This window comes from Falco cherrug, chromosome 3, assembly GCF_023634085.1.
Source record: "Falco cherrug isolate bFalChe1 chromosome 3, bFalChe1.pri, whole genome shotgun sequence".
In the NCBI taxonomy this organism is placed as follows: Eukaryota; Metazoa; Chordata; class Aves; order Falconiformes; family Falconidae; genus Falco; species Falco cherrug.
The window spans coordinates 110,371,079-110,492,492 of NC_073699.1; the positions used below are offsets into that span (position 1 = coordinate 110,371,079).

The window sequence follows — 121,414 nt, forward strand, 5'->3', positions numbered from 1 at the left end:
CCATAGATCCTCCTAAGCCTCACAGATCCCCATATGTACCATAGATCCCCATAAGTCCCCCAGGTCCCATAGATTCCCCTTAAGTCTCACAGGTCCCCACAGGTCCCATAGATCCCCGTAAGTCCCACAGGTCCTATAGATCCCCATAAGTTTCACAGGTCCCCATAGGTCCCACAGATCCCCATAAGTCTCACAGGTCCCCATAGATCCCCATAAGTCTCACAGGTCCCCATAGGTCCCATAGATCCCCATAGATCTCCACAGATCTCCACAGGTCCCCATAGGTCCCACAGGTCCCACCGTGGCCAAGCATCACGGTGAACGGGAAGGACAGCCAGACCAGTCACCCAAAACTTTCAACGTGATTTTTGGCCAGATTCGTAAAATTTGGGGAAAACTTGTGTTTTCTCAGCAGTACCTGTGGCAGTGTCACCTGTGGTGTCCCCTGTCCCCACAGCCCCCCCCCACTGCTCTGCCGGGGAGTGGTATGGGGGCATACAGAGGGATGGGACAGTGGGGAAGGTGGTTGCGGGCAGGGCTGGGGCCCGCGGCGGAGCTCCGGGGGCCGCCCCGGCGCCGCGGCCCCTTTAAGCGCCGCCCCCCTCCCCCCGCGCAAAAGGCCGCCGCGGCCCCTTTAAGCGCCCCCCCCGCGGGCGGGCGGTGGTGCGCGCCGGTGGGTCGCGCCGCGCGGGGGACAATGGGGCGGGGGCGGCACCACGGTGGCTGGCGGGGGCGGGGCGGGCTGGGCAGGAAGTGCCGCGCGGCCCCGCCCCCTCCTCCTCGCCCACCCCCCGCCCGTCGCGGCGGGGCGCGCTGTGAGGCGGCGGCGGGATCGCTCCCCCCGGGCACCGGCAAAGGCCCCGCCTGCGGCTGGGTGAGGGCGGCGAGCAGCGGCGGCTGCGGGAGGCGGGGGGCGGCCTCTCTCCGGGGCTTGGCGGGGGCCGGGCTCGAACCCGGTCCCTTTGCAGGGCGCGGAGCGGGGGGCGGGCTCGAACCTGGGCTCCCCGGTTGCAGCCGGCCGGCAGCCTCAGCTCCGGCCCCCCCGATCCAGCCTCACCCCCTGCCCCTGAAATCCAGCCTCGCCCCTGGGCCTCTGTAGTCCGGCCTCGCCCCCGGCCCCCCACATCCAGCCTCACCCCGGCCCCCCACTGCAGCCTCACCCCCGGGCTCCCCCATATATATCATCTTCACCCGCAGTTACTCCCCCATTACAACCCCATTGTACCCCCCAGGCTCCTCCGTATCACCTTCACCCCCAATTCTTCCCCATTACATCCTGATCCTGCACTGCAAGCCCCCCAGCACCCCATTGCAGCCTGACCCCTCAATTCCCCCCAATTCCCCAGCCCCCTCCCCAGCAGCCTCACATCCAGACCCCCACGTTTTCCCCCTCCCAATCTCGCATCTGCCCCCAGGACCCCCCTTTACCGTCTGGCCCCCCTCCCCAGCCTCTCCCCCAGCCCTGAGCCATGGCTTGCAGCCTGAAGGACGAGCTGCTCTGCTCCATCTGCCTGAGCATCTACCAGGACCCGGTGAGCTTTGGCTGCGAGCACTACTTCTGCCGCCGGTGCATCACCGAGCACTGGGTGCGCCAGGAACCCCAGGGCACCCGCGACTGCCCCGAGTGCCGCCGAACCTTTGCTGAACCCACCCTGGCCCCCAGCCTCAAGCTGGCCAACATTGTGGAGCGTTACAGCGCTTTCCCCTTGGATGCCATCCTGGGTGCCCAGCGCAGCCCCTTCCCCTGCAAGGACCATGAGAAGGTCAAGCTCTTCTGCCTCACTGACCGCGCTGTTGTCTGCTTCTTCTGCGACGAGCCCGCCGTGCACGAGCAGCACCAGGTCACCAACGTGGATGATGCTTTTGAGGAGCTGCAGGTGGGTCCATCCCTCCCTGGCCACGGAGCACCATCCCTCCAGGATCCCCTGCCCTGAGCTGCTCCTCTGAGCTCCTTTGTCTGTCTGTCCCCTCTTGCCTTGGTGTTGGCTCCCATCCATCTGTACCTGCACCCCTTTTGTCCCCATTGGGATCAGCCCTGTCCGTCTGTCCATCCATCAATCCACATGCACTTCTGCAGCTGCCTCCATGGGGTGCCCCCTTTTCCATCAACACTGGAGGTCCTTGGGGCTCCCCAAACCAGCCAGCCATGCACCCCCATGGATCTGCTGGGCTGTGCCTCAAGTAAGACCCCTCCGAGCCATTACCTATCCCCCAGCTGTGCCCTGGACAGAACCCTCTGTGCCGCAGGGACCAAGGGTGCCCCTGCCGCCCTCTGCACCCCCCTTTCACACAACCCCTGTAACCCCACAAGCCAGGTTTTGGCTGGAAAGCTGGCTGCTGGGATCCGTTTTTTTCCCCCAAATCCCTCATTTTATGGGTTTTTTTCCTCCCCATCTTGCAGCGGGAGCTGAAGGAGCAGCTCCAGGGGCTGCAGGAGAGCGAGCGTGGCCACACTGAAGCCCTGCACCTGCTTAAACGGCAGCTGGCTGAGACCAAGGTACGAGCGGGGACGTGGCTGTGACCCCCAGGTAGCTGGAACCCGGACCTCCTCACTTCCCCCCAGCCCTTCCCTGTGCACCCTTTGGCAGGTGGGTGCAGGAGTGCAGCCGGGATTGGGTCAACCCCATCCCTCCTCCGACAGCACCCCAACCCCAAGCCTGGCCAACCTGATTTTTGGGTCCTCCAAAGACTCCAGACCCCACAGTTTCATGGATCTGCCCCATGTTTTCCTTCTGCAGTACCAAGAAACCCGCCAGCAGGTTGACAAAGCCACCCATCAGGCTGCTCATCCCTCTTTTTATTTCCTGCAGGGCTGCTTTTCTTTATCCTTTTAATTAATTCATGTTTTGTATTTATCTCCTCCTCCTTGCCCAGGGGTTCAGCTTCCAGCAAAGTTCAATTTTATCTTCATCCCTGCCAGTGATGGGTTTTATTTTTTTTTTTTAGGTTTGCTATAGGGATGCGGGGTCACATTTCCATCCTTGGATGCTTGGAGCATCCCACATTGTTCGAGTTAATGGGGCTGTAGGGGTTTGTTTTGGGGAATTATGGATTCATGAAGGGGTCAGGGTAGGTTTGGGGAGTCCTGACACCCACCTGCACCCCAAGTCCTCAGCCAAGAGCCTGCGGGTGACTATCGGGGAGGCTTTCGAGCGGCTGCACCGGCTGCTGCGGGAGCGGCAGAAGGCGATGCTGGAGGAGCTGGAGGCGGACACGGCGCGGACGCTGACCGACATCGAGCAGAAGATCCAGCGCTACAGCCAGCAGCTGCGCAAGGTGCAGGAGGGCAGCCAGATCCTCCAGGAGCGCTTGGCCGAAGCCGACAAACACGTCTTTTTAGCTGGCGTCGCATCCCTTTCTGAGAGGTGGGTGACACCAGGGTGACACTGGGGTCCCCAGCGTCATCCCGCCCTCTTCTCCATCATCTCTCCTTCGCAGGCTGAAGGGGAAGATCCATGAGACCAACCTGACCTACGAGGACTTTCCCACCTCCAAATACATGGGGCCGCTGCAGTACACCATCTGGAAATCCCTCTTCCAGGATATCCATCCTGGTGAGGGGCATGGGGATGGGCTGGCTGCGGGGGCGGGGGGTTCCTGGTGAGGGGCAGGTATGGGGACACACCGGTGAGGGATGGGGACACACCACTGACCTCACCATGGTGGTTTGCAGAACGGTGAGACAAAGCCACCTGTGCTGGGTCTGGGGGCTGCGTTGACGCTTCTCCCCGTGTTGTGTGTCCCCACCCAGTGCCAGCAGCCCTGACGCTGGACCCGGGCACAGCTCACCACCGCCTGATCCTCTCCGATGACTGCACCATTGTGGCGTACGGCAACCTGCACCCCCAACCGCTGCAGGACTCCCCCAAACGCTTTGATGTGGAGGTCTCAGTCTTGGGTTCGGAGGCCTTCGGTGGCGGGGTCCACTACTGGGAGGTGGTGGTCTCTGAGAAGACCCAGTGGATGATTGGTTTGGCACACGAAGCCGTCACCCGCAAGGGCAGCATCCAAATTCAACCCAGCCGAGGTTTTTATTGCATTGTCATGCACGACGGTAACCAGTACAGCGCCTGCACCGAGCCCTGGACCCGGCTCAATGTCAAGAGCAAGTTGGAGAAGGTGGGGGTCTTCCTGGACTATGACAAGGGGCTTCTCATCTTCTACAATGCCGACGACATGTCCTGGCTCTACACCTTCCGGGAGAGGTTTCCCGGCAAGCTCTGCTCTTATTTCAGCCCCGGGCAGAGTCACGCCAACGGGAAGAACGTCCAGCCCCTCCGGATCAACACCGTTCGCATCTAACGGGGTGGATTTGGCCCCTGGGGTTTGGTGTGGATCCCCCCACCAGGTGTTTTCCCACTGTTTGGTGGAGCTGGGCTGATCCTGCCCCAGGAGCTGCCCCCGTACTGGGCAGGATCCGGCCTTTTCACCCCCCTCTGTCCTGCGCTTCCAGGAGGGTCCTGGCGCAGGGGGGCCGGGCAGTGGCAATAAAAGGATTTGGAGAGATGGGGCCGGGTGGTGGAGAACCCCTGGGCAGGGGTTGCGCCGGATGGGATGGTGACGCCAGGATGTGCCACGGTGCACCGTGGTGTGCCACTGTGCCATAGCGCACCATGCCATGCCATATGGCACCATGCTGTGGTGCACCACGCGGTGCCGTACGTCTGGCACTGTGCCATGGTGTGCTGTGCCATATGGCACCATGCTGCGGTGAGCCACGTGGTGCCATACGTATGGCACGGTGCCATGGTGTGCTGTGCCATATGGCACCATGCTGCAGTGTGCCACACGGTGCTATATGTACAGCACTGTGCCATGGTGTGCCGTGCCATATGGCACCGTGCTGTCTATATGGCGCTGTGCCACAGTGAGCTGTGCCATGCCATACAGCACCATGCCGTGGTGCACCACGCTGTGCTGTACGTATAGTGCTGTGCCATGGTGCACCGTGACATGCCAAATGGCACCATGCCGTGGTGCGCTATGCTGTGCTGTACATACAGCATGGTGTGCTGTGCCATGCCGTACAGCACTGTGCCATGGTGAACCACACCATATAGTGGTGTGCCATGCCACACTGCACATACGGTGCACCGTGCCATGCCATACATCCAGCACTGTGCCAGAGTGTGCCATGCCATGCCATACAGCACTGTGCCGTGCTGCGCCACACTGTGCTGTACACATGGCACCATGTCACGGTGTGCTATGCCGTGCCATACATACTGTGCTGTGCATGATGTACCATGCCGTGCTGTCGTGGCCCTGGGGATGCTGGGGAAGCGGGAGGGCTCTGTATAGGGGATGGTGCCTATGTGTGGGGGCAGTTCCTCTATAGGGGATGGCGCCTGTGGGGCTGGGCTGGGGAAAGTATATGTATATAGGGGGGGCACAGCGTGGAGAGTGGGGCTGCGCTGCAGGGTGTTGCGTGTGTATTGGGCTGTATACGGGTGGGCTATAGAGGGGCTGTGATGCATGGAGGGGGTTTGTATAGAGGCTGGGCTGTATAGGAGTAGGGCTATACAATACATGGAGAGGGGCTGTGTAGGGGCTGGGCTATATAGGGGTAGGGCTATACAGAGGGTGTAATACGTGGAGGGGGCTGTATAGGGGTGGGCTATACAGGGGTGTGATATATAGGGTTGGGCTGTGCAGAGGGTGTGATGCGCAGAGGAGGCTGTGTAGGAGCTGGGCTATGCAGAGGTAGGGCTATATAGGGGGTGTGATGTGTAGAGGGCGGGCTGTATGGGGGCAGTGGGGAGGCTGGGGGAAGCCGGGGACACTGGGATGGTACTGGGGGGACGGGGACACCGCTTTCAACCCACCGTTCCCCGCCCGCCCGCCCGCCCTCCAGGCGGCGCTGCTGCCCCTCCCCGCGCTCGGGCTGGCGCCGCTTGGGCAGGGGCGGGGCTGCCTGCGCGTGCGCGCGGGGCGGGGCTCTGCGCAGGCGGCGCGGCGCGGGTAGCCGAGGGGCGGGGCTCCGCCGCCATCTTGCCCCGGGCACGGGCCCGCTGGTACCGGGCACTGGGGGACTGGGGGGTGGGGATTGGGGGGGCCATGGGGAGGCTGCGGTTTATGTGGGGCTGAGGGGGGGCTGAGGGGGGGCCTGTGGGGCTGAGGGGGGACCGTGGGGGGCCGTGGGGCTGAGGGGAGGCTGCGGTTTATGTGGGGCTGAGGGGGACTGTGGGACATGGGGGGTAGGGGATGGAGAGATGCATGTGGGGCACGGGGGCTGTGGGGCTGGGAAGACTATGGGATCTATAAGGGGTTGTGGGGCTGGGGGGTGGAGTGTGGGGAGAGGGAGCAGCCGAGGGATGTGGGGGGTGTTACAGTGAGGAGCCTGTGGGGCTCAGGGTGTGGGTCGGGGGCCCCTACGTTGCCTGGGGGGGTGTTATGGGATGCGGGGGGCAGGGGTGGAGCTGCAGGCCCAGTGGGGCTGTGGACGTGGAGGGGGGGGCTGTCAGTGGGGCTGGGGCCGGTGGGGTTGGCAGAAGGAGGAGTGGGGGGCCTGGGGTGACCCTCCCCTCGCCCCAGCCATGGAGCCGAGTGGGGGGGGGCGGAAGGAGCGGCCAAAGCCCCGGGAGCCGGCGGCTCGCCTGGAGAAGGCCAAGCAGAAATCGGCCCAGCAGGAGCTGAAGCAGAGGCAGAGGGCTGAGGTGAGTGACCCCGGGGGACACACACACAATGGCAACACTGGGGCTGACCCCCCCATCACCTCTTTGTCCCCCCTCCCGCAGATCTACGCCCTCAACCGAGTGATGACAGAGCTGGAGCAGCAGCAGTTTGACTCCTTCTGCAAGCAGATGCAGGCCTCCGGCGAGTGAGGCGCCATGTGCAGCCCCCCACCAACCCCCCACCCCCCTGCAGCTGCCGCTCGTCCCCTTTTCTAACCCCTTTGTTATTTATTATCAAATAACTGTTTGGTTTTTTTTTAAATAAAATTTGTGGTGGTTCCACGTTTCTCTGGCTCCTGGTCCCTCAGCGGCACCGGTGGCTCCAGCCCGGCCCAGTGCCGGGTGGGAATGGCGTGGGGGAGGCCAGATCGTGGCTGGGCGCCAGAGCAGCTGTGGCCACCAGCCGCCAGCTCCAGCCCCCCTCACACCGAGCGAGACCTTGGTCCGCCGGTTCCCTGCCAAGGGGAAGGGTCCTGCCCTCCCGGTGCCTGGATTCGGCTGCTCCCCAGGGCCACTGGAGGGGTTCTGGTGGGGGCTACGTCCAGTTCTCGCAGCTGCTTGTGCCGCAAGAGCTTCCCCAGGGACCCTGAATGTTTCTCTCTGCCGCTCCGTGCAAGGTTTGACCTTCGCTTCCTTCCTCCACCCACACGCCCTCCGCTTTCCAGCCGCCGCCGTCCGGCATCCTCTGGCTTTCCAGAGAGTTTGGATTGCCGCCTTCAAATCCCACTTTCCCCTTCCACCTCCCTCCCGCACCCCAGCGAGCGCACACCAAGGGCGGGGAGGGGGGGGGGCCGCGAATAAAACACATCTGAGAGATCAGTTCCCTACAGCGATGGGTAAAATAATAAATACCAAAACTCTGCCGGTGAATCAGGTCTCAAAAAACCCTCTGCAGATTTGATTGGTGGCTTCCTCCCCCCAGGGAGGGGGCCTTCCTCCTTTTTCGGGGTGTAAACCTCCCCCTGGTAATAAATTAACAACGTACAGTGGGAGCAATCCCTAAGTTTCATGTTCTGCGCTGGGAAGGGTTTGGGGGTCTCTGGAGCGGGGCTATTGTAGTGGGGAATGGGGGTTCACTCATGCCCCGACAAGGGATGGGGTGCAGGGAGGGTATTTTGGGGTTCCCCCAAAGCAGAGCCTTTCCTACCCCTTCAAATTTTTCCCTTTTATAAACAGGCCCCTGTCGCGGTTTGGATTCGGTGAGGAGAGCGAAGGGAGATCCCAGTGGAGGAGGAGGCACCCAGGAGTGAGGAGGAGGAGAAAGAAGGCGGCTTTACTAGGCGTTAGGCGAAGGCAGAGCTGACGCTTTGCAGCTCCAGATGGCAAAGGGGAAGATGATGTAGGACGTCGACCAGGCGAGGCAATAGATGGAAGCCACCGCCACCGGTGAGAAGAGGACAGCCGCCACCCCTGCAGATTGGGGAAAGCCTTTGGGATCTGCTCCTTCCTCCTGTGCCGCCACCTTGGTTTTGATTTTGTCCCCATCCTTACCTCCAGCGTAAACCAATTTCTTCCAGAGCTGGGACTCCAGGACCTTGTCGTGGGGGTAGAAGCCCCGATCGACCATGAAGAGGATCATGACGATGGCGGTGACACGCAGCAGGGTGATGTTACCCCCCGTCAGCAGGAAGGTGCCCGCCAGCAGCGAGGAGGCGTAGGGACAGGGCAGCCCCCGGTAGGTGAAGGGGATCCCTGCTGGGTACCAGATGTTCATCTGAGGGGGGGAAATCACTCCCCAAACCCCCAGAACTCCCCAAAATCCTTGGCTTACCACTGGAGAAGAAGCACAGGCGAGCAAATACAGCCAGCACGTAGGCGATGGCCAGCAGCCCGTCCAGGACACCCTGAGGCTGCAGCAGCAGAGCTGTGGCCAGCCCGAAGGTGGTGAAGTCGGCAAAATCATCCAGTTTGGCACCTGCGGGCAGCGAACGGGCAGCTGCCAGATGGGTGGGGAGGGAGGGAGAACCCGGTGGGGGGGCTCCTGGGGTGGTGGGGCAGACTCACCCAGCGCCGAGCAGGCATCGAGCTGTCGGGCAACGGCTCCGTCAGCCAGGTCCAGCAGAAACCCCACCAGCAGCAGCCAGCAGGAGTGGTGGTATTGCCTGGGGAGGATGGAGAGGGCAAAACCGGGGTGACCCCCCCGCCCTTGACGGCTTTACTCTGTTCCCCTCCTTTCCCCTTTTTCCCCACCTATTGAGGCTGCAGAGGACAGAGGAGAGCCCCGCCACCAGATTGGCCACGGAGAGCCCGTTAGCGGCGTTTTTCCGGATGAACTCCAGCGTCTGACCCCAGCCCGCTCGCTCGCTCAGGAACAGCTTCTTGGTGGACTGCAAAATACCTGCAACCCGCCGGGGGGGCCGGTGAAGGGCGGAACCCACGGCCGCTTTCCAGCCGGGAAACTTCAACCCCACCCCAGGTAGCAGGTCGGTGCTGGGGAGGGGGGAGCAAAGCCCCGCAGCCCCCCCCTCCAGCACTGGGAAGGAGCTGGAGGAGGTTTTGGGAGTTGCTGCCGACGATGGGAGCGTTGCTGGCTGTTCCCCTCCTCAAACCGAAGCCCCCAGAAGCCTTTTAGCAAGCAGCAGGATGTTTTTTGAATATTTTTTTTTTTTGCAAGCCCTGCCTCTTAACTACCCGCCGGAGGTGAAAGTAAAACCAGATAAACCACTCAAAGAACCACAAAAAGAAAAGAAAACAAACAAAAAAAATAATAATCCACACCCCATCTCAGACTAAAAGCCAACCCCGCTTTTAAGCTCTATTGATCTTATATACCTATAGGGCTAAGCTTTAGAGAAAGAGTTTAAGGGTCATGTCCTACTAGTGGGCTTTGCACCCTGCCTTTGCCGTGGTCCCAAAGCCAGGCAAGCTGGTGAGATCCTTCATCTGAAAGAAAACAGCACGTCAGAGCAAAACAAAAGCCACCCCTTCCCCTCGCCATCCCACCCTGAACCCGCTCCGGGCTAGGCCCAGGCCAATTCACCATCCCAGCACTGAGACGGTGCCAAAAATGGGCTGCCAAGGTGTTTCAAAAAAAAAAAAAAAAAAAAAAAAAAAAAAAAAAAAAAGAAAGGCAACAAAACCCCCTCGGTTGCAAAGAATTCAAATATATTCCTGGTTTTGGGAATCCCGTTGGGGTCGGTGGTTCCGTGTGCCGGCAGCTGGACGGATGTGGTTGCTGCTGGTGACCTTTGGACACCGCACCCGGCTCGGGGCGGCTGGGGATGGAAAAATCCCCTCCGATCCGCTGGGACAGTGGCTCCGCCGCCTCGGATTTTACCAGATCTAGTGGGTTTTGGGGGTCCGAGCGCACACCTGGTGCCGTTCCCCCCTTTTTCCCCCTTGGTTGGGGCTGATCTGGTGGGTTTTGGGGTCTCCAAAGGCAAAAAGGGGCAAAACCTGGTGATTCTGGGGCTTGCTGTCACCACACCTACCCTCCCCAGTGCCAGGCAGGATCAGGCTCCCAGGGAGAGTTACTGGTGCTGTCACTGCACTGGAACTGGGTGCCAGCAAGCATCACAATACCCAGGCATTGCCACGGCAGCCAAATGTGCCCATTCTTTGTATTCCTAGCCCCAAAAGCAAAGGGCTGGGGCGGGAGGGACTTCCTCAGCCCTGTGTCATTGCCGGTGCTTTTTATTATTTCTTGGGGGGAAAAAAAGATGGTTTTGGCTTTTCCCAGATGACCCCGTGTGCATTACAGGGGGCTTGTGCCCCCCAGAAGGGTCTCCCCGCCCCAGGGCCAAGGGGAAAAGGGGGTTCAGCTGGAGGAGGTGCAAAATTAACCTATTTTTTTGCAGCTGCTTTATAGTTTCTATGCTTTTCTGCCCCAATTCACAGGGCCGAGTGAGTGGCGCTTGGCCAATGACCCTTATTTTCTCCCTAAATCCCCCCAAACGGCGATTTTTTGGGGAGGGGAGGGGGAGACGCCTTGTGAAGGGGCCGAGCAGCATCAGGGCGTCAAACTGGCACTTACCGACCGGCGGTGACACCATCCACATGGCGGCGGCGGTGGCGGCCCCCTGGGAAGGGGAAACTGAGGCAGGGGCGGTTCAGCGGGCGCTCGCCCGGCGCGGCGGCAACGCCGCGTTATATAAGGAAAGGCTTCGCCGGCTGAGTCACCCCGCTGGGGGTGGGTCCGGCCAGAGGACACGGGGGTTTTCGGAGGCGGCTGGCACCACCGGCGAGGGAGGAGCTGTCCTGGGGGGGGCAGGGGGCCATGCCAGGCTCGCAGCACCCATGCCAGCCTCCAAGGCCCTGCGCCAGGCTCGCAGCGCCCGTGCCAGGCTCGCAGCGCCCGTGCCAGGCTCGCAGTGCCCGTGCCAGGCTTGCACCACCCGTTCCAGGTGTGGACCACCCGTGCCACCCTCACAGCACCTCTGCCAGCCCTGTGACACCCTTCACAGGTTTGCGCTGCCCGCGCCAGGCTTGTGGCGCCCGTGCCAAGATTCCACCACCCATGCCAGGCTTGCAGCAACCATGCCAGGCTTCTAGCACCCACGCCAGGTTTTGCAGCACCCACGCCAGGCTTGCAGCACCCACGCCAGGCTTGCAGCACCCATGCCAGGCTTGCAGCACCCACACCAGGTTTTGCAGCACCCACGCCAGGCTCGCAGCACCCACACCAGGCTCGCAGCACCCACACCAGGCTCACAGCACCCACGCCAGGCTTGCAGCACCCACGCCAGGCTTGTAGCACCCACGCCAGGCTCGCAGTACCCACACCAGGCTCGCAGCACCCACACCAGGTTTTGCAGCACCCGTGCCAGCCCCCTGACACCGCCGCACTCTGGCCCCGTGCCCGCACTGCCACCGCAGGGCATTTGTGCCTGTTGGGCAGCACGACCCCGCGCCACTTCACTGCCGGTTCGGTTCGTGCCACCGGTGGGGGCCGTGGCCGGTGCCCCCCGCCATCCCCTGGCAGTAAGAAACCACCGGCTCAGCCAGGTGCCGCCAAGCGAGGTCACCCCTGTCCCCGCCAGGGCCTTCAGCGGGCGGCACCCACTTGTGCAAGGGTGTCACGAGTTGGGGTGGCCTCAGCCCCCTCCTCGAGCAAAGGGCCCGCGATAGCAGCGGGGCCACAGGGTGCCGGGGCAGCGCTGGTGGACAAGCGCGGCGATGCCGGGGCACGCGGGGAGAGCAAAGGTCCCCTGGGACACGGTGACAAGGGGCCAATAAAACTTATACAGCCCCGGCGTCCCGCCGCAGGAATTTTCCACCCGGATCCCTGGGAGAATTGCGGGGTGCTCGCAGCACCCATCCCTGCAGAGTGCCTCGGTGCGCTTGGGGCAGCTGGGGTGCCCTGCTTGGGGGTCCCAGGGGTGCTGGCCGCGGCGGGGTCACTGGTGAAAGGGCTCTTTGTTGGCTGGTCACGCGCCGGTGGCAGCGGTTGCGAAGCGACGGCGGGTCTGGGAGGGCAGGAGGGACAGAGCCACAGCCACAGCCATCCCACCCTGGGGCGCCTGGAGGGGGCCAGCCCCGGGCCTCGGGGCACCCAAGGGGGCTCGTCCCCGTGGTCACAGCGTGGCACCGGCTGCCCAGCACCGTGGCATCAGGGCACAGGGCTGAGGCCGTCCCTGTGTCCTCAGGGCACCTCCGGGCTCACCCCCAGGGCATCCAGGCTGCTGGTGGCGCCTGTCCCCTTTGGCACCACGGTGCCGCACAGTGCCCAGCCATGTGGCTTCAGGGCACCTTGGGGTGCCTGTCCCTGTGGCACCTGTGTGTCTTTGGGTGCCCATCCCCGTGGTCTCTGGGCACATCTTTGGGTGCCCGTCCCTTGTGGCAGCTGGGTGTCTTTGGGTGCCCATCCCCGTGGTATCTGGGCACCTTTGGGTGCCCATCCCCGTGGTGTCTGGGCACATCTCTGGGTGCCCCATCCCTGTGGTACTTGGGCACCTCTGGGTGCTCCCTCTGCCTGCTCTACCAGTTCCATCTTCTAGCCCCCCGCCGCCCCTGCCTGCTGGCCCCCCCGCGTGCCCACGCCCCGCACAGGCACACGCGTGGTGTTTCAGCTGTGGGTTTATTTGCCCGGTGCCGTGCCAGGAGGTCGTCACCGCTGCACTCAGTTCTGGCTCATGGTCTGGAAAGGAGAAGTTGCTCAGGGGGGAGCGTGGCACCCTGGCACCCCAGCACCCTGGCACTCTGGCACTCCGGCACTCCGACACCCTGGCTCCCCAGCACCCTGGCACTCCAGCACCCCGGCGCTCTGGCACCCCAGCAGCCTGGCACCCCCGGCACCCTGGCACACCGGCACTCCAGCACTTTGGCAGTCTGGCACCCCAGCACCCTGGCGCTCTGGCACCCTGGCATTCCAGCACCCTGGCACTCTGGCACCCCAGAGCTCTGGCACCCCAAAGTCCTGGTACTCTGGCACCATGGCACCCTGGCACCCCATCACCATGGCACCCTGGTACCCTACTGCCACAGCACTCCAGCACCCAGCACCCTGATACACTGGCACCCAAGCACCCCAGCACCCTGGCACCCTGGCACCCAGCACCCCGTCCCCACCTCGGTGATCCAGTCCTCGAAGGCAGAGACGCGGGTGAAGACCGTCGGCTTCTTGGGCACGTTGCAGCCCAACCCTGAGACAAAGCTGGCGATGCCGTGCACCTCCCAGGTCCCGTCAGCCGCCCGGCAGTTCAGGGGACCCCCTGAGTCACCCTGGGGTACAGGAGGGGGGAGGTCAGCACCAGGGGTGGGGGGCTCAGAGCGTCTCCCCCTGCCCCGGTCTGGTGCAACACTCACGTTGCAGCCGGCCTTCTCGGCGCCGCCGGCGCAGATCATGGTGCGGCGGATGGCGAGGGTGCCCCACCAGTCGGGCTGGGTGCAGCGGTCAAAGGCCACCACGGGCATCAGCGCCTGCTGCAGCTGCTCTGGCAGCGGCCCCCCCCGCTGCCAACCGGGCGGCAGGAGGTTGGGGGGTGCCGCTCAGTGTCTGGCCTGCTGGCCCTGAGCACCCAGCCCACCCAGCCATCCTTCCCTCCATCCCTTCACCCCTGCATCCTTCCAGCCTTTCCCTCCATCTGCCCACCCAGCCCTCCATCCTTCCCTCCATCCATTCATGCGTCCATCCTTCCCTCCATCCCTTCTCCATCCCTCCATCCCCGATCTAGGTCTCCATCCCTCCAACTATCTCCCCATCCCTCCCTCCATCCCTCCCTCCACCCCTCTTCCATCCCTCCAACCATCTCCCCATCCATCCCACCATCCCTCCCCCTCTCCAACCATCTCCCCATCCACCCCTCCATCCCTCCAAACATCCCTCCAACTATCTCCCCATCCCTCCCTCCCTCCCTCCCTCCTCCAACTCTCCCCATCCCTCCCTCCCTCCAACCACCTCCCCATCCCTCCCCCCATCCCTCCATCCCCCCACCATGCCCTGGCCCCACCCGCCGCATGCCCCGGACGCACTGGACAGACGCCCCCAGCCGCTCAGGTAGCAGGGGTACCCGTCGGGCAGGATGGTGCCCGCGGGCGGCAGCTGCCCTGTCTGCACCTGGGTGTTGAGCACCGCTGGGTGCTGCAGCTTCAGCAAGGCGATGTCATTGCTGCCAGGCAGGGACACGTGTCACCGGGGGCCTGCTGGGGACCGTGTCCCCAACCCCCCCACCCCCCCAGCACCCTGCTCACCCGCAGGCCACGCAGGAGCTTCGCCATTTGGGGTGGACAAAGATGTTGGCGCGGGCCACGGGGATGCGCTGCTCGGGGCCCTCGTTGACACCCATGTCGTACTCGCCCAGCACCACTTGGTAGGTGAGCGAGGAGCTGCCCGGGGACAGGGACATCAGGGGCTGCTGCAGCCCTCCTGCACCCCTCCCTGCACCCAGCACCCCCATGCACCCTCCATGCACCCAGCACCCTTCCGTGCATCCTGCACCACCCATGCACCCACCTTGCACCCGGCACACCATGCATCCTGCATCCCTCCACGCACCCATCTCGCACCCCTCCGTGCACCCATCTCACACTCAGCACTCCCTTCCTGCACCCTGCGCCCCCTCCTGCACCCATCCTGCACAGGGTATCACCCCTGTGCCCATCCCTGCACCCAACACAACCTCCAAGTACCCTGCACCCCTCTACACCCCTATTCTGCACTCTGCACCCCCCTGCACCCATCCCTGTACCCCCCTGCACCCATCCCTGCACCCTGCACCCCCCTGCACCCCTCCTGCACCCATCCCTGCACCCCCTGCACCCATCTCTGCACCCCCTGTACCTCCCCTGCACCTCTCCTGCACCCCCCTGCACCCCTCCTGCACCCTGAACCACCCTGCATCTCCCTGCATCTCCCTGCACCCCTCCAGCACCCATCCTTGCACCTTGCATCCCCCTGCACCCCTCCTGCACCTCTCCCTGCACCCCCTGCATCTCCCCTGCACCCCTCCTGCACCTTGCAGCACCCTGCCCCCCCTCCTGCCCCCCTCCCTGCCCCCCCAGCACCCGCCGCGGCTCTCGGGGGTCCCTCACGAGATGCAGTGCGCGGCCGTCATCACCCAGTTGGGCGCGATGAGGGTGCCCCCGCAGGTGTGGCGGAAGGTGCCGTCCCGCTCGTACTGCAGCGAGATCTGCAGGGACACCGGTGGGTGCCACAGCACCCATGGGTGCCACCCCCCACCCTATCCCCCCGCCCGCTCACCTGCCAGGGCCAGCCGTAGGGCACGGCATTCTCCCCGTTCACCACCCGTGAGTCCGGCAGCACGGCGGCGTGGCTGCCTGCGGGACAGGGCGCCTGTCACTGACCGGGCACCCACCACCCCACCCAGGCTTGGGGACACGGGTGGGGGCCGTGGGGACACAGGTGGGGGCTCGGGGGCACCTTACCGCCAGCCACCAGCAGCAGGAGGAGGCTCAGCATTGTGGTCACAGCTCGGTCAGGGCATGCGGGGCCGGCCGCGGGCCTTAAATCCCCCCGTTATCGGGGGCACCCAAGGGCGCCCCTGGGAACGGGCACCTGGCGCCCACCTGGGGGCTGGGGGTGCACCGGGGGGGTGCGGCGGTGTTAACCATTAACCTTGGCCTTGGGGGCATGTGGCACCTGGCACCAGCCGGGTGCACCCGGTGCAGACCCTATAGACCCCATAGCTCCCTCCTGTCCCTGGGGACCCCCACAGCCTTGAGAGCCCCCCCGTGTTGCCCATACTGCCCCATGCCCCTCCTGTCCCCATATGGCCCCTATAGCCCCCATGGGCTCAGTGCCCCATAAATCCCCTCTCCTGGACTCCATAGCCCCTGTGCCCCCCTCCAGCCCCTATGACCGCTCCTGTGCCCTCCACAGCCCCTATAGCCACCCCCGTGCCCCCCATAACCCCTATAGCCACCCCTGTGGCCCCCCAGCCCCTATAGCCACCCCTGTGCCCCCCATAACCCCTATAGCTACCCCCGTGGCCCCCAGCCCCTATAGCCACCCCTGTGCCCCCCATAACCCCTATAGCCACCCCTGTGCCCCCCCAGCCCCTATAGCCACCCCCATGCCCCCCTCAGCCCCTATAGCCACCCCCGTGGCCCCCCAGCCCCTATAGCCACCCCTGTGCCCCCCATAACCCCTATAGCCACCCCTGTGCCCCCCCCAGCCCCTATAGCCACCCCTGTGCCCCCCATAACCCCTATAGCCCCTATAGCCACCCCCATGCCCCCTCAGCCCCTATAGCCACCCCCGTGGCCCCCCAGCCCCTATAGCCACCCCTGTGCCCCCCATAACCCCTATAGCCACCCCCGTGCCCCCCCACCCCCTATACTGCCCATGCCCCTGGTGACCCCCCCGGCCCCCACATACACCCCCCTCCTGGACCCCATAGTCCCTGTGCTTGTCCCCGTGGAAATCTACAGGTGTCCCCAGGGTGTCCCCATGTCCCCCGTGTCCCTGTGGACACTCACAGAGGTGCCCCCCAGGTAACCCCCGTGCCCCCCCCCCCCATCCCCTCGTGTCCCATGGAAGTTCTGTCCCCCTCCCCCCGTGTCCCCATAAAAGTTCCCAGGGTGTCCTACGGTGTCCCCATGCCCCCCCCCTCTCCCCCCATCCCTATAAAAGTTCCCAGGGGTGTCCCCATGCTCCCACACCTCCCCCCTAAATTTCACAGGGTGTCCCATGGTGTCCCCAAGACCCCCGTGTCCCCATAGAAGTTCCCAGGGGTGTCCCCAAGCCCCCTGTGTCCCCATAAAAGTTCACAGGGTGTCCCACGGTCTCCCCACGCCCACTTGTGTCCCTGTAAAAGTTCGCAGAGTGTTCCACGGTGGCCCCAAGCCCCCTGTGTCCCCATAAAAGTTCACAGGGGTGTCTCCAAACCCCCTATGTCCCCATAAAAGTTCCCAGGGTGTCTCACGGTGTCCTCAAGCCCCCTGTGTCCCCTTAAAAGTTCCCAGGGGAGTCCCATGGTGTCCCCAAGCCCCCCTTATCCCCATAGGAGTTCACAGGGGTGTCCCCAGTCCCCCCCGTGTCTCCATAACAGTTCCCAGGGGTGCCCCATGGTGTCCCCAAGCCCCCCCCGTGTCCCCCTAAAAGTTCACAGGAGTATCCCCATGCCCCCCGTGTCCCCATAAAAGTTTCCAGGGGTGTCCCACAGTGTCCTCAAGCCCCCCGTGTCCCCATAAAAGTTCCCAGGGGTGTCCCTAAGCCCCCCCTTGTCCCCATAAAAGTTCCCAGGGGTGTCCCATGGTGTCCCCAAACCCCCCTTGTCCCCATAAAAGTTCACAGGGGTGTCCCATGGTGTCCTCAAGCCCCCCTTGTCCCCATAGAAGTTCACAGGGGTGTCCCCAGTCCCCCCATGTCCCCACAAAAGTTCCCAGGGGTGTCCCATGCTGTCCCCAAGGCCCCCCGTGTCCCCCTAAAAGTTCAAAGGAGCATCCCCATGCCCCCGTGTCCCCATAAAAGTTTCCAGGGGTGTCCCACGGTGTCCCCAAGCCCCCCGTGTCCCCCTAAAAGTTCCCAGGGGTGTCCCATGGTGTCCCCAAGCCCCCCTTGTCCCCATAGAAGTTCACAGGGGCGTCCCCAGTCCCCCCCGTGTCCCCCTAAAAGTTCCCAGGGGTGTCCCATGGTGTCCCCAAGCCCCCCTTGTCCCCATAGAAGTTCACAGGGATGTCCCCAGTCCCCCCCGTGTCCCCATAAAAGTTCCCAGGGGTGTCCCCAGTCCCCCCATGTCCCCATAAATGTTCTCAGGGGTGTCCCATAGCCCCCCCCGTGTCCCCCTAAAAGTTCACAGGAGCATCCCCATGCCCCCCGTGTCCCCATAAAAGTTTCCAGGGGTGTCCCACGGTGTCCCCAAGCCCCCCTTGTCCCCATAGAAGTTCACAGGGATGTCCCCAGTCCCCCCCGTGTCCCCGTAAAAGTTCCCAAGGGTGCCCCCGCGCCCCCCCGCACGCTCCCCCCGTGCCCCCCCGTGCCCCCCCGCGGGCGCGCTCCCGGCCCCGCCCCGCGGTGTGGGGGGTGGGGGTGGGGCGGGGCTCCGGGGCCGGGAGCGGCGGCGCGGGGCGGAGCGGCGGGGCCGGAGCGGAGCCGGGAGCGGCGGGACCGGAGCCGGGAGCGGAGCGGGCGATGGGGCGGCGGGGCCCGGCGGCGCTGGGCGCCCTCCTGCTGCTGGCGGCCCTCCTCGGGGTGAGTGTTCCCCGCCAGCCGGGACCCCCGTGGGGCGGGCGGGGGCCAAAGGAGTCGGGGGCCCCGAGTGGGTTGGGGTGCCTTGGGGGGGTCTCCCCGAGCTGGGGTCTCCCCCGGAGCTGGGGTCTCCCGGGGAGTTAGGGTTCGCTGGGGGAGATGGGACCTCCCGGAGTTAGGGTCCCCTGGGAGAGTTGGGGTCCCATGTAGGAATTGGCACCCCTCCCCCGGAGTGGGGTCCCCTGGAGGAGTTAGGGTCCGCTGGGGGAGGTGGGGTCCTTTGTAGGAGTTGGGACCCCCCTGCGGAGTTGGGGTCCGCTGGAGGAGTTCGGGCCCCCCCGGCGTTGGGGTCCCCTGGAGGAGTTGGGACCCGCTAAGAGTTGGGGTCCTCTGCGGGACGGGGCGTCCTTTGTAGGAATTGGGACACCCCCCCCCGGCGGAGTTGGGGTGTGCTGGAGGAGTTGGGACCCCCCCAGAGTTGGGGTCCCCTGGGGGATATGGGTCCCCTGGGGGAGTGGGGGTCCCTTGTAGGAATTGGGACCCCCCGACGGAGGTGGGGTGCGCAGGGGGAGTTGGGACCCCCTGGAGGTGGGGTCCCCTGGGGTCCCCTTGGTGGGCTTTGGGTTCCCCTGGGGGAGTTGGGACCCCCCCGGAATTAGGGTCCCCTGGGGGAGTTGGGGACCCCCCTGCGGAGCTGGGGGACTTGTGCTGTGTTGGAAGGGAATTGGGGGTGTCCCCGTCCGTCCCCCCCTCCCCCCCCGCTGCCGTAGACTGCGGGGTCGCCCGCATCGTGCCCAGGTCGCTGAGGGAATTGGGGTACCCCCCGGCGGGGGTGTCGGGACCCCCCGATCCTGCCCCATCCCACCAGGGAGCAAGGCCCCCCCGGCGCCAGGGGCAGGTGGGGTTCCCGTCCCATCTGGGACTCGGCCGCCCCCCCGGATCCGGCGTCCCCTCCCCAGGCTTCCTCCCCGGGGGTCCGAGCTGGGGACCCCCAGGCTGGGGGGGGTCCTGTCTCCTGCCCCATCCCCCCAGGGACTTGGGATCCCCCAGGCCGGGCTGGGGGTGTCCCGTCCACCCCCCCCAAAGCCACCCATGGGTGCGTGCCCAGCTTTTGGGGTGCTGCCCCCCCCGCTCCACCCCCCACCCCGGCTAAATTTAAAGGGTGACGGGTGGCGCCGGCCACCCTAAAAATAACTCTCCCAAAATACCCCCCCCTGGGGGGGTCACACCCAGCTGGGGTGCGGGGGGTGGGGGGTGGGGTGTGCATAACATCCCCCCCCGGGTGCCCCGCAGTGGGTGCAGGGTGGGTTTGCGCCGTGGGGCTGGGCACTCCTTATCTGAGGGGGGGTCCCCAGGCTGGGGGTGGGGTGGGGGTGGCACTCTGGGGGCGGGGGGGTGGTTTGGGGCTGGGACGGTGCCCGGGGCTGAGAACAGAGGGGGCCTTGTTGCTCGGGGCCATGCTGGCAGGGCTGCCCCCCCCCCGCCCCCCCCCCCCCGTGGGGCTCCCACCCACGTGCGGGAGGGGGGGGGGGCGGAGGGGGGAGTGTCCCCACTTTGCACCCCCCCCTCCAGCCCCATTCCGCCCTGGGATGAGGGAATCTGGGGACACCGCAATAGGATGACACCCCAATACCCGCCCCCCCGCCTCGTCCCGCCGGGATGCTGAGGAATGCGCCCCCCCCCGCCCCCCCCCCCAAAAAAAAAAAAAAAATCACGCGGGGGGGGGTGTCAGCCCACTCCGCGGTGGGGGTGATGGGGTGCTCCCCCCCCCCGCCCCCCGGGCTGCGAAGGGTTAATGGGGGGGGTTGAGGGCGCAGCAGGAATGTGCGATAAGATCGCCCCGCCTGGGGGGAAGGGGGGGTCCACGCACGCGCGTGTGCACGCGCAGGCACCCCCCCACCCCCCCACCCCGGGGCACGCTCGTGGTGGGTGCTTGTGCACGCTTGGCTTGGCTCCCACGGCCCGGGGGGGGTGTGGGGGGGTCGTGTCCCCCATGGGAGGTACTGGGGACACTTGGGGGAGGGGGGTGTCCCCGCTCCCACCCCGGGACACCCCCACCCAGGCACCCCCGGGCCTCAGCGCACGTGGCTCTGCTCCCGGTTTCATTCCCATGGCCAAAGATGGGCTGGCTGGGGGGGGGGGAGGAGGGGGCAGCCCGGGCACCCGGCCCCCCCCGGCCCCCCCCAGCCTGGCTCTTTTGGGATAAATTAGGCAATGCCAGCGGGGAGGAATGCAGCGCGGGGGGGACACACACATATTTTGGGGCCCCCCCCCTCCCGGCGGTGACTTTGACCCCGCAGCTGTTTTGACCCCCAAATCGCTGGGGGCGGGCGGCAGCTGCCTGTGCCCCCCCTCGGGACCAGCATCCCACCAGCTGTGCTGGCAACTTCCCCCCCCCCCCCCCCAAAACCCAGGAGGTTCTGCCCCCCCCCCCCAAACCCAGGAGGTCCTGGCCCCCCACCATGGGGGTGGCTTAGCACCGCAGCAGGGTCCCCTCGGTCCCAGGGGACCCCCGGTGGGGAAGGAATGGGGGGGGTGTGTGTGTGACACCATTTAGCCACGACCTTGGGGGAACAATAAGACTGGGGGGGGGCTGCTATTAATAACCCCCTCCCGGTTATTATTCCTGCTATGCGTCACCTCCTCTTCCTCGGCCGGATGAAGTAAGGGGGGGGCACATCCAGATTTGGGGGTATATCCAGGTTGGGGGCCACATCCAGATGTGGGGCAGGGGTGTACATTGAAATTTTAACGAGGTGGCACATCCAAATTGGGGGGGGGGGGGTTGGCGTCCCCCCCCACCAGAGTGGGGCACAAGGTTTTTCGAGCGAAGTGGCACATGGGACAGGGTGGTGCTTCCTCACCCTCCTCTTCCTCATGTCCCGTCCCATCCCCCCCCCCCCATTTTCCCCAGGGTGTGGGGCAGGATTTGGGCCGGCAAGTGGAAAATGTGAGCATCGTCGTCCGGCCGGGCGCGGTGCCCCGGCGGTGGGGGGAGCCCAGCGTCCGGCGGGGCTGTGGTGCAGGAACCTTCCGGAAACTGGAGAGGGGCGATTGTCCCCTGCCCGGTCACCGGCTGCAGGGACAGCAGCTGCCCTTCCGCCAGCCCAAGATGGGGCCCGCTGCATGCTGGGGCTGAGCACCCGCCCGCTGAGCACCCACGCACTCAGTGCATGTGTGGGGAGCAGCGCTGAGCACCCACATGCTTGGTGCACACGTGGGCTCCTCCGTGCCTCAGTTTCCCCCTCTGGCCACCTCCCCGTTGCCCCCCTCCCCAGCAGCTGGGGCTGGGCTGGCACCCATGGGTGCCCCCCCTCTGGAGCCAGACTCCCTTGGGTCACTGGGTCCCCCCTGTTTGTGTGGGCAAGTGGCCATGTCCCCCCCTTGTCCCCCCCGCCCCCCCCCTCTGCGCCCGCTTAATCCCCTGGCGCTTGTTTGCACAGCAAAGTGCTGCCCCGACGGATTCCTCACCGCGGCGGGCGCCGGGGGGGGGGGCGGGGGGCACCCGCCGCTGGCACTGTGATGGGTGCGGGGGGCACCCGCCGGGGTGGTGCACACGCGTGTGCGCAGCTGTGGGGGTGCAATCACAGCCGTGCGTGAGCCGTGTGGGTGCCGAGGTGTGCATGCTTGTCAGTGCACACGCGTGCCGGTGCGTGCAGGTGTGCACGTGCTGTGGTGCAAACATGTGTGTGCAGCCAGGTGTTGGCATGCACAGGGATCCCTGTGTTGGTGCATGTGTGTAGTGGTGCAAACACATGTGCACAGCCCCACGCCACTGTGCACATGTGTCCCTGTGTAGGTGCATGTGTGTAGCAGTGCAAATGGGTGTGCACAAGCACCCCAGTGTGCACGCGTGCTCCTGTGGTGGTGCAAATGTGTGTGTGCAGCCGCGTGTTGGCGTGCACAGGGATCCCTGTGTTGGTACATGCATGTAATGGTGCAAACACATGTGCACAACCCCATGTATCCCCGTGTTGGTGCATGCGTGTAGCAGTGCAAACAGGTGTGCACAAGCATGCCAGTGTGCGCTTGTGTTCCTGTGGTGGTGCATATGTCTGTGCACTGTCACATGCTGCTGTGCACATGCATCCCTGTGTCAGTGCACACATGTAATGGTGCAAACACATGTGCACAACCCCATGTATCCCCGTGTTGGTGCATGCGTGTAGCAGTGCAAACGGGTGTGCACAAGCATGCCAGTGTGCATTTGTGTTCCTGTGGTGGTGCAAATGTCTGTGCACTGTCACATGCTGGTATGCACATGCATCCCTGTGTCAGTGCACACATGTAATGGTGCAAACACACGTGCACAGCCCCACACACTGCGCACACGTGTCCCCATGGTGATGCATGCATGTAGTTGTGCAAATACATGTGCAGAGCCCCACGCCACTCCACGCAACGCATCGTCGTGTCAGTGCACACGTGTCATGGTGCAAACAGGCATGCACAGCCCCATGCCACCATGCACACGCATCCCTGTGTGGGTGCATGCACGGAGCAGTGCAAACGCGCGTGCACAGCCACGTGTCAGTGTGCACACGTGTCAGTGCCTGCATGTAGTGGTGCAAATGCGTGTGCACAGCCCACACTCCCCTTGCACACGCACCCCCACGTGCCTGCACACGCGTGTGCCCTCTGCCGTGGCACGGTGGGGCCCTGACGGCGCAGGAATGCGGTGGGTGGGCGATGAGCTCATTCCCCCCCCCCCCCCCGCGCCGTGACTCCACCGCACAGCTATGCACCCCGGCCCTGCCAGCACCCACCCGCGTGGCCATCGGTGTCCCCCCTTCCCCCCTCCCCCGTGCTGGTGACGTGGCCTGGCACCCAGCGGGGGGGGGATGGGTGTCCCCCAGGTCACCCGGGGTTTGGCCGAGACCTCCTTCCCCGAGGACACGGTGGCTGACCACATCGGGGGGACACGGGGACGCCGGTACTACGCACAGCTCTCCGATGATGAGGACCTGGTGGCATCTGGCGGTAAGGTGGCACTGGGTGAGGGGGGTGGCACTGTGGGTGGGTGTCACCCTGGGTGCCCCCTATGCTGTCCCCATTGCAGATGGCAGTGGGACCTGGTGGCACCCGGCAGTAAGGTGACACTGGGTGGGTGGGTGGCACTGTGGGTGGGTGCCACCTTGGGTGCCACCCATGCTGTCTCTGTCGCAGATGGTAGCGGGGAGGACGGCAGCGGTGTCACCTGGCCACCAGTGAGTGCTACCCATGAACCCGGCGCTGGGCTGGCACCCACTGGTAAGGGGCTGCTGTGGGGTGGCACCTGTCCCCTGGGTGTCACCTGTGTGTCACCGCTCTCAAGCTCTGTCTCCTCTCCATCCTTCTTTTATTCCTCCTCTTCCTCCTCCTCCTTCTCCTCGGTGGGCAGCGCCCGGGCCCCCCCCCCGCACCGGCGGGTATGGTGGTGGCCGAGCCCGAGGACGACCCCCCACTGAGTAAGTGACACATTTCGGGGGACGCCCCCCCACCTTGCTGCACCCCCACTTTTTTCTCCCAGTGCTGTATATTGGAGGGGGGCACCCCAAATATTGGTGGGGGCGGTCACAGCTGGATGGGGGGGTCACAGCTGGATAGGGGGTCATAGGGGGGGATCTTTGGGGGTGCAGGTGCCACGCCCCCCATTTTTGACACCCCCTACCCCCCCCTTTTCTGACCCTTCCCAGTTTATTTTCGGGCACTGGTGAACTTCACCCGCAGCATCGACTACAGCCGGCAGCTGGAGGACCCTGAATCCGAGGAATTCCGGGAGATTTCCGAGGCCGTGGTGGATGCGGTGAGTGGGGGGAGCACGGGGGGTGCTGGGGGTGTGGGGCACCCCAGGAAGGGCACCCTGACCCCCCCCCCATTTTCTCCCTTCCCCCCATCAGCTGGAGTCGGAGTATTATAAGGTGCCTGGGGAGCAGGTGGTCAGCGTGGTCTTCATCAAGTGAGCTGGGGGGGCTGGGGAGGGTTGAAGGGCTGGGGGGGGTTGGGTTGGTGGGGAGGTTTTGGGGGTGTGTGGGGGTTGTGGGGATGGGGAGGTTTGGGGGGGGAATTGGGGGGTTTGGGGGTGCGGGGGGTGTCGGGGTGCAGGGAGGACCCTGATTTGGGGGTGCAGGGGAAGCTTGGGGGTGATGGAGAAGTTTGGGTGGCTGTGGGGGGGTTGGAGTGATGGCGGGTTTGAGGGTGCAGGGGGGGTCAGGGGGCAGGGAGGGCCTTGATTTGGGGGTGCAGGGGAAGCTTAGGGGTGATGGAGAGGTTTGGGGGTGCAGAGGGATCGGGGATGACCCTGATTTGGGGGTGCAGGGGAAGGTTGGGGGTGATGGAGAGGTTTGGGGGGGCAGTGGGGGTTTGGGGGTGCAGAGGGGTCGGGGATGACCCTGATTTGGGGGTGCAGGGGAAGGCTGGGGGTGATGGAGAGGTTTGGGAGTCTGGGAGGGGTTTAGGGGTGCAGGGGGAGGTTTGGGGGTGTAGGGGCTATTTGGAGGGGTGTGGCAGGGAGACTTTGGGGTGCTGACCCCTCCCCCCTCCCTCCCCCCCAGAGAGCTGGAAGGCGACGTCTTCGTGGAGCTGGACGTGGGCTCGGAGGGGAACGGGGACGAGGAACAGCTGCGGGGGGTCTTGCGGGACCTGGTGGCTGCCGGCTCCATCGCCTCCTACCTCACCTCCCCCCACGGCTTCCAGTTCCGCCGCCTGGGGGCTGGTGAGCTGGGGGGGGGGCTTTGGGGGGGCTCCGGGCTGGGGGTGCTCCGACCACCCCCTGTTAATCCATATCACATCCCCTGCTCGCCTGAAATGGCGTGTCTCATCTCCCCCCCCCCCCCCCCCCCTTATTTCTGGTGGGTGGATATTGTGGGGGGGTGTCAGCCTGACTGTGCCCCCCCCCCAGTGACCCCCCACCCACGTGCTTGCACCCCCTTGGAGTTCACCTGCGGCAGCGGTGAATGCGTCGCCGCTGAATACCGCTGCGACCGCCGGCCCGATTGTCGCGACGCCTCCGACGAGGATGGCTGTGGTGAGCCCCTCCCCCCATAACCCCCCCTATAACCCCCCCCCTCGCTACCCCATTTCCCTCTATAACCCCCCCATCCCCACAGAGCCCTTGACACGGATGCCCCCCACCACCGCCCGCCCCGCCACCACCCGCCCGGTGAGCACCGTCATTGTCGCTGCCACCGCCCCCCCACGCCGCCCGCTCACCCCGCGCCCCCCCAAGCCCCCAGCCGGGGGGTGCCGAGTGGGCGAAGCCCCCTGCGCCGACGGGCGCTGTGTCCCCCGCGATTACCTCTGCGACGGCGAGCCCGACTGCGCCGACGGCAGCGACGAGGAGGCTTGCGGTGAGTTTGCGGTGCCGCGGTGAGGGTGGCACTGGGGGCACCCTATGGGTGCTGACCCCCCCACCCCATCGCCCAGGCACCCCCTCGCCCTGCGAACCCAACGAATTCAAGTGCCGCAACGGGCACTGCGCCCTGAAGCTTTGGCGCTGCGACGGCGAGAACGACTGCGGCGATGGCAGCGATGAGACTGATTGCCGTGAGTGTGGCTGGGCTGGGGACACGCGTGGTGACAAGACCCCGCTTGACGTATGTCACCGTCACCGCTGCAGCCACCAAGGCACCCGGTGCGGCGTGCGGGCCGGCGGAGTTTCGATGCGTGGCGAGCGGCACCTGCATCCGTGCCAGCTACCAGTGCGACCGGGAACCCGACTGTCCCGACCGCTCCGATGAGGTCGGCTGCGGTGAGTGGCATCCGCAGGGGACGTGGTGGCCAGGGAAGGGGACACCTCTGCTGGGGGGTGTGCCCAGCGCTGGGTTGGGGACCTTGTGTTGTGGCTGCTTGCGGGGGGTGCTGTGCCAGAGCTGTGCTGGGGGTGCGGTGCTGTGGCACCAGGCAGGGGATGCTGTGCCGTGGCACGGTGCTGGGTGCCGCACTGGGGACCCTGTGCCATGGAATAGTGTCAGGTACCATGCAGGAACCCCATGCCACACAGAGGACCCTGTGCCGTGGCACAATGCCAGGTGCCACACTGGGGACCCTGTGCCACACTGGGGATGCTGTGCTGTGGCACGGTGCCAGGTGCCACACTGGGGATGCTGTGCCATGGCACGGTGCTGGGTGCCACAGTGGAGACCCTGTGCCACACTGGGGATGCTGTGCCATGGCACAGTGCCGGATGCCATGCTGGGGACCCTGTGCCACACTGGGGATGCTGTGCCATGGCACGGTGCCGGATGCCATGCTGGGGACCCTGTGCCACACTGGGGATGCTGTGCCATGGCACGGTGCCGGATGCCATGCTGGGGACCCTGTGCCACACTGGGGATGCTGTGCCATGGCACGGTGCCGGATGCCATGCTGGGGACCCTGTGCCACACTGGGGATGCTGTGCCATGGCACGGTGCCGGATGCCATGCTGGGGACCCTGTGCCACACTGGGGATGCTGTGCCATGGCACGGTGCCGGATGCCATGCTGGGGACCCTGTGCCACACTGGGGATGCTGTGCCATGGCACGGTGCCGGATGCCATGCTGGGGACCCTGTGCCACACTGGGGATGCTGTGCCATGGCACGGTGCCGGATGCCATGCTGGGGACCCTGTGCCACACTGGGGATGCTGTGCCATGGCACGGTGCCGGATGCCATGCTGGGGACCCTGTGCCACACTGGGGATGCTGTGCCATGGCACGGTGCCGGATGCCATGCTGGGGACCCTGTGCCACACTGGGGATGCTGTGCCATGGCACGGTGCCGGATGCCATGCTGGGGACCCTGTGCCACACTGGGGATGCTGTGCCATGGCACGGTGCCGGATGCCATGCTGGGGACCCTGTGCCACACTGGGGATGCTGTGCCATGGCACGGTGCCGGATGCCATGCTGGGGACCCCGTGCCATGTGATGGCACAGTGCTGGGTGCCATGCTGGGGACCCCGTGCCATGGCACAGTGCCAGGCGCCATGCTGGGGACACTGGCGTAGTGCCATGCTGCTGCCCCATTGCCAGGCTGGGCTGTGTGGGGTGCTGGGGGGCTGCGGGTGGTGACGGGGGGCTGTGGGCAGTGCCCCCGCAGGTGGTGTCGCTGCCACAGGAGGCGGTGCGGGCCGTGCCAGGCCAGACCGTGACCTTCACCTGCGCTGCCACCGGCGTCCCCACCCCCATTGTCACCTGGCGCCTCAACTGGGGCCACACGCCCAGCAGCCACAGGTAAGGGGGGGGGGGAAGGGGGTGTGGCCATGGGGGTCTGGGGGAGGGGCTTGTGCTTGGGTGTGACCTGGGGGTGGGGTTGTGTGTGCTGGTGGGAGGGGCTTGTGCTGGGGGAGAGGGTTGCACTTTGGGAGGGGGCTTTGGTGGGAGGGGCTTGCACTGGAGGGCATGTGGTGGGCGGGGCTTGCACTAGTGGGCAGGGCGTGCAATGAGGGGTGGGGCCTGGGCATTAGGGCATGAGTGGGCCACCCGTGCCACTTGCTGGGTACCGCGTGGGCTGGGCACTGAGGATGCCGGGTGTGCTGGGCACCGTGTGGCTGGGTGTACAGTGTGTGCCGGGCACCGTGTGTGCCATGTGTGCCAGGCACCGAGTGTGCTGCGTGTGCCGTGTGTGCTGGGCGCCGTGTGTGCCACCTGTGCCAGGTGTGCCGCGTGTGCTGGGCACTGAGCATGCCGTGTGTGCTGGGTGTGCCGGGCACCGTGTGTGCTGGGTGCCAGGTGCCAAGTGTGCCGCGTAGGGTGTCGATCGTGAGCGAGGCCGGGCAGGGCACACTGACCATCCGGGATGTGAAAGAGGCCGACCAAGGTGCCTACACCTGCGAGGCCATCAACACCCTCGGCATGGTCTTCGGCATCCCCGACAGCATCCTCACCGTCACCCGCCCCGGTGAGCATCCCCTGCCCTCCCCTCCCCATCCTACAGTGCGCCCCATGGCACTGTCACCATCACCCACCCTCTCTGGCAGGGCCGTGCCCTGAAGGCCACTTCCAGGTGACGGGGACATCCCGCTGCCTGCCTTGCTTCTGCTTTGGTGTCACCACCGCCTGCCGTGCGACCGCCCGGCACCGCCATCGCCTCCACCTTCGCTTTGACCGCCCCGACAACTTCAAGGGTGAGTTATGGGGACGAGGGATGGAGGACAAGGGACACCCCAGGGGCTGAGCATCTCTCCTTGTAGGTGTCAACGTGACAGTGCCGACAGTGCCATCTCCACCAGTGCTCTCGGCCACCCAGCTCCACGTGGACGTGAGCACTGAGGAATTCCAGCTCCTGGATCTGTCCCGCCGCTTCCTGGCCCTTGACGCCTTCTGGGCGCTGCCGGACACCTTCCTTGGGGACAAGGTGACACCAGGGTGGGGACAGGGCTGGGGATGCCGGCAGCACAGCTGCTGACAGCCCGTTGATGCTGCCAGGTGGATGCCTACGGGGGAGCACTGAGCTACGGGGTGCGGTACCGGCTGGGGCGGGGGCCCCCAGAGCCCACCGCCCATCCTGACGTGGTGCTGCGGGGCCACGGGCGGCAGCTGCGGGCGCGCGCTGGGGCCACCCAGCCCGATGTCCTCAACCGGCGGCATGTGCCCTTCACCGAGGTGTGTGGTAGTTGGGCAGGGGTGGGGGTGGTGGGTGGGTGGTGCTGGTGATGATGGGTGTGGGTGATGTTAGTGGTGGCGGGTGATGCCGGTGGTGGGCAAGTGATGCCAGTCTTGGTGGGTGGGTGATGCAGGTGATGCTGGTGGTGGTGGGCAGGTGGGTGATGGTAGATGGGTGATAGTGGAGTGGTGCCGGTGGTGGCGGGTGGATGTTGCTGGTGATGGATGAGTGATGCCAGTGGTGGTGGGCTGATGATGCGGTGATGGGTGGGTGATGCCAGTGGTGGCAGGTGATGCCGGTGGTGGGCAAGTGATGCCAGTGGTGGTGGGTGGGTGATTCAGATGATGCCAGTGATGGGTGGGTGATGTTGGTGGTGGCGGGTGGGTGATGCAGGTGATGATGGTGGTGGTGGTGGGTGGGTGATACTGGTGGTGGGTGGGTGATGGTGGTGGTGGCAGGTGGGTGGGTGATGGTGGTGGTGGCAGGTGGGTGATGCAGGTGATGGGTGGGTGATGCTGTTGGTGGCGGGTTAGTGATGCTGGTGTTGGCATCACCCTGGGGTGACACTGGTATCACCATCCTGGCAGGACCACTGGGAGGATGAGGAGGGTGCCCCAGTCAGCCGGGAGCTGCTGCTGCTGGTGCTGCAGGAACTGGAGGGCATCTTCATCCGGGCGGTCTACGATGGGCGCATGGCCAGCGTGGGGCTCAGTGACGTGGCCATGGATGTCACCAGTGCTGGTGACACCGGCCTGGGGCCAGCCGGCGACGTTGAGGAGTGCAGGTGACTACCAGCAGCAAGATCACAGGCCCGGTGCCACCACTGCCACGATGCCACTGTCATACTGCTGTGTCCCTAGGTGCCCCGTGGGCTACACCGGGCTGTCATGCCAGCGCTGTGCCACACGCTTCGAGCGGGTGACGAGGGGACCTTACCTGGGGACCTGCTCTGGTTGTGGCTGCCACGGCCACTCCAGCACCTGTGACCCCGTTTTTGGGCACTGCCTGGTAAGGGCAGGGGGTTGACAAGGGGATGGGGACATGGTGCAGTGCCACCTCCCTCCATGCCACATGTGTCTGTTTCCCCCAGAACTGCCAGCACAACACGGAGGGTCCCCAGTGCGAGAAGTGCAAACCTGGCTTCTTTGGCGATGCCACCAAGGGCACGGCCACTGCCTGTCACCCCTGTCCCTGTCCCTACACTGAGCCGTCTCGCAGGTGGGTGCCCACCACAGTGACCTACCCCTCAAATGTCACTGCCCTGGTGTGTCACCATCATTGTCACCCGCAGGTTTTCGGAGTCGTGCTTTTTGGACACGGATGGCCAAGCCACCTGTGACGCCTGCGCGCCTGGTTACGCTGGCCGCCGCTGTGAGAGGTGGGTGAGGGGTGTCCCTATAACCCTCCCCCCAACCTGAGACCCCCAACCCATCACCCATCCATCCCCGTAGGTGCGCCCCAGGCTATGAGGGAGACCCCATCCAGCCGGGTGGCAAGTGCACCCCGATTGGTGAGTGGTGGGAGCTGGTTGTGGGGTGCCCCCTCCCCCATCCAAGGGTGCCCCCCCACCCATGGGTGCCCCCACCCTCACCCTCACTGCCTGCAGGCCAGGAGCTCGTCAAGTGTGACACCCGCGGGGGCAAGGACGATGCCGGTGGCAAGTGCCGCTGCAAGGTGCGGGCAGGGCATGGCGGGGGGGCTGGGTGTTCCCATCCCCCGTGGCACCCAGTCCGGTCTCTGAGGCACCCAGTGTGCCCCCCGCATGAGACCCAGTCTGATCCCTGGGGCACCTATCCCATATGGGGATCCCACCCCCATAGCCCCTATTCTCAGCGCCCCCCCTGAGGTATCCAGTCCAATCCCAGCAGCACCCCATCTTATCCCACACAGCACCCAGTCTGCTCCCTGGGGCACCCAGTCCGATCCCCCATGGCACCTATCCCGACCCCCCAATGGCACTGAGTCCATGGTACCCAGCCTGATCCCCCCAGCACCCATGCCGCCCCTTCCCAAAGCACCCGGTCCGATCCCTGGGGTACCCAGTCCCACCCCTCCCACAGCACCCCTTCCCACACCCCCAGCACCGAACCTGACACCCCCCCCCCGCCCCAACACCCAGTCTCATCCCTGGGGCACCCAGTACTCATCCCCACCAGCACCCATTCCCATCCCCCGTGGCACCCACCTCCCCACCCTGCTGTACCATGTCCCGGTCCCCCAGCGGGTCCCACCCTCCCCGGTACCCTGGCACCCCCACCCACGGCGCCCACCCCCTGCAGCCCAACGTGCGGGGCCGGCTGTGTGACGCCTGCGCCGCCGGCACCTTCCACCTGAGCGCGGCCAACCCCGACGGCTGCCTGCAGTGCTTCTGCATGGGCGTCTCGCGGCACTGCGCCAGCTCCGCCTGGCACCGCCACCAGGTACCGCGTGGGTGCAGCCGGGCTGTGCCGGGCCACCCTGCGTCATCTCGTGCCGCATCTTGCCGTGTTGTGTCATGATATGGTGTTATATGCCATGCTCTGCCGTGCCGTGTTGTGTTACGGTGTGCTGTGCCGTGCCATGTTGTGCTGTGCCATGTTGTGCCATGCCACGTCATCCTATGTCATGCCATGCCATGCTGTGCCATATAGTGCCTTGCCATGCCATGCTGTGCCATATAGTGCCTTGCCATGCCATGCTGTGCCATGCCACGTCATCCCATGTTATGCCATGTTGTGTCATGTTGTGCTGTGCAATGCCATGTTGTGCCATGCTGCGCCTTATAGTGCCTTTGTCATGCCATGCCACGTCATGCCATGTCATGCCATTGCATGTTGTGTCACGTCGTGCCGTGCAATGCCACGGTGTGCCACGTCATGCCATGTCGTGCCATGGCATGGTGTGTCACGTCGTGCCGTGCAATGCCACGGTGTGCCACGTCATGCCATGTCGTGCCATGGCATGGTGTGTCACGTCGTGCCGTGCAATGCCACGGTGTGCCACGTCATGCCATGTCGTGCCATGGCATGGTGTGTCACGTCGTGCCGTGCAATGCCACGGTGTGCCACGTCATGCCATGTCGTGCCATGGCATGGTGTGTCACGTCGTGCCGTGCAATGCCACGGTGTGCCACGTCATGCCATGTCGTGCCATGGCATGGTGTGTCACGTCGTGCCGTGCAATGCCACGGTGTGCCACGTCATGCCATGTCGTGCCATGGCATGGTGTGTCACGTCGTGCCGTGCAATGCCACGGTGTGCCACGTCATGCCATGTCGTGCCATGGCATGGTGTGTCACGTCGTGCCGTGCAATGCCACGGTGTGCCACGTCATGCCATGTCGTGCCATGGCATGGTGTGTCACGTCGTGCCGTGCAATGCCACGGTGTGCCACGTCATGCCATGTCGTGCCATGGCATGGTGTGTCACGTTGTGCCGTGCAATGCCACGGTGTGCCACGTCATGCCATGTCGTGCTGTGCCATATGGTGCCATGCTGTGCCGTACTTTGCTGTGCAACATTGTGTTATGCTACATAGTGCCATGTCGTGCCGTGTTGTACTGTGCCATGCCATGGAGTGCCATGCCATGCCTCGCTGTGCCATGCCGTGCCATGCCATGTTACACTGTGCCATCTCATGCATTGCTATGCCGTGCCATATAGTGTTGTGCCGTGCCTTGCTGTGCCATACTGTACCGTGCCGTACTGTGCCGTGCCGTGTCCACCGCCAAGCCCCTTCTCGCTCTCCTTGCAGGTCCTTCTCACGGCTGAGGAGACGCCGGCGCTGAGCCTGGCCAACCCGGCTGGCACGCAGACGGTGGGCGATGGCATCCGCTTCTCCTCCCCGCGGGAGCTGCTCTTCGCCGCCTTCCCCACGCTGCCCCGTGACGTCTACTACTGGGTGCTGCCCGCGCCCTTCACCGGTGACAAGGTGCCAGCACCAGGGCCGGCTGGGGGACAAGCTGGGTGTCCCCAAGCCCAGCTGAGCCTCACTGCATCCCGCCCCGCAGGTGACATCATACGGTGGTGAGCTGCGGTACGTGGTGACGCATCGGGCACTGGTGGGTGCCCAACCTTTGCTGCACCAGCCGGATGTCCTGCTGCAGGGCAATGGCATCCTCCTGAAGCACTTCTCTGATGCCACCCCCCCCCTCCGGCGTCCCCACCGCTGTCACCGTGCCCTTCCGTGAGGTGAGGACCGGTGGGTGTCCCTCTCCTTCCCTGGGATGGGGTTGGGGATATGGTGGTCACTGCCTGGTTGTGCCCGTAGCATGCCTGGCGACGGACGGACGGGCGCGATGCCACCCGGGAGCATCTCCTGATGGCTTTGGCTGACGTTGACCTCTTCATGATCCGGGCGTCCTACTCGGATCAACCGGAGGAGAGCAGGTACCAGGGACAGGGCAGGGGACGCTGGGGACATGGGGGCAAGGGCAGGCAGGGCAGTGGGGACCTCCTGTCTCGCCCCACAGACTGGCCGATGTCAGCCTGGATGTGGCAGTGCCACATGCCACCGGCCGCCCGCCCGCGCTGGAGGTGGAGGATTGCGCCTGCCCAGATGGTTACCGCGGTGCCTCCTGCCAGGTGAGACCCTCAGTGTCCCCTCACCTCAGCGTTGGCAACACTGAACAGTGGCCCACCCCCTTGTCCCCGCGTCCCCTCCATAGGACTGTGACACCGGCTACACCCGCAGCACTGCAGGGCTCTACCTGGGCACGTGTGAGCCGTGCCAGTGCCACGGCCACGCTGCCGAGTGCCACCCTGAGACTGGCGTCTGCCAGGTGAGCTGGGGACAGTGGGAGGACACCCCGGGGACCCCGTGGCAGTGCCACCGATGCCATCGCCCCACTCCTTTGCAGGGCTGCCGGGATCACACGGAGGGCGCCCAATGTGACAAGTGCCAACCCGGCTACTACGGTGATGCCACCCGGGGTACCCCGGGTGACTGCCAGCCCTGTCCTTGCCATGGACCCCACGGTGACACCCAGTAGGTGCCACCCCCTGGTCCCCTACATCCTTGGGGACACCTGGCAGGGTCTCAGCCACCCCGTGTCCCCTCCGCAGGGTGACAAAGAGCTGCTTCGAGGACACAGATGGGCAGCCCACCTGCAGCGCCTGTGCCCCAGGACACAGCGGGCGCCTCTGCGAGAGGTGCCAAGGGAACCCGGGCTGGGGGCTGGGGGTGGGTTTTGGGGTGCAACCCCCCCCCATTGGCTTTTTTTGTCCCCCCACCCCGTAGGTGCTTGCCTGGGTATGTGGGGGACCCGCTGAGGGGAGAGCTGTGCCGAGGTGAGTGGCATGCTGAGGGGACAAGGTGGTATCCCCTGTGGTGGCACTGAGGGGGGGTTACGCCTAACCTGCTGTGCGTCCCTCCGCCCAGAGCCGGGTGTCCCCAGCGGGCAGTGCCAGTGTGACCCACGCGGCAGCACCGGCGAGGGCTGTGACGCTGACGGGCAGTGCCGCTGCAAGGCGAGTCCTGAGTCGTCCCCCCAGCGTGTCCCCAAGCCCTGGGAGAGGGTGACAGGGCCATGTCACCCCCGCCCCGTGTCCCCCCCCAGGCCAATGTGGAGGGTCCCCGCTGTGCCACCTGCCGTCCCCACCATTTCCACCTGAGCGCTGGCGAGCCGGCTGGCTGCCTGCCCTGCTTCTGCATGGGCATCATCCAGCACTGCGCCAGCACCGCCTATGCCCGCGGCACCGTGAGTGACCCCTGCCACGTCCCCAGGGTGTCCCCACATGTCCCCAGCCCCGCTCACCGGTATCCCCATCCCACAGGTCCGGACGCCCTTCGCTGCCGGTGATCCCCAGGGATTCGCCTTGGTGAACCGGCAGCGCAGCACCCGGGTGGGCACCGGCTTCAGGGTGGAGCCGGGCACCCCCCAGCCCCGCTTGACCTACGACCGTTTTGGGGAGCTGCCCCCCGACTCCTACTACTGGCAGCTGCCGCACCCCTACCAGGGGGACAAGGTAAGGGGGGCGTCACCCGGGGACAGGGACAGCCGGCTGGCTGGAGCAGCTGCCCCACGGGCAGCCCGGGAGGGGGAGGTGGGCTCAGCCTGCCGTCGCCTGCCTTTCCTTTTTTCCCTTTTTCTCCCTTGTCTTTTTTTCCTGCCTTTTCCTTTTTGCCCCTCTTCCCCCGCGCTTCTTGCCTCTTTCCCCCGCGCTTCTTGCCTCTTTCCCCCGCGCTTCTTGCCTCTTTCCCCCGCGCTTCTTGCCTCTTTGCCCCCGCGCTTCTTGCCTCTTTGCCCCCGCGCTTCTTGCCTCTTTGCCCCCGCGCTTCTTGCCTCTTTGCCCCCGCGCTTCTTGCCTCTTTGCCCCCGCGCTTCTTGCCTCTTTGCCCCCGCGCTTCTTGCCTCTTTGCCCCCGCGCTTCTTGCCTCTTTGCCCCCCCTTTCCTCTCCATGCTTCCCCCCCCTCCCTTTCCTCTACTCCCTTCTTTTTTCCCTTTCCTCATCCCTGCCATGTCCCACCACCTTCCCCGCCTCTCCCCACACAGGTGGGCTCCTACGGCGGGCGCCTCCGCTACACCCTGACCTACACCCCGGGGGGGCAGGGAGCCCCCCTGCCCGATGCTGACATCCAGATCACGGTATGGGGGTGCCTGGAGCCGGGGGGGACACACACAGGGTGCCACCAGGACCCCCACTGACCCCTTATATCCACAGGGCAACGACATCACGCTGGTGGCGTACCATCCCGACCTGCTGCTACGGGCACCCCAGACCTTCGAGATTGTTTTTCGGGAGGTAGGGGAGGGGCAGGTGGCTTTTGTCCCTGATGTCCCCCATCCCCACGGCGTGGTGACCCCCCCTTCTGCCCGCAGCAATACTGGCAGCGGCCGGATGGGCAACCAGCGACGCGGGAGCATCTCCTGATGGCTTTGGCAGACCTGGATGAGATCCTCATCCGAGCCACCTACTCCACCAGCACCGCCGCATCCAGCATTGCCGACATCGCCATGGATGTGGCCGTGCCCCCCCAGCCCGGCCTCCCCCCAGCCCCCGAGGTGGAGGAATGCCGCTGTCCCCCTGGGTACCACGGGCTGTCCTGCCAGGTGAGCCCCCAGCATCCTCCCCCAGCATCCTCCCCCCTTCACAGTGATATCTGGGGGGGGTCACAACACTGAACCCCCCCCCCCCCCCGCCCCGGCAGGATTGTGCCCCCGGGTACACCCGCACCGGGGGGGGGCTGTACCTTGGGCACTGCGAGCTCTGCGAGTGCAACGGCCATTCAGAGAGCTGCCACCCCGAGAGCGGCGTCTGCTCCGTAAGCTTCTGTATTACACAGGATTTTGGGGGGCTGGGGTCTCATCCCAGCCTAGACCCCTCCAATTTGTGTGTCCCCCCCCAGGGATGCTTGCACAACACAGCAGGGGACTTCTGTGACCAGTGTGCCCCTGGTTTCTACGGGGATGCCACCGCCGGTACCCCTGAGGACTGCCAGCCCTGCGCCTGTCCCCTCCCGTACCCCGAAAACCAGTGAGTGCTGGCGCCAGGGCTGGGGGGGCCAGGAAGGGGACGCCCCCCCACCTCACCCTGTTCCCACAGGTTCTCCAGGACCTGTGAGAGCCTGGGGGGCGGCGGGTACCGCTGCACCGCCTGCGAGCCAGGCTACACCGGGCAGTACTGCGAGCGGTGAGGGCTGCGGCCAGCACCCCCAAATCCCCCCCCACCATGGGCTCACCCCCATATACCGACCCCGATGGGCTCACCCCTGTAAGATCCACCCCGATGGGCTCACCCCTGTAAGATCCACCCCGATGGGCTCACCCCTGTAAGATCCACCCCGATGGGCTCACCCCTGTAAGATTCCACCCCACTATACCTGCCCTGAAGTGCTCACCCCGATGTGCTCACCCGCATACACTCACCCCCATAGACCTGCCCCAATACCCACCCTGATGGGCTCACCCCAATATACCAAGCCCCGTATACCCACCCTGATGGGCTCCCCCCGATAGACCCATCCCAAAGTGCTCACCCCAATATACCAAGCCCCGTATACCCACCCTGATGGGCTTAACCACATGCTCACCCCAATGTACGCACCCCAATAGACTCACCCTGATATGCTCACGCTGATATACCCACCCCTACGAGCTCACCCGGATATACCCACCCCGATATACCCACCCCGATGTGCTCACCCCGATATATGCACCCCTACGAACTCACCCCGATATACCCACCCCGATATACCCACCCCGATGTGCTCACCCCGATATATGCACCCCTACGAGCTCACCTGGATATACCCACCCCGATGTGCTCACCCCATACCCACCCCTACGAGCTCACCCTGATGTGCTCACCCTGATGTGCTCACCCTGATGTGCTCACCCCGATATATGCACCCCTACGAGCTCACCCGGATATACCCACCCCGATATACCCACCCCGATGTGGTCACCCTGATGTGCTCACCCCAATATATGCACCCCTACGAGCTCACTCCGATATACCCACCCTGATGTGTTCACCCCGATATATGCACCCCTACGAGCTCACCCCGATATACCCACCCTGATGTGTTCACCCCGATATATGCACCCCTACGAGCTCACCTGGATATACCCACCCCGATATACCCACCCCGATGTGCTCACCCCGATATATGCACCCCTACGAACTCACCCGGATATACCCACCCCGATATACCCACCCCGATGTGCTCACCCCGATATATGCACCCCTACGAGCTCACCTGGATATACCCACCCCGATATACCCACCCCGATGTGCTCACCCCGATATATGCACCCCTACGAACTCACCCCGATATACCCACCCCGATGTGCTCACCCCGATATATGCACCCCTACGAGCTCACCTGGATATACCCACCCCGATGTGCTCACCCCATACCCACCCCTACGAGCCCACCCCTACGAGCCCACCCCTACGAGCCCACCCCGATGTGCTCACCCCGATGTGCTCACCCCGATGTGCTCACCCCGATGTGCTCACCCCGATATATGCACCCCTACGAGCTCACCCGGATATACCCACCCTGATATACCCACCCCGATGTGGTCACCCTGATGTGCTCACCCCAATATATGCACCCCTACGAGCTCACTCCGATATACCCACCCTGATGTGTTCACCCCGATATATGCACCCCTACGAGCTCACCCCGATATACCCACCCTGATGTGTTCACCCCGATATATGCACCCCTACGAGCTCACCTGGATATACCCACCCCGATATACCCACCCCGATGTGCTCACCCCGATATATGCACCCCTACGAGCTCACCTGGATATACCCACCCTGATGTACCCTACCAACCCTTATAAGCTCATCCCAATACACTGACCCCAATATACCACCCCAGTGCACCCACCCTGATGGGCTCACCCCTAAATATGCACCCCCAGATGCTCCCGCTGCTCCCCCCTCCCCTGCGCACCCCAATACCCACTCACCCCCTTTTCCCTGGCAGCTGCGCGCCCGGCTACATGGGTGACCCCACGGTGCGCGGGCAGGCGTGCATCCCGGTGGGCTCCCCACTGCCACTGGTGGTCCGCATCCACCCGCCGCGCACCACGGTGGCCCAGGGCAGTGCCGTCACCCTGCGGTGCCAGGCCAGCGGCGAGCCCCCCTTCTATTACCACTGGACGCGAGAAGATGGGCGACCCCTCCCCAAGGGCGCCCAGAGTCGGCGACAAGGTATTGAGTGGCTTTGCAGGGGTGGACTGAGGTGTCCCCAAGGGGGGGACACATGGGGTGTCACCCACGTGTGTGTCCCCCCCTAGATGAGGAGCTGCACTTTGCCAGCATCCAGCCCTCTGATGCCGGTGTCTACGTCTGCTCCTGCCGCAACCTACGGCACAGCAACGCCAGCCGCGCCGAGGTCATTGTCACCGGTAGGTCCTTGTCACCGAGGCAGGGGTGCACACGGACGGAGGGGAGGAGTGGGGCTCAGCTCTCCCATCCCCACAGAGACCCCTAGCAAACCCATCACTGTCACTGTGGAGGAGAAGCGAGTGCAGCGGGTGAAGCCCGGGGCTGATGTCACCTTTGTCTGCACTGCCAAGAGCAAGGTGAGCCAAGGGGACACCCTTGGGAGCCTGTGGGGACATGCAGGGTGCACAGGGACACCCCTGGGTGCTCCCTGGGCCATGCAGAGCATGGGGACACCCCTGCATGCTCATCTACTCACTCGGGGCGTGTGAGCACCCTTGGGTGCCCATGGGGATGTGCGGGACACAGGTGTGCCCTTGGATGCCCACCTGGCTGTGCAGGACATGCAAGCACCCCTGGGTGCCCCCAAGGCCCTGTAAGGCATGTGGACACCCTTGGGTGCCCACCTGATCCCACAGAGCAGAGGGACACTCCTGGGTACCCCAGGGGTCACGCAAGGCACAGGGACACCCCTGGGTGCCCATCCAGCCATATGGACCCCCCCAGCACCCTCAGGTGCCCATGTGCCCCTATGGGGCACCCCAACGCCCCTGGGTGCCCACCTCTCCTCCGTGGGTTGCCTAGGCAGGCTTGCAGCCCCCCCATCCCCAGCAGACAGCCCCCCTGTGTGCCCATCCCCGTGGCCTCAGGCCTCTCTCTCCCCGCCAGTCGCCCGCCTACACCCTGGTGTGGACGCGGCAGAACCACGGGACGCTGCCGGCGGGCGCTGTGGACTTCAACGGCATCCTCACGCTGCGCAACGTGCGGCCCGAGGACGCTGGCGTCTACATCTGCACCGGCTCCAACATGCTGGACATGGACGAGGGCACCGCCACGCTCTATGTCCAGGGTGAGCCCGTGGGGCGCCCGGGCACCAGGGGGATGGGCATGTTCAGTGCCCGGGCACTGGGGTTGTGGGTGCACTCAGTGCTCAGGTGCCGGGGTGATGGGCGTGCTTGGTGCCCAGACGCTGGGGTGATGGGCACACTCAATGCCCAGGCGCTGGGTTGATGGGCACACTCAGTGCCCAGGCGCTGGGGTGATGGGCACACTCAGTGCCCAGGCGCTGGGGGGTGGTGGACACATTCAGTGCCCAGATGCTGGGGTGATGGGTGCACGCAATGCCCAGATGCTGGGGTGACGGGCAGGCTCACCGCCCAGATGTTGGGGCAGCAGGCATGCTCACTGCCTAGATACTGGTGTGATGGGCATGCTTGGCCCCCACCCACTGGGGCGATGGGATTGCTTGGTGCCGAGATGCCGCGGTGATGGGCACGCTCCCCTGAGACCCTCACCCTTTTGCAGCCCCTTCAAAGACCCAGATGTTTTATGGACCTGTTGAGTTTATGGAGGGGCACAGACCAGGTAAGTCACCGCTGGGGGGGTCCGGGGGAATCCACGTGCTCCCCTCGCCCACTGCATGCTGGGGTTCCACTGTGCACCCCACTACCAGCCGTGCCACGCTGCCCCCCTGCTTCCCACTGCCTGGGGCCAGCATTTGGAGGGGGGGGCCCTGGCGAGCCCTGAGCCCCACTCCTGGCTCTCGCCACAGCCGGCACCGCCGCTGCCCCCACCGCTGCCGTGGAGCCGGCACAGCTGAGTGTGGCACCGGGGCAACCGGCAGAGTTTCGCTGTGTGGTCACCGGCAACCCCCTGCCCACCCTCGAGTGGCTCGGTAGGTGCCCACAGGGGCTGGTGGGGACACACACCAGCACTTGGCTTGGGGACATGGCAACCAGGCGTGACGCTGGGCTGTGTCCCCCAGGCACGCTGCCGCCACGGGCGGTGGTTCAGGGTGGGACGCTGCGTTTCGGTGCTGTGGAGCCCGCCGACGAGGGGTACTACGCGTGTCGGGCACGCAGCAGCGCCGGGCAGCACACGGCGCGTGCCTTCCTCCACGTGCAAGGTGAGCATCGTCTCCATCATCCCTGTTGTCCCCATTGTCCAACCCCATCATTCCATTGCCCCCGTCGTTATCATCTACATCATCCCTGTCACCACCATCATCCCTATCCTTGCTATCATCTATGATCACCCCCACTGCCTTCATCATCCCTGTCACCTCTGTTGTCCTCATCATCCCTGTCAATCACCCACCATCGTCCCCATCGTCTGCATCATCCTTGTTACTCCCACTGTCCCAATCACCATCATCATCCCCGTCATCATCATCCCTGCCATCTCCCATTGTCCATCCCTCCCATCACTCCCACTGTCCCCATCACCCTCACTGTCCCTATCATCCCTGTCATCATCATCCCTGCCATCTCCCGTCGTCCATCCCCCCATCACTCCCATTGTCCCCATCACCCCCATTATCCTCATCATCATCATCCCTGCCATCTCCCGTCATCCATCACCCCATCATCCCTGTCAGCCCCATCACCCCCACTGTCCCCATTGTCTCCATCATCCCCATCACTGCCACTATCCTGATTGTCCCCATCATCCCTGTCATCACTATTGTCTCTGCCTGTCACCCACCATTGTCCCTGTCGTCCCCATCTTCCTCATCATCTGCATCACTCGTGTCACTCCCGTTGTCCCCATGGCACCCCACCCCCCGGTGCTGCGCTGACCCCCCCGCTTCCCTCAGCTGCCAGTGCACCCCAGGTGCAGGTGAGCCCGGAGCGGACAGAGGTGCAGGAGGGCTCCACGGTGCGGCTCTACTGCCGGGTCTCGGGGTCACCCACTGCCACCATCACCTGGGAGAAGCAAGGGGGGACTCTTCCACCACAGGTGAGCCAGGTGCTGGCACCCTTGGGTGCTTGCAGGGGGGTGTGGGTGCACCGTGGGTGCCACTCACACCCACCCTCGTGCCACAGTCCCACGCCGAGCATGCCGACATCGCCACGCTGGTCATCCCTGCTGTGACAGCAGCTGACGGTGGCATCTACCTCTGCGTGGGCACCAGCACCGCTGGCACAGCCCGCGCTGCCATCGAGGTGGCAGTGGTGCCAGGTGAGGGACACTGGTGGTGGTTGGGGATGGTTTGGGGGGGCCACAACCCACCCGTGTCCCCCCTTTTCCTCCCTGCAGCGTTGGCGCCGCCTGTCCGCATCGAATCCTCGTCCCCATCTGTTACCGAGGGACAGACCCTGGACCTCGACTGCCTGGTGGCAGGATCTGGCCCTGCCACCGTGATGTGGTACAAGCGCGGTGGCTCCCTGCCTGCCGGCCACCAGGTAAGACACGGGCAGCATGGGCAGCACTCCAAATCCTGCCCTGTCCCCCCTCTACATGACACCGATGGATGTCCCCAACCCCAGGTTTCAGGATCCCGGCTTCGTGTCCCCCACGTCACGGCAGCTGATTCAGGGGAGTACGTGTGCCGGGCGAGCTTGGGGACCACCGTCCGGGAGGCATCTGCCATTGTCACTGTTGTAGCTGGAGCTGGCTCATCCTATGGTGAGACTGGGCTCGGTGGCACCGGGGGATTCTGGCAGGTCCCGGACAGGCTGGTTATGGCTCTGTCCTCCCCACCAGGGCCACCAGCTTCAGGTGTCCCCGTCCGGATCGAGGCATCCTCATCCACCGTGGCCGAGGGACAGAGCCTGGACCTCAACTGCATGGTGGCTGGGCAGGGACAGGCCACCATCACCTGGTACAAGCGCGGGGGGGCCCTCCCAGCCAAGCACCAGGTAGGGGACCCTGGAGGGGAATGTCACCGACAGGGGTGGTTGGGGTGGCTGCATGGCCCCATGCAAGCCCAGCTGGCACTTGGGCACTTGGCCAAGCTTGAGCAGTCCCATGCAAGCCCCAGCAGCCCCGTGGAAGCCCACGTGGCCCTGGTGACCCCCGTGTCCCCTCCCCACAGGTGTCTGGCTCCCGGCTGCGGCTGCTGCAGGTGACAGCGGCTGACTCGGGCGAGTACGTGTGCCGGGTGACCAGCGGGGCCACCACCAAGGAAACTGCTGTCATGGTGACAATCCAGCCCAGCGGTGCCGGCGCCTACTGTGAGTGGGGACAGGGGGTGACAGTGCCAGCTGCGGATGTCCCCACATGCTGTGGCACTGAGTCATGTCTCACATGCTTATGCCGGTGGGGCTCTGCCATGGTCACCAGTGTCACCCTCTCGTCTCGGTCCCCAGCTCCGGGCAGCACGCCCCCCCTGCGCATCGAGTCACCGTCCTCTGCCGTGGCCGAGGGACAGACCCTGGACCTCAACTGCGTCATCGCCAGCCCCGCACAGGCCACCGTCACCTGGTACAAGCGCGGGGGGTCCCTCCCGGCCAAGCACCAGGTAGGGGAGGTGGAGGGACATGTCCCCAGGGGGTGGTTGGGATCAACCCATGGCCCTGTGCAAGCCCCAATGGACCCGTGCAAGCCCCATGGAAGCCCACGTGGCCCTGGTGACCCGTGTGTCCCCTCCCTGCAGGTGTCCGGCTCCCGGCTGCGGCTGCTGCAGGTGACAGCGGCTGACTCGGGCGAGTATGTGTGCCGGGTGACCAGTGGGGCCACCACCAAGGAGACCTCCATCATGGTGACGATCCAGCCCAGTAGTGCCGGTGCCTACTGTGAGTGGGGACAGGGGACGTTACCCATGAGGGGTGACACTGTCCTGCTGTGTCCCCAGATCTGGGACAAATCGCTCCTTGGGGAAGCCACCCATGTGTGCGCCCATCCCAGCTTCCTGGGCTCTTGGTGTCCCTTGGAGGGTCACACATGGTGGTGACCACTGTCCCTAACCTGTCTTGGTCCCCAGCCCCGGGCAGCACTACGCCCCTGCACATCGAGTCCTCATCCTTGTCATCCCCTGTGGCCGAGGGACAGACCTTGGACCTCAACTGTGTCATCGCCAGCCCCGCACAGGCCACCGTCACCTGGTACAAGCGCGGGGGGTCCCTCCCGGCCAAGCACCAGGTAGGGGATGTGGAGGGTCATGTCTCCAGGGGGGTGGTTGGGATCGACCCACAGCCCTGTGGAAGCCCAAGTGACCCCATGGAAGCCCATGTGGCCCTATGCAAACCCAAGTGACCCTATGGAAGGCCATGTCGCTTGTGCAAGCCCAGGTGGCCCCATGCAAGCTCATGTGGCCTCATGCAATCCCAGATGGCCCCGTGCAAGTGCTGATGGCCCTGTGCAAGCTCTTGTGGCCCTGGTGACCCATGTGTCCCCTCCCCGCAGGTGTCCGGCTCCCGGCTGCGGCTGCTGCAGGTGACAGCGGCTGACTCGGGCGAGTACGTGTGCCGGGTGACCAGTGGGGCCACAACCAAGGAGACCTCCATCATGGTGACGATCCAGCCCAGCGGTGCCAATGCCTACCGTGAGTGGGGACAGGAGGGGACAGGGGACCAAGGGACTGTTCCATAGTCCTTAGAGTGACCCTTCCATCTCTGTCCCCAGCCGCTGGTGTCACCCCACCTGTGCGCATCGAGTCCTCGTCCTCCTCCATGGCTGAGGGACAGACCCTGGATCTCAACTGCATTGTGGCCGGGCAGGGACAGGCCACCATCACCTGGTACAAGCGTGGTGGGTCCCTCCCAGCCAAGCACCAGGTAGGGGACCCCAGAGGAGCATTTTGGGGTGGAACAGGGATTTTTTGGGGTGTTGAGGGGTTTGTGTCCCCCTTTTCACATCTGTCACCCCCGCAGGTGTCGGGCACCCACCTGCGCATCCCCCAGGTGACAGCGGCTGATTCAGGAGAGTACGTGTGCCGCGTGACATCAGGCGGCGTCACGCACGAGACGTCCCTCATTGTCACCATCCAGACTGGTGCTGGCTCCTCTTACGGTACTGGGAACGGGTGGGAGGTGACACGTGGACACCATGGAGACACGGTGGCTGCCCCCGCTGACCCCACTGCCATCCCCAGCTGTCGGGGTCACACCGCCGGTGAGGATCGAGACCTCCTCTGCCTCCGTCACCGAGGGACAGACCCTGGACCTCAACTGCATGGTGGCAGGACAGGGCCACCCTCATGTCACCTGGTACCGGCGCGGGGGAGCTCTGCCCCCCAACAGCCAGGTGGGACGCTGGGGAGATGGCATCACCCTGCAGGGCACAGCCCCGTATCAGGCACTGATGTGTCCCCAACTTGTTACCTCTCCTAGGTGTCAGGGACCCGCCTGCGCCTTGTCCAGGTGGCGGTGGCCGATTCAGGGGAGTATGTGTGCCGGGTGACCCTGGGGACCGTCACACAGGAGGCATCTGTCATTGTCACTGTGCCCGGCGGTGCTGGCACCTATTACTGTGAGTGCAAGAGGGCAGTGCTTGGGGACAGAAAGGTGCCACCTCAGTGACAAACGTCCCCTTTCTCTGTCCCCTCCCCAGCCTCCGGTGTCTCCCAGCCCCTCCGCATCGAGTCCTCATCCTCAGCCATCGCTGAGGGACAGACCCTGGACCTCAACTGTGTGGTGGCAGGATCCAGCCCTGCCACAGTGACATGGTACAAGCGCGGTGGCTCCCTGCCCGCTGGCCACCAGGTAGGGCACAGGGGGGGCTCACCCCGAATTTGTCCCATCCTCTGCTCTTTGGTGCTGACTTGTCCCCAAATTGTCCCCTCCGAGGTGTCGGGCACCCGCCTGCGCATCCCCCAGGTGACAGCGGCTGATTCGGGGGAGTACGTGTGCCGGGTGACGTCAGGCGGTGTCACGCACGAGACGTCCCTCATCGTCACCATTGATGACGGAGCCAGCCCATCCCACCGTGAGTGCCACCCTTTGGGGGGACGGGTCCCCACCAGTGCCCAGGACCAGTGGGGACATTTGCCCTTAACTCTGCCCGTACAGCCACCGGTGTCACGCCGCCCATCCGCATCGAGTCCTCGGCATCCTCTGTCACCGAGGGACAGACCCTGGACCTGGACTGTGTGGTGGCCGGGCAGGGACAGGCCACCATCACCTGGTACAAGCGTGGGGGTCCCCTCCCAGCCAAGCACCAGGTAGGTGGGGACACTGGTGCAGTGGCAGACAGTGGCCATGCGTGGCTGGTTGATGCCATCACCTCCTGCCATCATGTCCCCAGGTTTCGGGGTCCCGCTTGCGGCTGTCCCAGCTCTCAGTGGCTGATTCGGGGGAGTACGTGTGTCGGGCGGACACGGGCAGCTTCTCCCGTGAGGCCACTGTCACTGTCACCGTCACCTCCCGGGACAGCTCCAGTTACCGTGAGTGAGGCCATGGGGGCGAGGGAGGATGCCGAGGGGAGATGGGGGACATGGATGACCTCGTGGCTTCCCTGTCCCTTTGTCCCTACAGGTCTGCAGAGCCCCATCATCTCCATTGACCCACACAGCATGGCGGTGGCACCAGGCGAGGATGCCACCTTCAAGTGCCGTGTCCACGACGGCGCCCGGCCCGTCAACGTCACTTGGCGGATGGGACCTGGCCAACATCTCCAAGGTATGGTGGTCCCCAGGGTGGCCCTGGCATGGTCTCCAGGATGGCCTTGGTGCTGATGGCCCCTCCTTGCCCAGACAATGTGAAGATCAGCCCCAATGGCTCCGTCATCTCCATCACCGGCGCCCATGTGGGCAACCAGGGTGCATACCACTGTGTGGCCTCCAACCGCTTCGGCGTCGCCAGCAGCGTCGTCAACCTCCTGGTGCAAGGTGCGAGGTGGCCAGGGTGGCCCTGTCCCTGTTCCCATGTGCTCCAGATGTCCCTGGTATGGTGGTGTCCCCATCCCCATGTCCTCCATGTGCTCCAGATACCCCTGGGGTGATGGTGTCCCCATACCCATGTCCTCTCCACGCTTCAGGTGCTCCTGGAGTGGTGATGTCCATGTCACCATGCTGATGTCCTCCAGGTGCCCCTGGGATGATGGTATCCCCATGCCCATGCTGACATCCTCCCCATGCTCCGCATGCCCTCAGGGTGGTGGTGTCCTCATGGCCATGTCAACATCCTTACTTGGCCCCATGCTGATGTTCTCCTCTTTCTCCAGGTGCCCCCACGGTGTCAGTGATGCCACCAGGCCCTGTGACAGTGAAGGAGGGCAAATCCCTCAGCCTGGAGTGCCTTGGCCGGGGCGAACCCCGGCCGCTGGTGCGCTGGAGCCGGCTGGGCTCCCGGCAGAAGGTGGAGCACCAAACGCTGCTGCACATGGACAGCCAGGCCATCCTGCAGGTGAGCAGGGCACCCTGGGGTGCCAGGGGGTGCCTGGTACTCGCTAACCCACCCTGTCCCCCCCCTCCCCAGCTTTCACCAGCCAAGCTGGAGCATGCCGGGACCTACGTCTGCACGGCACACAGCGCCCTGGGTTCGGCACAAGCCCGGGTGGATGTCCACGTGGTGACGGCGCAGTCGCACCCCGGGGCCCCTGAGGTCACCGCGCCATCCACTGTCACTGTGGTGGCTGGGGACACCGCAACGCTGCACTGCACAGCCAGAGGTACAGGGAGGCTGGAGGCTGGTGGCAGAGGAGGGGTGTCGTGCCGCGGTACCCTGACACCACGGTGACGGGCACCGGCGTTGCCTGTAGGTGAGCCAGCACCGCGGATCGAGTGGTCAAAGCTGCGGGCACCCCTGCCCTGGCAGCACCGGGTGGTGAACGGCAGCCTGGTCATCCCCCGCGCCGCGCAGCAGGACTCGGGCCAGTACATCTGCAACGCCAGCAGCCCCGCTGGCTTTGCCGAGGTCTTCGTCACCCTCGACGTGGAGAGTAAGGGCGGGGTGGGGGGTGTCAGGGTGCCCCTGGGCCCCTCCTGCCATCTGCACTGTTCCCTTCACCCCCGATGTTGCCATCACCCATCCTTGGCTCCTCTCTGTCCTTCCTCCGCACGCGGCTATCTCCATCACTGCTCCCACCCATCGAGCCCTGCCTCGTGGATCCATCCTCACTCCATCCCGACACTTCCTGCTCTCCATCTCTCAAGCTCCGGCATCCAGCCCTTCCCATGGATGTGTCTGTCTGCTTGTCCCGTCCCAGTGCACACCTGTCTCTCTCCTCCATCCATCCCCTATTCACGGATCTGTCCATCACTCATCCATTCCAGCTCACACCCATCTCTCCATCTCCTTTCACACACCTCCGTCCATCTCTTCCTCATGGATCCATCTGTTTCTCCTTCATCCTGGCACATGCCCATCTCTCCTCTAAAACTCCTCCATCCACCCCTGCCTGGTGGCTTCATCCATCACTCAGCCCTCCCAGCTCACACCCATCTCTCCACCTCCTCTCACACCCCTCCATCCATCCATCCATCCCATCCCATCCTTTGTGGATCTGTCTCTGGTCCAGCCCAGCCCATGCCCACCTCCATCCCCACCCACACCTTCCTATCGCTGCCCTCCTTGCCCTGCTGACCCGTTCATTGCCCCATCCTGGCTGTGGCTGGGCACTGACGGTACCGGCCGTCCCCGCAGCACCACCGTACGCCACCAGCCTGCCGGAGGAGACCGCGGTGCGTGCCGGTGATGCGCTGCAGGTGCAATGCCTGGCCCATGGCACCCCACCGCTGCTCTATGCTTGGGACAAGGTCAATGGCAGCCTCTCGGCCCGCGCCATCCACCGTGCCGGCCTCCTCCGCATCAGCCCGGTGTTGCCCGCCGATGCTGGCACCTACCGTTGCCTCGTCACCAACCGCGTTGGCACTGCTGAGAGCTTCGCCCACGTGGCCGTTCACGGTGAGCCCCCGCCGCAACGGGGACGGTGCGCGCTGGGGAGGCCGGGTACCATCAGGGCTTTGTGTCTTGCCCAGGGGATGCTGGTGATGGTGGTGATGCCGGCGGCGGTCCCTTGACGGTACGGATAACGCCGGGGAGCCTCGTCAAGGGGGTGGGCAGCACCGCCGAATTTGCCTGCACCGTCTCGGGGGACCCCCGGGCACGTCTGGAGTGGCTGAAGGATGGCGGGGAGCTGCCCTCCAGCCACAGCGTGCGGGATGGGGTGCTGCGGTAAGGAGTGGGGGGCAGGGCAGTGGGATCCCCCCTGGGGTCCTACAGCCCGGTTGTGTCCCCACACCCCGGCTGTGTCCCCCCAGGATGCCGGAGCTGGCGTGGGGGGCGCAGGGGGTGTACGTGTGCCGGGCCAGCGCCCCGGGCAGGCAGGTGGAGGACAGGGCCACCCTCACCGTCCAGGGTAGGAATGCACCCGTGTGCCGGGAAATGCCGGCACCTCCCAACCTGTCCCCCACCAACACTGGCACCCCGGTACCCCCATCTCCCCCATGCCCTTGGGCACCCTGGTACCCCACATTTCCCTACACCCATGGGCATCCTGGCACCCGACATCCACCCACGTACCCCCTATTTCTTCTCACATTGATGGGCACCCTATTACCCCCCATCTCTCCCAGTGCCCATGGGCACCCTGGTACCCCTCATTTCCCTACACCCATGGGCACCCGGGCACCCCCCATCACTCACTGCACCCCCCATACACTCCCATGCCCCCTATTTCTTCTCACATTGATGGGCACCCTAGTACCTCCCATCTCTCCCAGTGCCCATCCAAATCTCTCTCCATGCCCACAGGCACCCCAATACCCCCCACCTCTCCTCAGGTTTGTGGGCACCCTGACACCTCCAATCTCTCCTCACACCCACAGGCACCTCGGTATCCCCCATCTCTCCCCAAACCTTAGAGCACCCTGGTACCCCGCCATCTCTCCCCATGCCCATGAGCACCCCGATACCCCCAGTCTCTCCCTGCACCCATGGCCGCCCCAATGGTCTCCCCATGCCCTCGAGCACCCTGTTTCTCCCCATCTCTCACTCCTCTGGTTGGCACCCCCGACCACAATGCCTCCTTGTGCCAGGGGGGGCCCCCAAAACCCCACTGTCCCCCCCAAGCTCTCCCCAGGGCCCTGATCAACATTCGGACGGCGGTGCAGACGGTGCTGGCGGGGATGGCGGTGGAGCTGGAGTGCCTGGGCTTGGGTGAACCCCGTCCCCACGTCACCTGGAGCAAAGTGGGGGGCCATATCCGACCCGGGGTGCTGGTCCGCGCCGGCACCCTCACCATCGAGCGGGTAGAACGGGCAGATGCTGGGCAGTACCGTTGCACCGCCACCAATGCTGTGGGCACCGTGCAGTCCCACGTCATCCTCCATGTTCAGGGTGAGGATTGGCACACGGAGCTGGGGACGCACATGGTGTCACCGCGGGGTGGTGATACCTCCGTGTGTCCCCAGCTGCCCCCCAAATCGCCGGGCAGCCGGAGGTGAAGGAGGTCTCAGTGGGTTCAGCGGCTGTTTTGCCCTGCTTGGCATCTGGCTTCCCAGTGCCGGAGATCACCTGGAGCAAGGTGAGGTGGAGGGATGCAGGGATGGGGATGCAGGGTCGGGGGGGCACCCCATGGGTACTGACCCCCAACCTGCTCTGCCGCAGCTGGAGGGGGAGCTGCCGGCAGGTGCCAGGGTGGAGGGGAATGTTTTGACGCTGCCGGCCGTGCACCATGAGGATGCTGGCGTCTACGCCTGTGCTGCCACCAACCACCGCGGCCAGGAGACTGCTTACTATGTCCTCAAGGTCCGAGGTGAGGATGGATGGACAGATGGATGGACGGAGCGTGGGGGGGAACGTACTCCCACCCCTCCTGACTCTGCCATCCCTGCAGAGCGCCTGGTCCCCTATTTCGGGCAGACGCCCCGCTCCTTCCTCCCCCTGCCCACCATCAAGGATGCCTACAAGAGGTTCGAGATTGTCATCACCTTCCGACCTGATGCTGCTGATGGTGAGCACTGACGGGAGCCCCATGTCCCCTCCGTGTCCCCTCCATGTCCCTTCCACATCCCCTCCATCGTTTTCTCCTCCCTTCCCTCTCCATTCCTCCATCCTTCCATCCCTCCATCCGTCCTCCCTTCTCCATCCTTTGGCTCCCATTCTCTATTCATCTGAACCCACATACACCTTATGGGGGGTTTCTCCTCCATCCTGGGGGTATTTTGGGGACTCCCAGTATGTGACCCCCTCCCCAAGGTGGGGACCACCCTGCCTGACCCACTGCCACCCCACAGGGCTTCTCCTCTATAACGGGCAGCGGAAAACCAGCGGCGCCGACTTCATCTCCTTTGGTTTGGTGGGCGGCCGCCCTGAATTTAGGTGAGACCCATCAGTGGGTGCTATGGGGAGGGGGGGAGAAATGGGTGCCAGCACCCACCCACACCCCTTGTACCCCCCAAAAATAAGGTTTGACGCCGGTTCGGGCATGGCCACCATCCGGCATCCAACGCCGCTGCGGTTGGGCGAGTACCACACCGTCCGTCTGCTCCGCAACCTCACCAGGGGTTCGCTGGCACTGGATGGGCACCCCCCCATTAATGGGACTTCCCAGGTATTTTTTTTGGGGGGGGTGTGTTGATGTGTATTGGGTGGGGGTCAGGGTGCTGGAGGTGGTGCCCACCTGCCTGTGCCTGCAGGGGAAGTTCCAAGGGCTGGATCTGAACGAGGAGCTGTACCTGGGGGGGTACCCCGATTTTGGTGCCGTGGCTAAGACAGGGCTCAGCCGTGGATTTATGGGTGAGTGGCGGGTTTTTGGAGGGCGCCGGGTGGAGGGGCTGAGCCATCCTGTCACTCCCTCCACCCCATCACCATCCCTCCATAGGATGCGTTCGCCAGCTCCGCATCCAAGGGGAGGAGGTGGCTTTTGGGAACATGGACCTGCAAGCACACGGTGTCACCAGTTGTCCCACCTGCCAGGACCAGCCGTGCCAGGTGAGGATGGGGGCTGATGCCCACCCATCGCCACACATCCCCACCTATCGCTGACACCCATGTCACCTCCTCTAGAATGGCGGCGTGTGCCAGGATGCCGAGAGTGGCACCTACATCTGCCGCTGTCCCCCTGGCTTCACCGGCAGCAACTGCGAGTACTCGCGGGCTTTGCATTGTCACCCAGGTAGGTGCCTGTACCCTGGGGATGTCACCCCAATGTCCCTCCCTGGATGGGTTCTCATGACTTGTCGCCCTACAGAGGCATGTGGGGCTGATGCCACCTGCGTCAACCGGCCGGACGGGCAGGGCTATACCTGCCGCTGCCACCTGGGCAAGGCTGGGGAGAGGTGCACCGAGGGTGAGCATGGCTGGAGACACAGTGACAGGGCTGGCACTACCTTGGGGACATGGGCGTGGGATGGGCAGCACCCCAGGGGGATGGACATCGGGCTGGCACCACCTTGGGGACATGGGCATGGGATGGGGACTGCTGTGGGGAGGTGAGCACAGGGCTGGGTCTGCCCTGGGGACATGGGTGCAGGATGGGGAGCACCCCAGGGACATGGGCATGGGGCTGGGACGGCCCTGGGGACATGGGCGTGATGGGGACAGGAGATTAGGTGCCATCTGGGGAGATGGTCATTGGGGAGATGGGCGTCATGGACATGGTGGAGATGGGCCATTGGGTGTCACCCCAGGGAGATTGGCACGATGGGGATGGGTCATTGGGGACCACCCTGGGGACACAGGCTGAGGACCACAGTGGGGAGATGGGCACAGGCCTGGGGACCATGCTGGCGACAGGGCTGGGGAGCACCCTGGGAAGATGTTCACAGTGGGGCTGGAGGCTGGGGTCCTACGGCTGGGCGCTGATGTGAGGGTGCTGCAGGCGAGGCGGTGAGCGTGCCATCCTTCGGTGAGGCGGGCGCCTTCGTCTCCTACCCACCCCTCACCAACGTCCACCACGAGCTGCGGGTGGAAGCCGAGTTCCTGCCGCTGGCACCTGACGGGCTCCTGCTCTTCAGCGCCGGCAAAGCCGCCCCCGTTGAGGACTTTGTCGCCTTGACCATGGCTGGTGGCCACCTCGAGTTCCGCTATGAACTGGGCTCAGGTGGGCTGGCGTGGTGACAGGGTCCTGGTGGCACTGAGGGGGGGGAGGGGGGCTGGTGGCACCGAGGACCCTGGGTATAGGTGGGGTGACCTGGTATTCCCAGCATCTACTGGCATCATTGGGGTCCCCTGGCACCACTGGGGCCCCCAAGTGTCACCAAGAATCCCTGGCATCACTGTGGTCCCTTGGCATCACTAGGGTCCCCAAGTGTCACTGGCATCCCTTGGCATTGTTGGGGTCCCCAAGCATCACCAGGATCCTCTGGCACCACTGGGGTCCCCAAGTGTCACCAGGGCCCCTTGGCCTCCTTGGGCTCCTCAGGTGCTGCTGTGTCCCCAGACACCACTGGGGTCCCTCTGGTGTCACTTGGGTCCCCTGGCATCATGGCACTGGGGTCCCTGCCCTGGCACCAGCCGGGTCCCCAGATGTCACCAGGGTGCTCGGACATCAGTGGGGAGTCCCTTGGTGTCACTGTGGTCCCCTGGCATCACCCATGTTCCCAGGCACTGCCAGTATCCCCAAGCATCGCTGTCACACCACCAGGGTCTCCTGGCATCCCTTTGGTCCCAGATGCTGCCAGTGTCCCCAGGCATCAGTGGGGTCCCCCAGCATCACCCAGGGCACCTCTCTGCTCCCCAAGCATCCCTGGTGTCCCCCATCCCCTTGTGATGCCACCATCCTGTCCCCCCAGGCCCAGCAGTGCTCCGGAGCACTGAGCCGGTGACACTTGGCCACTGGCACCGGGTGACAGCCGAGCGGGTGCACAAGGATGGGACGCTGGTGGTGGATGACGCTGCCCCGGTGAAACGCTCCTCGCCCGGCAAGAGCCAAGGTCTCAACCTCCGCACCCCCCTTTACCTGGGGGGCACCGAGCCCCCCCTGCGCCCCCCAACCAACACCTCCTTCCGGGGCTGCATTGGAGAGGTGAGACCCCCTGAATCCAACCTGAGTGCCCAGGTCCCCTCGCTGGGGGAGGGAGGCTGGGGGCTGATCCCCCCCTCCCCGGTGTCCCCCCAGGTCTCCATCAATGGGAAGAAGGTGGATTTGTCATACAGCTTCCTACGGAGCCGTGGCGTGGGGCAGTGTGGGCAGCGCTCGCCCTGCCTGCACGCTGCCTGCCTGCACGGGGGCCGCTGCCTGCCCCTGCCGGCTGGCACCCCTGCCTACCGCTGCCTCTGCCCCCCCGGCTTCAGCGGTGAGGCCCACACTGGGGCGCACACGCGTGCAGTTGGCATGTGCATGCATGCAGAGCATGCGTGTGCACTGTGGGTGCAAGTGTGCTGCGTATTGGGCATGCTGGGCATGTGTGTGTGCGGTGCATGAGTTTGCTGTGTGCACATGTGTGCTGGGCATGCGTGTGTGCAGTGCATGCCTTTGCTGTGTGTGCATGCGTTTGTGTGCACATGTGTGCTGTGTGTGTGCGGTGCATGTGTTTGCTGTGTGCACATGTGTGCTGGGGGTGTGCGTGCAGTGCATGCGTTTGCCGTGCGTGCATGTGAGCTGCAGATGTGTGCGCTGTGCACTGTGTGCACACATGTGTTTTGCAAGTGGCGTGTGTGATGCGTGCATGCAGGGGTGCTGGGAACACCTGTGTGCACACTTTGCAAGTGGGTGCATTTGCTGCATGTTCACACAGTATGAGATCATACTACATATGTGCTGCACATGCACGTGTGCTGTGTGCAGTTGGCATGCGTGCTATGCACTGGCTGCAGTTTGCACGAGTGTGCATCTGCCATGTGTGCGTTTATACATATGCATATGCTGTGTGCATAGTTTTCACACGTGCATGGTGTGCAGGAGCATGCGCAGTGTGCAGGAGCGTGCAGCGTGGCTGCTGTGCGTGCTGTGTGCACACACGCCTCATGTGCATGTTTACCCTGCACACACACATGTGTGCAAGGGGAACTCCCGGTGCAGCAGGTGAGCTGAGAGGATCTGACCACCCTCACCGCTGCCTGTGTCACCTGGTGTCCCCTTCTGTGTGCCCAGGGCCACGCTGCGAGCAGGAGGAGGACCGCTGCCTGCACCGAAACCCCTGCCTGCACGGCGGCACCTGCAAGGGCAACGCCTGCCTCTGCCCACAGGGCTACACTGGCCCTTACTGCCAGCACAGTGAGTCAGGGGATACTTGGGGACATGGGGGGGAGGGGGCAAGCATGTGCCACCCCCTCCCCAACCTCCCTTTGCCTGCAGGCTTGGCACTGGTGGAGCTGGAGCAGGACTGGCAGGAAGGCAGCGGGGGTGGCGGTAGGTCCCTGCACCCATTTTCCCCCTTCTTGCACCCAAAAGTGATGCTGTGGGCGTGGCAGCTGGGCGTGGGCCCCCCCCCTCACCCTCTCTCTTTCCCCCCAGATGCCCCAGGACAGTTCAGCGCCGCTTTCCAGGACGGCTCCTACCTTGCCCTGCCTGGGCAGCTCTTTCCCCGGGGGTGAGCGACACTGGGGACAGGGCCCCTCTGAGCAGGGTGCTGCACCCCCACCCGTGGCATTGCCTGGGGAGTTGCACCACTTCCCATGGGCTGCACCTACCACAGCGTTGCACCCTTCCCATCATTGCACCATTTCAGCATTGCACCCTTCCCATAGCATTGCACCCATTGCAGCATTGCAGCCTTCCCATCATTGCACCCATTGCAGCGTTGCAGCCTTCCCCTAGCATTGCGCCCATTGCAGCGTTGCAGCCTTCCCCTAGCATTGCGCCCATTGCAGCGTTGCAGCCTTCCCCTAGCATTGCGCCTGTTCCCATGCCATTACACCCTCATAAGGTGCTGCACCCCCTCCCGCAGCATTGCACCCTTCCTACCGTGTTGCAGCCATCATGCCATTGCACCCCTTCCAGCAGCATTGCACCCATCGTGGTGTTGCACCCGTCGCAGCATTGCATCCTTCCTGGGGTGCTGCACCCTTCCTTCCTATAGCATGGCACCCTCCCTGGGGTGCTGCACCCATTGGGCCATTGCAGCCTTCTTGGGGTGCTGAACCTTTCCCAGGGTGCTGCACCCCTCGTGCCGTTGCACCATCCTGGGGTGCTGCACCCACCAAGCCGTCCCCCTCTCCTCGCAGCCCACCCGAGGCGCCCGAGAGCATCGAGCTGGAGCTGCGGACGGGCAGCGCCGACGGGCTGCTGCTGTGGCACGGGGCGGTGAGCGGGGAGGGGACCAGGGTGCTGAGCCCCCTGAGGGTGGGGGTCAGGGTGCACCCCACCCCGCTCACCGCCCCACTGCACCCACAGGAGCCCGGCGAGGGTGGCAAAGCCAAAGACTTCATTGGCCTCGGCTTGAAGGACGGGCACCTGGTGTTCAGGTGAGTGGGGGGACACGGTGTCACCTCAGGGTGCCCTGTGCCACCCAAGGGTGCTGATCCCATGTCACCTTGAAGCTACCAGCTGGGCAGCGGCGAGGCCACCATCATCTCTGAAGACCCCATCAACGATGGCGAGTGGCACCGCGTGGTGGTGACGAGGTGGGTGGGGGTTGGGGCAGGGGGAGGGGTGGGGGGCGGGATGGGGGTCAGGGTGGGTGCTGATGGGTGCCGTGCAGGGAGGGCCGCCGCGGGCAGCTGCAAGTGGATGGGGAAGAGCCGGTGAGCGGGGAGTCGCCAGGAGCCAACATCATGGCCAACACCCAGGGCAGCATCTTCGTGGGTATGGTGGCACCTGGGGGACGGGGGGGCACAGGGGGGGCCATGGGTGGGCCATGGGATGGGACTATGGGGTGGGATGGAACAGGGCATGACATGGGATGGGACATGGGTTGGGATGTGTCATGAGGCATGGAACGAGACATCTGATGGGACACAGGGTTGGATACAGGGTGGGACACAGAATGGGACATGGGCTGCATCGTGGGACATAGAGTGGGACAGGGGGTGGGACAGGGCACACATGGGATAGGACACAGGATGGCCATGGGACAGGACACAGGGTGGGACATGGAATGGGACGCCTGATGTGACATGGGGTGGGACATGGGATGGGACACGTGATGGGACACCTGATGGGACCTGATGGAACATAGAATGGGACACCTGATGGGACACGGGGTGGGACATGAAATACACATGAGACGGGACACGTGATGGACATGGGGTGGGGACACCTGATGTGACACGGGCTGGGCAGAGGCGGGTGGCACAGGACCCCCCGCACACCCTGTGCCCCCCCCCCCCAGGCGGAGCCCCAGACCCCCGCAGCCTGACGGCCGGCAAGTTCTCCTCGGGCATCACCGGCTGCCTGCGGGGGCTGGCGCTGGCGCCCCCCGGCACCCCCCGGCACCCCATCGACCTGCGGCACGGTGCGGTGGGGGGCTCCCCCGCCCCACCCTGCCCCTCCTAACCCCCCCCAGCCTCTTTGGGGGGATTGTGGCCAATTTTACTCTTTTCCAAAAAAACCAAGCCAGGAGGAAACGGTGCTTCGCTGCCCCGGGGAGACTCCGGGGGGGGGGCCGGGACCCCCAAAAATGTTTACACCCCCCCCCACCGGCACCCCGAAGCTGTGCCGGGGTGGCCGGGCCGCCTGGATGCCCCCCAGGGTGGCAGCGGGGTGGGGCGCGAGGGACAATCGGGGTGCTGGCGGGGACCCCCGCGGGGACAGCTATTAAAGGAGAGAGAACCAGTGCGGCTGCGTGTCTGGGGGTGCGCCGGGGGTGGGGGGGCTGGGTAGTATGGAACGTGTGGTATGGGGGGGTGTAGTACTGGGGAGTATGGAACATATGGTATGGGGGGTATGGTACCAGGGAGTATGGAATGCATGGTATGGGGGGGTATAGTATTGGGGGGTATGGGGAGTATGGTATGGGGGGGATAGTACTGGGGAGTATGGAACGTAGGGTATAGGGGGATAGTACTGGGGAGTATGATAAGTATAGTAGGGGGGGGTTATTGGGGGTAGGGGTATGGAGAGGGGATAGTATTGGGGAGTATGGTATGGGGGGGTTGTGGGGGGATAGTACAGGGGGGTATGGAATGTATGGTATGGGTTATGGGGGGTAGGGGTATGGGGGTTATAGTATTGGGGAGTATGGAATGTATGGTATGGGGGTATGGGTAGGGGGTTATGGCGGGGTAGAGGTATGGTGTGTATAGTATTGGGGAGTGGGGTGTGGGGGTGCGGGTCTAGGGGGGTACAGGTCGGGCTATGGGGCTACGGGGGATTATGGTCTGGGAGTGCGGGGGTACGGGGCGGGAGCGTTACGGTGTTGGGGTGCAGGGGGGTACGGGGCGGTACGGAATGGGGGTGCGGCGGGGGTGCAGCGTGGAATGGGGGGACGGGGGCCCTGGGGTGGCGGTGGCTCCGCCCCGGTGGCCCCGCCCCGCCGCAGGCCCCGCCCCTCGCGCGCCGCGTGTCGCAGCCCGGCAACGTCAGCGCCTCGCGCCCGGCAGCGCGGCGCGCGCGTGGCGTCACAGGCCCTGGCGGCGGCGGCGGCGGCGGCAGCGGCAGGAGGGGCCGGGCGGGACCAGGCCGGGCCGGGGCCGGAGCAGGCCCGGGCCGCAGCTCGGGGCGGTGGCGGCGATGGCGCCGCGGCTGCAGCTGGAGAAGGCGGCGTGGCGCTGGACCGAGACGGTGCCGCCCGAGGCGGTGGCGCAGGAGCACATCGAAGCGGCCTACCGCGTCGGGCTGGAGCCCTGCCAGCGCGGCGCCTGCCGGTACCGCCCCCCCCCCCCCCCCCGGAACCACCCCCCCCGGTCCTCCCGGCGCGGCCCTCCGCCTCCCCCCCCCGCCGCTTACCCCGGCCCTCGGGGCCGCAGGGGACCCCAGGCCTCCCCCGCTCCCCCCGGGTCTGGGGCCTCGCCTGGTCCCTCCTGTGCGCGCCTCACCCCCAGGGCGGGGGGCGCCCCCTGTTCCTCCACCCTCCCGGGGGGCTGGGGAAGCACCCTGCCCTTCCTGGAGTCCTGAGGGCCGGCGGGGACAGCCCTCCCCCCCCCATTCCCTTCTCTGGGACCCTCATTCTCTGGGGTTGGGGTGGGCGGGATATAGGGCACCCCCCGGGTTCCAGGGGCCCCTCTCCCTGCCTGGCTCCCCAGACATAGGGTACCCCCCCCCCCCGGGCTGTGAGGGTCTCTCTCCCTGCCTGGCTGCCCTGATATAGAGGATCCCACCAGGATTGGCGGGGGGGCCCTCCCTGCCTGGCTCCCCAAATGTAGGGGACCCCCTTGAGCTGTGGGGGTCCCTCTCCCTGCCTGGCTCCCCAGATGTTGGGGATCCCCCTGGGTTGTGGGGGCCCCCCTCCCTCCTTGGTTCCCCAGGTCCTGTACTCTTCCCTAGGATTCCCCTTTTTTCCTCCCTTCTAGTTCTCTATCTCTTTGTTCATCCATAACCCCTGTTTTTGCGGTGTGTGTGGGACCTGCATCCCACCCTGTTCATTCTTTTTTAGCATTAAGCGTCCCCCTTGCTGCCCTTGTCCCCCACGGTCACCCCCTCAGGGGACGGGAGCATCCCTTCAGTGAGGGTGACAGTTGGGGTGGGTGCTGGTTCTACAGGAGGAACTGCCGGGGGAACCCCAACTGCCTGGTGGGCATCGGGGAGCACGTCTGGCTGGGTGAGATAGACGAGAACAGCTTCCACAACATCGACGACCCCAACTGCGAGCGCCGCAAGAAGGTAGCTCTCCCCTCCCCCAAAAGCATCCCCTGCCCTTCCTGGTCCCCAGGAGAAGATGGGGACAAGGGGCGGTGACACCTTGTGTCCCCTTGTAGCCAGAGAGTTTGGGATGCAGCTGTTTGTACAGTACCGGAGCGGCGTTTTCCTGAAAAACAGCTGTAAAATTGCCGCCCCAGCTGCTGGATTTCTGCTTGCTCCTCCACAGTGACAAGTGACAACTGTTACTTTCTCTCTTACACCAGAACGCATTTGTGGGCTTAACGAACCTCGGCGCCACGTGCTACGTGAACACTTTCTTGCAGATGTGGTTTCTTAACTTGGAACTCCGGCAAGCCCTCTACTTGTGTCCCAGCACCTGCAGCGAGTACGCGACTGGAGAGGGCATCCCGAAGGACAAAGGTGGGTGGGAAGTCATCTGCTGCGAGCAGGAGTGGTTTTGCTCATTTTCTCCTAAATTTTTACACGTTGGCGTCCGCTTCGGGATAGTGTTTATCAGGAGAATTGAGGGGAGAAGCTACAGCCTGCTTATCCCATCTCTTCGCCATTGTTTTTGAGTTTATCATCCGGCCTTGGGGAACAAACTAACCTTTATCTGAGTTATTTCTTAAATCAGAATGTTCTGATCAGATTCAAAAATCTGATTCGTGTTCGTTCCTTGCCAGGCTGCTTTCCAAAGCATTCTCAGCTTAATGATGGTGCTGGGGGGTGGAAGCACATGGGTTGGGACCGATCTGCGTTATTGCGGAGCCGCACTCATCCCGTGGGAGGGCAAAAGTTTAGGTGCCCAGTAGGAATGAGACTCCTGGCTGCACAGTGGGCAGTGGCCCCGGCTGACGTACCTTTATGTACGGTATGGTGCTATAGGTGTGCTCTGGGTCAGGGCAGCTGCCCGATTTCTTCTGTTCCAATTTTTATGGGATTTTTAAATGATGTCTCGCTACTTAAGGTAAATAAGACGCTATTGCTATGTGGCAGTCGGTGCGTTCTGCTTGAATTCTTCACTTGCAGCTCGTGCTAGGCACTGTGGGACACTTACAGTTGGACTCGATGATCTTTAGGTCTTTTCCAACTTAAATAATTCTGTGATATTTGGCTTGCACTGGGATTTCAAGCCATCAGTGACTTGAACCACTTTGGTTCTTATGATAACTTGAAATGACTTTTAAAAAACATCACTTCTGATCGTTAAATTTACTCTTAGAAAGAAAGAACAAGCAAATTACTTGGAACAGTTATCTCTTGCCTTGAATTACTTACTGTAATTTGTGCAACTTGTTTTAATAGACTATGAGCCTCAGACCATTTGCGAGCACCTCCAGTACTTGTTTGCCTTGCTGCAGAACAGCAAAAGGCGATACATTGATCCCTCTGGATTTGTCAAAGCACTGGGCTTGGATACCGGGCAGCAGCAGGTAGGTTTGAGGCACGGCCCTTGAGTAATTAATTACCTTCCGAGAGCCAGGTTCTGCTGCACAGTACAAACACAACAGGAGAAGTGGTGCTCCAGGCTCTTCCCATTGGTATGGGAGGTCAGGGGGAGCCCGGGAAGCGATGGGATGGGGACTGGGAGTGATGGGATGGGGACTGGGAGTGTTGTTAGCACTTAGTCGAGCCCTGAGGGTCCTTTCGCAGGTGTTTGGTGGGCTGCTTCTCCCAGGCGGGTAGTCCAGCAGGGGTTGAAGTGCTCTTGCATGATGAGAAGATACTTGGTTGGGTCACCAAGAGCCAGTCACCATCCAGGGCAAGGGTGTGGGGTGGAGAAAGCACGGTTAGAGAGGCGTGAGTGCCGCAGCGGGGTCTTGCAGAGGTGGAACTGAAGAGAGCTCAGGAGCAGGGCACGGCTTGAAAAAAGTCCGCTTGGAGAAGTAAGGGAGATCGTGGGAAGAGGAGCCTGAGCGCCAGCACGCGTTTCCTTGGGAGGCTCTGGGAGGGGAAGGAAGCGGTCGCTACTGACCGGTGATCCTGAAGGACAGCTGGGAGAGGCCAAAGCCTGCTTGGTTTTGGGAGAGGAAGGCGCTGAGATGGGTGTGGGGAGGCTCCCGAGCCTTGCAGGAGGGGATGAATCCACAGGCCAGCTTCTCATGTTTGGGGTGGGTTTATTTTTCTTTTTGCCTATAAGGCAAGTGGGGACAGCTCGTATTGCGTGCTCAGCTTTGAAAAACAAGCATTAAGGGGATAGAAAGCCCTGCAGGAGTGTTTTTGTTTTGTTTTTTTTTTTTAAATTCCAGAGCCCTGCAAGGAGTGGGGCAGAAGTCAAACCACCCGGCGCGGCTGGCTGGGAGCCAGGTTTGCTCACGCCGTGGTGTCACGCTGGGGGCCTCGCACTCCTTTTAGGCAAATTCCTCTTTTTCTTTAGTTCTCTCGACTGGTCTTTTTTTCTATTCAGTGCACGACCGAAGCCTCTATGTAGCCTGTGTGAGGGCTCCGGGTAATTTGCAGTAAATTAGCGACAAGGTTGTGATTGGGCTTTGTGCTGCCGCATATTGTTAACGGACTTGGCTTTCACTTCTAGGACGCCCAGGAGTTTTCAAAGCTGTTCATGTCACTGCTGGAAGATACTTTATCCAAACAAAAAAACCCAGATGTTCGAAACATAGTGCAAAAGCAGTTCTGTGGAGAGTACGCCTACGTCACGGTGTAAGTATCTGGTCTTCAGGAAGAACCTTTCTGTAAATATTTAAACCTTTTACAAGAATGTGAGGCGGGGGAAAGATCCCTCCTAACAGCCGGAGCGGGCAGGTAAGCTTCTGCTGAAACATTTTGTAAGAGGTTTTTAGCTTTCAGGTTTCCTGATTCTGTGCATGTGGTGGTGGTGGTGTGGTTCTCCAGACGCTTTTAATCCTTTAATGAAAATTTACTAATTAAACGTGCAAGTGAATTAATGGGACGTAAAATCTCGCAGATAGAAAACTGTGTACTCACGTGTTGTATTTTTATTCCTGTGTTCTGGGAGCTGTGGATTTTGCCTCCAAAATGATATAAAATGGTGTATGCAAGTTGTAAGCAGGTGTTCTGTTTTTTCCTGGTGGATGCTATGATCTGCTTACACCTTCTTGCAGAGGTTTTGTTGTTTAGGGGTGTGAATCACACTAATTTTGACTTCTCCTGCTTTTATCACTCAAAGAGTATTTTACTAGTGGTTGGGGAGTTCAGACACATGAACCAGTGAACTGTCCTCATGCGGTTTTGTCTTTTTTTTTTTTTTTCCTTTCTTTTTTTTAATCTTAGCTGCAACCAGTGTGGCAGGGAGTCCAAACTCGTGTCTAAATTTTATGAGCTGGAATTAAACATCCAAGGGCATAAGCAGCTGACAGACTGTATAACGGAATTTCTTAAGGTACGAGCTTATTGTTTTTCGAGTCCTGCTATTCTTAGCAAGATATTTTAATTCCTTCCTTCAATTAACAGCCTTTGAGGTCGGTATCGGAGCAAAGCAACTTAAGTCTTCTCAGTAAGATGCATCTAAAAGGAAATGTTTTTTTTCTGCAGACTTGGACGAGAATTAGTACATGCGCATGTTACAGCCTTAAAAAGCACTTGAAAGTCGCCTGTTTAGTTAAAAAAGCACTTGAAAGTCCCGTGTTTAGTTAAAATACTTTTCCAGCAAAGTTGGGAAAACATCTCCAAAGTCTGACAAAAACTCCCTGTGTGCTTTGTCATGGATAGCACCGGGAGAATGGCTGCTTTTTGTGTTTTCTATATCGGTAGTCATCTGCATAGCAACAGGAGACATTCCCTGCTCTAAAATGTGCTCTCAAAAATACTAGGGAGGACCCCGGGAATAGCTGCTGCCGGAACAGCTGCAAGTGCTCTTAATTCTACTTGAAAATTTGCCTAGATCTTAAGTTAAGATATGGCACGTGAAAGGTTCAAGATGTGGATTCAACGACAAATATTTGGGACAGAACTAACCTGAAACGTGACCCTGTACCTGAGCTGTCTGGCTGTTGGGCAGTGGCTTTGCTGATGCGCTTAGCAAACCGGTTGCTCAGCTTGGGGAAGGTCTGCTATGAAAAAAGACTGGTTGGTGTATGCGCATTAAAATCCTGAAATGGTGAACTTCAAGTTTGTCTGCTCCTCCTTCAAATGAAACAGCCTGCTGACCTTGTTTAGGGCAGCTGGCGTTCTCTGGCTGAATCATGCCTTTGGATCTACTTAGGCAGAGGCAGTGGCTCTTAGAGGTGATGTTTGCGTGGCTGAGCACAAGGGGATTGTAGTTTCCAGGCTAAAATGTGGTTTTACATTAACCCGGTCCATGTGAACTCATAAAAAGGCGACTTAATTATTTTCTTTTGCCATAGCCCTCATTGGTATTAACCAACTCAGTCAAGCAGGGAGCAAACCTGATGGTCTTGTAAGCAACCTGAGAACTAGGAATAACGCTTGATTCAGTCTACAGTCTCCCTTAAAGTGAGAGCAGCCTACTGTGACCGTGCTGTAAAGTGCTTTTATTAGCACGCATTTTTAACCAAGAGATTATTTTGGAAGGTAGTTGGGTAGAGAATTAAATGGTTAAAACAACTTCTGTACTTTTCAGTCCCCAGCTGTTGCGTAGCTTGGACTGCTTCACTTTTTTTCGGTTCTCAAGACCTTTCTTTCTGCCTCCCCTCCCCACTCAGGAAGAAAAATTAGAAGGGGACAATCGTTATTTTTGTGAAACTTGTCAGAGTAAGCAGAACGCCACGAGGAAGATCAGGCTGCTAAGTCTTCCCTGCACACTCAACCTGCAGCTGATGCGTTTCGTGTTTGACAGGTAAGGCTCTCGCTGGCACGTGTGCTGGTAAGGCAGGAGCAGCATGGGTTGCAAGGAAGCTCTTTGGGGAGTCATCTGCTTTGCTCTTTCTGCGTTAATTTAAGAGACTGAGGATCAAGCGCGTGCGTGAGCTTCTCTGGGAATGCTCGGTGGGTTTCAAGGGGAGTTCTTTTGAGATGTGAACTGTTATTGCTGTCCCCTGAGCTGAAGCTTTGCCTCCCCACAGACAAACTGGCCATAAGAAAAAGCTGAACACCTATATTGGCTTCTCCGAGCTGCTTGACATGGAGCCTTTTATGGAACAAAAAAGTGAGTTTTGTGCGCTGTGTTCCATCAGCTTTACCTACTGCCTCTCAGCAGACGAGCAGAGATCTCCTCTGAATCCCCTTTTTGAAGGAAAAATCTGTCAGGAGTTGTTTGAAGCCTGCGTTTCAAGTAACTGCCTCGCTAAGTGGGTTGTGGAAGTCACAACCTACTTAGCAAGGACTTGGAAAGATGCAAGTTCAAGGGCAGTCTTTGTCTGCTGCCTTACAAAAACATGAAGCACTAGGAAAGAAAAGATCTCTGCTGTTCCAGCCAGAGCGCTGTATAATTGCTGCTTTCCTTCCAGACGGCGTTTACGTGTATGAACTTAGTGCTGTCCTTATACACCGCGGTGTGAGCGCCTATTCCGGGCACTACATCGCCCACGTGAAGGATCCACAGACGGGCGAGTGGTACAAGTTTAACGACGAAGACATCGAAAAGATGGAGGGGAAGAAACTGCAGTTGGGGATTGAGGAAGATCTAGGTAAAACCTTTGAGTTGTGAGTGCCCTTTTAAAATAACTCTTTTCACCAAAAACACGGAGGCTGAATACGTGGAGGCCCTGTTACTCTTAAAACAAAAGTTCTCCTACGCGTGCTGTCGCATCTTAGGAGTAATGTGTGAAACAGCAATTCTGTTAATTGCAGCCAGATTTTCTTCTTTTCAGCCCTGTGTGAGTGTTTACACACACCTCGTGATCAGTTCCTCTAGTATTTCTCTTGCCTGCCACATGGCAGATAAGATGCTGATAACTTGGGCAGCAGTCGCCTATCGGGATGAAACAGACAAGTTGTCGCTTCCTTGGCCGCTGTGCAAAAGGAGGGTTAGGAACAGATAACAAGATTATTTTCAGTTTCCTTAGCACATTATGTTTTTATTTCCACTGAGGTGTTTTACTTGGAGACAGTAAAGAGTCTCCGTAAAAAAATCTTGATCTGTATAAGGGCTTGGAAACCAAAACTGCCTTTTTCTTTGCATTTTTTACTTCTTCTTTGCGCTCTTCTGTTCTACCGTTGTCGGCTCATCTCGTGCCCGTGTCCTGGTGCTGCCCTGATAACCACGTTCCCTGGACGGGACAGGGTCCTGATGTCTTGGAGGGGTTGGGCTGAGGCTGTACCTGGGGGGGGTTTCAGTCTGCAGTTGATCTATAGGAACAGTTCAGCGTTAAATTGGTATTTGGAGTGCACGGATTTGCAGTTGCCCAGTGTTCCTTAGCACAGGATGCGTTGCAGGATTGGGAAATGGGGAAGTTAACGCCAGACATTTCACTTCCAGTGCAAACAGTGCGTTCACAGAAACACTGGCCCACCAGGACGCTCGTGCTTTGCTGCAATTGGACTTTATGAAATGTTGCCGTTCTTTGAACGTCCTTAAGCGAGAGTTTAACGAAAAGACACCCTCAGGTTTATTTGCTCCCTTAGTTTGTTGTAAAGCCATGTCAGCCTGAGCATGCCCTCACGCAGGCACGGGGAATTAGCCTCCCTCTCCCGTTCCCTTCCGTGCACACATCTGCGTGACGCCACTTTATTTGCAGCTCTCTTGCTAGTAAACACCTTGCATTTCATCACGACAGACAGAAAAGCTGGCTGCCATCGGAGCAGCTTTGTCATCCTGTTAATGTTTGACTACCACTTGCTTCCAAACAAATTGTGAAGCTGGCTAGACATCTAGTGGTGTGAGAGAGAAAAATAAGCCCCGAAAGGAAATAAGAGCTTCTCAGCCTTTCTCTCTAACTTGCCAAGCTACCCAGCGTAGCAAAATAAGATGCAAATAAACCACTGTGGCCTCGATCTTGTAAAGGTTTACACTTAACCGCAAGTAAGTATTCTTGCTGAAACACAAAGCTGCTTGAAGCATAGAAGTAAAGCATGTTTAGAAGCCCCTGTAGGCTGGAAGCCTTAATATTTTTTATCAAGCACTGATGTTATTTGCCTGCTCCAAGGCAAACTGAGACCCTTCTTTGTTACAAACGCGTGCAACGGCAGGAGAAGGTCAGTAACGTAAAGCAGAGGTCTGCTGCACGGAGAGAGTCCTGTGGCCTGGCTGCGCAGATGGGAACAATTTAGAAAATATTTGGAGAAAATGCAAATAAAGAGCGTCTAGGAAGTCCCCTGGATGGTGTGGTGGGAGAGGCATGTGAATTTTTTCAGAATTTGGGAGAGACAGGCCCTTCTTAACATTTCAGTGTTCTGTTTGACCTGTGGAGGATTGTCTCTTTACACGTTTAAAGTAAAAAAAAGTGGTTGATTTTTGCAGTTGCAGCTATAGATTGTTTTTTCCTTGCCTGACAGTCTGCTGGAAACGGCAGCTCTTGCAACAGGAGTTTACATCGCACCACCAGCTGCGCTGTAATAACCGTTTCCGTGGGTGTTTGCTCCCAAAAAGCTTTGTTGCCTAACAGAAGGACGTGTTTTTTCACATACACGATCACCTGTAAATAAGATTCTTTTCTCTGAGGATTTGACTCTGTTCTTTGGTATCAGGACACCAGAACAAGAGTCACTGGGGAGAAAGGATGTTTTTACAAGAGTTGCTGAGGTTTAACTGGGGAGAGAAGAAAGGCTTTTGTAGAAGGGCAGTTCAGAACAGGCTCCTAATTTTAGTCCCTTTGAACTACCCTGCCTCCAGAAATGCTGGAGGGATTTGGGCCTTTCTTTGGGATGCAATTTTGGCTCATGCCAAGCCCAGTGCTTGGCAAAAAGAGGCCTGGCAGAGCACAGCGGGGAGAGGGAAGCTGGCTAGGTGGCAAACTTGTCCCGTTAACGAAGAATCAGTAAGCGAGCTTGTGTGTTTATTGTGTTTTGCCTTCTGTACCACAGCGGAGCCTTCTAAATCCCAGACTCGTAAACCTAAGTGTGGGAAAGGGACTCACTGCTCGCGCAATGCTTACATGCTGGTATACAGGCTGCAAACCCGGGAGAAGTCTCTGACAATCGAAGTACCAGGTGAGTGAGCTTTGACTCTCTTGGCCTCCCCATCTCGTCTGGTGATGCTCCAGGCAGGCCAGGAGTCAGGGTCTTGCTCAGAGCCCCTTTTGTGACCACTGTCCCCAAAGGTGCCACTCGGTGTCACAATCAGTGAAACCCCTGGGCTTTCCTAGCGCTTAAATAATATCAGCCTGATCATCTGCCCCCTGTGCCCTCAGACCTCAATAACTTAACCAGCAAGACAAGGTGGGGAGGCGTTAGGAGGAGGTCATCCCGCTGGGAGCCACGTGCGGCAGCGGGAGCGTTGGGATTCACAGCTGGCATCCCACAGGAACCGCTCGGGTTCCTGAAGGCGAAGGAGAACAGCGTGGTTAAATGTCATCGGCAGTGCATGTACTGTGCTGGAGGTGAATAATCCTGACAAATGTCAGGTTTCTTCTGCGAGTGCTTAATCTTTGCCATATTGAGAACAAATGGCATGGAAATAAGAGGATGCAAGCCCTTAACAGGAGTTTTGTACGAGCGTGCTCGTGTCTTGCTTTAGAATTGCTGGGGGTGGCAGAAATCCCTGTAGGTTTGGCCTGTGGATTTAATGATGCTTCGCATTTGCGTGCTACTTGATTGGAAATATTAATTAGGCCCCTGGTGCTGATGGGGATGGAGGTGTGTTCCACCTTCTCTACTCTTCTGCAAAGCGGGGACAGCGGAGGTGGGTAACCCCTTTGGACCTCTGCTGTTCGTTCAGGTTATCTGGATGTGAAGGGGGTAAATCGTACAGCTTTTCCCCCCTCCAATAACAGCGCCGATCCTTTTCCAGCCCCACCACCACTAAAACCCACCCTCTGAACCCCACAGCTTTGGGAATTAGTGACAATTCCTGCCTCGGATCTGCAATTTCGGTCTGTTCCCTGAGCTCTCTTGCGCTCCTTTTCCTCCTACCCCCTCTGCCCAAAACAATAACTCGGCAAAAGCCTCTCCACCCAGCTCCAAATTCCTGCGCAGCCCCGCGGTTGCCTTTGTTTCACATGGAAGCCTGCCAGGGAACAGGGAGCGAAGGGCAGCAGTCGAGCTGTGCGGTTGCGGGGAGGTTTCATGCAACTGTAAATTTGAGGCATTTTGCTTTGATGCTGTTAAAAGCGGCTTTTCCGGGACGGTGGAGAGACGTAACTTGGCTCTGACCTCAAGGGGGTCAAGCTGGTTGTTTTTTAATACTGTGTGTTCTCCCAAGGTGGATATTGTGCTCCCTGGCTGCACAAGTGTTAAGCTTTCTGGAAATATTTTGGCTCTTCAAAATACTGCTGAATAGGAAGAGGCTTCAGATAAGCAATGCTTTCCCCCTTCCTTACACCAGCCCTGCGAGGGAAGTGTTTTATCTTCTTCTTTCCCCTGCTGAGGTTTGGTTTGGTTGGGTTTTTTCCATCGACAACAGCAAAAATTCCCATTTCTCTCACCTTTCCGTCAACAGCAGGATCTGTCCCGGCTTATCTCACATCTCCTGAGGGCTTTTTGCCCTTGGGTTTGCAATGTGCTTGACCCTTCACGCTGAGATCACGTGTACCTGCGGGGCTGCACATCGGGACAGGCTTGGGGTGTATCCGTAGGGTGAAAAGCTCTTCCTTCTCCCCTGGGAATGATGGGTCCTTGGCAGCACGGAGAAGCTGCTCTTGGTGGGAGGCAGAGAAGTGGCTGGAGCAAGAGGAAGAGCAGGGAGGGACTGAAGCGAGCAGCAAAGCGTCCTGCTGTGCTTCGGCTCTGCAGCCTCTCACCAAACCCCACTGCACTTTGCACAACTGCCAGCGCTGGGCGTAGGCTTGTTAGCAAGCAAAGGGTTTCTCTCTTAATGCAGCAACCAACCCCGAGTAAATTATTTTCTTGGGCACCGTTGTATTGCCCAGGACAGTTGCATTTAATCATCTACAACCATAAATATTGGAGAGAGCAACGTCCATGCACTGGGCTGTCGGGAAAACCTCGTATGTCATTTGCTGCGTGGGGTAATTTTTAGGCTTGCTCGTTATCCCCCAGTTAACCGATCGCAGGGATGATTAACATAATTGGCCTTTTCCTTTAAAATGACTGCTTTTTCTTCTTCCCAACAGCTTTTCTGCAGGAGCTGGTAGAGCGCGATAACTGCAAGTTTGAGGAGTGGTGCAATGAAATGGCTGAGATGCGCAAACAGAGCGTGGCCAGAGGCAAAATCAAACACGAAGAGGTGAAGGAGCTCTACAAAAGGTTACCCGCTGAAGCTGGTCTGTAAGATATTGTGGTAGTATTTTCTAGTAGACCGTTGTTAAGATTAGTACTGTTTTGTGACTAACCCACAACTCTCTTCTGTGGCCTGCACTTCGCTGGAAGGCATTAGCTGTAACCCTCTCAAACGAGGAAAGCGATGGCTGTCTATTGTTGCTGCATGCTTAGGATTTGCTTTCCCTCTCTTGTTTTTCTGCCTTAACCTATTTTTCTCCTTTTTTACTCATTCTCGTGGCCTCTGGCGTCGTTAATTCCCTCTCCCTCCTTCCCCATCAGTCAGTCTCCTGTGTGCTTCCATGCATTGTGACTGTTTTCTTCTGCCTGGTGAGCAGCTCGTCTCGTTAGCGGTTACTGGCATCGAGGCAGAATAACTGGCCAGTCTCAAATTGCCAACTCACAGCAAGTTTGGGAGCTGTTGATCCAAATTAATCAGCAGGTAACAGGGTACAAGAATGCCTGACCTCCAGCAGAAAATGGTTTGATTCATCCCTGCCAGCGCTTCAGAGTTCCGTGTCTAAGCTTCGTAGTCAGCCTGATGAATGGCTGGGGTTAATCCTTTCCTGCTACTCCTTGTGTCTTGCTGCCTTAGCACGTCTGGGCACGAGGATTTTTATTCTCCACCTTGTTTTCCTCTCCCATCTCCTTCCAAACACGTGCAGGGGCACTTGCTTGGCCCATCCAGCATGGATGGAACTTCTCTCCCCTATGTGCATCTCCTAAAAACTCCAGGAAATCTGTAAAGACTTTAACCCTGTTTAATTGTGTAGCCTGTTAGAAAATTTGACATTCAGCTTTAATATTCCTTGCTTGGTGCTGAGAACCAGCAGCAACATTCGACTAGCCAAACGGCAGACTCCTTGGCTCCTGTAAATGTCTGCCTCTTCAATTTATGAACCCGAGTTTGCAGACAACAGGCGCTTCACTCACGAACAGGAGTTTGTCGCAGCCCATCCTGCCGAGTCTCTGTGAGTCTGAGCCGTGTTAAAATGTCACCGTTAAATCAAAGTTGTGGTGGAGCTATGAATCCGCCGTGAGTCACCATTAAAAAGGAGCAACCAGCCCAACTCTTGTTGTTTTCTCTCCCCCTTAGCAGAACAGAATAGTTTGCTCTCAGCATTTCTAAGACAACAGAGGAATACATCTCAAAAAGATGGGTTTTTACAAGTGCAGGTAGAGCTCCTCTGCCCCAGTTTGAGGGTGGCGGGACCTGAAGCACTGTACTGGGGGCACCCACTGCCTGCTGCTGGGCACGTCCTCCTGGGCACAGCAGCTTGCTAGCACAGCTGGAGGCAGCATTATTCCAGCGCTGCTCTGGGTTCGATCCCGCAGGAGCTTGGGACTCTCTCTGCAGCTGTGCAGACACGTTTTCTGCCAGCTTTGTGTAGACTGCCCCAGAAAAACGTACTTTCCGGGGGAGGCAGCTTTCATCCCAAACTAGCAAACCATTTCTGACAGCGTTGCAATTCTCTGGAGGTCATGGCTGTGTATCTCTGATGGCGTTGCATAAGATGAAAATACCACTCATTTATGCTGCAGAGGAAAAGAGGGTTTGAAGCCCAGCTTTGCAAAGATCCAGTGCAAGCTGGAAGACATAGCATTTTCCTGTAGCTTCTCTGTTGTTCCTTTGTATAAAACATGAAGGATTTGTGTCCATTTGAGAAATAGATCTAACGGTTACGTTCCCCCTCGTTTCAGAGCTGCCCTCCTCCCATCAGCCCAGAATGGGGTTAATTGCCTCCTAATTACCCAGTCACCTTTACAGAAGGTTTTGCACATTGATACTTGGTCTTGATACTGAAATATAGGGGATTCACCCGAAGTTATTTCACCGCTCATACAGGCGCTGACCCGCTCCTGGGCCTTGGCTTTGTGCAGGGTGTTTCTCCTTGAGCAAACAAGGGCGAGCTTGCTGCTCTGTTTCAAAAAAAACGGGGCTCACCCTAAAAAATTTGAGCATGTTTCTGTTTGCTCTGGAAATCTTCAAATGCACGAGTGTTTCTCGCCCAGGGCTGTAAGAGCAGCCGAGAATAACACTGAAGTTTTGGGCGCTGAAGGGATGAGGCGAATGGTGACCTTGTCTGTTTTGCTGTTGCTGCCTTTTATTTTTCAGTTTACCCTTGTGAGCTCGCTCTGTTATAGAAAGAGCCTTTTAATATATGATGATAAATGTTAAATATTTTCATTTTAAATACTGTATATCTGTCCCTCGATGGGCAATAGGAAAACCTTCCCCTTTCCTCACCAGTAAGCCCCCAAAGCCCTCCCTTTCCTACTTGGAGTGCTCCGCTGTTTCATATTGAGTGCTTGAATTCTTGTTTCTTGCATATCTGCATTTCACGTAGCTCCTGTCTTCTCAATCTGCGATGCCAAGATGAGAATTGGACAGGGGAAGCTGTATCTGATGTTTATAAACTTGTACCGCAGAGATTTAATCAACAGTGATAGCCCGTTAATTTTTAAAAGTACTGTTGAATATCAGGGTAATTATAAAATACCATCTGCTGTATTGTGTCTTAGCTGACGTGCACGGGCTTGTTTCTCTTGATGTTTTTTCCCCTCCCAGGTTCCCCGTATGACTTCATCTCTCTTGAATGGCTGCAGAAATGGCTGGATGAGTCTACTCCTCCAAAACCTATAGATAACACAGCCTGCCTGTGCTCACACGGCAAGCTCCATCCGGATAAAATACCCATTATGAAGAGGATATCGGAGTACGTGGCTGACTTCTTCTACAGGAGATACGGAGGAGGGCCCCGGCTGAACGGTAAGGTGTTGGGCTAGAAAATGCCCTCTCCCAAGTCACCTTCTGGTGTGCTGGATGTATTTTAGAGCCTTTTTCTGATCTCAGCACCATTTTGAGCCATCCTTTCTCATCGTAACTTAATTTCTGCACATAGCTTTTATGCTGTGCTGTTATTTCTGGGTGATTTTTTTTTTTTTTTTTTTTTAGTATCGCTTAATTAGGTTAGCATTCAAACAGATACAGTTAAGTCTGATTGCAGGGACTATTTTGTACTGGAGTTTTGCTCTGTCTGGGAAGAGCTGTGCATGGAGGAATTTCTGAGAAAGCAATGGTGCACTTAGGTTAGCAAACATAATACTTGGAAGGTTTTTATGAAGTTGATTCTAGAAAATAACAAAACTTGCACATGCAACCCCCGAGACTCTTGAAAATTACTTTCTGTGCCTGCAGCACCTACAGATCCTGCGTGGGCAGTGTTTCGTGGAGCATGTGGATCTGTGCTGCCTCTTGCCAGCAGCCCGCACTCCGGAGCAGCACGGATGTGTGCGGGCCAAGAAAATCCTGTACTGTCTTTCACCTCCAGCCTCTCCTGAGCTGCCTCCTGGCGAAGCACCTACCTGTTAGCCTATGTGCTTGTGTTGCAGGCATCTGTCATGCATTTTGATTTTTGGGGTCAGCTCAGCCCCTGCAGTCTTTGGGCATCCCTTAATCAAGCCCCAGGCTTAGTTTCTTTTATAAATGAGCTCAATAACTCCCACTGAGACCAAATTAGCTCAGCTCCTACTAGGAGCTTATAGGGACGAAACACAACCAGCAGAAAGTGCTGTGACGCAGGCAGGCTTTGTGAAAAAAACAGGCCAACATTTATTAGTCGACTGGAAGGTTGCCTGCAGGTTTTTTTTTGTTGTTGTTGAGTACGGCTGGGAGGGATGGGTGGACGTGCTGCGTTCTCTGACTTGCTTCCCTGGATGCGACCCTCCTTGCTCCCAGATGAAAATACACGCGGCAGCTGTAGCGTTTCCACTCCTGTTGGTCCGGTGTAGCTTTGCAGGAGGGGGTTTTCTTCTGGGTTTAACTGGCAAAGTGCCACGATACGGGTTTTGTTGTGGGGTTTTTTCCCTTGCATATGCCTAAACCGTCCTGCCTATTGAGTCCTGTGGCTGTGTGTTGGCATGACCTGGCTCGCAGCTGTAGTTGCAAACCGTTGATACCAGCGATAGAGAGCTGTGAAGCTGGAGGAACAGATCGCACCTCAACGGAAGCGTTTTACGCTTATTTCAGTTTGAAATGTGGCCTGATCCGGCAGTAACCCCAGGGATCTCCTTTTTAGTTGTGAAATCACCCGTCATGAGGCACCTGTCTGGGTGCATTCAAACCAGGGAGCAGCTCAGCCGCACATGCAATAAATTGTGTTTCTTTTTTCCCCCCACCCCAGTCAAAGCACTTTGCAAGGACTGCGTGGTAGAAAGGTGTCGAATCCTGCGACTGAAAAACCAGTTAAATGAAGACTACAAAACCGTTACAAACTTGCTGAAGATAACAGTCAAGGGGTATGTAAGTCCCAATGCTTTCAAATATTGTCGGAGATCTATTTTTTTTTTAGAAGCGCTTAAATAGCTTTTTCCTAAAGATTTTACTGTTCGGGCTCCGAAGGAGAATGGAGTTGTGATTCCTGTTGCCAACGCTGTTCTCTCTCTGCAGGAACGATGGGTTCTGGGTTGGAAAGGCATCCTTGCGGAGCTGGCGTCAGTTGGCTCTGGAGCAATTAAATGAACAAGATGAAGACACAGAGCACAGTAACGGAAAAATGAATGGAAACGCACAAAACAAAGGTACTTCTGCTGTTGTAGAGACCCACCAGCTCTCGACTGATACCTCCTACACTAGACACATCAGGTGTTCCTGTAGCTGTTTTGCTTCCCTTGTATAAGTAGGGAGGAAAGGATAATAAATCAAATAAAAAGCTTCTTATTCTAAGGAGCTTTTTAGGTGATGAACTTCGAAACTGCTGGGTGATATTCATATCCAGAGAAGAAGATGAGGTAATAAGTACTTTTACAAAGCCTTGTAAAATTATTGCCCCAGACACACGATCTTTTCATCCACTTTTATCTGAATGAAATTGCACAGGGAGGAAGAACCATGAAAATTACCTTGGGGATGGGATGAAGATGTTTATTGCAAAGGTCTGGATGAAACAGCACAGCTGGTAAAGCAGCACTGGGAAAACACAGCTTAGAAAAAAAAAAAATCATTAATTGAACTCTCTTCTCTGCCCACATCATCAGTCTCTGAGAATAGATGGCTTTTTTTTTTATTGGCCTTCTGCTCTTTAAAGCTTTGGAAACTGGATATTTTGTTGAGAGGGCCAGAAGCTTGTCTGAATGGAAGTGGAGATGATGGGCTAATGGCATCGATCTTGGGCTTGAAGGCTTGGAGAGCACCACAGCCCTCCTGATAATATCTGTAAGCTGGCGCTGCCCTTGGACCATTCATTGAGAAAAGGGTACTTCTGTGCTGAGTGAATGCTGCTCATTCCTTGGCAGTGACCTTGGTTTCACAACAGGTTGCAACTCCCAGTAGTACATTTGAGTTACTCACAAGCCAACTTGCTCGTTAGGCAGGTCGTTAGAGACTCTTACTGACACATTATTGTGTTTATGATGCTCCATTTCAGTAGCCAGTGCTTTTGTCTTTGGAGCTGTGGTTCTTAACTATAATTTATACATCACTGTGGGGCTTGTCAAACCCCTGGCAGGCTCCTCCTCAGTTTGTCAGGCAGCATCTGTTTTAAATCAGTATCCTCGAGGCAAAGAGCAGACTAATATTTTGCCAGGAAGGTTTCTGCTCCCTGTGCTCTTACCTAGACTTGTGTTTAGGTTAAACTCAGAGATCTCTGGGAGCAGGGAACCCCTGTGGTGCTTTAGCCGTAACAAATGCATCCTTTGTAATCTCACAAAGGACCGGCTTGTGCTCCATGCACTTCAAAGCCCTCCTACATGGCCTGTAGGCTGTAATCCCGCCTGCCCAGAGGCCAAGACATTTGAGAATAACAAATTTCCTTCCAAAGTTTCCCCTGGTTTAAGGGTTTTGCTGCAATTTGAAAGGCAACCGTGCTCCTTTCCCCCAAAGACTTTTTCTTTCCTTGGGAGAGGAACTCTGTGCAATCTTCTTGGTTTTTTGTTGGGTTTTTTTTTATTATTAGATGAATCAAATGAAGATAAGAGAGAAGAGGAAGAGGAGTTAAATTTTAATGAAGACATCGTTTGCCCACATGGTAAGTCTCTACGGGGGCTGGAGCTGAATATATCTGTTGTTGCCCGCTGCTCAAGACATTAACCTTGTAGCCTTTGCTCCGTCTAAGGCCAACATGAGTAGTTACTGAAGAAATGTGCTTCATTCTCGTTTTCCTGGTGTTTCTTGACCCTCAGACTTTGAGGGTTTATTTGCAAGCACGCCATCACGTTGCAATCCAAATTTTGTAAGGCAGCGAAAGGGGTGTAAATGCAGGGTTGCTTGGATGCTGCTGGGAATGCTGGGCTGCGGAAGGGAGCATCTCTTCCTGGCCCTAACGAAGCAACGTGATGGAGCAAGCACAGCACCCAGGATCTGCAGCCGCCTGGAAGCTCTGCAAGTATTCGGAGAAAAACAGTTGGTGTAAATCAGTCAGGGTGCAAGCTGACAGTATCCCATTTATTCGCTTCGTTGACATTAAACCGGGAGCACTTCCCTAACAACTGTAGTAACACAGGCTAATCTGCAAGTGGCTGGGACCACTAAGGATATCGATTTACCAACCTGCTGTGCTTTGGTGTCCGTTTACATAAGGTTTTGTCCGGATGTTTGTTGTTTTGCTAAGTGATGGTTCATTAAGTACATCCTTGGCTACCTTGGTTGTTTTGAGTCTCACTTTTTTAGCTTGTTTGTCACTCCCAGACGTAACTGTTCCAGAAAGCTCCTGTTTGTATGCATCAATTTCACTGCCAGGGATGCTTGATCTTGTTCCTAGTAAGAAAGAAACATGCCATAAATTAGCAACAGGCCTCCTGTCATCAAGGCTAATCAAGGATGTAGAGTAATGGCTTGATAAAGCCTCATTTTAAGGCAGACTGTTTAAGCACTTTGTCACGCCTTTAGCTGTTATTCAGAGCCTTTAACGCTGTATTTCCCATTGCCGGGAGGCTGCTGCTGTTAAATAAAAGCATGCAGCATGATGATGAAATATTTAATGTAGCCAGACGTGATAAAAATAGGCCAGTAGGCCTTTGAAAATATTCTGCTGGTAAATTGCTAGTTGATCTGTGACTTTGGGTCATATCAGAATAAATAATATTAAATATGGGATGGGGGCTGCTGACAGGCCGTGTTTCATCATCTTGAGCTAACCTCTGATGGCTCACGGAAAACAACCTTTCCACCTTAAAAATTTCCCTCTGGAGTGTATCAGCATATCTGTAGTTGGTCCTACAAGCCTTAATTTTGTCACGGAGGGAGTTCCTGCCTTCTTGGGTAGGAGCTGGAAAAAACAGCGCTTTATCTGTGAGGTCTGGCTGGCCTCCAGAAATGCCATCCGGGCGTTCTCTTAAGAAGTCCCTTTGCATCTTTGCTGCAATTTCTCGCTCTTTGATAGCTGCCTTACCCCAGCGAATTAAGTTTTTCCAGATACCAGGTTAAGACTTTGATGTCGGTGCCCAAAATATGTCCATGGACAGTGGGAGGGGGAAACCAAGTCAGCAGCGGTTAGGATCATCTTCTTCCAGATGGCAAAGCACTTGTTCCCTGCATGCCCAGGTCTGATATTTCCACCTCTTTCACTCATTAATCTGTTTCATATTAATCTGTTTTCGTTAATCGAGCGCTGTCAAGGCACTTATTTGTACAAGCTTGTTAGGTTTTTTCCTCATCCTTGCTGGCTCTGGAAAGGAGCCTGGCGCTGCCACCTCATATGGTAAAGCTGGACCGTTTGGTCGTGTTGGATGAAGAGCTAGTGGCCAAGTGCTGCATCGAAGCAGTCCAGCCTGATCTTTGTTTATTAGAGGAAAAGCAGGGGGGGAGTGTTGCTATTTTTTCCCTTCAGGGCTGGCAGTAATCCAGGCTTGGCTGAGGAGTCCGAGGAGGCTTGGTCCGAGGAGCTGCTTGTAATGTTAAAGAGCTACCAGAGGGTGGGGAGGAAGGAGCCTTTTCTCTCGGTCTTCTTTCTGTAGCTCTTCAGGCTATAGAAAAGGAGATAATAAGGTATTGTGCCCTTTGCTGGACCCAGCTCAGCACCACAACTTGGCGGTTGCTGTTTGGCTTCCCTCTTGCTGGTGAAATCCACGTCAAGGCATGAATATTCCCGTGCCATATCCAAATCTGGTTTGCATCTCGGTGTTGCAACAATTGTTCCACTTCTTTCTCACTGCAACTGCACGTAGCACAGCCATGCCTTGACTTCCCAGCTGCTCTCTCACAGGGACACGGGGTTATGGTTTCCCCTTGGCCATCACCAAGCCTGCAGGCAGGTGGCTGGTTGGATCCCTGAGCCTTTTCCAGTTCTCCCAAGCCTTGTTTGTCCTCTGGAGCGCGTGTCGTCATGCGTTCACGTGGTGTCCATAGGCGTGAGCATGACTTTTTTGCTGCTTCTGTTGCTGAAATGACAAGACAAGCACAAATGCCTCACATTAAACCATTCTTGGGGTGGTTTTTTTGAGCGACTTGAGCATCAGGATAAATAAATACAGCAGGCAAGTCGTCAGGGGGATAGCTGGTAAACCTTGTTTCATATCTTCACACCCCAGTTATTCCCTAGAGCAGATCTAGGGTGCAAAATCTGGCCTTTGCAGATTATGAGGTGCTTGAGTGAGGGCACGTAAAGCCATCTGAGATTATACAGCAGTAATTTTCTTCTTTAAGAGCATGGAAAGCACCTGGATCCTGTGTCAAGGGGCATGGGGTTAGCCTGCAGCTTGCTAAATGGGGTCACCATAAAAATGTGTAGCTATGGATAGCCAAGATCAGAAGACAGTAGCCCTGTGCCCTCTGTGGCTTGTCCACGCTTTCCCAAGCATCTCTCTACCACCGCTTGTATTTGATCAGCTGCTTGGTTCATGAGGTTTGAAACCTAAAGGATGTTTTTATTAATTAAAGTCTTTTTTTTTTTCTTCTTCTCCTGTCTAAACAAGGAAATGATAAAGAAGTTGAAGGTGACTTTGTGTGTTGGTTGTGCTCTTTTTTGCTGACATGGTGTTGGCTGATAAGTGCGTGAATATCTTCCCCCACATTTATACCCCGTAATCTCCTAAATCTAGTTAGGGCTGCAAAACATCACTGAGCACATCGAGACCAAAGCCCTTCTCTTGGCTCTCTGCAGGTGACCTGTGCATCTCCGAAAACGAACGGAGGGTGGTTTCGAAGGAAGCCTGGGAGAAACTCAAGCAATATTTCCCAAAGGCCCCTGAATTTCCAAATAACAAAGAGTGCTGTTCCCAGTGCAAGGTATTTGCCAGATAACATTACCCTTGTGTTGACTGTAAATAGCGTGGTCATATTTCTGGTTTTCTTTTTAATACGACTTAGTGCAGCGTGGAAGAAGGTAATGTCACCTTTTAATAGCAGCTGGGAACTGAAGCTGTGGTGTAATTCACTGTTCCGTGCAGATTTTGGAGCGCGAAGGGGAGGAGAACGAAGCTCTGCACAAGATGATGGCCAGCGAGCAGAAGACTTCTCTCCAGAACCTGTTCCATGATAAATGCAGGCCTTGCCTGGGCAGCTGGCCTCAGGTACGGCCGGGATGGAGGGTGTCCAGGGGAATGCAGCAGGGCTTGGAGGCGGGTTTTATTAGCTTTTATCCCTCTCCCTTAGAAATTCTTTTCCACCTGTGAGAGAGACTGCCTGCTAATCGTTCACTCTGTCCAAGTGAGACCGTGCCTGTGCTGGGGAGCCTGTGCCAGCAGAGCTTACACGTGTGTTGTGCCGAGGTGTGATTTCCCCCGATTAGCTGTGCTGGCACAAAGCCCTGCTAAAGATACTTGAGAATGGCTCGTGTGCCAGCAGAGCTGTCGCTGGTCTGGAGTCAGCTAGATAAGCAGTGACTGTATTGCTGCTGTGTTTACGTCCGCCCCTAGAAGTACCAGAACGGTGTGGCTGTGCTGGTGGAGGTGGCTTTCCACCGCCCTCCGTCTGCCTTCCCGTGCTGGCCAGGCTTTTGCCACCGGTCAGACAAAATTCACGTGTGCTCCAGCATCCTCCTGCATCCTGAGAGGTCAGTGGGAGCTTCCCTAAATGCTGAAGTCCTGCAAATAGAAGCAGCAGTCGTGCAAGACCTCTCCTACCAGCTTCTCCCTGGTACAAGTGTGCAGTTCTCTCTCCAGGACTTTCTTGGAGCTTCGAGGCAGCTCAAAAGAAATGGCACGAGCTGTTGGCTCCATGCCTTGGCTCCTGGATGTCTCGCAGCACTGATTAATGATTGACTCCTAAATCGTGCCAAGGTGCTTTGGCAGGTGTCTGCCTCTGTTGCTCCTACATGTGAGGGCACCTTGCCACTCTTGGGTGCCTTCTCCAGCGTGAATAACTATTGAGGTCAATATGGATCCACGTCTCGGAACTGGGGAGCCCCGGAAGGGTTTAAATGGGGAATGTTCTGTGTTGAGCTGGAGACCTACCAGGTCCTATTGATGGTATTTAAAGGGTGGTATCTGGTTGGGTCTGCTTTTGTAGCTGGAGTAGGTGCTGGAAAGCTGGAGCCCATCACCATGGGTCAGCTCAAAATATGAAGGTCTCTCCAGGCAGTTAGGCTACGTCTTCTGCTCTCTTTGAATTTCCGAAGGGAGCCTGATAAAAAAGAGCTAAGGATCCTTCCCCCGAGCGTTTTGAGTTTTCCGGGTCCAAAACAGTGGAGGTTCGGAGAAGAAAGTAAGAGGAGCGGTTTGATCTGGAGGGCATGAAGGGAGATTGAAAAAAAATACATATATATTCCTCAGGTGTATTGAGTTTTCCTGCAGAAAGATGGAGTGAGCCCTTAAATCTGCATTAGGGAAAGTGGTGGGGATAGGTGAGCACGGAAGAGATTTTGTCACCCAGCTCTTAGGATCTCGGTGGTTTCTTTGCCCAGGAGCAGACTTAGCTAACGGCAAATCAGTTGGGACAGGAAAACAATTCATCCTAAAACCACTGCCTCGTGGGGTGCACAGCTGTGGCTTTGGACCGTGCTGCTGCCAAAAGGAGAAACTCCTGGATTACGATGGGTGAAGCAAATGAGGCAGGTTGGATTTGTCTTGCCCCACACCTGTGGGGTGCATCTGCTTTAGACCTTGAGTACCTGGCGAGAGGAGATGCGGTGCTGGGGGGTCTTAGGTGCTCCAAGGGAAATGACCGTTTCCTGCTGAATTAAAGCTAATTGGATCTAAAGCTAAACTAACTTTGCAATAAACACAAGATTAGTAATGGAAGTGCTTAGTACTTGATCCCAAATTATTTTACTTGGCTTTCCCAGTGCAGTTGCATGGAGTTGTCATGGTAAAACCACGGAGGTCTCAAAGAGAACGAGCGCTGCAGAAAAAGCTGAACAGTCATCGCTTCTCTCTTGTTGGATTAATTAAAAAGAGATCCCTTTTTTCCCTCTTTTCACCTCCAGGAGACAGATGAGCTGTATATTGTTTCACAGTTCTTTGTAGAAGAATGGAGGAAATTTGTCAGGTAAGTTGGCTTGAGGGTTTTGGTGCTTTTTATTCCTTTTTGGGGTGGGCCGTGGATAACGATTTTGCTTTTGAATCCCGCTGCGGTGTGTAGTTGCCTGCGGTTTGCCCTTGCGGAAACAAGGAAGAGCTGGGTCTTGCAGGACTTGTATCAGTTGTAATACGTTGTAAGAAACTGAATTTCCTTGTTTACTGTGTCTTAACCAGATGGTTGGATTAGATAGTAACCTGATTAGTTTTTTTCTTCTGTCTGGAGCTGTATCTTAGGCAAAGGTCACTGCTCAGTCCTGTTTCCATGGGTTGCTGGTGGTAGGAGATGGAAATCTCTGCAAGATAGGAGAGTAATTTTGCAACGCACAGGAACACAGATCTGATTTCCTTGTCGGCAGTAGTTTCATCTTCCCTGTTGGAATGACTTCTGTAAATACTCACCTGCCATTTCTTCTTGGCTGCCTGCAGAGTTGTGGGGGTTTTGGTGAAATAACCGGACCAAGCTTTGCAAACCGCTTTCCTTTGCCCACGCAGGAGGCCGACGCGATGCAGTCCCGTGTCCTCGGTAGGAAACAGCGCTCTTCTCTGCCCCCACGGGGGCCTCATGTTCACCTATGCTTCCATGACCAAAGAAGACTCCAAACTGTGAGTTTCTTCTCTTCACATGTCTGCCTGTGCCGGGTGCCTTCATCTCTCCCGAGCCTCAGGGAACGGTCCCGGAGGCTCGCTGAGCTGCAGCAACGTGAGGAGCAAATGCTTTTGCTAAAACAAAATCAACACATAGGCTTTCTCAGACCCACCTTAGCCTTCACACAAGGCAAGACCAAAATTGTCAAAGGATGCTGGGTTGGGGAAAAAAGAGAGCTGACTTCAGCTTGGCTAGTTCCTAACAATAAACTACCCTGAACGTGACCGGGGCATAGGCACACCCAGCTTCCTTGTGATCTGCTTTCCTTGAGACTTGCCCCTGGAGCACTGGACACTGGGCTGGAGTTCATGCTCCGTAGCGTAGCTTCTGCAGTGATGCAGCACTAAAAGTAGCAGATCTTCCGCTCCTCTCCTCCTCCATCCTCCCTCCGGCGTGACTGGAGCAGAACAGCGTCACTAATAAGACGCTACTGTTTGCTTCTGTCTTGGGCGTACAGGCCCTCTCGTGTAGCTGGAGTTATGGATTGATTTTGCAGCTTTTCTTTCATTGAGAGACTTTAAAAAAAAAGGGGGGGGGGAGGCTTTCAGAAGCTCGAGGCTTGGCATTTCTATGTCATAAAGCATGTTCTTGTTCCTTTGCACAGTATAGCTCTAATATGGCCCAGCGAGTGGGAGAGGATTCAAAAACTCTTCGTCGTGGATCATGTCATCAAAATCACCCGAACGCAAGCTGACAGGGCGGACCCCGAGAGCGCACTTTACACCTCCGAGCCCCGTGAGTGAATCTTCTGCTGCTGTCCGTGCTCTGTTCTTTTGCTAATTAGTGCCAGCTCCCTGGGAAATGGCTCATTTTCGGATAAAGGATCAGATCTAAGGGGATCTGAGTGGTAAACATGGAGCTTGGCAGATGCCCCCGGTTATGTGATCCGCTCTGGGTTAGTGGTGAGAGGCATCGGGCAGGTGTCTCCGAGGAGCTGAAGCAATTAAATGCATTTTTCTTTTGTGCCTCCCCAGAACTCTGTCCAGAGTGCAGAGAAGGGCTGTTATGCCAACAGCAGCGGGACTTGCGTGAGTACACCCAAGCAACCATCTACATCCATAAAGTGGTGGATAATAAAAAGGTATGGGCTCTCTCCCTCCGTCCTTGCTCATCCTGGCTCCGTTTCATTTAATGGAAACCGTGCCAAGTACCCAAATAAGGATCCGAGCGTGGCAGCAAGGAGGCTGTTGCAGCCTGCCGCGTCCCCGCAGGGTTGGGACCTGCTGTTGGGGATGCCGGGTGGTCTGTGATGGTGGTGCTGAGCAGGGCCGCTTGCTGTGGGCAAAAAGCACCCAGCTCTGCGGCTCGTGGGAGCTGTCGCTTTGGCAAAAATAGTAAATAGGAAAAATCCTGGCAGTAGCTGTTCTGAAAATTTGGTCTTGAGGTTTCCTTTTGCCGAACCTAACGCTTTGCAGTATCAGGTATCATCACAGGTGTTCCCAGCTTTGATTATTTTAGGCAATGTTGTAACCGTTTCTGTCTTCATAATTGTGTTACCGGGCTCTACTTGTTTGCCTTCCTCTCCAATAGTTGTCATTTCCTTTCCTGGTTGCTCAAGTGACATTTATTCCTAGATAGAAATAAGCTCTTAACCTCCATGCTGATGAAATAGCGGGGAACTTGAAGATGGTTTTCAGGATCCCCTACGAAGCTGTGAATTATGTCTCTGCTTTACTGGTGTCTTAAGGGATCCATACAAGGCTTGGAATTGACTTTACAGGTCCCCAACAGCTGGTTACAGTAATTCTTCCTCCTTAGGGCTTCTTTTATGCTTTAAGGGGGAAACGAAGGCTCATCAGAAACTCAGATAAAGATGTTCCCTGCACCTTAGCAGCGTGGTGGAGGGGGTGTTCTTGCCTGTCATTGATTTCCTCCTCCCTGCCGATGAAAGGGAGGAGCAGGAGCCCGGAGAACGTGGGGCACCGGAGGCTGGATGGGTTTCCACCTCAGTTGCGAGATGCAGAGCACGCAGCACGGTCCTGAGCCATCAGCTCTGGGTTTTCAGCCTGTCTGGAAGCCTGAATCCCGAGGCTGTATCTTGGCTCTGGTGCAGAGGAGGGGTGGGGGTTTCTTTTTCTTTTTGCTGGTGCTGGACAGGACTGTGCTCACACGTGTGGGGCTGGCAAAAAACAGGCAGCTATTCTTTGCTGAGCAGCTGGAGCTGGAGCGAGGGGGCGAGCGCTCGCCTGCAAGATCCCTCATTAGCAGGGCAGTCTCGGTGAGATGCGAAGCAGCAATAATGCCTGCCAGCAGCGCGGCAGCACCGCCAGCGAGGACGGCGGCACTCGAAGCCGCTGCTTCCTTCCCTGCTGCTTTCCATTTGCAAAGCCGGGGAGCGTTTCCCATCCCCTCGCCCCTGCTCTTCCCCCCCCGGCCCCTGCAACCCCCAGGTACCCCCTTTGGCGGCTGCTGCGGGAGGGCAGCCACGCCTGTATAAAATCAGCATAAGGCAGCACTGCTGGAATCCGGAGGGCTCTGGGGAGGCTGTGGTTGGTGCTGAATGTTTGGGAGCTGCAGTTGCATCATTAATTGCAAATAACGTTGACGGAGAAGCCAACTCTCGGGCATCCAGGATGGAGAGCGCGCCAGTCTCCTGGGCTCCTGCAAACCCCAGCTCCAGCCAAAGCATAGATGTGAATTCACATCTGGCAGATCCGTGCCTCCTGGAGTGACTTACACAGAACCGAACATCCTTGTTATTTATCTGTTGGTGTAAATTATTTAGATTTCATTTACTTACAACCTCCAGACCCATAAATAATGGTGCTGAGTGCCTCTTGTCGGCCTGCTGCAGGGATGGATAAGTGTCTAATTTACAGATAATATTCCTTTCTCTGTGTTAGGGCTTTTGTAATACACTTAGATGAACCAGAGAAGCAGCCAGCTAATGGGAAAGAAATCAGTCCAGGCCCCTGGAGACTTTCCCTTTGCCTGGAGAGGAGAGTAGGCCCTGAGCCTCAGGAAGCACCTGCAATTCAATAGAGGAGCTTGTTCTCCTGAGCCAAATTCCCCCATGGTTCGATGCCGCCGGGGAGGGGTGGAGAGGACTTTGCAGAGCGTGGGGAGCCCATCGCTGGGCTGTTCCTGCTCTCCCTCTGTTCGTTGGGTCAAGGTGGCATCCTGGAGGGCTCCGCAAGCTGTCTGCCGTGATGTGACAAGTCTGGGTTGTGGCCTTCGGGTTAGTTACGGAGAATGATTTTTATGACTTCAGGTAATGAAGGATGCTGCTCCAGAGCTGAACGTGAGCAGCTCAGAAGCTGAAGAGGAAAGGGAGGAAAACAAGCCAGAGGGGGAGCAAGACCCAGATTTTAACCAGGTAGAGATCAAAACCACCACCAGGTTCCTTAGTTTTTGCATCATCCTCTTGAGTCAGCATGACGGGGTAGCTGCCGCCCTCTGTTTACTGCTGGCAGGCAAACCCGGCAGTGTCTTAAGTTGTCATTTTAATGGTCACACCATGCCACCGCTTCGGTTTTGGAGAGATGAAATATTGATGGTGACTTGCACGCTTGGCTGGCTACCCGCCCCGCCGTAGCGTTGGAAGCAGGAACAGAGGTTTCAAGGCGAGTCCTGCCATCCTCTTGATGCTTGCATGCGGTGGTTTGCTTTTGACGGGGCTTTTCAGTGCTTCACGCCTTCCTTCACGTGACGGAGTCACCCAAAACGCGCTCTGGGGGGTACGGGGGAGGTTGTATTGTCCACCAGTCCCAAACCTGGGCTGATTTTTGCCTCTTGTTCTTAGACCAACGGTGGTGCGAAGCGCCAGAAGATCTCCCACCAGAGCTACATCACTTACCAAAAACAAGGCATCAGACGAAGCACCCGGCACCGGAAAGTGAGAGGGGAGAAAGCGCTGCTTGTTTCTGCTAATCAGACGCTGAAAGAGCTGAAAATACAGGTAAGAGGGGTTTCCTCCCAGCGAGTTGTGTCTCGAGGAAGAAAACACAAAATCAGGAGCACGTGGCTGGGGGAGGATGGAGGGAAAGTCTGAAATCCCACGTGGCATCGAAAGGTGTGTGTTGCTCTTCTGAACGTGGTATTTGTCTGTAGCTCAGCAGTGCTGTTTTTCCTTCCGCACAAAATCAGCGTGTCTCATTGTGTTGGCACAGATCATGCATGCATTTTCAGTTGCTCCCTTCGACCAGAATTTGTCGATCGACGGGAAGATACTGAGCGATGACACGGCAACGCTCGGCAGCCTGGGAGTCATCCCCGAGTCCGTTATTTTATTAAAGGTAACGTGAGAGTGTGGCTGCTCAAATGAAGTTGAACAAAGCAGGGAACGGAACTGATTTTTGTACAACCAAAGAGAAAACGTGGGTTTGGGGCATGTGAAAACCACTGTGTGCTAGAGGTGCCGACCCGTGGCTGCTCGGTCGCCTGATTTAATGACTTCTCCCTGGAGTTCCTTCTTGGAGGAGGAAAATCCTCTTGGTTTGTTTTATTCTTGTTTTTCAAGAGTAGTTATTAGCTGGCCTTTGCTGCTGGGCTGCGTGCACAGCAGCCCAAAACAGGGCTGGATTCGGGAGTGAGTCCTCCCTTGGTGTTCCCAGACGGTGTTTGGGCAAGAGACCCGTTCGTTCCCCGCTCCCCTCCGGAGTTCCACGTGAACTTCCCAACGAGCTTGCTTGCTCGTTAATCCCCCGCTCCGCTTTGTTTCCCAGGCTGATGAACCGATTGCGGATTACGCGGCGATGGACGACGTTATGCAAGGTGAGGAGGATTTGGGGTTCAGGGAAGGCGCTGTGATTTGGGGGAGAGGTATGGATGGCCAATTGAGGTTGGATTTGGGACGTAAAGGTAGAAAATGGAGGTGCTGAGGCTTTGCTGTCACTGTCAGGGGGAGGTGCAGCGGTACAACACCGCTCAGACAAAAGATGCTTCTAGAAACAACTGTCGGGAGGCTGCTAACACCGTGCTTTTTTCTTTCTGTCCCCAGTTTGTATGCCTGAAGAAGGATTTAAAGGTGCGTCCGGGTTGGTGTTTCCCCCCCCCCCCCCCCGACTTTATGTAAGCCCCCTAAGTTCATCCCGTTAAGCATCATCATCTTTTGGTCGTTGTCTTTTCTCCTCAGGGACTGGTTTACTTGGACACTGATGGTTTTCAAACCGTTGGCAACAGAGGAGTGACCAGAAGGGAAGAGGATTTTGACATGGTAGGGCATTAAAAGAAAAAAAAAAAAAACAGAAAAAAAAAAGGTGGATACAGGACTGAACTCTTTGACTCTTCCAGAAGGCAGAAACCCATTCTGAAATGACTGCCCCCCCTCCCCACCCCACCCCCCAAAAAAAAATGCCTTATGTCAAAGCAGATTGCACTGAAGGACACCCTGCCTTCAAGAGAGCGTTCCCGATTTTGTATTTAATGAAAGCAACAGGAAGGTTGGAAAGTTTAGCAGCAGCAAGAGCGCGTTGTGTTTGCAGGCGAGGGAGATGGAGGCATTCCCGTGTATTCCCTGACTCCAACCCTGCGCTGCGCTCATCTGTCCGAAAAAGGGGTTGTAATCCAGTAGATCAAAAACATCTTGATCTGTTCTCCAGTAACTCTTTTAGGCGTAAAACCTGCTTACAGATAATCCTGTCTTTGATCCACTATTACTCTTTCAGTACAGCATGGAAGTCAAGAAAAATTGTTACTTGTGAGGAATGTCTAGCTCTTTCAAAAAAAAAAAAAAAAAAGAAAAAAAAATAACAAAAAACCAACCCACCCTTCATCTGTTTAACCCAAAACGTGAGCTGTGGTCTGCCTCCGAAAGCCTTCCAGCGCGGGGGGGCCGGGAGCTGCCTCCCCCGCCGGCTCTCCAGCCGCTCGCCTTCACTTCCAAACGGTCCATGATCTTGGAATAACCACCTGGGCTCTGTGAACTGGGGGGGGGGGGTTGGTGTGGTTTTGGTTTATTTGTTTGTTTTTTGGGGTTTTTTTTTAAGAAACGTGGGGTATTTTAATGACTTTTCATAACATCTTTTTCCTCCAGTCCGGGGACTGCCAGGAGCGCTCGTGCCCATGGCTTGGGGGAGCCTGAAGCGGAGACAGCGAAGGGGGCGCGGGTGGGTGCCGGTGGGTGCTGTGTATCCTGTGGGAAGAGCTTGGGGTTGGGGTTTTTTTCCCCCCTTCTATTCTCATTTTTCAGGAATGCACTAATTATTCTTCTTTTTTACATCTGTAGCTCCCAGAAAGGATCTCTCCCCGTTGCCTATTAGTAGCAGGAAATAACGTACCGCTTCCAGGCTTAAAAAAGGATAAAAAGGAAAAGAAAAAAAAAAAAAAAAAAAAAAAGGGCACTGTTGTGGTTTCTCTGTAATAACGTAAGTTAGATGTTTCCTGTTCCTTTTCAGCCTTTTAAACTTGTTTCTGCAGCAAAATGTGATGCAGAGAGTTGGGTTGCTGCCACATCGGGTTTATTTTATTATTTTTTTTAAGTACCGCAGGAGTTTGGGGCTGCAAGAAGCAGGGAGGGGGAGGCATGTTACCCCCTCCCGCCACCCTCAGTCCTGGGTTTTTTAAATGTTCACTTTTAGCCGAAGAACTACAGCCAAGCGCCGGGGCTCCGCGTCCTCCTCCCCGCTCCCATGGGATGGGGGGTGAAGCAGCCGGCGTTTGGGGACCCCCGGAGCTCCTCCAAGGGGGGGTGGGGGCCAGTTGGATCCACTTATTCTTTCCCAAGGTAAAGACCGTCGGCAGGAATTCGGTGCGCCAAAGCTGCTCCATCCTTCGGGAATGGGCAGGAGATTTTCTTCTTCCCAGACGGAAGCACTCGCTTGTGTACATATTCCCTGGAAATTCCGTTTTGTTGGGGGTTCTTGGTTTTTTTTTTCCAATTTGCGGTTAATTTTTTTTTTTAAAAAAAAACACGTTACAAAATATCTCTTCCTCGAGCTTATAATATGGTGAAATTCGGAGTCTTTCAACCCAGTGGGGAGGAATGAGCCGGGGCGGGGTGGCTGGGGGGGGGCGCGCGGCAGCGGTGCCGTATCTGGCGGGGGACACAGGTACAGGATGCGACCGACGGGCCCGGTTCCCCCTTTTGTCTGTTCTTTGCAAACATTTATCAGATTAAAATTGTCATTTGAGCTGTGGAAGCCTTATTAAAGCGCATACACGTGCTCCGTGGTGGCTCTTGACACCTCGCCTAAGGGGGGGGGAGGGGTTAGGGCTGCGCATCCCCTCGGGGTCGCCGCAGGAGAGGGATGCGGGGTCTGGGGGGGGAGAAAGGGGGATCCCTCGGGAAAGGGGAGCTCCCCCCCCCTTGGCTGGTGGGGTGGCTGCTGTTGAAGCTGGGGGTGGGTGGCAGCTGCAGGGCTGGTTGGGTGTCCCCAGCACGTCCCTGCGCTGGCGCATCGCCTGGGCAGCCGCTTCCCGGGGGGGCTCGCGGCCAGCCCCTGGCACCGGCAGCGGGGACGGTGCCAGCCCTGCCTTGAGGGCCCCCAGCCGGGGTGTCCCGAGGGGGTCACGCGTGTCCTGGGTGCTGGGGGGGGAGGGGGGGTGTCTCCTGGGTGTCAGGGGGGTTGGGGGTGTGTGTGTGTGTCTTGAGTGCCAAGGGGGTTATGGGGGGGTGCTGTCCCTGGGTGCCAAGGGGATTGGGGGGGGGGTGTTCAGATAGCCATGGGTGGGGGGGTCTCCTGGGTGCCAGGGGGGTTATGGGGGGGGATGCTCAGGGAGCCATGGGTGGGGGGTCTCCTGGGGGTTATGGAGAGGGGGGCTCTCTGGTCTCAAGGGGGTTATGGGGGGTTGGTTTCCCTGGGTGCCAGGGAGGGTATGGGTGGAGGGTGCCATGGGTGGGGGGTCTCCTGGGTGCCAAAGGGGTGATGGGGGGGGGGGTCTCCTGGGTGCCGGGGAGTTTATGGGTGGGGGGTGCACTGGGTGCCGCTGAGCTGCAGGTGACAGACGGGGGTGGCTGGGTGCCACCGGGGCACCGGGAGGGCCTGGGGGCTGCCCCGGGCTGCTGCGGGCAGGAGGGGGCACCCGGTCCGGGGGCGGAGGGCACCGGGGATGGGGTCCGCAGGGTCAGTCCCCGGGGCCAGACACCGTTTCCCGGGGCCGGTGCCGGGTGCCGGTGCCGTTTCCTGGTGCTGGTTCCCGGTGCCGGTTCCCGTTTCCCGAGGCCGGGGCCGTTTCCCGGTGCCTGTGCCGGTTCCCGGGGCCGGTTCCCGGTTCCCAGTGCCGGTTCCGGTGCCGGTTCCCGGTGCCGTTTCCCGTTTCCCGGTGCCGTTTCCCGTTTCCCGGTGCCGTTTCCCGGTACCGGTTCCGGTGCCGGTTCCCGGTGCCGGCCGCCCCCGGAGGGGCCGCCCCGCCCCGCCGCACGTGACGCGGCGCGGTGGCTGCGAGCGGCGGGGCCCCGCTCCGCTCCGCTCCGGTACCGGCCCCGGTACCGGCCCCGGCCCCCGCCCGCCGCACCCCCGGTAAGTGCCGCGCCAAGCGGAGCGGGAACCGGGGACCCCCGGAGCCCCCCCCCCGCCGTGGGGGTGTGTCGGGGGGGGCCCGTCCCCCGGTGACCTTCAGCCGGTACCGGCAGCGCGGGGGTGGGGGGTCTGGGGGGCGGGGGATGCTCGGGGTCCGGGCGGTGGGGCCCGGGGGGGGGAGGGGGGGGGTTCAGCCCTCCCGTGTACCCCCAAATCTGCTCGTCCCCAAAATCCCTCCCCCTTGAACTGTCCCCCCCCCGCGTTAATTACTCCCCTAAACTGCCCCCCAAACCTGCCCCCGGCTCTCCCAAAATCACCCCCCCAGCCCCCCCGGCAATCCGCCCCCCATGTCCCAGTCAACCCCAGCCTGCCCCCCCGCCTCGGCCCCACGTTTGGGTCGCCCCCCCCCCCCCCCCCCCGGTGCCAACACATTCCCCCCGGTGCCACCCCCTCACCCCGGGCCTGTTTCCCCTCCCCCCGCGGGCTTCTGGGGAGGGGGGCGGTGGGAGACCCCCCCTGCCCCACATACGCTGCAGCCCCCGGCGCACCGGGACGGGTCGTGTTTGCACCAGGGTCGCGTTTGCACGGGGACGGGTGACATTGTCGCATTTGCACCAGGGTTGCATTCGCATGCAGTCGTGTTTGCACGGGGACAGGTTGTGCTTGCACCAGGTCGTGCTTGCACAGGGATGGGTCGTGTTTGCACCAGGAGTGTGCTTGCACGCCGTCGTGTTTGCACCAGGGTCGTGCTTGCACAGGGATGGGTCATGCTTGCACCAGGAGTGTGCTTGCACACAGTCGTGTTTGCACCAGCATCACATTTGTGCAGGGATGAGACCTATTTACACAGGAGTCATTTTTGCACCAGGGATGTGCTTGCACACCGTTGTGTTTGCACAGGGATGGGTCGTGTTTGCACAGGGACAGGGCTCATTTTGCACCGGGGTCGTGTCTGCACCAGGGTGGTGTTTGCACCAGCGTCACGTTTGCACAGGGACGGGTCCCATTTGCATGAGACTCCCTTTTGCACCAGGGACACGCTTGCACGCTGCTATGTTTGCACAGGGACGGGGCGCCGTTTGCACGAGCGTTCGTGCTCGCACGAGGCTCGCACACGCGGTGGGGGGGGGGTGTTTGCACGTGGCAGGGCGGGCAGTGGTGGCTGCTCCCCGGCTGTGTTTGCACAAGGATGGGTTTGCACCAGGGCCGTGTTTGCACCAGGGCCGGTGTCGCCGTGTCCCCTCCAGGGCGGTCCCCGGCGCTGTCCGTGGTGCTGCCCCGCGCGGTGCCGCCTCCCGCCGGCAGAGGGCGCCCTTCGGGGTGGGCGGGGACGGGGGTGCCGGGGGGGTTGGGGGGGTGGGACTCACACGCTCATCAGCCGGGTACCCCCGTGTAGTGACCCCCCCTCCGCCGCTCCCGGCCCGCTGGCTCCCGGCAGCCAGCAAGGTGGCACTTGGCTTGCTGCCATCAGTAGGCTTCAGGGGTAACGCCGCTGCCTGAGCAGCCCGGCGGCGCGGTGAGGGGCTGTGGGGGAGCTCTCCTCTCCCCCAGAAAGTGCCATGGACCCCCCTGGACCCCCCCACACCACCTAGATATACCTCCAGCCAGCACCGGCAGCCCCTCGGCCACTGCACCCTCAGGTAAGCTCCCATGGGTGCTCCCCACCCAAGGGTGCCCATCCCAAGGTGGGGTGAAGGGCACCCACAGCCCCTACCTCCCGCAGGGCAGCAGGATGGCCCAGCAGCGCCACACCATCCCCCCACCACTCAAGGTAGGTGTCACTGGGGCGGGGGCATCCAACCAGCACCCATGGCTGCCAGCATGGCCTTCCCCCACCCTAGCACCCATGGGTGCTAGCATGGCCTTCACCCCCCCCTTTGTCTTGCAGACGGAGGAGGACTACATCCCCTACCCCAGCGTGCATGAGGTAGAGCACCCAGAGATGGGTGCGAGGGCAGGCGAGCGGCTGGGTGGGTGCATGGGTGGCTGGATGGCCGGAGCACCCACCTGGGTTGTGGGTGCAGGTGCTGGGCCGAGAGGGGCCGTTTCCCCTCATCCTCCTGCCGCAGTTTGGGGGTTACTGGATCGAGGGCACCAACCACCAGCTAAGCGGGGCACCCGAGGGCCCCCCTACCCCAGCACCCGGCAGCCGGGCAAGGCTTGAGGGCAACCACACGGCCAAGATCTACCGCAAGCACTTTTTGGGCAAGGTGAGGCCCCATGGGTGCTCCAGGCATGGGTGGGTGGGCTCCCTGTCTGGGTGGGCTCCCCGTGGGTGTGTGTGGGCAGGGGCATGGAGACCTCATAAGCATGGGTGCTCATGGACATGGGTGCCCTATGGCATGGGTGTTCACCTGTACGGGTGCTCATGGATGTGGCTGTGGGTATCTACGGGCATGGGAGCCCCATGGCTATGGGTGCTGGTGGACCTGGCTGCCCCATGGGCATGGGTGTGCGTGGGCATGGCGGCGCCCTTTGTGTGGGTGCCAGTGGGTGCTGGTGCACAGGAACCTGGGTGCCCCCTGGCATGGGTGCTCATGGGTGTGGGTGGCTCATTGCATGTGAGCCCGTGAGTGGAGGTGCGCTGTAGGTGGTGGTGTCTGTGAGTGTGGGTGCTCATGGGCATGGGTGCCCCATGGCGTGGGTGATTGTAGACATGGGTGTCCATGGGCACGGGGAACCTACAAGCATCTATAAGACGGGTGGCCCGTGGGCATAGGTACCCCATAGGTACGGGTGCTCATGGGGCACGGGTGCCTGCCAGCATCAGCACCCACTGGCACGGTCATGGGTGCTTGGCCCCCTCCCTGCAGGAGCACTTCAACTACTACTCCCTGGACCCCACTCTGGGCCACCTCGTCTTCTCCCTCAAGTATGATGAGCAGGAGCACCTCCACCTGCTGCTGCGGTGAGCAGGGTGCCAGGGAGCACCCATGGGTGCTGGCTGAGGGCAGGGGGCCACCCTGACCCCTGCCTTGCCCCACAGTACCCGCACCCGCACCCTGCATGACGTGGTGCCCATTTCCTGCCTGGCCGAGTTCCCCAACGTGGTGCAGATGGCCAAGGTGGGTGCAACACCTCCGGGCAGCACCCGTGGGTGCCTCCCCACCCTGGGCCACCCACCGCATCACCCATCCTTCCTGCAGCTGGTGTGCGAGGATATCAATGTGGATCGGTTCTACCCTGTGCTCTATCCCAAGGTGAGCAGGGGGTGGGGGTGCATGGCACCCATGGGTGGGGGCACCCCAGGGTGCCCCCCACCCAACCTCTACCCCCTCCCACCCCCACAGGCATCCCGCCTCATCCTCGCCTTTGATGAGCACGTGCTCAGCAACCACTTCAAATTTGGGGTCATCTACCAAAAGCTGGGGCAGGTATGGGGTTGGGTGGGGTGGGGTTAGGGTGGTGGGGGTCCTGGGTGGGTGCTGGCACCCATCCCCACCCCACTGCAGACCTCCGAGGAGGAGCTTTTTGGCACCACGGAGGAGAGCCCGGCGTTCGCCGAATTCCTCGACGTCCTGGGTCAACGGGTGCAGCTGCGGGACTTCAAGGGGTGCGTGCTGGGGTGCTGGGTGGGGGGCACCCATGGGCCCCAGGTTCAGGGTGCCTGTTGCCCCCACCCATCCAGGTTTCGGGGAGGGCTGGATGTGACCCACGGGCAGACGGGCAGCGAGTCGGTGTACTGCCACTTCCGTGACAAGGAGATCATGTTCCACGTCTCCACCAAGCTGCCCTACACCGAGGGGGATGCCCAGCAGGTGGGGCACCCGTGGGTGCTGGGGGTGGTGGTGGAGGATGGTGGGGGGCAAGAGTTGAGGGGGAGCACATGGGTGCTTGGGAGAAATGGGGATGTAGGGGGTCTTGGGGCACCTATAGGGTGGAAGGGCTGGTGGGCCACCTGGGTGCTTTGGGGGTATCCATGGGGTGCAGGGGCTCCTGGGGCACCCATGGGTGCTGGGGAGCATCTGTGGGACGCAAGGGCTAGTGGTACACCCCAGGGTGCTGGAGGGTATCTATGGGATGCAGAGGCTAGCAGAGCACCCATGGGTGCTGGGGGGCTGTCTGAGATGCAAAAGCTGCAGGGGCACCCCTGGGTGCTAGTGGCCATCTATGGGGCACAAGGACTAGCAGCACACCTCTGGGTGCTGAAGGGGTGCCTATGGGAAGCAAAAGCTCCACAGGGCACCCATGGGTGCTAGGGGGCACCTATGGAGCACAGGGTCTGTCATTGCCTTTGTCCCCTGTGGTGTGACCACCCCGTGTCCCCTGTGTCTCCCCCCGTGTCCCCACAGCTGCAGCGGAAGCGTCATATCGGCAATGACATCGTGGCCATCGTCTTCCAGGACGAGAACACCCCCTTCGTCCCTGACATGATCGCCTCCAACTTCCTCCACGCCTTTGTGGTGGTGCAGCTGGAGCAGGGTGGCCCCCAGGGCACCCTCTACAAGGTGCCACCCCTGCCTCAGTTTCCCCATCCCCATGGGGTGCTGGGGGCAACAGGGTGCCCCCTCACTCCCCCTCCCCACCCCAGGTCTCTGTCACCGCCCGTGACGATGTGCCCTTCTTCGGCCCGCCGCTGCCTGACCCTGCTGTCTTCAGGAAGGTGAGCACCCATGGGTGTTGCTGGGGGAGGGGGTGTTCTCCGGATGGCACCCACCCGGGGCTGCCCCTTGCCCCCCCAGGGCCCAGAGTTCCAGGAGTTCCTGCTGACAAAGCTCATCAACGCCGAGTACGCCTGCTACAAGGCCGAGAAGTTCGCCAAGCTGGAGGTGGGTGCAAATGAGGGTGCTGAGCAGCTGGGGTGCTGAGGGTGCTGGGCATCTTGGGGGTGCACCTGTAAGGGGGCTGTGTATGCCGTGGGGCCCGTGGGTGCTGAGCACAACGTGGGTGCTGTGGGTGCTGTGCCTGTAGATGGGTGCTGTGCATGCTATGAGTAGCATGCCTGCTGTGGGTGCTGCACACATGGGTGCTGTACCTGCTGCGGGTGCTGTGCATGCTGTGGTGGTGTGGATGTGGATGCCGCGCCTGCTGTGGGTGCCATGCCTACTGCAGCTGTGCTCATGGGTGCCGTGCCTGCTGTGGGTGCCGTGCCTGCTGTGGGTGCCGTGCCTGCTGTGGGTGCTGTGCCTGTGGGTGCTGTGAACGATGCAGGTGCTATGGATGTGGGTGCCGTGCCTGCTGCGGGTGCCGTGCCTGCTGTGGGTGCTGCGGGTGTCATGCCTGCTGCGGATGCTGCGGGTGCCGTGCCTGCTGTGGGTGCTGTGCCTGCTGCAGGTGCTGTGGATGTGGGTGTTGTGCCTGCCGTGGATGCTGCGCCTGCGGCGGGGCTGCGCATGTGGGTGCTGTGAAGGAGGCGGGTGCTGTAGCTGCGGGCGCTGCACACACCCTGGGCGCTGTGCGTGCGTGGGTGCCGTGTGCGGGGGTGCCGGGCCTGCTGCGGAACGGGGGAGGTGGGTGCGGGGGGTGCGGAGCCGGCGCAGGGTGCGGTGCGGTGCGGTGCGGTGCGCAGCCAGTGCGGTGCGGGTGCGGTGCGGTGCGGCGCAGGGCCGGTGCGGCGCAGGGCCGGTGCGGTGCGGTGCGCAGTCGGTGCGGTGCGGTGCGCAGGAGCGGACGCGGGCGGCGCTGCTGGAGACGCTGCACGAGGAGCTGCAGGCCCGCAGCCAGGCCATGCTGGGGCTGGGCCCCGACGACGATCGCCCTGACAACGGCGCCACCGCCCCCGGCTTCTTCGAGTCCTTCAAGGTGGGGCGCGGCGCGGGGGGTCCGCGTGTGTCCCCCCCTTCCCCGACAGCGGGGCGGGGGTGCCCGGCGGTCCCGGGCGCTGCTGACGGGGGCGCGGGGGGGCCTTGCAGCGGGCGCTGCGGGGCCGCAGCCCCTCCCTGGAGGCCGTGGGGCTGGGACCCCGCCGGGCCCCCCCACCGCCCTCCCCCAACGCCGCCAACGCCGCCGCCAACGCCGCCGCCGGACCCCCCGACGGCGCCGCGGGGCCCGCCAGCGTGAGTGCCCCGCCCCCGCGACACGCCCCCGCCTCGCTGGCCACGCCCCCCGCGCCGTCAGCCAGTCAGCGGGCGCCTGGCTGAGGCCGCGCCCCTTCTCCCGCCGAACCACGCCCCCCTCAGGCGGCACCACCCGGAGCTAAGCCCCGCCCCTTCGCGCTAGCCCTGCCCCACCTGCGTCTGCCCCGCCCAGCCCGTTCACCTGAGCGGCCCCGCCCCGCCCGCCCCCCGCCCCCCCCCCCCCCCCCCCCCCGTTCCCCCGGGGCCCCCCGGGGCCGGTGACGCGGTGCCGCCCCCAGTCGCTGCTGGTGCCCGGGAGCCGGCGGGGACGCCGCGGCAGCGCCATCGGGCTGGGCTCGGTGGAAGAGGTGGGTACCCCCGGCACGGAGGCCCCCGCCGCCCTCCCTCCCCCCCCCCCCCCCCCGGTGCTCCCCGGTTAACGGTGACCCGCAGGCGCTGCTGGTGCCCGGGAAGAGTCCGTCGCGGCGGCGGCCCGGGCCGCTCGGCTCCCGCCGCTCCAGCGCCATCGGTATCGAGAGCATCCAGGAGGCGCCGGCCGGCAGGTGAGCGCCGGTGCCGGGGGCGCGGGGCTGGCCCCGGCCGGTGTCGCCTCCCGGTGTCACCTCAGCGCCCGCCACCTCCCCCCAGGGACGGCCCCGCCGCCGCCCCCGAGGGCGCCTGCTCCGCACACAGCTCCCCCGAGAGCCGCCGGCACCCCGGCAGGTCCCGCACCCAGCACCGGGACGGGGGCACCGGCGAGGGGGGGGCACCGGGGTGACGCGGGGACAGGGGGGGCACCGGGATGCATTGGGCCGGGGTGGCACTGGGGTGGGGTGGCATGCGGACAGGGTGACATTGGGGTGACATGGGGACTGGAGGGCACTGGAGTGGTGCACCGCGAGGACAGGGTGGCACTGGGACAGGGTTGCACTGGGATGTGGTGGCAGCAGCTTGGCATAGCACAGGGATGCAGGGTGGCACTGGGATGGGGTGACATGGGGCCTGGAGGACACTGGGATGGGGTAGCAATAGGACAGGGTGGCACCAGGATGGGCTGACTTGGGGACAGGGTACTATTGGGGTGACACGGGGACTGGAGGGCACTGGGGTGGCACAGTGCAGGGACAGGGTGGCACTGGGATGGGGTGACATGGGGACTGGAGGGCACTGGCACGGGGCAGTGCAGGGACAGGGTGGCACTGGGATGGGATGATCCCAGGACAAGGTGGCACCGGGAGGGTTGGCACAGGGCAGCATGGGGACAGGACAGCGCAGGGACAGGGTGTCCGAGGGACAGGGTGGCACCCAGGAGCCTCGTGGCACAGGGGCTGTGTGTCACTGGGACAAGGTAGGCGGAATGCAGTGGGTTGGTGGCACTTGGGTGGCCTGGGCACAGGGTGGCATGGGGCAAGGGTGGTGTGGGGTTAGGGTGGGGTGGCATGGAGGTGGGTGGCATGGGGACAGGTTGGTGTGACAAGGGACATGGGCATGGAATGCCACAGAGATGGGTGACAAGGAGATGAGACATTGCAGGGATGGGTGGCATGGAGACAGGGTGGCACAGGAATACGACATCCTAGGGATGGGTGACACAAGGATGGGACACCCCAGGGATGGGTGACATGGGGACAGGGTGGCACAGGGATGGGACATCACAGGGATGTGTGGCAGGGGGTCAAGGTGTCACAGGGATGGGACATCCTAGGGATGGGTGGCATGGGGACAGGGTGGTGCAGGGATGGGATATCGCAGGGTGGGTGGTGTGGGGACAGGGTGGCACAGGGATGGGACATCCTAGGAATGGGTGACATGGAGATGGGACATCACAAGGATGGGATGGCATGGGGACAGGGTGGCGCAGGGATGGGACATCGCAGGGATGGGTGGCATGGGGACAGGGTGGCGCAGGGATGGGTGGTGTGGGGACAGGGTGTTCTGGGGACAGCACGGCGTCACGGCGGGCCATGGTGGCAGCCACGTGGCGCAGTGCCAGCCTGTCCCTGGCTTTGGGGACTGTCCCTCAGCAGGGCTGAGAAGCCGGAGCCACCGGATTTCTCCCGCTCCTCCTCCAGCGCCAGCAGCTTTGGCAGTGCCAGCGAGGAGCCCAGCGAGCCGGGCAGGGTACCAGGGTGCTGGGGGTGGGGGCTGGGGGGTGGGGGTGGGCAGCACCCCTTTGACCCCCCTGCACCCTTAGGAGAGCCGCTCGCCCTTGGGGACCCACTGTGACGCCTTCACTGACACCCCCTGGCCGGATGACCCCCCCGGGACCCCCCCAGGTAGCCCATCAGCAGGGTGTCAGGTGGCCACAGCACTGGGGGACCCCCCGGGGTGCTCATGGCCCCCCCCTTTCCCCAGGCCGCCGCCCCCCTGACCCCCCCTGCCCCGAGATCAAAATCCAGCTGGAGCAGCCCCCCCATAACCTGGTGAGGCTGTCCCCCCCCCCCCCCCCCCCCAGTGCACCCCTATATGGGTGTCCCCATATTGGGGTGCACCCACTGATGTCCCTCTGCACAGGGCTCATAGTCACCCCCGCCCATCCCCGGGGGTGGGGGTCACTCCTTTGTGTCCCCCCTGCGTGCCACCCCCGTGCCAGGAGCTGAAGCCATCATCCCCGGTGCACGATTTGGGGGGACCCTCCCAAAAATGGGGGTGTCCCCTCCTCCAGACAATCTCCATCACCCCAAGTACCCCTTGGGGGGGGTGATGCACCGCGAAGGGCCCACCCCCCCCCCGCTGTGACCCCGATGTCGCACAGGAGGTGCTCCCCCAAAACGCAGAGTGGGTCCAATCCGAGCATCACCCCCTCCCTAAAAAAAAAGGGGGGCTTAAATCCAGGGCAAATCAAAAGTGGGGCTCCCCTTGCCCCCCCCCCTTTTATTTTAAGGGGAAAAAACTCTGGAATGGGTCAGATGCTGGAATTGGGGGGGGGGGATTATTTTTTCAAGCTCCCCCAAATCGTGTTTGTGTTTCCCATGTGTCCTGTATAAAATAAAGGTTTATTTATCGCTACGGCTGGAGGGTGCTGGGGGAGGGTCCCTGATATCGGGGAGGGGTGTCCCCAAAACCCCAAACAGCAGCAGGGGCTGATGCTCTGTGTGGTCTTAAAAACACCCCAAATCCACCCTTTTATTGGGGGGGGGGTGGCATTTACACAGATTTGGGGACTTTTTGCAGCAGCCAGGCTGAGCAAAGCCTTTCTGTGATTTTCCCTATTTTTGGGGTGCCCCAAAATGTGGCAGCCGATGGCCCTCCCCCCAAAAAAAACCAACAACAACCCACCCTTTTTTTTTTTTTCTCTGGCAGCCAACCTGGCGTCGGGAGCGGCATTTGGCTGGCAGCCCCAGTGGCCACCGGCTCCTCGCCAAAGCCCTGGTCAAGAAAAAGCAGCTCCCCCCCTCCCCCCCCCCCCCCCCGAACCCCCAAAAACCACGAAGCACCCCGGGACCGGTTAAACATAGCTCGGTGCCGCCTGGTTTCTGGGAAGCCCCAGCGCCAGGGCTGGGTTGCGGTTGGGGATGCCGGCGAGGGTGCAAAGGGCACCCAGCAAAGTAGGGGTGTCGTAGCCCGCCCCCCCCCCCCCCCCAAAATCCAGCAGCACTCGGGTCACCGCCTTTGCCTGCTCCAAAGTTTGCTGGTTAATAAGAACCTGGAGCAGAGATTTAGTTATAAAGCTGGTAAATAAGTAAAAAGGGAGGGGGGAGTGGGGTTGGAGGGGCCTGGCGGGGTTTTGGGGGTGTTTGGGGTGGGGTGGGGGTTGCAAATCAGAATGCAGCCAGGGTGTGCAAGGGGCTGCTCGTGCACAGGATTTGCACGGGCAAAGCGGTATTTGCAGAGGCAGGGCAACGTTTGCACCCGCGTGGTGGCATTTGCACAGGCGAGGAACCATTTGCACGCACAAGGCGCCGTATGCATGTTGCACGGTGATTTTTGCACGGGTGCTGCGACTTTTGCACGGGCAAGGCAGCGTTGGTTTAGCTCGGGCATAATTTTGCATGGGCATGGTGACTTTTGCACGCTTAGAACACTATTTGCACACCCAGGGCACTTCTCTGGTGCTACCCCAGGCCTCAATCTCCTCCTCGCCAGCTGCAAAAGCCCCCTCCCCTAATTACCCCGCCCCCTAATTACCCAACCCTTAATGAAGCGGGTGTGCCCCAGTGGGTACCACCCCATAAATCTCCCTTTTCTCCCCTCTCCCTGCAATACTTGACCCCAAAACTACTCCAGATCCCTCTGTGGGCAGCAAATTGCTTTAAAGCAAAGCATTTTAAAGCAAAATAAATGATCCAGGAGACAAAAAACAAGAGTTTTGGTGACAAATTAACCTGGTGAGTTAATTTTTTTTCCCATCTTCATGTGGTTTCTGGGTACCCACACATGTGGTGAGTGGGGCACCGGGGTCAGTTCTCAGCCAAGGGACCAGGAGGCATTTTTGGGACCCAGCCCCATCGTGTCTCGCTCAAAGAAGGGGTTTTATCTGCCGAGGCTCCAGCTCCCATCCCAAATCCCGCAGTGGGCTCGGGATAGGGCAGGCAACGATGCTAATTACAGGGGAAGGAACCGTCTATTTACAGAGGCAGCTCCCAGCATGAAACCGCCAGCGGCTGCTTTTGCTCCGCTGAGTCTTTCTTTTTCTCTCCTCTTTCCCGGGCGCTGCTACCCAAAAAAAAAAAAAAAAAAAAAAAAAAAGGGGGGGTGTAAGGGATTAAAAATAAATCCCCCTCCATGGTTTGCAAGAGGCACTTTAGCAGAGGAGAAAGAGGAGGGCGAGGAAGGGCAGGAGGATGGAGGCAGTGGGGTGGCCGGCGGCGTTGCAGTGGGCTTGGTTGGAGCCGATGCAGGCGGCGTAAGCCATGGCGTGGGGGATGTAATTTTGCTCGTGGACCCCGTGGAGGAGGTGGGCCATGGGGCCGCGGGCGAACACAGCCACATCCTCGCCACCGTGGGTCTCCTGGCGCAGCGGCACGGCCGATTGTGCCTGGTAGTTGGCGTGTGCTCGGGGGAAAAAACAAAATAATTATAAAAAAACCAGGCAAAAATAAGACTAGTTTTCAAAAAGCACTAATTGTAGCCAGGCTGTAACAATTTTAGGGGGTTTTGCCCCGAAATACGCTCACCAAAATCAACGGCGGAGACGTTTTCTCGTTCGCCCGCCACGATTTTGTAGCCAGGGCCGTTGCCGTAGAGGATGGAGGTGAAGGGTTTGCGGTCCACGTCACTCTGCATCGGGGCCAGACCTGGGGGTGGTGGCACAGTCAGAAGGACAGGGATGTCTCCAAGTGTCCCCCTGCTCCGTGGCCTGGCAGAGACTCACCGAAAATGGGGTTCCCGCGGGGGGTGTAGCCACCGAAGGTGAAGACGTGTGAGTGGTCGGCGGTGACGACGCTGAGGGTGTCCTGGGGCGAGGTGAGGCGGGTGGCCAGCCCGATGGCTCGGTCCAGCTCCACCGCCTCGTGCAGTGCCTGCTTCGCCTTCCCCTCATGGTGTCCGTGGTCGATGCGGCCCCCTGCGGCCCCCCAGCACTGCTCAGCATCGTCCTCCACAGCCCTGATTGTGCCCCATCCCCCCCCACTACCCTCCTCTTCCCCTCCCCCCCTTATCCCCATCTTTCCACCCCCCTACTCTTTTCCCCTTTGCAGCCCTCCTATCACCCCCTTTATCCCCCATTTTTGCACCCCTCATCCCCCTCCTTTCCCCCCATGCATCCCCCCCTCTGCTCCCCTTTGCACACCCATACTCCCCCCCACCTTCAACCAGGAGGAAAAACCCCCGGGGATTTTTCTGGAGCATCCTGATGGCTACAGCCACCATCTCGGTGAGGGACGGATCAGTCTCGTTATTCCTGTCCAGCTCGTACACCATGTCGCCCGGCTCGAAGAGGCCTGGGGACAGTGACACTGGTGGGGACATTTTTTCTCCACCAAAAAAAAAAGGGCGGGGGGGAAAGGGGGGTAAATCCAGCACTGCCGCCTTGTGCTGGCTCATGTATTTCACCCGCCACCAGATCCAGGGCAGTTAGATAGAAGCAGGGGGGGATGCTCCCAGCCCACCCTTCCTCCGGCCCGGCTGGATCCTGAATCCTGAATCCCAGCTGGGCTGTAGAGTTGCACCACAGGCAAAAGAAATTGAATCCCCAGGGTGGAGTACCAGCGTCCTTGGGGACTTGCCAGCGTCCTTTTGGGGTACCAGCATCCTTGGGGACATGCCAGCATCCCTTTGGGGTGCCGCCAGCGTCCCCTTTGGGGTGCCAGCATCCCTGGGGACTTGCCAGCATCCCTTTGGGGTGCCAGCATCCCCAGGGCAGGGAACCAGCACCTTTGGGAGAGTAACTGGCCACTCCAGCTGCCCCAGCACCCCAGGATGGAGCAGGACACCCCCCCAAAGCACCCAGTTGAGGCTGGGGCACCCTTGGGTGCCAGGACTCACCCAGCAAGAAGTCAACGCGGCTGAGGTTGAGTGCCAGCAGGTCGCGCCGGTGCCACACGTACTTGGCAATCTGGGGGACAAGCAGGTTGTCACCTCCCCATCACCTCTGCCAACCCCAGGGCTGCTTTATCCCCCCCCACCCTCCACAAAACATCCCCCCCTGCCCCCAGGAACGGCTTTGTAAGGTTACAGTGGGGTGATATATGTGTACCCCCCCCCCCCCCAAAAAAAAAAGTCCCTGTCACCTTGCCAGGGGGCTTGGCCTCGTGCCACGCCTGGACGAGGTCCCTGCGGTCCAGGCGGGTACCCCGATGCTTGTCCTCGTGGGGATACTCCACATCACTGGTGTTTTTGGGGAACATATATTTCCGCCCACCACCCAAGATCACCTGCAGAAGAGGGGAGGGGGAAAAAAAAAGGATTTTTAAAAACTATTTAAAATTATTTTTCATTTCCCCCCCCCCTAATTTGGGTTGAAGGAGGGAAAACTCAGACCAGGCGGAGAGGGATGTCCAGGAAAACCCTGGCATTGCACAAAAAAAGCGGGTGAAAACACCTGAGGAATTTCACCTCGCTCAAAATAACCCTGAATCTCTTCCTATTAATTAAACCCCAGGACAAAAATAACTATTTCTAGCAGCAAATTTGGTGCTTCAATTTTTTATATTTTTTTCCTCCCCTCCTGTGGGAGGGATGCTCCACGTCGGGGTCCCCGCATGAACCCGCTGGGACAGAGCCCCATCCCGCAGCTCTCACTGTTTGCTTTGGAGCCCAATTTATTTGGCCTCTGTTATTTATAGGCGGGCAGAGATTTTTTTATTCTCCCCCCCCCCCCCCCCCTTCTCCACGCAGAAGGTGAATTATAAAGCTGCAAAGCACTGCCGCCAAAATTATTAAGAAAAAAAAAAAAGGGGAAAAAAAAAAGTCTTTCCCCCGCTATATAATTATTTCCAGCCTGGGACAGAGTTAAAATTATATTAAAGGAAAAAAATAACAGAAGAAGAGGCTATTAAAGAGCTAAATAACAGGCTGAAATGTTTTGCTTTGGGGCTATTTTGAAGGACAGAAGAGTATTTATTTACAGGGCTGAATTTCTGCGTAAATCCACAGTGAGGGGCAGAATCAGGGGGAAAATGGAGGGTTTTGGGTCTGAGAAGTATGAGAAAGGAGGGGGCTGCGGTGGAGGTGGGGGCTCAGTGGGATGTGGGGGTCTGGTCCGATATGAGGTCATGGTCCCAGCCCTATGTTTGACGGGGGTCCTGGTGGCACATCCATCAGGGGTTCTGGTCCCATATCCACACAACTGTTCTGGTCCATCACCCATGGGTGGTCCTGGTCCTGGGTCTACTGGGGGTTCTGGCTCTGCACCCATGGGTGGTCCTGGTCCTAGTTCTGCTGGGGGTTCTGGCTGTGCACCCATGGGTTGTCCTGGACCCATATTTTCTGGGGGTTCTGGCTCTGCACCCATGGGTGGCCCTGACCCCACATCTACCCACAATCCTGGTCCTGCACCCATTGGTGGTCTCAGCCTCCCATCTACTGGGGTGGTCCTAGTCTACCTAGACTGGTACCCCCTCCCAGTCCTAGCCCTGCACCCTTTGGTGGCCCCTACCCAACATCTACCGGGGGTCCCAGCCCTTCACCCAGTCACAGTCCTCATCCCACATCTACCCATGGCCCTGTCCCCCTTCCTGGCTGGCTCCAAACCGTGTCCTTGGTGGCCCCCTCCCTGGGTGGCTCTAGCTCATGTCCCAGGCAGCCCTGCCCCGATCCCTACCTCGATGTCTGGAATGTTCTCCACCAGCTGTCGGGCGATGTCCCTGCAGCCGCCCTCCAACGCGTCCGGGGGCATCTCTCCATCCGAGTACCAGTCGCGGTTGGCAGAGTGGGCGTAGGCAGCACTGGGCGTCGCGTGGGTCACCCGTGTGGTGGTGACAATGCCCACTGCCTTGCCTGCACCACGAAATTGGGGGACGGTGAGAACACCCCAACCCCCCCACTGCTTTACTTCCACCCCCCCAGCCCCTCACCTCCATCCTTGGCCCAGCGGAGGATGGAGGTCACCTCCTGGCCCTTGGTGGTGTTGCAGCGGTCACGGGTGACGCCGGCGCTGACACCCACCGTCCCCTCGTTGGCTTTGACGCCACAGAGGTAGGCAGTAGCCGTGCCCGCGCTGTCGGGCCACCTGTGCGTTGGTGTTGTAGGTCTGGTGGGGGGAGACAAATAACCCACCATCGTCACCCACCACCATTGTCATCCTCAGCCCCATCACCAGTCCTACCCAGGGGGGCTCCACCATCACCGCCCCCACCCTGCAGCTCCCCACCCCACCCCGTTTAGCTGCACTGGACCCCCATCCTGCCTCTGCACCCCATCTTTTGCCCCCCCATTTTGCCCCCTTGCAGCCCCCTGCGTGGTTGCACATCACCCCCCTTGCTGCATTTTGCTGCTTTTAGCCTTTTTTCAGCCCATTTTTCGGCAAGGAGAGAGAAGCCACAGCCACGAGCATCCCCCGCGGGGCGAAGGGAAACGGTGGGGAGCAGCAGAGACTTCCAATTTAATTATTAAAAAAAAAAAAAAAAAAAGCCTTCTGTTCAGCCAAACGACCCCAGGAGAAGCAGGGGGGGGGTCCCGCAGCTTCCCACGGCCGGGCAGCCTCATCCTACCCCCCCTCCCTGTTCCCACGGGCCGGACCCTGGCACAGCGAGTGGGCAACAGAGCCAGCTCCCTTTGCCCGCCCCTGACCTAATTTCGGCTCCTGGTCGATGCCGCCTACCCATGACCTTGCGGTGGGTGTCACGTCCCCCGTGGGTGTCCCAGGGGGGCCTCACCTTGGCCAAAGCGACGTAGGGGAACTTCTCCATCTCCAGCAGGCTCTCCTCACCCTTGCGGTTTTGCAGCTGCCCTTTGAGGATGCGGGCGGCGGTGACAGTGGAGACGCCCATGCCTGCCAGGGCACCCGTCAGCTCGCCACACGGGTGCCATGCAACGCCGGCGGGCGCCCGGGCTATCCCAGCACCCCCATTTATTGCAAACCCCGTTTATCACAAACCGAGTTGGGTGCAGCACCCAGTTATTCCAAACCCAATTTATCGCGGCGCTCTGTTTGTTGCAAACTCTATTGCAACACCCGGTTTATCACCAATGGTTTGTTGTAGCACCCAATTTTTTGTAGCACCTGGTGCATTGCAAGTCCAGTTTATCCCAGCACCCAGTTTTTCGCAAATCCAGTTCATTGCAGCACCTTGTTTGTTGCAAACCCAGTTTAGCGCAGCACCCAACGTACTGCAAGCCCGGTTTAGCCCAGCAGCCAACTTATTGCAAGCAGGACACCCAGTTTATTGCTCACCCGATTTACCATAGCACCCGCTTTACTGTGCCCACTTTCCCGCAGCCCCCATTCTGTTGCAGCCCCCACTCCCCCTCTCCTGCCCCCCGGGGTGGGTGCCCCCGTCTCACCGTCACCCAGGAAGAGGATGAGGTTCTTGGCCACGTTCTGGTTGAGGTGCTGGAGCCGCAGCGCTGCCCGCAGGGTTTCCTGCGCCTGCCGCCGCCAGTACTCGGGGTCCTTCTCCCTCTCTGCAGGGGGAGGAACAGGCTCCATAGCACCCAACAGCACCCACTTTTGGGGTGCTGCCCCCCCCCCCAACCTCACCTACCAGGGACCAGTGATGCTGAGCAGAGCTGGGCAAGGAGGATGAGGAGGAGAGCCTTCATCTTGTGGTGCTGGGTAAGGGAGAGCTGCAGGGGGGCAGCACCCGCTCTGTGCCTCAGTTTCCCCACTGAGACCTTCGCCCCGGGGCTCAGCCAAGCAAGGACAGGAGGGAAATGTCCCCTCCCTGCATGGTCACCAATGTGACCCCCTGGGGACATGCCAGTTCCCTCGCCCCGGCCACCAGTGCCATGGGGCGTCACCTCACTGGCACCAACCCGGGGCTGGGCACACGGCCCCCACGTGTGCGTGGCACAGCAGGGTCCCCGTTGCGTGGCCCTGTCCTTGTTGCATGGCGATGTCCCCATCATGTTGGGGTCCCCATCGCATGGCTGTGTCCCCATCGTGTGGCCGCATCACCTCTGTGTCCCCATCCTGTGCCCATGTCCCCTTTGCACATCTGCATCCCCGTTGCAAACCCGTGTCCCCCCTGCACCTCTGTGTCCCCATCTTGCACGTCCCCACCACACCCCCCTGTCCCCAGCAGGAGTGCATGTCCTGTCCCGGTGTCCCCACTCTGTGCCCATGTCCCCATTGCACACCCGTGGCCCCATCACACGTCTGCATGCCTGTTGCACGCTTGTGTCCCCACCACATGCCTGTGTCCCCATTGCGCACCCATGTCCTTGTTGCACCCCAATGTCCCCTTGTGCACCGCACCCATGTCCCCTTCATACACCATGCACCCCCACATCCCCATCGCACCCCCGTGTTCCCGTTGCACACCGATGTCCCCGTTGCACACCGATGTCCCTGTTGCACACCTGCATCCACACCGCATGCCCATGTCCCCACCAGATGGCTGTGTCCCCACGCCGTCCCTGCGTCCCCATCACCCCCCCCGTGTCCCTGTTGCACCCCCGTGTCCTCAGCCCATCCCCGTGTCCCTGTTGCACGCGTGTCCCCAGCACACCCCCACGCCCCCACCACACACCCGCGTCCCTACCACCCCTCCGTGTCCACAACATACCCCCATGTCCCCATCGCACCCCCGTGTCCCCATCGCACCCCCGTGTCCCCACCACATACCTGCATCCTCCCCCCACCATTGCATCCCTCTCCCACCCCCCGCTCCCCAGGCCACCCCCCCCCCCCGTCCTCCCCGGGGGTGGCAGTGGGGCCTCGGGTGATCCTTCCCACGGCGGGGGGACACACACACACGTACCCGCACAAACTTGGGTGCCGACACCCACGTCCCTCCTGGGCGGCGGGAGGAGGCCGGGCCGGGGGGACCGCGAGCCCTTAAATCCCCCCGCACCCGGCCTTCGCCTCCTCCTCCTCCTCCCCCTCCCCTTCCTCCACCCTCCCCCCGCTGCCAGCACGGGGCGGGGGGGGGGGGGGGGGGGCGAGAAAAGGCGACAAACTGGGCTTACTGGTGCCCTCTGCTGGGTTTTACTGGGAGGACTGGGAGGACTGGGGTGCACTCAAGGATGGCTGTGGGCGCTCAGCATCCCTCCCCCCACGCGGGGGGTGGGGGCAGAGGTGTGTTTTGCCGGATTTTGCATTATTTTCACCCAAGACGTGCCAGCCACATGAGCGTGGGTTGGGGGTGTGTGTGTGATGGGGGGAGGGGGGGGGTTTCCCCCCTCTGCCTCAGTTTCCCCACGGTGGGTCCTGCCGCAGCTCACGCCTTGCCTGAAGCGGCTTTACTGTAGGTCCTACAATAAACAGGGCTCGGTGGCGGGGGTGGGGGGGGCGGGTGACACGCTCCCCTGCCTCAGTTTCCCCACCGCGGGGGCCCCGGGTGCTCTCCCAGAAGGTGGCAGTCTTTGCCCAAAAATCCGCTCCCCGAAAGCTTCGGGGTGCCACCAAGGGTGCCCCAAGGCCGCCCCGCTGCCCGGGGGATGGGCACAGCCCCTGCACACCCCCAAATCCCCCCAGCACAGCCCCCGGCCCTTTGCACCCCCCCAGCGCTTTCCCTGCCCTTGGCAGCCCCATGGGTGCGATGAAGGTGTCAGTGCTCAGCCCGCCGGTGTGGCGTGGGGAGCCGGGGGGTGGCACCCTGTCCCCCACCTCTGTCACCCCACGCACTGTGGGCGCTTGCCAGTGATGAAAAGCTCATTTAAAAGCTCATTAGTCCGGTGGGGAGTTGCAATCTGGGGAGCTCCTGGCTGCGTGTGCAAATCCGGCTGGGCCGAACCCCAAAACCCTTCAAGGGGCTGTTAAACACACACACACATGGGGGGGGGGGGCAAGATTGCGGCCCACAGATGCACACTTGCACGCTTGTGAGCTTGCACAATTGCAGGCTTGCACGATTGGGTGCGTGCACGCTTGCACAGTCATGTGCTTGTATACATGGTGCAACTGCAAGCTTGCACAGGCTCGTGCTTTTACACGCTTGCACAGTCACTTGTGCGGGCACTTGCAACATTGCGTGTGCGCCCCCTTGCACGACTGTTTGCAAAACCGCTCGCTTGCACACGGGCGTGCTTGCACTGGTTGCGTACTTGCACGGCCGTGCGCTTGCACGACGGCGTGGTTGCAGAATTGGGCGCCTGCAACACTGGCTGCTTGCACGCTCGCACGGCTGCTTGCACGGCGAGTGAGCTGCGGTGATTGCCGGGGGGGGCTGCTCTCAGGGGCAGGGGGGACATGGGGACCCCCGGAATGGCTCCTGCCCCCCACCCCGAAGGAGTTAAAGGCGGCGGGCGCGGAAGGCCGTCCCCCCCGCGGCCTCATTGGCTCCCCGGGCAGGTACAGCCCCCCCCCCCCCCCCCCCCGCAGCAGCCGCGCCGGGCTCAGGCGGGCGCGCGCCCCAGCGGGGGCCGGGCCGGTGGGCGCGGGGTGCCAGCCATGGTGAGTGGGGACCCCCCGGAGCCGGGGCTGGTCGGCTTGTGGGTTACTTCGCCGAACTGGGGCGTGGGGCGAGGCGTTTCCTGTGGGACCCCCGTGAGGCCCCGGTGGGACTCCGCGTGGGACCCCCCGCGCATCCCCCGTGGGACCTTCATGCGCCCCTATTGCATCCCCTAGGACCCCCCCCATTGTATCGCCGTGGCATCCCCCCCATCGCACCCCAAGGGACCCCCCCATCGCGCCCCCAAAGGGCCCCCCGTTGCACCCCTTAGCACCCCCGGGTACCCCCCAGTCCCCCCCCCAGCACCCAGCCCTTGACCAGAGCCGCGGGGCTTTGCAGCGGGTTTCCCCCTACAGGGAGAGGGGTGCCCCCCCCCCCCAGCACCCGCTTTTTCCTTTGGGGGGGGGCGGGTGTTTGCAAGCAACCCCAAACCGCCCCCCCCCCCTTTTTTAAAAAAAACTTTAACCCTCTTTTACTCCCTTTTAAGTTTCGGATTTTTTATCTGTAGCCGCGGCTCGCTACAAAAATGGGTGCCCCCCCCCCCCTTTCCCAGCACCCCTAATTAACACTAGATCCCCCAATTAACACCCGGGTTTTCTAATCACCCCCCTGGGCATCCTAATTCAAAGGCTACGCCCCCTGGGTGCTGCCTTGGGGCCGTGGAGGTGCGGGGGCCACCCGTGGGTGCTGGGTGGGGGGGTGTGGGGCGGTGCCGCTGGAGGTTTAGGGGTGCCGGGGTGGGTTTGGGGGGGTGGGGGGATGGGGATGGGGGGGAGGGGGAGGGCCGTGGCCCGCCGGAGCGGCGGTGCTCGCTGTGAAATGGCGCCCGGGCGGGAGCGGCGGCCGGGAGGCGGCGGCGTGGGGCGCCCCGATGCCGCGGTGAGGGGCTGCGCGCCCCCGGGATGGGGGTGGGGGGGGGGGGGGGGGGGAAGCGGGGGCCGAGGGGGGGAGGGGGGGCAGCTTTCTCTGTGCGGTGTGGGTACCCTCTGCCTGCGGTGTATTGCTTATAAAGGCGATTTGGGGGGGAAATCGAGCGATTTGAGGCCCTGCTGGGAGTTTTGTAAGTTATAAACAGTGAAAAATCCCTGGGGTGGGGTGGGGTGTGTGTGTGTAAAGTGTGGGTGCCCCCCACCCTGTTGTTGCTGGGAAATGTGCTTTGATCGTGATTTCACCAAACGGTGGGGGGAAGGGAGAGAAACAAAAACCACCCTGTTTTCACCCAAAAAAGGGATGTTCCTGCTTCACAAGGTGGGAAGCGGCGCGGGGCGGGGGGGAGCACCCATGGGTGCTGCTGGGTGCTGCTTTGCCTTAATGCCCCCACTGTGTGGGAAGGGGGGGGGGTACCGGTGCTAAAAATACCTCCTGGACCCAGGATCTCCCAAATTAAGGATGCTGGGGGTTGATCTCAGTGCTTCCCTGGGGGATGTTTTTTTTGGGGGGGGTTCAAGCTCAGCTTGGATTCTCTGATGTTTGATCAAGGGTTGAGCCAGCACATCCCTAGCGAAAGCAAAAAACCATGTGGGTTTTGTTTCTTTTTTCTTTTTTCCTTTTTTCCTGCTGTTTTCAGGCTGGGGCAGGCGGGGTGGGAGATGGCTGAAAAAAAAAAAAATCTCATTTCCTCAGGAAGCAGAGTGAAAGCCTTGGCTGAAAGCTAGGACTCCAGGAATTTGGTGCTTTGGAGCCGTGGGGGCTCCGTGGACTGTGCGAGCGGAGATTTGTGCCTGGCTGGAGTGGCAAATGTCAGCCGTGTGCCAAATGCAAAAATACGGGTGAAAATTGAAAGGGGATGGGAAAAAATGGAAAGTAAAACCAGATTTCAGTAGTGATAAAATTCTGCAGCTAAAGCTTTTCCACCTCCTGGTTTGCAGGCTCGAGGGGGGCACCTGGGGGAGATTTTGGGGCTGGAAGCAGATTTTTGCACAACGAGGAGGGAAACTGCCTGTTTCTTTTAACCCGTTTTCCTCCCCAGGTGGGTTCTGTGGCTAATTAATCCCAGGCTGCGATTTGGGATCCGGGGAGAGGATGGAGTTCGTTATTAATTATGCAAGGAGAGGCTTGGGAAGGCTGTTACTGGAAACAGGGCTGAGAACTGGCATGTTTGTTGCAGGTACCTTCCTGCCAGGGGAAACTGAGGCATGGCTGTGCCAGGTTCAGATCAACTTGGTGTCCCTTCAGGGACGATGGCGGCGGGATGGACTGGATGCAGACCCCCACCCTGCGCTGCCTCGGGGCTGAAGGGATGTGACCAGTGCCGCTCGGCCCATCAGTGGCAGGGGTCAGGATGGGTTTTGGGGTGCTCACCCCCTCAGCAGCAGGCAGAGGGTTGTTTTCCCCAGCAGGAGACGATCCGGCTGGGTGGCAGGGCCATGCCAGGGGGGAAGGAAGCAGCGGCGGCATGATAAGGGCCGGCTGCCAACCTGTGAGGTTTCCCCTTGTTTTTGTGCTGGGGGATGAGATAAGAGCCAGGCACCAGCATAAGATAACACCCAGGGGACAAGGAGCAGAGAGGGAGTCCATCAGCAGCCTGAATTCAAGGTGCTGTTGCCTTTGGGTGCTCAGAGGAACATCACAGGGTGTTTTGGGGTGCGCACGGTCGGCAGACGGGGCGTGGAGTGGAGCGAATCAGTAGTTTGGGGGTGAAAAGCCATTTTCTCTGCTGCCAGCCCTTCTCTGGTCCCTGGCGCACAGGGGGTCCCTGGCACAGGAGTGTCCCTCACCCCGCTGTGGCTGGGAGCTGGTGGAGGAGGAACCGGCTTTATTCCAGGCTGGAGGGGAGGTTGCACAACCCAGCCCCAGGGGGAAAGCGAGGCGGGTTTGGGCTTTACTCAGCTTTTGGCTCCAGCCCTTGCTGCTTTCCATAACCTTCCTCCGGCGTTTGTTCAGCACTTTACTACCCCAGAGCCATTCGGGATTTAGCTCTCCGGAGGAGGAGGAGGTGGCTTTAGAGGGTGCATATTCCTTCCTCACCCTCCTTCCTTCTCTTCTTCCTCGACGCCGAGCCGCTGAGCACCTCTGTTTGCTGATCTCCCTGTGCAGATGTCGACCTACAAGCGGGCGACGCTGGATGATGAAGACCCTCTGGACTCCATTGGCGAAGGCGATGGGTACCCCAACGGCTTCCAGGTAGGGATTCGTGTGTGTTTTAGGGGAAAACAGGGGGATTTTAGGTCCTGGCAAAGCAGCGAAGGGGGTTGCAGAAGGGTTTTCTGCCTGAGACCAGCCTTTCCGTGGGGCAAAGTCCGGTGTGGGCAGAGCTGTGTTGGCTCCTGCCGCCACTGCCCTTTGCTCGTCTCCTGGCGCCTGGAGCCAGGAGGTTTGCAACACCCCACCGCCCAGTTTTTCTGCTGGCTGAACCCCTTCCCAGCGTGGCTGGCGTGAGCAATTATCACAGCGGTGGGAGCTTTGTCCCTGCACAAAAGGGGATTAGGTTAATTCCTCTCCGAGCAGTGGGAAAGCAGCTTAAAAAGGGCCGAAGATGGTGAGAAAAAAAACCTCATGGCTGCGTCGCTGGGAAAGATTTGGGGCCAGAGCAATGCACTTGGTGCTGGCCCCACTCCCAGCCCCATCGGTCTCTGCCTAGGGTGGTGTTTTCTGCCCCAAAAATCAGAGTTCTGCTGTATTTTTACTTTCCCCAGTGGGGTTGTCTCTGCTCGCCGTTGCATCAGTATGTTTCCTGGGGATGTTTTTCGGCTGAGTGAGAGTATCCTGTTAAGGCATTTCCCGCTGCCGCCACAGCCCCCACCCTGTCCCGGTGCTGGCACTGGGGACAGGGACAGCCAGGGGGTTACAGCAGTGCTCGAGGAGGGGTTTGGGGTGGCACGGGGTAGCAGGTGAACCAGCCGAAACACTCACTCCGCTCCTTTTCCTGCCATTGTGCCGCCCTTCCTGGCCAGTTTCTGGAAGGCAGCTGCTGCCTTTCCCAGCCCAGACCATGCCGGATCCCTCGCTGCAGGCCAAATTCGTGCCATGGGCTCTAGGAAGCAAAATGAGGAATGCATCTGTGGGTTTTTCTGCTGGTGGGGAAACAGTGCTGCTTTTCCCACAGGTGAACTTCCGTGGCTCGAGGAGCAGCCCAGGGTGCTGGGCTGAGCGAACGCGCGCTGAGAAGCAGCTGGTGGTGCTGGTGGGGGTGCTGGCGGCCGTGCTGGTGGCGTGTCTTCTGGGTCTTATCTTCCAGTACAGAGCTCGTAAGTCCTCGCACTGCAGTAGGATCCTGCCCCCTTGACTGGGGTGCATTGCTGGGGATTTCCCTGGAAAGGGAGCTTAGGTGCAAGGTGAGATGCTCACCCACATCCCTCACCCCAGGGCAGGATTCCTGGGTACCAGGCAGGATGTTCAGGTGTGGGGTGGGATGCTTGGACACAAGAGGAGATGCAAGCAATCCCTTGCCCCAGGGCGAGATGTTCAGGTGAGGATGGGATGCTCACCTGCATCCTTTACCCTGGAGCTTGATGCTGGAGCACAGGAAGGGATGCTTGCCTGCGTCCTTCACCCCAGGGTGGGATGCTTGGGCATAGGACGAAATGCATGCCTGTGTCCCTTGCACATGGATGGGGTGCTTGGGCATGGGACGGGACGCTGGTTTATATCGCTTGCCCTGGAATGGGATGTTAAGGAACAGGGTGGGGTGCTCAGGCACCAGATGGGATATTTGCCCACATCCCTTGTCACAGGGCAAGGTGCTCCCTGGTGTAGCTCATCGTGCTGTGGTGGAGGAGCTGAACCTGTCATTCCTGTCCCCAGGGCCGCCCGCCGTGTGCCTGTCGGAAGCCTGCATCTCCGTCACCAGCTCCATTCTCAGCTCGCTGGACCGGGCAGTGAATCCCTGCGAGGACTTTTTCAGCTACGCCTGCGGGGGCTGGATCAAGGCCAACCCCCTCCCCGATGGCCACTCGCGCTGGGGCACCTTCAACAACCTCTGGGAGCACAACCAGGCCATCATGAAGCATCTGCTGGGTGAGTACGCAGGAGCAGTGGGACCCTGCGGTGCCGAGGAGTCCTGTTTGGTCTGGGGGATGCCAAAAACATGCCTGCAGGGATGTAAGGATGTAAGGTTGGATGTAAACCCAGTGTCAAACCAGTCTGTAACACACGTGCTGCAAGGAAGTTGGGAAGCAGATCCTGGCCGTGTTTGCTCTCCTGGATGCCACTGGGATTTTCGACTGTGGTGTTGCAGCTCTTTGGCACTGAGTAGGGGGAGGGTCCCAGCCTCAGTTCTGCAAACCCTATGATGGCGTTCCCAGGAGCAATGAAATTCAGGATTTGTACCCCAGACAGCATCTAGAGGCTATAGCGCCCCAATATTACTCTAAGGATATGGATTTTTTTCTCCTGCTATAGCTTCCAGCTTCTGTGAGCAGCCTTTTTGGAGGCCTGGCTGCCCATCTGACCATTTTTCAGGGCCAAAAATCCCCCAGAGGAGGGAGGATCCTGGGCTCAGCTTCGGTGTGCAAACACTGAAGTGGGGCAGCTTATCCGAGCAACCGGCAGGGACCAGAGACGGTTTGTTCAAGCTCTGAGCAAACAACTGGCTCCTTATCAGCGCTTTCCACTGTGCTGGGGCTGATTATCTGAAAAGAGAAGGTTTGGGAAGAGTGTTGTCTTTTGGGAAAAGGGGGGTGGTGCAGAACGGCTTCATCCCAGCTCTTCCCGCAGAAATCTGGCACTGGTTTTACTGGGAGAAGGGGCTGGGCCTCCAGCCAAGTGGTCGTGCTCGGCATTTCCTTGAATTCCTTGGAGCCAAGGGACCTTTAGTTAATAAAACTACACAGCTGAGAAGCCAAAGGTGCAAGCTGTGTCATGAGGGAAAAAAGAAAACCAAAACCAATCTCTGGGGAATCAGAATTTTTAGAGGGGGAAAAAAACCGAAAGGATGGTTTTTGGAGGCGGAGGAGAAAAATGAGTTTATTGTTCTTTCTTGCATGAATAAATACTGTAGGGCTGGAGAGCACCAGCACAGGGGCAAGGGCAGTGCAGGGGGCTGGATGATGCTGAGAACATCAGAGCTGCTGGAAAAAATGCTTTTTGTTTTTTCTTTCTTTATCTTTCTGCTCCAAAGAGCCAGAGCCGTCGCTGCGGGTGGGAGAGGAGATGGGGGCAAGAGGCCAGGAAGGGCTGTGGGGTGTGGGATGCTCTCTGGGGCACGGAGGGGACCAGCAGGGCAATCCTCGGCGCCTTTTTGGAGCCTGACTTTGCCCCAAACGGGGCTGAATATTTCTTCAATGGAAGGGTTGGGGCTGTGGCGTGCGTAAGCAGCCCCCACAGGGGGCTGGATGCCTTTCTCTGGGGACCCTCTGCAAGCTCCCCCTGGGTACCTCCTGCAGAAAACACCACAGCCAACATGTCGAGCGAGGCAGAGCGCAAGGCACAGCGTTACTACCAATCCTGCATGAATGAGAGCAAGATCGAGGAGCTGCGTGCCACCCCACTCGTGGAGCTCATCCAAAAGGTTTGGCTCCTTCCTTGCGGAAAAGCTGTCTTCCCTCTGTAAAATGCAGGGGGAAGAGCTCACCTATGGGCAGTCCCAACACCTTCCAGACCCCATTCCCAGTGCTTCCTGGGGAAGAGCATCCCCCAGGGCAGGCGAGCAGAGAGAGGCAGGGATTTATAGGCAGGTCTTGCCTCTCCTGGGCTTTTTAGCCCCATTTCAAGATGTTTCCCCCCAGGATGGGTATTGGGGGGGATATTTAAGCTATTCCAGGTAGTTGGTTGCTCCTTACTTAAAAGCTGGTTGCTGTCTGTCCCCAGCTGGGTGGCTGGAACATCACAGGTCCCTGGGCTGGTGACAACTTCAACGCGACGCTGCGGGAGGTGACAGCGCATTACCGCACCTCGCCCTTCTTCTCCGTATACGTCAGCGCTGACTCCAAAAACTCCAACAGCAATGTCATCCAGGTGGATCAGTCGGGGTTAGGTCTGCCGTCACGGGATTACTACCTCAACAAGACAGAGAACGAGAAGGTAAGGTTGTTGGGGGAAAAATGGCTTTGCTGAGGACATGCCGTAGGTGGGTGGCACCCACCATGCTGATTGCCCCTTGTCCTACCACATAGGTGCTCGCTGGGTACCTGAACTACATGGTACAGCTGGGGATGTTCCTGGGAGGCACCGATGAGGAGTCAACGCGGCAGCAGATGCAGCAGATCTTGGACTTTGAGACAGCGTTGGCCAACATCACCATCCCGCAGGAGAAGCACCGGGACGAGGAGGTCATCTACCATAAAATGACGGCTGGAGACCTGAAGGTAGGGATGGAATTGGTGAGCCTCCCTGCTCCGCCACAGTTTGGGAAGTGGGGTGGACGGGTGGAGGTGACAAAGCTCTTCTGAGGAAGCCCAGCGCCAGCCAGCACTGCCTGGGAAGCTCTTGTGCAACAGCTTGGCTCGTGTCCTCCTTGGGGAAATCCCACCCTGACCCGTTCCTCCCAGCCTCCGGACAACCTCTGGGGCTGGCAGCTGTCCTGCTGCGGCACTAACGCCCTCCTGACACTGCTGCCCGTGGTCTGGCTGCAGACGTCAGCCCAGTCACCTCCCTGTGTCCCCAAAGGGGCCCTGATGGCTTGTGTGTCAATGTTTTTGACACCCGCCCCACTTTCTTTTCCTTTGCGGGAGGAAATTGTTTACTCCCCTCCGACCTTTCAAGGATGCTGCTATTATGGGAACCAGCCTCTGCAAAATCAGCTGAATCCCTCAGATGGGGGCTGATGTGGTGTCTTCCAACCCGGGAAGCAGCTGCCACCCCATCCGATGGTTTTCGGGTCCGTAGCAGTGGCATGGCTTTTGCAGGAGCTGGCGCCGGCCGTGGACTGGATGCCCTTCCTCAGCACAGTCTTCTACCCTGTGGAGCTCAATGAGTCGGAGCCCGTTGTGGTCTACGCCAAGGAGTACCTGGAGCAGGTCTCTGACCTCATCCTGGCCACAGACAAATGGTGAGAGACCCCAGCCCGCATGGAGGGTTGCCCAGGGTGGGCAAGCATATTCTCCTGCCCGCTCACTGCCTCTTGCCACAGTCTCCTCAACAACTACATGATCTGGAACCTGGTGCGGAAAACGAGCCCTTTCCTTGACCAACGCTTCCAGGATGCTGAGGAAAAATTCATGGAAGTGATGTATGGGACGAAGAAGGTGAGGGTGAAGCCCCCAACGCCCCCAAATCGCCGTTAAAATGGTGACAGCTTTTTAAGCCAAGTCACCATCGTGTTGCATCCAAAACCGAGATGTGGGGCAGGTTTTGGGGTGGTAGCTCTGGCGCAGGGAGGTGGATGTGGACCTCATCTCCTAGCAGGCCAGGGGAATGGGAAGGTGGGGGGCTTCAGCCGCACCACCGCTGACGACTGCTTCTTGTCCCATGCAGACCTGCCTCCCACGCTGGAAGTTTTGCATCAGCGACACGGACAACAACCTGGGCTTTGCCCTGGGGGCCATGTTTGTCAAGGCCACCTTTGCTGAGGACAGCAAGCAAGTGGTATGTCCCCAAGCGAGCAGTGTGCAAGTGCTGGTGGCAGGAAAGCAAGCGTGGTGATGGAGCCGCCGGGGGCAGCTGATGTTTCTGTCTACCTTAGTTTGTTCACCGTGCATCTCCGTTTGCTGGGTTTTTCACTGGTCCACGTGCCGTCTCTGCCTCCTAGCCTCTTCCTCCCCGCTGGTGCAAAAGATCCTTGACCTCTCTGGGTGGGAAGCTGGCTCTGGACTGGCGCTGTGCCATCTTGTCTTGTCTAGGCAGAGGAGATGATCGCAGAGATCAAAACGGCCTTTGAGGAAAGTCTGGAGACCCTGCAGTGGATGGACGAAGAGACAAGGAAATCAGCCAAAGAGAAGGTGAGGCACTGGCAGGAGTGCTGGGGAGAAGAGGGTGATGGTGGAGGATGGTGGAGCTGGACGAGCCTGTCCTGCCATCTCTGGCACCAAAACCACTTGGGTCCTTGTCACCCCCCAGGCAGATGCCATCTACAACATGATCGGCTACCCCAAGTTCATCATGGACCCCAAGGAGCTGGATAAAGTGTTTAATGATGTGAGTTGGTCAGAGAAGTCCCGTGGGTTTCCTGCTTCCCCCTCTGTTAGCATGTGCAGGACATGTGCCCATCACTGTGGCCTCAGGGCAGCCTTGAACCCCAGGTTTCCTCCAGAGGGGTCTCGCTGATGTCCTTGGCCCTTCTCTGGGGACTTCCCAGAGAGCTGCAGACAGGTCCTGGGGTGGCTGGGGCTCTTGGGATCCCTGCCCGGGAAGAGGAGGAGCCGGTTTCCATAATGGTGATTCATTGCCCTCCCGGGACTCTGCAGATGTTGGAAAGGAGGAGAAACAAGAGTGGCCGTAACTCAGCCGGCTGCAGAGGCCCAAACGTGGCCGTGGAGGGAGGAGTGGGGCTTGGGCCATCGCCACGCACCACTCACACCTCGCTCTTTTTGCAGTATGAGGCTGTGTCTGACCTCTACTTTGAGAACGTCATGCAGTTTTACAACTTCTCAGCCAGGGTCACTGCCGATCAGCTCCGGAAACCACCAAACAGGGATCAGTAAGTCCTCTGCTCCGCTTCCCCATTGTGCTCAGCAGGGAATTATCCCAGTATCTGGAGCACTGGGATTTGGTGTCCACATGTTCTGGGGGGGTAGATTTGGGCCGACAGCTTTGCACCATAAGTGGATGGTGTCGGAGCAAACATGGGTGATGGGTTTGTGCTGCCACACTGGCCGTGTCCGTGTCCCTGCAGGTGGAGCATGACGCCTCCGACTGTCAATGCGTACTACTCTCCCACGAAGAATGAGATAGTCTTTCCCGCTGGCATCCTCCAGGCCCCTTTTTACACCCGTGCATCTCCAAAGTAAGAGCCTAGGGAGAACAGGGAGGGCAGAATTCCCAAACTTCCTCCTGTCCCCAAATTTGAGGCTGAATTTTGTGGCTGAGGGGAATAGCAGCTGTTTTCTAAATCTTAGCATTGCCCACCTGCAGGTCACTGAATTTTGGTGGGATCGGCGTGGTGGTGGGCCATGAGTTGACGCATGCCTTTGATGACCAAGGTATGGCCAGGGCCAGGCGTTTGGGCTGCTAGAGGGGTGGCCAGCGGGGTGATGAGGGATCTACTGGGCTTTTCGGCAGGCCGGGAATATGACAAGGATGGCAACCTGCGTCCCTGGTGGAAGAACTCCTCGGTGGAGGCCTTCAAGCATCAGACAGCGTGCATGGTGGAGCAGTACAGCAACTACACCGTCAATGGCGAGGCTGTCAACGGCAAACACACCCTCGGGGAGAACATCGCTGACAACGGGGGCCTTAAGGCCGCCTACCGGGTAGGGCCATGAGGCTGGGGAGATGCATGGAGGGGCATGGTGTGGTGGGATTGGTGTTGTCCGCTGAGCCTGCTGTGCTCCCTGGCCTCCAGGCATATCAAAACTGGCTGAAAAAGAACGGGGATGAGGAAACCCTCCCAACCCTTGGCCTCACCAACCACCAGCTCTTCTTTGTTGGCTTTGCACAGGTAGGTCACTTGGTGGTGGGCAGAGAGGGTGGATGCACAGGTGTCTGTGGGGTGGAGGCATCCCCAGCTGACGCTGAGAAGGTGTGATGGCCAAACAGGTCTCCAGAGATGATGTGTAGTGGATGGAGAACCAGGTTGGGGTGGTGCTGTTTAAAAAGTGAGACAAAGCTGGAGCTCGATCTGTGTCAGTGGCGGTCACCAAGCGGGGAGGTCCAGTTTGGCACTGAGCAGAGCCCTGTGGTTGCAGACGATGGCACTCGTGCCTCTTGCCCTCCTCTGTTTGCAGGTGTGGTGTTCGGTGCGCACACCGGAGAGCTCACATGAGGGGCTCATCACTGACCCCCACAGCCCCTCACGTTTCCGTGTCATCGGCACCGTCTCCAACTCTCGGGAGTTTGCAGAGCATTTTGGCTGCCCCCTCGGCTCTCCCATGAATCCCCCCAAGAAATGCGAAGTCTGGTGATGGGTGAGCACATGAGGGAACCAGCTGCCAGTTGCTTCGTCCTCTGCTGACAGCTGATTTCCCCTGGTCCTTTTGGGAGGCTCAAACCACTTCTCCGTGCCGCGAACTGCCCAGCTCTGAGCCGGAGCGGCGCCCCGCATCATCGGTATCGTCCGAGGTTTGATCCACTGTGAAAACTCATCCCCTCGCTCATTTGTGAAATGACTTTTGATTTGGGGGTCTTTTCTTTCCCACCGTGACCAGGCCACGTGTCAAGGCATGTGTGTCCGTGGGCGCTATCCTGTATTTACACACGCAGTGCTCCAGCCTGACCCACTGCCCCGGCAGAATGCCTTTTTTTTTTTTTTTTTTTTTTTTGGAGGTGATAAAGGGAACGCCGTGACACCACCAGGTTTGGCTGCGTGTCTAAATACACCCGACATACCTTCCTCTCTCCAAAGATGCGCACATGAGGATGGAAAATGTTTTAAGATATATTTTTTTTGGGGAAATATATATTTTTTTTTTCATGCGTTGTGGAATACACTGGAAAAATTCAGGGAAAATGCATGTAAAAGCCTTTTTTTAGTAAAAGATAAGTATATTTATTAATTTTTTTTACTCAGTGCAGCTGTAGGTGCAGCATCCCATGGTGACAGTCTCTTGTCCCTTAGCTGGGGAAGCTGGATGGGGTTGCCCAGGCCACAAATGCAACTAGCTGGCTCTGGATCATGGGTTTCGCTGGGAGGGACTGTCCTTGGAGGATGCTGATGGGGAAAATCGGGGACAGCAGGCCTGGGATCAGGGCTGAAGGATGCTGTGGGTCACAGAAAGACTGTGCTGGGATGCTGCAGCTCCTGGGATTAGCTTTAATTTCGGAGTGCAAAGGGAAAAGTTGATGTGCCAAAGTTGTAACCAAGGTGGTGACGGTGTAGATGAAGCGCCTGGTTCTCCGTCCTGTCCCCTCTGAAGTGAGGTCAGTTATGATTTCCTGGCCCAAAAGCTTCCCCAGACAAGTGCAGGCAGTTCCTGCTGCTGCTTAGCTCGCTGCCGTGCCTGGCTTCTATGCCCAGGAAACTGCAAGCCCTGAAGTGACCATGCAGCTCCAAACCTCCGTCCCTCCATGGCTGGTTTGGCACTGCTGTGAGATCTGGCCAGGATGGGGTGAGGGGTTTTCTTAAGGGTTTTTTTAATACTTCTGCGGTTTTGAGAGGAAACCACTGACAGTAGCTCAGGTGCTGCGTGTTGTCTTGTGGAGTACCTTCTTGTTCTAGACGGAAAGTAAAGATGTAGAGGGATTTTAATATTTATATGTAAAAGGAGGGATAGGGGGGAATTCTTTTGTAACTATTTTTTCAACCTACATGTGGGGCTTATCGTAATTGAAATAAATACTTTTTACTGGGTCTGGATCTGCTCACAACTTGTTCTTTTTTCTGATAGCAGGAGAGTCTCGTGTCCCTTTATCTGCATTTTTCTCCCATCCACATGGATGAGACGATCCTGTACTTAGAAAACGGAGCTGAGGCAGCTTTTCCCAGCCTGCGCTTGGCGTCTGCTGTCTCTCTTGGAGGCTAAACCCAGGCTTTTGTGCCCAAAAACATCACACTCGCTGCGGGTGGTTGCTTACTTTCCACCTCTATGGCACGGCCCCACGCATCTCCCCAGCAGGGAGGTCTTTCCCGGATGCTTTTCCTTCCTCCCGGGTGAGTTTTTGGCTGGCCGGGCTGTGCTTGGATCCAGCGGCATGGGCCTTGCACAGGTTGCTCTCCAAACGGCCTTATTTATAGCTCTGTGATGCAGGCTGGATGCTGCCAG

The 121,414-nt window shown here is 59.9% G+C and overlaps 9 protein-coding genes across 19 annotated transcripts; 6 read left to right on the forward strand and 3 right to left on the reverse strand.

The window, feature by feature from the left end:
* Nucleotides 1-762: 762 nt before the first annotated feature.
* Nucleotides 763-4,506, forward strand: TRIM62 (tripartite motif containing 62). Of its 2 annotated transcripts, none has more exons than XM_055705935.1 (6): nucleotides 763-874; nucleotides 1,449-1,877; nucleotides 2,402-2,497; nucleotides 3,109-3,365; nucleotides 3,439-3,554; nucleotides 3,752-4,506. In XM_055705935.1, the coding sequence occupies exons 2-6, from the start codon at nucleotides 1,470-1,472 to the stop codon at nucleotides 4,300-4,302; spliced, it is 1,428 nt and encodes a 475-aa protein (XP_055561910.1). In that variant the 5' UTR covers nucleotides 763-874; nucleotides 1,449-1,469; the 3' UTR covers nucleotides 4,303-4,506. The 2 variants fall into 2 exon arrangements, with proteins under 2 accessions (XP_055561910.1, XP_055561911.1); XM_055705936.1 differs by having other exon boundaries at nucleotides 779-874; nucleotides 1,461-1,877.
* A 1,345-nt stretch (nucleotides 4,507-5,851) lies between these two features.
* On the forward strand, nucleotides 5,852-6,961 carry SVBP (small vasohibin binding protein). Its single transcript, XM_055705937.1, has 3 exons — nucleotides 5,852-6,014; nucleotides 6,535-6,656; nucleotides 6,738-6,961. The coding sequence occupies exons 2-3, from the start codon at nucleotides 6,537-6,539 to the stop codon at nucleotides 6,822-6,824; spliced, it is 207 nt and encodes a 68-aa protein (XP_055561912.1). The 5' UTR covers nucleotides 5,852-6,014; nucleotides 6,535-6,536; the 3' UTR covers nucleotides 6,825-6,961.
* Nucleotides 6,962-7,921: 960 nt separating this feature from the next.
* TMEM269 (transmembrane protein 269) lies at nucleotides 7,922-10,782 on the reverse strand. Of its 2 annotated transcripts, none has more exons than XM_005437813.4 (6): nucleotides 10,648-10,782; nucleotides 8,865-9,012; nucleotides 8,679-8,776; nucleotides 8,446-8,589; nucleotides 8,166-8,366; nucleotides 7,922-8,084 (listed from the first exon to the last, which is right to left on the reverse strand). In XM_005437813.4, the coding sequence occupies exons 1-6, from the start codon at nucleotides 10,670-10,672 to the stop codon at nucleotides 7,951-7,953; spliced, it is 750 nt and encodes a 249-aa protein (XP_005437870.2). In that variant the 5' UTR covers nucleotides 10,673-10,782; the 3' UTR covers nucleotides 7,922-7,950. The 2 variants fall into 2 exon arrangements, with proteins under 2 accessions (XP_005437870.2, XP_027659184.2); XM_027803383.2 differs by having other exon boundaries at nucleotides 8,166-8,369; nucleotides 10,648-10,780.
* Nucleotides 10,783-12,671: 1,889 nt separating this feature from the next.
* On the reverse strand, nucleotides 12,672-15,534 carry CELA3B (chymotrypsin like elastase 3B). The gene is made up of 8 exons (XM_055705383.1): nucleotides 15,498-15,534; nucleotides 15,313-15,389; nucleotides 15,144-15,241; nucleotides 14,304-14,438; nucleotides 14,083-14,221; nucleotides 13,419-13,565; nucleotides 13,182-13,334; nucleotides 12,672-12,750 (listed from the first exon to the last, which is right to left on the reverse strand). Exons 1-8 carry the CDS (start codon nucleotides 15,529-15,531, stop codon nucleotides 12,733-12,735), a joined length of 801 nt encoding a protein of 266 aa, XP_055561358.1. The 5' UTR covers nucleotides 15,532-15,534; the 3' UTR covers nucleotides 12,672-12,732.
* Nucleotides 15,535-18,141: 2,607 nt separating this feature from the next.
* Nucleotides 18,142-57,036, forward strand: HSPG2 (heparan sulfate proteoglycan 2). Its single transcript, XM_055705555.1, is given in 94 exon segments — nucleotides 18,142-18,264; nucleotides 23,118-23,241; nucleotides 23,428-23,511; nucleotides 23,937-24,046; nucleotides 24,141-24,199; nucleotides 24,795-24,955; nucleotides 25,142-25,267; nucleotides 25,350-25,589; nucleotides 25,666-25,785; nucleotides 25,859-25,990; nucleotides 27,312-27,456; nucleotides 27,975-28,123; nucleotides 28,203-28,349; nucleotides 28,416-28,579; nucleotides 28,651-28,827; nucleotides 29,416-29,612; nucleotides 29,689-29,836; nucleotides 29,919-30,046; nucleotides 30,120-30,206; nucleotides 30,280-30,338; nucleotides 30,435-30,502; nucleotides 31,108-31,248; nucleotides 32,561-32,737; nucleotides 32,817-32,936; nucleotides 32,938-32,997; nucleotides 33,077-33,195; nucleotides 33,279-33,390; nucleotides 33,474-33,587; nucleotides 33,666-33,793; nucleotides 33,871-33,957; nucleotides 34,046-34,095; nucleotides 34,187-34,275; nucleotides 34,365-34,505; nucleotides 34,582-34,773; nucleotides 35,302-35,394; nucleotides 35,471-35,551; nucleotides 35,629-35,859; nucleotides 35,958-36,071; nucleotides 36,156-36,283; nucleotides 36,353-36,439; nucleotides 38,253-38,479; nucleotides 38,566-38,676; nucleotides 38,753-38,853; nucleotides 39,383-39,563; nucleotides 40,019-40,078; nucleotides 40,266-40,388; nucleotides 40,479-40,619; nucleotides 41,310-41,452; nucleotides 41,539-41,674; nucleotides 41,753-41,898; nucleotides 41,983-42,121; nucleotides 42,200-42,354; nucleotides 42,531-42,669; nucleotides 42,805-42,956; nucleotides 43,092-43,230; nucleotides 43,419-43,576; nucleotides 43,841-43,979; nucleotides 44,060-44,211; nucleotides 44,308-44,446; nucleotides 44,529-44,680; nucleotides 44,767-44,905; nucleotides 44,987-45,138; nucleotides 45,223-45,361; nucleotides 45,445-45,596; nucleotides 45,680-45,818; nucleotides 45,910-46,053; nucleotides 46,128-46,262; nucleotides 46,598-46,779; nucleotides 46,852-47,044; nucleotides 47,135-47,314; nucleotides 48,019-48,279; nucleotides 48,354-48,549; nucleotides 48,636-48,733; nucleotides 49,447-49,713; nucleotides 49,788-49,900; nucleotides 49,984-50,131; nucleotides 50,213-50,329; nucleotides 50,613-50,697; nucleotides 50,785-50,929; nucleotides 51,015-51,114; nucleotides 51,200-51,309; nucleotides 51,385-51,493; nucleotides 51,569-51,667; nucleotides 52,199-52,420; nucleotides 53,112-53,344; nucleotides 53,438-53,615; nucleotides 54,413-54,535; nucleotides 54,617-54,670; nucleotides 54,776-54,851; nucleotides 55,486-55,564; nucleotides 55,655-55,725; nucleotides 55,801-55,884; nucleotides 55,962-56,065; nucleotides 56,592-57,036. Coding segments are annotated over 94 exon segments (12,573 nt in total). The 5' UTR covers nucleotides 18,142-18,204; the 3' UTR covers nucleotides 56,756-57,036.
* A 799-nt stretch (nucleotides 57,037-57,835) lies between these two features.
* On the forward strand, nucleotides 57,836-88,453 carry USP48 (ubiquitin specific peptidase 48). Of its 3 annotated transcripts, XM_055704777.1 has the most exons (27): nucleotides 57,836-58,065; nucleotides 58,900-59,020; nucleotides 59,263-59,419; nucleotides 60,305-60,432; nucleotides 61,533-61,657; nucleotides 62,249-62,357; nucleotides 63,640-63,773; nucleotides 64,000-64,082; nucleotides 64,384-64,563; nucleotides 66,899-67,024; nucleotides 69,106-69,255; nucleotides 71,820-72,020; nucleotides 73,435-73,549; nucleotides 73,701-73,831; nucleotides 75,205-75,276; nucleotides 78,349-78,473; nucleotides 78,635-78,757; nucleotides 80,611-80,672; nucleotides 81,197-81,307; nucleotides 81,955-82,085; nucleotides 82,325-82,431; nucleotides 84,562-84,666; nucleotides 85,093-85,248; nucleotides 85,460-85,585; nucleotides 86,015-86,063; nucleotides 86,290-86,316; nucleotides 86,425-88,453. In XM_055704777.1, the coding sequence occupies exons 1-27, from the start codon at nucleotides 57,932-57,934 to the stop codon at nucleotides 86,445-86,447; spliced, it is 3,111 nt and encodes a 1,036-aa protein (XP_055560752.1). In that variant the 5' UTR covers nucleotides 57,836-57,931; the 3' UTR covers nucleotides 86,448-88,453. The 3 variants fall into 3 exon arrangements, with proteins under 3 accessions (XP_055560752.1, XP_055560753.1, XP_055560754.1); XM_055704778.1 differs by lacking the exon at nucleotides 84,562-84,666; XM_055704779.1 differs by lacking the exons at nucleotides 57,836-58,065; nucleotides 58,900-59,020; nucleotides 59,263-59,419; nucleotides 60,305-60,432 and adding an exon at nucleotides 61,008-61,110.
* A 2,664-nt stretch (nucleotides 88,454-91,117) lies between these two features.
* RAP1GAP (RAP1 GTPase activating protein) lies at nucleotides 91,118-98,766 on the forward strand. Its single transcript, XM_055705336.1, is given in 21 exon segments — nucleotides 91,118-91,389; nucleotides 91,473-91,520; nucleotides 91,638-91,676; nucleotides 91,774-91,959; nucleotides 92,563-92,657; nucleotides 92,736-92,814; nucleotides 92,896-92,949; nucleotides 93,040-93,123; nucleotides 93,202-93,302; nucleotides 93,378-93,507; nucleotides 94,042-94,197; nucleotides 94,281-94,352; nucleotides 94,432-94,518; nucleotides 95,354-95,491; nucleotides 96,045-96,170; nucleotides 96,172-96,308; nucleotides 96,394-96,468; nucleotides 97,773-97,866; nucleotides 97,940-98,021; nucleotides 98,101-98,168; nucleotides 98,260-98,766. Coding segments are annotated over 20 exon segments (1,851 nt in total). The 5' UTR covers nucleotides 91,118-91,389; nucleotides 91,473-91,481; the 3' UTR covers nucleotides 98,269-98,766.
* A 1,286-nt stretch (nucleotides 98,767-100,052) lies between these two features.
* Nucleotides 100,053-107,168, reverse strand: ALPL (alkaline phosphatase, biomineralization associated). Its single transcript, XM_055705337.1, is given in 13 exon segments — nucleotides 100,053-100,740; nucleotides 100,863-100,982; nucleotides 101,060-101,251; nucleotides 101,493-101,627; nucleotides 102,172-102,241; nucleotides 102,417-102,560; nucleotides 103,949-104,124; nucleotides 104,202-104,352; nucleotides 104,354-104,377; nucleotides 105,003-105,118; nucleotides 105,631-105,750; nucleotides 105,831-105,912; nucleotides 107,049-107,168. Coding segments are annotated over 12 exon segments (1,557 nt in total). The 5' UTR covers nucleotides 105,889-105,912; nucleotides 107,049-107,168; the 3' UTR covers nucleotides 100,053-100,489.
* A 1,378-nt stretch (nucleotides 107,169-108,546) lies between these two features.
* On the forward strand, nucleotides 108,547-121,008 carry ECE1 (endothelin converting enzyme 1). 7 transcript variants are annotated; one of them, XM_055705334.1, is made up of 18 exons: nucleotides 108,547-108,682; nucleotides 111,717-111,803; nucleotides 112,726-112,867; nucleotides 113,424-113,636; nucleotides 115,004-115,128; nucleotides 115,428-115,640; nucleotides 115,733-115,924; nucleotides 116,465-116,607; nucleotides 116,689-116,803; nucleotides 117,033-117,143; nucleotides 117,398-117,496; nucleotides 117,615-117,692; nucleotides 118,091-118,194; nucleotides 118,390-118,500; nucleotides 118,629-118,696; nucleotides 118,776-118,966; nucleotides 119,059-119,154; nucleotides 119,441-121,008. In XM_055705334.1, the coding sequence occupies exons 1-18, from the start codon at nucleotides 108,680-108,682 to the stop codon at nucleotides 119,615-119,617; spliced, it is 2,268 nt and encodes a 755-aa protein (XP_055561309.1). In that variant the 5' UTR covers nucleotides 108,547-108,679; the 3' UTR covers nucleotides 119,618-121,008. The 7 variants fall into 7 exon arrangements, with proteins under 7 accessions (XP_055561309.1, XP_055561308.1, XP_027659198.1 ...); XM_055705333.1 differs by lacking the exon at nucleotides 108,547-108,682 and adding an exon at nucleotides 109,529-109,559; XM_027803397.2 differs by lacking the exon at nucleotides 108,547-108,682 and adding an exon at nucleotides 110,288-110,649.
* The last annotated feature ends 406 nt before the right edge of the window (nucleotides 121,009-121,414 follow it).

What these genes read in the sequence shown, in the direction of transcription:
- TRIM62 (XM_055705935.1), top strand. Translation starts at nt 1,470, where the DNA reads ATGGCTTGCAGCCTGAAGGACGAGCTGCTCTGCTCCATCTGCCTGAGC. An exon ending in ATGCTTTTGAGGAGCTGCAG is followed by an intron (nt 1,878 to 2,401) that starts GTGGGTCCATCC and finishes CCCATCTTGCAG; the next exon opens with CGGGAGCTGAAGGAGCAGCT. An exon ending in GTCGCATCCCTTTCTGAGAG is followed by an intron (nt 3,366 to 3,438) that starts GTGGGTGACACC and finishes TCTCCTTCGCAG; the next exon opens with GCTGAAGGGGAAGATCCATG.
- SVBP (XM_055705937.1), top strand. Translation starts at nt 6,537, where the DNA reads ATGGAGCCGAGTGGGGGGGGGCGGAAGGAGCGGCCAAAGCCCCGGGAG. An exon ending in AGCAGAGGCAGAGGGCTGAG is followed by an intron (nt 6,657 to 6,737) that starts GTGAGTGACCCC and finishes CCCCTCCCGCAG; the next exon opens with ATCTACGCCCTCAACCGAGT.
- TMEM269 (XM_027803383.2), bottom strand. Translation starts at nt 10,672, where the DNA reads ATGTGGATGGTGTCACCGCCGGTCG. An exon ending in GTCCTCTGCAGCCTCAATAG is followed by an intron (nt 8,777 to 8,864) that starts GTGGGGAAAAAG and finishes CATCCTCCCCAG; the next exon opens with GCAATACCACCACTCCTGCT. An exon ending in CGATGCCTGCTCGGCGCTGG is followed by an intron (nt 8,590 to 8,678) that starts GTGAGTCTGCCC and finishes CGCTGCCCGCAG; the next exon opens with GTGCCAAACTGGATGATTTT.
- CELA3B (XM_055705383.1), bottom strand. Translation starts at nt 15,531, where the DNA reads ATGCTGAGCCTCCTCCTGCTGCTGGTGGCTGGCG. An exon ending in CCTGCTGCTGGTGGCTGGCG is followed by an intron (nt 15,390 to 15,497) that starts GTAAGGTGCCCC and finishes CCTGTCCCGCAG; the next exon opens with GCAGCCACGCCGCCGTGCTG. An exon ending in ACGGCCGCGCACTGCATCTC is followed by an intron (nt 14,439 to 15,143) that starts GTGAGGGACCCC and finishes GTCCCCGGGCAG; the next exon opens with CTCCTCGCTCACCTACCAAG.
- USP48 (XM_055704777.1), top strand. Translation starts at nt 57,932, where the DNA reads ATGGCGCCGCGGCTGCAGCTGGAGAAGGCGGCGTGGCGCTGGACCGAG. An exon ending in GCCTTTTATGGAACAAAAAA is followed by an intron (nt 64,083 to 64,383) that starts GTGAGTTTTGTG and finishes CTTTCCTTCCAG; the next exon opens with ACGGCGTTTACGTGTATGAA. An exon ending in AGTGCTGTTCCCAGTGCAAG is followed by an intron (nt 78,474 to 78,634) that starts GTATTTGCCAGA and finishes TGTTCCGTGCAG; the next exon opens with ATTTTGGAGCGCGAAGGGGA.
- ECE1 (XM_055705334.1), top strand. An exon ending in TGACGGCTGGAGACCTGAAG is followed by an intron (nt 115,925 to 116,464) that starts GTAGGGATGGAA and finishes TGGCTTTTGCAG; the next exon opens with GAGCTGGCGCCGGCCGTGGA. An exon ending in TCTTTGTTGGCTTTGCACAG is followed by an intron (nt 119,155 to 119,440) that starts GTAGGTCACTTG and finishes CTCTGTTTGCAG; the next exon opens with GTGTGGTGTTCGGTGCGCAC.